General features: G+C 43.8%; 2 protein-coding genes and 1 long non-coding RNA gene across 9 annotated transcripts in view; all 3 read left to right on the top strand.

Annotated features, from left to right (window-relative positions):
• Positions 1-2209: 2209 nt before the first annotated feature.
• Positions 2210-65231, top strand: hmcn2 (hemicentin 2). 2 transcript variants are annotated; one of them, XM_014171852.2, is made up of 81 exons: positions 2210-2761; positions 6569-6639; positions 6984-7142; positions 7233-7355; positions 11552-11723; positions 11873-11979; positions 12099-12219; positions 12302-12565; positions 12665-12809; positions 13918-14039; positions 14257-14529; positions 14997-15138; positions 15473-15600; positions 16401-16514; positions 16626-16784; positions 16966-17160; positions 18296-18391; positions 18568-18695; positions 18790-18934; positions 19565-19677; positions 20285-20444; positions 20569-20728; positions 22350-22477; positions 22615-22866; positions 25785-25868; positions 27778-27969; positions 28081-28211; positions 28447-28594; positions 30043-30169; positions 30615-30772; positions 30925-31203; positions 31328-31470; positions 31583-31733; positions 31868-32101; positions 32233-32346; positions 32496-32683; positions 32872-32968; positions 33115-33276; positions 33543-33656; positions 33766-33962; positions 34112-34193; positions 34310-34441; positions 34585-34728; positions 37926-38085; positions 45500-45624; positions 45738-45921; positions 46069-46166; positions 46278-46556; positions 46703-46893; positions 46991-47072; positions 47182-47318; positions 47427-47568; positions 47692-47836; positions 47992-48119; positions 48328-48484; positions 48588-48709; positions 48804-48968; positions 49078-49185; positions 49332-49466; positions 49581-49715; positions 49873-50142; positions 50274-50464; positions 50544-50757; positions 50985-51119; positions 51234-51424; positions 52739-52820; positions 53027-53197; positions 53369-53521; positions 53703-53840; positions 60040-60161; positions 60267-60504; positions 60666-60725; positions 60969-61088; positions 61420-61554; positions 61665-61784; positions 61923-62048; positions 62175-62303; positions 62412-62705; positions 62954-63073; positions 63174-63300; positions 63600-65231. In XM_014171852.2, the coding sequence occupies exons 1-81, from the start codon at positions 2488-2490 to the stop codon at positions 63982-63984; spliced, it is 12642 nt and encodes a 4213-aa protein (XP_014027327.2). In that variant the 5' UTR covers positions 2210-2487; the 3' UTR covers positions 63985-65231. The 2 variants fall into 2 exon arrangements, with proteins under 2 accessions (XP_014027327.2, XP_014027326.2); XM_014171851.2 differs by having other exon boundaries at positions 60264-60504.
• Positions 65232-67077: 1846 nt separating this feature from the next.
• LOC106585341 (uncharacterized) lies at positions 67078-75055 on the top strand. Of its 2 annotated transcripts, none has more exons than XR_006761738.1 (4): positions 67078-68025; positions 73938-74079; positions 74556-74648; positions 74781-75055. It is a non-coding gene; the product is annotated as an uncharacterized lncRNA (long non-coding RNA). The 2 variants fall into 2 exon arrangements; XR_001323942.2 differs by having other exon boundaries at positions 67079-68013.
• Positions 75056-121102: 46047 nt separating this feature from the next.
• LOC106585538 (angiopoietin-related protein 2) overlaps positions 121103-122446 on the top strand; it is a 19814-nt gene continuing 18470 nt past the window's right edge. Inside the window, exons 1-2 of one of the 5 annotated variants that reach the window (XM_014171856.2) lie at positions 121103-121409; positions 121636-121709. The gene's annotated coding sequence lies outside the window, so the exon portion shown is untranslated. Of the gene's footprint in view, positions 121410-121526; positions 121710-122446 lie in introns of all 5 variants that reach the window. The other 4 variants (XM_014171854.2, XM_014171855.2, XM_014171853.2 and 1 more) reach the window with 4 other exon arrangements.

Here is a 122446-nt window from a genome sequence, read left to right as displayed (position 1 = left end):
GGGTACCAAAAAAGGTCTGTATCATTGAAGGTCCCCAAGAACACAGTGGCCTCCATCATTCTTAAATGGAAGAAGTTTGGAACCATCAAGATTCTTCCTAGAGCTGGCCGCCTGGCCAAACTGAGCAATCGGGGAAGAAGGGTCTTGGTCAGGGGGGTGACCAAGAACCCAATGGTCACTCTGACAGAGCTCCAGAGTTCCTCTGTAGCTCAGTTGGTAGAGCATGGTGTTTGCAACGCCAGGGTTGTGGGTTCGATTCCCACGGGGGGCCAGCAAAAAAAATAAAAATGTATGAAATTGTATGAAATGTATGCATTCACTACTGTAAGTCACTCTGGATAAGAGCATCTGCTAAATGACTAAAATGTAAATGTAAATGGGAGAACCTTCCAGAAGGACAACCATCTCTGCAGCACTCCACCAATCAGGCCTTTATGGTAGAGTGGCCAGACGGAAGCCACTCCTCAGTAAAAGGCACATGACAGCCCGCTTGGAGATTGCCAAAAGGCACCTAAAGAACTCTCAGACCATGAGAAACAAGATAATGTGGTCTGATGAAACCACGATTGAACTCTGGCCTGAATGCCAAGTTTCACGTCTGGAGGAAACCTGTCCCCATCCCTACAATGAAGCATGGTGGTGGTAGCATCATGCTGGGGGATGTTTTTCAGCGGCAGGGACTGGGTGACTAGTCAGGATCGAGGGAAATATGAATGGAGCAAAGTACAGAGAGATCCTTGATGAAAACCTGCTCCAGAGCACTCAGGATCGCAGACTGGGTCGAAGGGTCACCTTTCAACAGGACATTGACCCTAAGCACACAGCCAAGACAACGCAGGAGTGGCCTCGGGAAAAATCTCTGATTGTCCTTGAGTGGCCCAGCCAGAGCCCAGACTTGAACCCAATCAAACATCTCTGGAGAGACCTGAAAATAGCTGAGCAGTGGCAATCCCCATCCAACCTGTCAGAGCTTGAGAGGATCTGCAAAGAAGAATGGGAGAAACTCCCCAAATACAGGTGTACCCAAGAAGACTCAAGGCTGTAATCGCTGCCAAAGGTGCTTCAACAAAGTACTGAGTAAAGGGTCTGAATACTTGTAAATGTGATATTTCCGTTTTTTATTTGTAATAAATTTGCCAAAATTTCGTCATTATGGGTTATTATGTGTAGATTGATGAGGAGGGAAAAGGCATTTTAGAGTAAGGCTGTAACATAACAAAATGTGGAAAAAGTCAAGGGGTCTGAATACTTTCCGAATGCGCTGTTTGTCTGAATTATGACCTGGTTGGTTCAGAAAGATAAAATGTCTATCACTGTAGCAAACAGCGTTAATTTCTTGTTTTCTGGCGTTGCTTCAGCATCCTATAAAAGGTATTGTTTCTCTTTGAAATGCTTTTTTTTGGTAAGAAGAAATGTGGAATAGGAGACTGAAATGATAATTCCTTTAGTCACAGAAGTGTGACTCTAAATCTCTGTCGATTTCCTGTTATTTCCTGTCAGACACCAATGGTTATTTTTTGGGTCTCTGAATTGTTCCCATTCTAGACAGCCCCTTTCCTTCCTCATGTAGGTTGCCTTATCTCCTCACCAAACGTACGGATATGCTACCTCGGTCTCGCGGCTTGCATGGCGTGACAGTTACCTATTTATTTGGGCTCAAATAAATCTAATGAAAAGAAAATACAGAAAAGAGATCACTGAGAGCGAATGCTTCAGCATGTGATGCAATCGAAGTATCCGCTCTTATCAGAATGTGTAATCTGAAGAGAAAGGGACGTTTGGCTTCCTAAACCTTTCCTCTGAAAACACATCTGGTACAGCATTTCTCTGTATCTTGTCAAGCCACTGATTCCATTCATGCACCAGAGGGATAGTATACTGTTATGACAGGCTACTACCAGAGAGTAGCATGTACAAAATTAGATGCCAGCTGAATATAAACGCTGCTATTAATAAAACCCAAGCCATTTGGACAATGCTCTTGAGTCATGACCACAAGTATTCTCCACTGTAAAAGTTGTGCACAATTGCTTTGTACCAAACTAGGTTGGCCGGATCCAATGCTGTTGGATAAAGTGTACCCAGCCAGGAGAATGTGGGATATAGGGTTTGGGTTGGAAGTCATAGCCGGGTCAAGTTACACACACAAAAAAAACAGCTTGTTCCTACTCAGGACCCGTTTAACACCCATCTCCGCCCCGTTCAGAGCGCTCAGCGTTCCATTTCTCCAGGGGAGCAGCTCGTTCCAGTCCCTCCAAACGTTTGTACATGGATGTAACTCGGAGGAAATAACGTGCTACATCATCTACTCTAGATCGGTGTGCATTTCAGTTGAGGCAACATTTCCAATGATTTTTGGATTTGAGTTGTTTTTGGCAATAATTGTATTTCTATAGGCCTAGGTGATTTTTTTGATTCGTCAAAAGTTTTGTGTTTTAACTGGTTTGTTACATTTCTGAAAACAAATACAGATGCAGTGAATTGATAATGACCGGTATCATGTTGAAGTGCCTTGTCTTGGCGCTCTTTATTTGCGGGTCCAAAGTACTGGCTGACCTGCGAGTTGAGGGGGTCCAGGAGGACTTTGATTCCATGGACAGTGACAGCGCTTCAACCCTGGCCTTTGTGTTCGACGTTACCGGCTCAATGTACGACGACCTCAAACAGGTGATAGAGGGCGCTTCTCGGATCCTGGAAAAGACCCTCAACCGGAGGACCAGACCCATCAAAAACTTTGTCCTCGTCCCGTTTCATGACCCAGGTAAAAAATAAAAGATGAAAAGTTGCAGAACTCAAATTATTTCTTACAAGAGTAAGAGATTTAGCATTTAAAAAAAATTACAATAGGCCTACATTATTTACATTAAACAATTAACATGAACAATTGATTTCAGTCTCCTGCATTTCACTCACTACATGACTTATCTTAATATTTACTAGCCAAATCAACTGTAGCCTATACAGTATAGCCTTATCTGATTTATATTATGCAAATTATTATCCATTGGCTAATCTGAGGTTTTTAACTGGAAGCAAACTACAAATTACAGATGTTTATGGCTCTGTTTCAAGATAAACAAATTCGAAAAATAAGACACTAATTGGGTCTTTCCACGAAATGAGTACCTTTTCCATCCCTTTGATATTTTAATTAGAAGTTGTGCACCAATGTTGAATATCATTTTAAAAGCCCACATGGAGAATTCAATAAATCAGATTTGTATATGAATAAAGACTTGCCAATGTGCCAAAATTCCAGGAAGATTTTAACGAAATTAACCAAGTTTTCGCCATCATTGTAAAGTCCTAGTTATTTTGTTGCTTTGACAAAGTCATTTCTGGAGATTATTATTTATTTCATGTGAGTAGTGATTAATTTTACCAAAAAACAACCTGTCCCTCATTTTAAGGTCAACCCTGTTATGTGAACTGAACTCTTGTTTTAATATGTTGAAACTATTCCTTTTAAAATCTATTTTTCAAAAGAAACATTGAACATCTATCTAATAGTCAAATCATAATATAAAAGCAAGCGAGCTGGCTGGCTCTACTCTTTTTGCCTATTTTCTGGTGTTTTGTGGTGGAAAACCAAGTGAGTCGAGCATACTGTAACACTTCAACCCTGTTACCCATAGATAGACAACCTAGAAGTATTTTAACAATGGTTTTTTTGTGAAGCTTGCATTCAATTGCCCCTCCCTGTTGCACACAACAAGCTTCCATTTCCCCTGTCACAAGGGGATTTATGGCTGATTAAAGATAAAATCGTCAACTCTGTTATGGTCAACCCTGTCACTTTATTTGGCACTTGATTTAACCTCTTGAGATGGTAAAGCAGGTGTTGTATTAAGTTGAACATGTGCTCTTATGACAGAATGTTAAAATGAGGTGAAATCAACAACAACAAAAAATCTCAAAGTTACACATCTCAAAAGGCACGACTTGGTGGAACAACCCAGCTACATTTGAGTTAGGCTACAGTTAGTGTGCTTAACATGACTCACACAGAGGAACAGGATAACTGGGCTAAAGGGGATGGCAACAGGTAAGCTTCTTCCCCAAGCGTCCCTCTTCCACTCTCCCTCTATGGGATAGCTGGAGTTTGAAAATAGAGAGTGCCCTATTGGGGGAGGGTGTTTGAGCCCTGATGAGAAGCATATGCTGCCTGCTTGTGTGTAATTACCCCAATCACCCCCCATCCACCCCTCCGGAAAGCCTACCAGCCCCAGTAACCAAGCCTGGGTCTAAGAGCTGGAAGTTGGGAGGGGGATGTTGTGCTCGGCTAGCTACACTAACGCTACACATTCTGTCTTTGGGGACCTTGTAAACCTCCTGAGATTGCAAAGAAACTGGGTGATTGACAAAGAGGCGTGACAGTATCCATGTTTTATGGGATTTTATGAGTGAAATGGGGACAAAGATTTAAAAAGTCTGCCAAGAAAAAGACAGTGGGAGAGCGAGAGAGAGCGATCAAGAGATAATCACCAGGCAGACTGACAGTCTGACATGTCCACAAATTATCAATGTCTATTGTAATAGTTATATTTAGTAAGCAAGGCTTGCAATTTGATGGCAAAGCTTGAAGCACACACGCCACACGTACACACACAAACACACACACAAAAACACACACACGTTTGCCCCACCCCAACCTACCGGGCCCATCCCTCACACTAGAGTGAAATACTGTTCTATATGCTAACCTATTCTCTATCACAAACAATATATTCTCTGTTTGTCGGTTAATGTTTACTGCTACATCGATCATCCCTTGAAGGAGTCCAAATAAGTGTCAGATCTTAGCAGGCTGTTATTTGTCATGCTGGGATACACTGCAGTATGAGAGGGGACCAGGTCACCCTCTGTTAAAGGTCCAATGCAGGCGTTTTTATCCCAATATCAAATCATTACTGTGGTTGTTTTCAATTAAAATGGTAAAAAAAGTATTATTTCAACCTCAAGTTTTTGACTTTCATTTAGCCCTTATTTTTCCAGGTAAGTTGACTGAGAACACATGCTCATTTACAGCAACCACCTGGGGAATAGTTACAGGGGAGAGGAATGGGCCAATTGAAAGCTTGGGATGATTAGGTGGCCATGATGGTTTGAGGGCCAGATAGGAAATTTCAAAACCAACAGGTGAAATGCTTACTTACAAGCCCTTAACCAACAATGCAGTTTTAAGAAAAATAAGTGTTAAGTAAAAATAGTAAAAAATGTAAAATAAAAGTAACAAATAATTAAAGAGCAGCAATAAAATAACAATAGCGAGGCTATATACAGGGGGTACCGGTACAGAGTCAATGTGTGGGGACACTGGTTAGTTGAGGTAATTGAGGGAATATGTACATGTAGGTAGAGTTAAAGTGACTATGCATAGATAATAAACAGAGAGTAGCAGCAGTGTAAAAGAGAGGGGGGGGGGAATGCAAATAGTCTGGGTAGCCATTTGATTAGCTGTTCAGGAGTCTTCTGGCTTGGGGGTAGAAGCTGTTAAGAAGTATTTTGGACCTAGACTTGGCACTCCGGTACTGCTTGCCATGCGGTAGCAGAGAGAACAGTCTATGACTAGCGTGGCTGGAGTCTTTGACAATGTTTAGGGCCTTCCTCTGACACCGCCTGGTGTAGAGGTCCTGGATGGCAGGAAGCTTGGCCCTGGTGATGTATAGGGCCATACGTACTACCCTCTGTAGTGCCTTGCGGTCAGAGGCCGAGCAGTTGCCATACCAGGCAGTGATGCAACCAATCAGGATGCTCTCGATGGTGCAGCTGTAGAACTTTTTTAGGATCTGAGGACCCATGCCAAATCTTTTCAATCTCCTTAGGGGGAATAGGCTTTGTCATGCCCTCTTCACGACTGGCTTGGTGTGTTTGGACCATGATAGTTTGTTGTTGATGTGGACACCAAGAAACTTGAAGCTCTCAACCTTCTCACTACAGCCCTGTGAGAATGGGGGCGTGCTCAGTCCTCCTTTTGCTGTAGTCCACAATCATTTAGCCAGGACACCGGGGTTAACACCCTACACAGGGAAATGTCTCCAATCACTTCCCTGGGACATTGGAATCTTTTAAACATTTTGACAAGAGAAAACAGTGCCTCCTACTGGCCCTCCAGCACTACTTTTAGCAGCATCTGGTCTCCCATCCAGGACCAACCCTGCTTAGCTTCAGTGGCAAGCCAGTAATGGGATGCAGGGTGGTTTGCTGTTTGACTGCACTGGTGCTTTAACTTCAGCACTAAACACTAATAATTACTCAGTCATCATGGGCTTTTTGACCCAGAGATGGCACAATACCCCCACAGACATGCTATATTGTTATATTATCTAGGATGTATGTGATACTTAATTGTCCACCACCAATGAATTATGGTATTACAAGCATTATTTTTGAGGGAGCAGCATGGACTACCATTTAACCATGGACTATCATCCAGAACCCTATAATTATCCAGTGCAACTGACCTATATTTTTATCTTTCATTTTCGTCTTTTATTGATTGTCCTTTGATTATCCGGCCATTCGTCATGTATAATGTTAATAGCGTCCACATGATGTGTTTTCCTAGACATTGGCCCTGTGTCCATCACCACTGACCCAAAGAAGTTCCAGCAGGATCTGCAGGAGCTGTTTGTCCAGGTGTGTACCAGAACCAAAACCTGTTACAACGTTAGAGCTATACCACCTCTGCCAGAACATCTGCCAGACTCCATAGGATAGGCTGTACATGCTTGAAATCAATCTGTAGACCAGGAAAGAGGTAGGCTATGCAGGATCTGTACAATAGAAGTGCAGACTACTTAGAATATAAAGCCCATAGTCTCTATAGTCAATACAGTATAGTATCATTTTCTAACCTCAATAAGATTATGGTTAGGCTACACAGCATAGCACAGGTCTATGCATAGTGATGGATTGCTTGTTCCTATTGAGGCCCTCAGTGATACCGTTGGATCAATGGTCTGTGTGTTGTCTTCTCTCAGGGAGGTGGAGACTGTCCAGAGATGAGTATAGGAGCCATTAAGAAGGCCCTGGAGGTGTCTCTACCAAGCTCCTTTATCTACGTGTTCACTGACGCCAGGGCCAAGGACTACCACCTCAAACGGGACGTGCTGCAACTGGTGCAGCTCCGACAGTCACAGGTAATGATTGATTGCAATGTATGATTACAATAATCTCAGTATAAGTTCAGTAATAATAACCTTCCACTGCTGTCCTCTGTGTGCACCCAGGTTGTGTTTGTGTTGACTGGGGACTGTGGAGACCGCTCTCAGCCTGGGTACAGAGCCTATGAGGAGATCGCTGCCACCAGCTCTGGACAGATCTTTCACCTGAACAAGCAGCAAGTCAATGAGGTGAGAGTCATCAAATGAATTTATATTATTTTCAAGCATACTGACGAGGGTGTGCTGAGTCAATGGTCAACCATAGTGTGGTTTTTCTGTAAGAAGCAAAGGTTTATTGTCTCTTTAGGACATGGGCTAAAAAAATGCAGGTGGGTTCAAGTGAACAAATGGTTTATGGAGAATATTTGATATGTAAAATCAGTTGAAAGACTAGCGATATGAATCCCATATCACCCGAACATGTAATCATTGTATATTTCATAGACACACATCAAATATTTTCGAAGCTAATATTAAACTCACCAGGAACTACATAGTAGGGGTGAGTGATTCCTTTATCTTATCATGTAACTGAACCCCAAATCTTGGAAGCCAAATTCAACGTGGCTCAATAACTCCTAATCGAACATAAAAGAAGCCGGTTTCCTTTGGAAGAAACACTGGTATCCTGAATATCATCACATGAGATGGCTGGGCTGAGGAGAGGGCAGCTCTACACTAGAGCCAAGTATGACTGTTCACTGGGGGAGGTGGCCCACTGAACCCCTGAACCCAGTTCTCAATGTGTGTTTTTATGGGTGTCTGCTTTTTTTCAACTCATGCCGATCTTTATGTATGCAAGTATGTATGGTGCATGTGTGTGGGATTTGGTTCTATGAACACTTCATAGCCTCCACAGTTCATTGAGGAGTGTCTAAATGTCATGTCCACATTGCAGGACAGTGCTGTGCTACGTTATGATGGTTAATGGTGAGGAGCTGAGGCACCACATTCCCCCCCCCCAACAGAAACCAGTCCTCTCAACCTGGGCCCGAGTGTGGATAGTGGCTGGAGGGCCTTTATGTTTTAATGTGACCCATTATACCTTTAAAATGTCATGCTATTCTCTCTGCTCATTTAGTATGGAGCCACATGGAGAACTACTACCGTATTTCAGTTGCATTTACAACCAGTGGGATTGTAACTCCTAGGTGGCATGTTATTACTAAATTAATGTAAATCCTTTAATCCTTAGAAACCGCATGAATACCTCACATCTAACTAACATCTTCCCCCTTAATATGAGTTTAATATACTGTTGCCAAATCAAATATACACAGTGTTTTGTGGTCTCGGGGGAGAGGTGGAGAGAAAACAGACTGCTTATTTTACTGTCTAATCCCAGGATATGATCTGTCATGGCTTCCCTTTCCAACACAGCTGCCCACTGGAGTTGGCTCCAAGTCCACACACAACAGCTCATTGTGAAACCTTGTGTGTGACACTCCTTCAACTATTAAGACTTAACTTGTTGTTATCACTGGAGCAATCTGCCAAACAATCCCGAGCTCGGGTAGAAAAAAAACACTAATGCGTTGATTCTGGTCCTAATGATCACAGAGGCTATCCTCAGTTCTCAGTGTGTGAAGGATGTAAGAGGACTGAGAACCTGGCCAAGACAAATCGTTCTGGGCTCTGGGAGGTTTCATCCATGCACGAATCCATGCATATTGTGGATGTCTGTTCTGTTGCCTCAGCTTAGACTCAATAAGGGTGATAAAGAGACAGGACAGGCCATGAGCTCATGAGTTATTGCCCTCCCATCTATAATCTACTGTAGACTGTTTATGATCACCTTGGCAGTATCCTGGCCAATGCATGTTCGTGTCTCTGTGTTTCAAATCCACACCTGTGGAGACTGCTGAGGGGAGGACGGCTCATAATAATGGCTGGAACGGAGCGAATGGAATGGCATCAAACACATGGGAACCATGTGTTTGATGTATTTCATACCGTTCCACCTATTCCACTCCCGCCATTATCACGAGCCTATCCTCCCCAATTAAGGTGCCACCAACCTACTGTGATCCACATGCACTCCACACTGAAATAGCTGGACTTCCTTCCATAAAAGAACCACTGGTAACATTGGCCTATTGATTTCAGGTGGGCCCAGTAGTGAGTTAAAGCGACAGGAGTGTTTGTGAAAATATAAATGAAATCCAGTTAACCTGTATCCTCTGTCGTGTTCCTGAGGTTAGTGAACAAAGCCATTCTCTGTGGTCTAGACCAGAGACAGGAAGACAGATGTGGTAGACTCTTGTCTGTTGTCTGGGGGAAAGGCAAGGCAGGTGTTTTGACATTCCCGTCCAATAGGAGAACGGGGATCCATCTGGAACTGATCTGGCCTAATAGCCTGGTTCCTGGCACCCCGTCTCTTCTCTCACCACGATGGTGGTGGCGTCTTAACCTCAGAGCAGGAGATTGGTGACCCCTGTCTGCAAGGAGGGCTGTAGTCTGTAGGTTCCCCAACCACGATGAGAGAAACCATCAGTCAGGCGGTCTACTGGAGGGGTTCAAAGGGGCATGAGGAAGAGGAATCCCTGTAGACAACCACCAAGCTGGAGGAAGAAAAGAACAGTGCATGCTTCTTCCTGACACACCGGCATGTGCCGGTTCAGCTGAGACACAGCGGATGAGGTTTCAAAGACCCGTAGATTCTCTGGATTTCCCATGGCTCAGGCAGGGAGCAGCTGTAGCAGCACCATCAGAACACAGCATGTTCCTTGAGACACACCTTGGTCAGACCAGACAGTCTCCATGTCCCTTTGTCTAAGGCTGTGGGGAGATGAATGTCTCGGAGTCTCCATGTCCCTTTGTCTAAGGCTGTGGGGAGATGAATGTCTCGGAGTCTCCATGTCCCTTTGTCTAAGGCTGTGGGGAGATGAATGTCTCGGAGTCTCCATGTCCCTTTGTCTAAGGCTGTGGGGAGATGAATGTCTCGGAGTCTCCATGTCCCTTTGTCTAAGGCTGTGGGGAGATGAATGTCTACTCTGTGTCCTCCCTGGGTGCTGGAGATGAAATAGACACCGGTTTGTGGAAGATGTAGCTCACGCTACAGCAGTTTCCTGCTCCACTGGGGACGGCTGCACATGTGGCAGACCTTACAGCTGTTTCCAGTTGTAAACTCTGAGAGGAACCAGCTGCTGAGAGTAGCCAGTGGGCCAGTACACAGAGAGGGGAGGCCTGCTAATTCAATTATCAAAGGCTTTGCTCACTCCAATCTCCATTATTCCTAAATATATGAAGATGTGTTGAATAAGCCCCTTTTCTCAGAGGGGCCACTGAAGCATTGTTTTCAGTTTGTTTTATTATAGACACAATGCAACCATAATGTCTGCCCTCACGATTATGGGGTCAAAACAAATACAAGACCACAGTTGCTTGTTAAGCCCTTGAAAGATGGAAAAAAGGATGGTCCAGTCAGTGAAATGAATGAGGCACAGTTACACAACAGGTTATGCTCTTCTTTTCCTGTAAAGGAGAAAGGACACAGGTTGTTTTTCTTCTGATTCATAACCACCAGCGTGATTTCACCTACAGGGTTGAAAACTCAAAGATAAAAATTCTACCTGTCAAATATTCTACAGTAATAGTCATGGGGGAAAGTATACTCAGTGATGTTTACTACTGGAATTGAATGTAATCAAGCCACCCAGGGTTATTTCAGTGTCAGCAGAAGCCAGGCATTGGGTCATCTTTTCTCTGAGAACAAGATAATGAGCCTCATTTCAGTGAAGCCGCCACAATCCCATCAACTCCAGACCAGACCAGTCCTCTCAGGCCACATCTGCTATTTAAAGCCCACCCAATTTGTCAGATAACACAGAGTAAAAAAGTTGATCCATTGATAGTCTTCATTTACCCTGCACAGTTGGACTTGTTTATAATCTGGAATAGATCTCTCCTAGACTCTTGTAAAGCCAGGACAGGAGAACCAATCCCATGATTCATTAAAGGTGGCTTGCAGAAGGACAGTGTGCTGCCTTCCACTGTGAGAGAAACTCCTCTGGGGAATTCATGCTTAAGAGTGCAGAAAACTGTATGTTATCTTTTTGACAGTTGAGCTGTTTCACTTTCCTTTTGTTTATGGAAGATCCCTTTGAGACATACTTTGGAGATGGAAGAATGGTCCAAAGACAAAGACCAGCTTGCAGTGTTGAAGCAGACAGTTTCAGAATCAGAGATGGGTCATGAGGTCACATGCACATCCTTCCTGTCTTTTCGCTCTGATTTGGTTTCCAGTAGAGGTCTTTGACAGCATGTCTATATAGTCTAGTCTAGTGTGACAGGTTCCAGACCACCCCTGTCTAGTTTGTCCTCTAGCTGTGTGGGGTGTGAGGTGTGCTGCTGTCTTGCTGAGATGATGTCTTCTTTCCTGCCAGGTCTTGAAGTGGGTGGAAGAGACAGTACAGGGCCTGAAGGTCCACCTGCTCTCCTCCAATCATGACAGTGCTCAGGAGAACCAGTGGGAGGTGCCCTTTGACCCCAGCCTGAAGGAGTTCACGGTGTCACTTAGTGGGCCAGCCCCTCAGATCGAGCTCAGGGATCCCCTTGGTACATTATGCTTTCATTATGTATTCTCACTGAAAATATATCAAATAATGTTGTCACTACTTGAGAATAATACCATATATCCATTTAGCAGAACATCAAATGCTATTTCACATTTTGAAATTACATTGTTATGTGTTTCAATTGCTTAGGTCGCATTGTTGGAGTGGAGCAGGGCCTCACAGAGCTACTGAATATCCCAAACTCAGCCCGTGTTGTCAACCTGAAGTTCCCCCGACCTGGAGCCTGGACTCTGAAGGTACTGTACCGTAGATGCTCCTGACATGGTTGTGATCATCCTGCATTGAGAATGAGATAACTGATTTAGTCACCTCTGATGCACAAAACAACAACTGAATGTCCCCTTTCTAAGTCCAGGTGGGCTGCGGTGGCCGCCACACTCTGAGAGTTACAGGGGTCAGCAATCTGGACTTCCGGGCTGGGTTCTCCAGTATACCAGTGTCTGAGTTCAACCATACCAGGGAGAGACCCATCAAAGGTAATGTGTACATGTCATTTTACATCTTTGTATGTATATGTGATTGCATTGAATAACATTTGGCTTTCCTCCCCTTTCATAGGAGTTCCAGCCCATGTGTTGCTGAAGTGTACAGGACTAAAGCCCCCAGGTCAGCTGAGTCTCATGGAGTTAGTGTCAGGTTCAGGACGCTCCCTACGCACCCTCCCTGTGCCTCTGCCCTCTGACAGGGGCAGCCGAGGACTCTGGAGTGTCCCAGAATTTCGCACTCCTTCCCAAAGTTTCTTCCTCAAGGTGACAGGGAAGGATGAGGAAGGTTACCGCTTCCAGAGGTTGTCCAGTGTCTCCTACACAAACATCATCCCAGGTAAGAGACCCCTCTCCTCAGTCTCCACCCTACTGTCTCAAAGACAGCCCTAGTCCGGTGTGTGACCTCTTCCCTTCTCTCCTTTTTGTCTTGAAACAGATCCTCCAGTGGTGAGCATGCCACTTGTGGTGAACAGCTTTTATATGCAGCCCGCTATGATTGGCTGTTCGGTAGAGAGCGATGTTCCCTATAGGCTGAGGTTCACTCGGAGTGGAGTGTCTCTTGGAGAGGATAAGTTGTTCCAGTGAGTATCTGTCTCTTCTGTTCATTGAACACACTAAGACACTAGACTTGGCAGCATCATTAAATAGTACCCGCAAAACACCAGTCTCAACATCAACAGTGAAGAGGCGACTCCGGAATGCTTGCCTTCTAGGCAGAGTTGCAAAGAAAAAGCCTTATCTCAGACTGGCCAATAAAAAGAAAAGATTAAGATGGGCAAAATAACACAGACACTGGACAGAGGAACTCTGCCTAGAAGGCCAGCATCCCAGAGTCGCCTCTTCACTGTTGACGTTGAGACTGGTGTTTTGCGGGTACTATTTAATGAAGCTGCCAGTTGAGGACTTGTGAGGCGTCTGTTTCTCAAACTAGACACTCTAATGTATTTGTCCTCTTGCTCAGTTGTGCACCCCAGCCTCCCACTCCTCTTTCTATTCTGGTTAGAGCCAGTTTGAGCTGTTCTGTGAAGGGAGTAGTACACAGCGTTGTACGAGATCTTCAGTTTCATTGGAAATTTCTCAGATGGAATAGCCTTCATTTCTCAAAACGAGAATAGACTGACGAGTTTCAGAAGAAAGGTCTTTGTTTCTGGCCATTATGAGCCTGTAATCAAACCCACAAATACTGATGCTCCAGATACTCAACTAGTCTAAAGAAGGCCAGTTTTATTGCTTCTTTAATCAGAACAACAGTTTCCAGCTGTGCTAACATAATTTCAAAAGGGGTTTCTAATGATAAATTAGTGTTTTAAAATTATTAACTTGGATTAGCTAACATAATGTGCCATTGGAACACAGGAGTGATGGTTGCTGGTAATGGGCCTCTGTACACCTATGTAGATATTCCATAAAAATAAGCCGTTTCCATCTACGATAGTCATTTACAACATTAACAATGTCTACGCTGCATTTCTGATCAATTTGATGTTATTTTAATGGACAAAAAAAATAGCTTTTCTTTCAAAAACAAGGACACAACTTTTGAACGGTAGTGTACATTAAATAATGCAGACCTCTGGCGAGAGGAATTCACTGTGTCTCTGTGCCAGAGAGGCTAATTTGTCAGTGCTGTAAGACAGTATCCTGTTCTCATCATCACTCACCTGATAGCTAACTGTTCAAATGTCTCAGGTTCTCTGGCAAAGCATCATGGGAAATTCCGCATGCCTCAGGTGAGGATGAGGGTCCGTACGAGTGCATCGCTCAGAGCAGCGCGGGACTGGGACGAGCCCTCACACAGCTGACTGTGAGAGGTATGTCAGAAGAACACACACACACACCACTTCAAATATATGAATAGCATTCCAAAATACATATCTTATTTATATATTACTGATATGAAGTCCACTGATATAAAACATGTAATTCCAAATGTTTATATTGACAGTAAACTATGTCTGCACTGTTTAGTCCCTGCTGATAGTGTGTTGTTTGTCTCACTGTGTTGACTGTGTGTTTCCCATGAGACAGAGCCTCCTCCGGTGCTGAAGGCCCCAGTGAACGTGAGCTCTACTGTGGGGGCCGTGGCTGTGCTGGCCTGCCAGGTGGAGGGCTCCATGCGCCACAACCTTACCTGGCAGCGGGCAGGCCTCACTATCCTGGCCCGCTCCGGGAGGCTAAGGGTCTTGCCCAACTCCTTCCTGGAGATCAGTGGGTTGCAGCCCCAGGACGCCGGCCAGTACCAGTGTGTGGCCACCAACGCCCATGGAGACAGCCGAGTCACAGTGTGGCTGCTCGTCCCAGGTACTGTAGCTCACCGCACCCCAACCGTACCGTACCGGTTATCTGCTTAAACACTAAACACACCAGGGCCTCCTCCATACCTCCTCCAGGCCTCTGGCATCTGCTTTCCATTACTGCCTTAGTAGAAGGACTTATCCACTTCTCCAGAAATGCTCCCAGTCAGAACATGTTTCAAATCAGCCCAATTGATGCAAGTTGAAAATTGCAGGTTCTATCATGGGCATGGCCTCAGACGCTTGAAAATGCGTTTGAAAACGACCAAACAAATTTGAAACATGTCTCTGACTGTGATCCGCTGTGATCATGACGTCAGACCATCCCTGTTAATCCTGATCTGCCCCCAGACTGCAGAGGATCACCACAGTTTAGCCATGATCACCGTTGCCTGTAATAAATGACTTATCATAAAGCCATGGCTGGGACTTGAGTCATCAGCCCTTTACTATGGATCCTCTCTGTCTCTGTAGAGCCCCCTTCTGTGGTAGTCAGCCCCCAGAGCCAAGCCTTCTCCAGGGGGTCTGAGGTCCACTTCATCTGCACAGCGTCCGGCTCCCCCCCTCCACAGCTCTTCTGGAGTCATGGAAACATCTTCCTCACTAATCAGCCAAGGTAAAGGAACTCTCAGCCCACTCAACACCTACACGACAGCAGCTGCAGAGACTTGTTTGATTCTATTTTAAATGCCTACTATGAATATACAAATGTCACATCTTGTTTGCTTCATTTTATAGTTACATCTAACCACAAAACTATATTATTCCAGATTTTTTGTACATTTACATATGGCTGCCAATAAATACATTTTCAGAAGAGAAATGCCTAAAGCAATCCAAACAGTTCCTTGGACAGCTAGTGATGAATTTCACTGAGACATCTGCCTTTGTAATCATCTAAATCAACAAACATTAATTCCCATGATTAATGTCTGTCTTACATGATACAGGATGGCTATATCCAAACATGGTGACCTAACAATCAGAGATGCCCTCCCCGAGGATGCTGGGAACTACACATGCCTTGCAACCAATGAGGCTGGAACTTCTAAACAGACGGTATCTCTCAATTATGCAGGTAGGTAGAGGTGTCTATACAGCCCCAGTCCTACCATAGGTTAAGTGAGACAGCTCTATAAAGGCTATGACAGGTTCTCTCTAGACTAGTTCAACTCAAGATTATCTTCCACTGTTTCCCCAGGCATACATTTTTAGAGTAGGGTCACGATTGTATGGTTTATGTGTTAGAAAACTTTGTTGAGTGCTGTTTGAATGAATTTCTCTCTGATCCATGGTGTTTGGGCTATGTTGTCTGGCTGTGAGTAGAGCTCAGATTGACAGTGGCATATTTCCTCCTGTCTTGCTCAGTGGGTTGAAACTCCCTGTGTGGGCAGGGTTGACAGTCATCAGGATGTATTTTTAGCCTTGCTGTCAGTGAATGCTTGACAGAGGGCACAGCACTGATGGACCATGGCAGCTTCTCCCTGGAGTGTGCTTGTATTATACTTACTTTTGTCTGGGAGTGTCATTTTGAACAACAGTGGTCTGTCAAGACACCATCATGCCGGCTCTGGCTGGATGCATCGTCTTATCCTTTCAGCTGTCTCTCTCTCTTGACTACTGTAGCATCTGTCTCTGTCACGTCTCCACTGACGTACAAGGCGTGTGAAATGTCAGACAGCAATATTTCTATTTTTACCTCCTGCCTGGGATATATCCACAGCATAGATCCTCAGTCAATTTACAAAATGTATTTCACATTACTTTGCTATTCTGATCATGTATAGCATTGTGAACATGTCTGCCGATTTGGTAGATAATAAACATGTTTTAGTCATGTTTATTATTGAAGCTCTATCTTGGTTCCCCTCCCTACAGAGGAACCCAGTATCTGGGTGGTGAAACAGGTTGTGGTGGTAGCAGTTGGAGGTGATGCCACTCTGGCATGCCAAGCAACAGGTGTCCCCCCTCCTCTGGTCAAATGGTCCAAAGGTAAATACTGATCACTGAGTGATTTGTTGTGATGTGATACCTGTTAGGTTGATATTTGCATTCATTAATAAGTCACTGTGTCTGTGTGTCATTTTCTTTTTTTTTTCTCAGGTGATCTGCAGGTAGGCTCAGTTCCTTTTGCTGAGCAGGACGTGCATCTTGGGACGCTGCAGATCCGAGGGGTGCAGGAGAAAGATGCCGGGGAGTACAGCTGTGTGGCCAGAAACCCGGCTGGAACCTCCTCTGCTACCGTTATTCTGGAGGTTGGAGGTGAATAAATGCTACTTTCAGATAACCAGTAATAATGGCAAGGCATTTCACCCTTTATATAAACCAATTAGGTGTAATACAGACTGTTTATCTATTTTAAGTAGATTAGTTATATGTCCTTTTTATACACTATTTGTGTATAGAGAACTTCACGCTGATCTCCCCACTCTTTCTCCCACAGCGGCCCCTCTGTTTTCAGAAATTCCCGTTGACATGATGGCAGATGTGGGGGAGAATGTCACCCTGCCCTGTGTTGCCCATGGTTTCCCGTTGCCCAAGGTTACCTGGCATCGAGATGATGGGAGACCGATTCTCACTAACGTAGACAGCAGCGGTAGCCAGGTGCAACTAGAAAAAGGGCATCTCCTGATCCAGAGTGAGTCTTTCCCACTATTGTTCTTTACAATATTTTACTATCCCGCTATTGCATTCCATACCAAAGCAGCAGGCACCAAGAGACCAGAACCTCCATTGGGGCCTAGTGTGTGACTGGCATGGCTGACATTCTTTGGGTTCATAAATATTGAAGAGGTGGAGCCCCTCAGATCAGATTCAGTAAACGTTTTCTTAAGAGAGTGAGCGTAACAGGATACAGCTGGCACTGCTGAATAAATAGAGCGTCTCCCCTTTCTCCTGCAGTGAAGCAAACTGAGGCACTTTGAGAGCCTTAGAGATCTGACAGAGATTTCCATGTTAAATCAGGGTTGAGTCAAGTTTAACTATATAATGTGGATATAATATCTTTTGGACCATGACTTTGGCCTTGGCCAGTGAGGGAGGGAGGGAGGGAGGGAGGGAGGGAGAGAGAGAGAGAGAGAGAGAGAGAGAGAGAGAGAGAGAGAGAGAGAGAGAGAGGGAGGGAGGGAGAGAGAGAGGGATAAATCCACAGCATAGATCCTCAATATTTATAGGCTGGATTATTTTTTATTGGCGAGGGAGAAACAGCAGTATTTGCATGGGGAAGTGGACTTCCATCACTCGCCCCGTCTGTGTCTGCATACTGACCTGATTTGCTTAAACGGCAGCAGATGCTTCTGTCTTTACCTGCCGTTGTTTATAGTAAGAGAGTCCAGTGTCCTATTGATTAATGTGTCAGATTCTGCATCACTTTCACTGTTTACTCTTCACATGGGTTGACATCAGCCATGTAGACACTGGCAATTTAACCATGTTTCCATCTGTCATCATGTGTTCTAAGTAGAATATACTGTGTAAGACATGTTGTATAGGCAGCTGTACTACTTTGCACCTAATTGTATTCATCAGTTTTCAATTAACCCTAATGACATTATAATTAAACCAAGATAATGCCAGTAGACAGTTGAAACAAAGTTGATGAAAATGATGTCTTGTTAGTATGCACTTGTCAACTCTAAATACAGTACTTCCACATGTTACCTTTCTCATACTGAGGTTTGCATAGAGATATATTTCCATCCTATAGAGTGCAATCTGTATATATCTTTGGTCATGATAACAGTATTCTCCCCCCGCTATACATTGGTCCACAGGTGTCTGGTTGGATGATGAAGGTGTGTATGTCTGTGAGGCCAAGAACCAGTTTGGAACCATCAGGACTGAGGCCAGAGTCAGTGTCAGTGGACTGGGTATGAACTAGTGTTTGTGTTCAGTCTTACCTTTCTCTGCTGATAGATAACACTAGTATCCATTGCTTCCTCTCCCCATAATAGTTTCAGTTTGATCCTACATTATTTTTTCTACTGCTGCTTTGTATCTCTGTCTGTCTGCTCATGTGACGATATCCCCCCGTTTTGTCCAACAGAGCCCCCTTTTTTGGCACATGGTGCACCAGTCATCACCACTGGGATTGGTCAGTCTCTGAGCATTCCCTGCATGCTATTGGATGGAATACCCCTGCCAGAGAGACACTGGACCCACAATGGAAATGAAGTGAGGATGACCTGTCCCAAATAATCTTACAATCTTACTACCTCTTGCAATGTGTGTTTATCATTGTCTAATGTAATCCATTGCTATTCCCTAGCTGCGGCTGAGTGGCAGGACATTCCTGAGGAGTGATGGCAGCCTGTACATAGAGAGGGCACTCCCAGAGGATGCTGGGACGTATGTTTGCACTGCGGTCAACATAGCGGGGTCGGTCAACATATCTGTCAGCCTGGAGGTCCACGGTGAGAGGAGAAACGATTTACAGTATGGTCAATACAGGGCTATAGCAGATCCTCTAGTGTCATGCAGGTTGACGTTTATTGAGGGGAACTGAGGAACTAGATGAGCTAGCTGCAAAGTCAAAGTTGGCTGCATCGTAAAAATGCATGAAAACAATAAGTCGATTTTTGGTCTTAATTTAAGGTTAGGGTTAGGCATTAGGGTTAGCAGTGTGGTTAAGGTTAGGGTTAGGGTTAGGTTTAAAATCAGAATTCATGACTTTGTGGCTGTGCCAGCTAGTGACCACTCTGCAGATCTGCCTCCAGTACATGAGTCATCCCAATAAATGCCAACCTGTTATAGTCATGGGGTCATTTAATGATCTTAAGAACATGCTGACTATTAGTATGGGAAAACAACCTCTGAGTAACTTGAGCACCCTGCAGTGTTATAGTTAAGACTGCATACATTGATGAACAGTCATTTTGTCCATAGACAATAATGACAGACACACACACTTATTAGGGTTCATCAACAAGTTGTGAGGAAGAAATGCCTTGAAGGCTGATGCTGTGAGCTAAATCCAGTGAGAATTCTGCCTCCATGGTTGTCCATGCTCAGTCGACAGCTGTACTTGTGACCTACTTTCCCAGTGCCCCCAGAGATCAGCGCTGGTCCAAACCACTACATAGCCAATGAGGGTGTGGCCATCACCCTGTCATGTGAGTCCAGTGGAGTTCCCAAGCCAACTATTGTCTGGTCCAAGGTAGGATGTTATGCTTTCTGCTCGGAAGCTATTTTTTCTCTAATGATGGTTTTGGCTCCATCTCTCGAAACACATATGACAAATGGCCCGTGACAAATCGTGTAATTTAGCACAAGGGAATCTAGAGGGGATTATAATCACAGCCCATCTGTCTTAAAATGAATGGCAACTAACATCATGTTAATAACCTTTAAACTAACGTAACACTTGTTTATATATTATATGGCTGCCTGTGTTAAGGAACGTTTTTTCATAGCCTTGTTCCATACATTCTCAGATTAGTGCACTAGAGTGAACTAAATGTATATTATTGTCAGACGAAAGTAAGTCTGCAAAAGCCATATTGTGTTCAAAAGGGAAGTGTGTGTGTGTATGTGTGTGAGTGAGATAGCGAGAGAGAGAGAGAGAGAGAGAGAGAGAGAGAGAGAGAGAGAGAGAGAGAGAGGATCTATTTAGTTTAGTTTGGGAAGGGAAGGGGGCTCAGCTCTGTAATTATAGCAGTCATCAGAAGTGAAGTTGGGTTTTGAACCTTTGGCCTAGATATGTGTCCCAGTGCAGTTGAGTGTGTATCTGGGCCCAGGCCTCATTCTGCCTGCTCTGCCCCCAGGGAAGGGAGCCCCAGCCCAGGGACATGTCCTCTGCCCAGTCAGATAATGATGGTTACCTCCACATCCTCAACCCCACTGCAGAGGATGCAGGCATATACATCTGCACAGCCACCAGTGCAGTGGGCTACGCCAGCCGTGAGATCCAGCTTAGTGTCAACAGTAAGCACTGCAAATGTACTTACTGCAAAGGCTGTCCAGTGCCTGCAATGTCAATGGCCTCTCTTCCAAGTGTTTCTTTGATAGAGGTACTGTGTAAAATATATAATGTTTACTTTTCCCCCAGCCAAGCCTAAGATCGTAGGTGTGAGCAGTCAGGAGAACACAGTTAAGATGGCTGCCGAGGTGGGCTCTGAGGTCATCCTCCCCTGTGAGGTCCAGGGCAGTCCCTCTCCCCTGGTCACATGGAGCAGGAACGGCCAGCCCATCCCTCCAGTCACTGCCTGGTAAGAGAAAGTCCCATCTCCCAGTACTGGTCACATAAGAGTGTAGCAGTGAAAATGGTAAATAGGCAATAAAGGGCAAGTTTCTCACCATACCAAGGCGATTACCTTACCCCTGACTTAACTAACCAACTCCTTTTACAAGGGATGTTGATTGAAGCCGGCTGCTATCCAAAGCAGCCATTAACGGTTGAAGAATAACAACTTCTCTGAGGAATAACATCTGGTTCCACACATGACTCTCTCATGCCTGGGTCTGTGGTCGCTCGGTACAGACTTCACTGTCTGGTGGTGTCTGTCTGTAGGGCACAGATTAGAGACTTACTGGCCACGACCTGTCCCTGGAGGAACTGAGCAACAGTGTTGAAGGCTATGGTTGTGGTAGAATGAGGATGATTCATGTGGGGCCAGGAAGGAGAGAGGGAGGAGAGGAGGAGGGGTGTGCTGACAGGAAGAAGGGAGGAACACTGACGGAAGAAGAGACAGAAGTAAAGCCTGTTTGACGTTTGGCTCCCCTGTGGATCTCTTGCCATAAAAGAGCATGTTGACTCTCTACCAGCCCTGGCTGTCTGATGAGAATAACACACGTCCACCAACAACCCTCTTAGCCCTCAGCCACAGGAGCGGACAGATGCATTCTCTCCATCCGGGAGTCTATTTACCCCCCATCCCCTGGCCCAGCCAGTGTGAGCAGCGGGAGCTGATTGTTGGAATAACTCAGTCAGTGGGTGTTCTGAGTGTCTGCTGCCGTAGCCCTGTTCTCTTCCACCTCCTCCACCACAAGCCCCAGCGCTGTATACAGAGAGAGCTAGCACAGCTGGAGAGGAGAGGAGCACTAGCCCACACTGTTTCAGTTCGGGAGGCTAGGGAGCTGCACTCAGACCCCTCTAGCTCAATTTGTCCCAGTCAGCCTGTGTACACAGATGAGTGTACACCACAATGGGGAGTGATGTGGGGAGATGGATAGGACTGTGTGTTGGGTCCATGTCTCCAGTGTGTGCTCGGCTCCCTGCTCTCTGCTAAGGTGACTTAGACACTGACTGCTGAGCCAGTCATTCTGTTTGAATGATGTATGCTACTGGTTGGGTTTGAAGCAGTAGGGGAGCAGAGTGGTACGGCAACATGTGCAGTGTTGAAGAGGAGTCTGTGGTTCCAGATCATTTTCACTTAAGCAAACTACATTTGAGTTGCTTAGCAGACACACTTATCCCAGATACATCTCAGAGCACGGTTTACATTTGTGCATATAATCAATTTCTGCAGCCGGGTAGGTACTAAAGCAAATAGTTATGACATTCTGCTGGGGATTTCAGTTCAGTTGAGAAGTTTAGTTACTATTGTGCAATATTAATGGTATTACAACAGCCAGAACTACACAGACGTGCACGGTCACATGTACACACACACACACACACACACACACACACACACACACACACACACACACACACACACACACACACACACACACACACACACACACACACACACACACACACACACACACACACACACACACACACACACACATCTATTCACAGAAACACCTACAGGGTTGCACATATTCAGTGTGACTCCTGACAGTGTTATCCCAGCCTGACCTCTGACCTCTTTCCATGTCCAGGTTCACCGTGCTGCCTTCTGGCTCTCTGAAGATCACTGATGTCCGACTGGTTGACAGTAAACTTTACACTTGCTCAGCAAAGAACCCAGCAGGCAACTTGTCTATCAACTACAATTTACACATACAAGGTATCTCCTTATGGATTGTCACTTTGTAAAGCCTGTTTCACTTCACTGTTCAAGATGCTGTCGTGCATCTAAGACTCAATATGCTAAACAGGCAGATAGATATAATGAGAAACAAACCTTGTTTGTTTGTTTCCCAGCTAAGCCCAAGATCCAGGCAGCTCCGTCCCTGCTGAAGGCTCTGATAGGCCAGACAGTGGTTCTGCCATGTGTGGTTCAGGGGGAGCCCAGCCCTGAGATCAGCTGGTTCCACGACGGACGTCCTATCTGGGCCAAGGACACTGCAGCCCTCAGGATCCACAGGGCCAGCCTCACTGACCAGGGCATCTACAGCTGTGTGGCCAAGAACAGTGCTGGACAGGACACCATGGAGGTCAAACTGGAGGTGCTAGGTGGGTCTCTAACTTGAGGGATCTGATTGATCAATGTGATGCAGCTTTTCTCTTTCCAAATACTGTACACCCATGTATCCTTTAGTCAGCTGATAACACCCCTTACCATCAGCACTGAAAACTAACTGAGCCAAACCATTACATGTTAAAAGAAGTTCACACAGCAAGAACTGTGATATTATAGGTAGAGCAGATACCTCAAGGTTTACATGAGAGTGGTGCTGAGCGATTAACCAACATTTAAACAACTAATTGACTGACTCCGGTTCAACTATTTGAATTCCATTTGTTCGTTTTTTTTTCTTTCTGTGAGCTCAATGCACACATTGCAGTTTCTCTAGAGATAAATCAAATAAAGCCCGAACTGTGCGATGTAGTAGGGAGTTTCCAACAGGCCAATATTCTAGATAATTTAGCGCAGAAAATGTGGTAATTAACTACAATCGAATCAAATGTTATTGGTCACCTAAACATATTTAGCAGATGTTATTGCGAGTGTAGCGAAATGCTTGTGTTCCTAACTCCAACAGTGCAGTAGTATCTAACAATTCACAACAATACACAAATCTAAAAGTAAAATAATGGAATTAAGAAATATATAAATATTAGGACGAGCAATGTCGGAGTGGCATGGACTAAAATACAGCAGAATAGAATACAGTATATACATATGAGATGAGTAAAGCAGTATGTAAACATGAAACATTATGTAAACACGATGTAAACATTATTAAAGTGACCATAATCCATTGTGCACCTACTTGTCACCTCTGTTTCTTTTACGCCTGCTTCATAACAGAGACAGTAGAATGCACGATCGAGAGAGATAGAGAGCAGTTGCTTCGCAAGGTATTTCTACCTGGAAATACATTATCTAAGTGATTGATAATTGGTATGACTTATTTACTTTGAAGAACTACTAAAATAGTGATTTTGTCAGACAGCATAGGCAGCAGCTCTATAGAGAGATGATTACTTTGAATTAAATAATAAAGTCATCAAATGTAATATACACAATTGAAATAAAGTAAAGTCATGTAATGTGAACAAATGATGGTTAATAGGCCTAAGTGGTAAGCAGTCACTATCATCATGGGACTTTTATTCATTGTTTTGTTCTGTGTTGTTACAGCATTCAACCCACGTAATGCATACTGCTTTATGTAAAAATAAATACAAATGTAAATGTGAAACCGTGATATTTTTTTCAATAATGGGACCAAAACCGAATCCACCTCAAAAAGCACTAATTGCTCAGCACTACATGAGAGAAAAATCTGTTCCCAGTTCAAAGACAGAATAGACAAGGACAGTAGTCTTTAGAGGTGCTTTCTTTGGAAGCAGCACCATAGTCAGAGTGCAAGCAGCCATATAAACCCCATTATATTTGACCAGTGTATGGATCAGTCTGTTAATGTTAGGGGGTTGATTGAGGTGCTCTTTGACCTTAGAGGTCAGCTTTAGCGTAGGGAAGGATCAGAGGAAGCCAGAGTTGGAGGTTAACGAGTGAGTATGGGGTATAGGAGACATGACTCACATTGTCACAGGCCAAAAGCATATCTTCACCCTACCCCTAGGATTAACCCTCACACTGTCTTACCCTAATGCTGCTCTACCGGAACCTTCAAACAAAACTTAAGACCGTCTTATAAAAATCTCAACCTAACTTTTACACTTATGATTAGAGTAGCCCTTGTGGATTTATATAACTCATGATGCTAAATAAACCCTTTACATTATACATACAAATGTATGTTGACACCCCTTCAAATTAGTGGATTTGTCTATTTCAGCCACACCCGTTGCTGACAGGTGTATAAAATCTAGCACACAGCCATGCAATCTCCATAGACAAGCATTGGCAGTAGAAGGACCTTACTGAAGAACTCAGTGACTTTCCTTTCCAATAAGTCAGTTTGTCACATTTCTGCCCTGCCAGAGCTGCCCAGGTCAACTGTAAGTGCTGTTATTGTGAAGTTGAAATGGCTAGGAGCAACAATGGCTCATCTGCGAAGTGGTAGGCCTCAGAACGGGACAGCTGAGTGCTGAAGCGCGATCTCCAAACTGCCTCTGGAAGCAACGTCAGCACAATAACTGTTCTTCTGGGTTTTCATGGACGAGCAGCCGCACACAAGCCTAAGATCACCATGTGCAATGCCAAGCGTTGGCTGGAGTGGTGTAAAGCTCGCCGCTATTGGATTCTGGAGCAGTGGAAATGTGTTTTCTGGAGTGATGAATCATACTTCAGCATCTGGCAGTCCTACAACGAATCTGTGTTTGGAGGATACCAGGAGAACGCTACCTGTCCAAATGCATAGTGACAACTGTAAAATCTGGTGGAGGAGGAATAATGGTCTGGGGCTGTTTCTCATGGTTCGGGCTAAGCCCCTTAGTTCCAGTGAAGGGAAATCTTAACGCTTCAGTATACAATGACATTCTAGACAATTCTGTGCTTCCAACTTTGTGGCAACAGTTTGGGGAAGCCCCTTTCCTGTTCCAGCATGACAATGCGCCTGTGCACAAAGCGAGGTCAGTCCAAACAGAAATGGTTTGTTGAGATTGGTGTTGAAGAACTTGACTGGCCTGCACAGAGCCCTGACCTCAACCCCATCGAACACCTTTTGGATGAATTGGAACGCTGACTGTGAGCCAGTGCTAATCGCCCAACATCAGTGCCCGACCTCACTAATGCTCTTGTGGCTGAATGGAAGTCCCTGCAGCAATGTTCCAACATCTAGTGGAAAGCCTCCCCAGAAGAGTGGAGGCTGTTATAGCAGCAAAGGGGGGACCAACGCCAAATGAATGCCCATGATTTTGGAATGAGATGTTTGACGAGCAGGTGTCCACATACTTTTGGTCATACAGTGTATCTTATTCCCTGTGTTGTCATAATGCTCTGTCCTTTATCGGTTCCACAGAGGCCCCGTCCTTCGCAGAGGCTGGAGATGCCATCATGGAGAAAGTGTCTAACAGCAAGGTCACCATTCCCTGCCCTGCTGAAGGTAGGATAAGATTTATGATGTACAGTATGTCCGTTTTATGGGAAACAGATACTCACTAGAGGGAAACATACAGTGCAAGTCTGGTGTCAGACAAAACACACCATTTACACCGCCTGACCAAAGTGAACAGATCCAGTGAATCTTTTTCCAGGTATGTTTGGATGAAACCGTTTTGGCTCCATATGAAATGTAGGACAAAGGTGTGGACTTATCTAACTACCTTCAAAGCATTGCTCTGCTATCTCCAGAGGCTTTCATTAGTCTGTGGAAACAATTGTGTGTTTCAATACCCCTGCTATCCTAATGGTGTGCTTTGATTAATTTGTATACTGTTTCTTTCTCTATTTTAGCATCTTGGCAAGGGGGAGGTAGCACTCAGCATGGCTGAGAAGGGGTGTGTGTGTGTGTGCATTATTTCTTATGAGTGGGCCCATTGACCTTCTTGTTGACAGGGCACTTAAATAGGTGTTGTTTGTATGGAGCCGTGCCATGGTAACGGGGCATGTTTGAGAAGGTGAGGAGTAGGCTAATGCGGACACACCAACAGCTGGAACATCATTCTGCCTGTTCCCTCAGCGGGCCACATCTGCTTTCCTCTTCGCTCTGCGAGGGGGCCTGCTGGGAGAGGAATCCTAATTACAGGCTGCTGCTGCCAGATAATGGACAGAGATGTCTGGGGTGCTCCTCCGCTGAGGAGGCTGGCTCCACTGGCCCTCCCTGTAGAGCCCACACTGTTACTGGTACTGTTACAGGGCCCTCACAGCGACGCTCACAGGCAGCCACAGCTCCAGGCAGGCAGCACTAGATGTCTGGCTAAGGAAACTAGGAGACAATAGCTTTTTCATCCCCCATTGTATCATAGAAATGTGTCTGTCTGTGTGAATGTTGGATGGCAAGATGAAAGGAGATTCTGCCATCAGGAAATGATTATGTTTTACCAACAGGAACATTTAATGCCCCATAATAATGGAAGTACTTGTTTAAAAAACACATGAAAGAGATAATGGAAGGAAGCGTAGTGAACTCAAGCAGATGAATACAAGAAACAGGTTTTAATTATTTTAATCTAAACAGAACATCTGTATTTCCTCCCAGCAATGAGATTATACATTTGAGTCAGTGCTGTAAAGTGTAAACATGTGCTCCGCGTGGGACCGGGTGATAACATTACCTTTGGTTCCTCTCTGTGGTTCCTCTCTGTCCCCTCTATTTTTGGACGGGGGATGAAATATGTGTTTAGTTTCCCGTACAGCCTTCTCTCTCTCTGGTGTTTGGATATGTTCTGTAAATAGAGATGGGACAGGGATTTACTTCCTTCTTTGCTCTTAATGTAAAAAGCTGGACTGGATGTCTGCACAGCTATGTATGTCCTGTCCTATTTATGTAAGAGAGACCTCAGACTGGGTTATATCGGGTACAGGTGCGCCCTCTTAACCCCATTCCGTCCCGTGCTCCACCTCTAACTCCATCTCAGACTCCTGCCACTGCTCCCGGCCCTTTTCCCCATTGTAAAGCTCCAAACACATCTGTTTCAGGTGCCTATACATCACATCAAGGCTTAGAACTTCTGGCCCAACCACTATTCTTACTGTCCAGGGTCCTCAAGATATGATTCTGGTAGTAAATCACGACACTAACACTTTAAATCAGGCATCTACCAACATATTGTGTTTGACGTTCATGTGCTACTTTCTAACCTTGAAGTATCCCAGCCCACCGATAGGGCTCTGTCTCTATCTGTCCTGCTGTCCAACAGATAAATGTAGGGCCTGCTTTTTCCAGTCTGGGACACTTTCCCATTCAGCCCTTCCTGTAGGTGGGGGCGCAGACAGAAGTAACTTTTGTTTCTGTCAGCTATGATCAATAAAGAATCCTCTCACCCCCCTCTCTGCTGTCTTTACACCGGCAGGTTCACCCCCTCCCAAGGTACGCTGGTTCAAGAACGGTCTGGAGATACACCCTGACCAATCAGAGCTCTCTGTGGCACAGGACGGCTCTCTTGTGATTGGTTCAGCATCTGCCAGTCACAGTGGGGACTTCACATGTGTAGCCAGCAATGATGCAGGCTCTGTTGAGCGGAAGACCCGGCTGAAAGTGCATGGTAAGATCTTATCAATTCCATCTTTATTCAAAACTGATGTGAGTTCAGATAACAATAAAATGTCTTAACAAAGGGACTTCTAGATGATGTCTGTCTCCCGTACTCCTCCAGTTCCCCCTGAGATCCAGGATGATGGACAGCATCTGAACCTGACAGTCACCCTGAAGCAGCCACTCACTCTGAGCTGCGATGTCATTGGTATCCCCTCCCCCACAATCACCTGGACTAAAGACGGGCAGAATGTGAGTCACCTACCAGGCATTCAAATACGCTTCTTAAAAACACATTTTAAAAAAAATGTTTAAACGAATAGGTATAGGTTGTATAGGTGACCATACTTCTACTGATACCTCTCGATGGCAACCATGTTATTTGTATCTAGCAACACAGTGACACCAAGTGGTCATTTAGTTTATCACAGTCCAATATTGCTCATACAGTAACAAGCACTTACAATGTATGTCTGGCTGTGTATAGGTGGTGGACTCCCCTGGAGTGTATCTACAGAATGGGAAGAGACTTCTGAGAATCTACCGGGTCCAGACAGAGCACGGTGGCCAGTTCAGCTGCATAGCTAGTAACACAGCTGGGCAGGCCCAAAGGGACTACAACATTGTTGTACAAGGTGAGCCTTCATAGTGCTTAAAATCAAGTCGGTGTCCTACCTCTCCCATTGATTTTACATTTAAAGTTTAAGCAAAGTCAGTTGTGTAAAAAATACTTTAAAGTACTACTTAAGTCATTTTTTTGGGGATATCTGTACTCGACTTTACTATGTATATTTTTGACAACTTTTACTTCACTCATTCCTAAAGAAAATAATGTACTTTTTACTCCATATATTTTCCCTGACATCCAAAAGTACTCGTTACATTTTGAATGATTAGCAGGACAGGAAAATTGTAAAATGTCAAATTCACACACTTATCAAGAGAACATCCCTGGCCATCCCTGCTGCCTCTGACCTGGCGGCAGTGGCGGTTCCAGCTTGTATGGCTCCCAGGCGAACCTTCCTTCAGCCCCCCCCACCAACAAAAAAAGCACCATCCTGCACTAACTGTAATTTTTATTCAGACATTTGGAACAACACAAATAAATAATCATAACATTTAAAACTATATAATAATTAAAATATATACAAAAATAATCCAAAATATCAAAAATAAGTAACAAAGACAAATAGAAAAAAAATTGTGCTGATTTGGCATTCGAGCATCAATACATTACCCATCCCCCTACACTGTCAACCAAGAGTCAAGACTAAACCAATTCACCTTGGTGGTGTGCAGACTGGTTTTATATTATTCTCAACGATTTCGCTCAAACCAGAAAAAAATGCAACAATATGTCTGTGAAACTATATATTCACAGTATTATGAATGAATTGTGGTTTATTTGGTAGCATTTCGTAGTGTGACTGATTTTACTAATTGCATTAGTACTATACAAAGTTAGAGGTGCGCTATTTGATAGATTCCCCCACTCCCCCTACCTCCCCTACCTTCCTCCCCATCTTGTACTTCTGAGTGGGAGACCTTCCCAGGCAGGAGCCTGCCTAGCTCACAAACTAGAATCAGGGCGCCCACTCCGACAAGGTTAATTGACCCATAGTCCCACACGGTGACGGTGACATGATATCATTGATGTGACGTGCAAATGAGCGATAGCAAACCGATCGTGCAAATGTCACCATGCCCCCCCCCTGCAAGATGCCGCCCGGGGCGGCTGCCCATGTCGCATTTATCTAAAACCGCCATTGCCTGGAGGACTCACTACACATGCTTCATTTGGAAATGATGTCTGAGGGTTGGAGTGTGCCTCTGGCTATCCGTAAATTTAAAATACAAGAAAATGGTGCTGTCTGGTTTGCTTAATATAAGGAATTTGAATTGATTTATACTTTTACTTTTTATTCTTAAGTATATTTGAGCAATTCCAGGTCTAAGTTTGAATTGCATCCTACCGTGACCTAGCTTCTCTCTCTCTCTGTGTGTGTGTGTGTGTGTGTGTGTGTGTGTGTGTGTGTGTGTGTGTGTGTGTGTGTGTGTGTGTGTGTGTGTGTGTGTGAGTTAGCCCCACCAGTGATCTCGGGGATGTCCAGGGTACAGGACCTGTCAGTGGTGTCAGGACAGGAGGTGGAGTTCCAGTGTCGGGTCAGTGGGCGCCCAGCCCCCAAAGTTGAATGGAGCCGGGATGGAGAGTGAGTCCTCTTTGACATTGACACTTGTGCATATAGCTACTACCCATCACATTAAATTGTTTATTCACACTCATATACAGATGTAGGATCTTAATTTGATTACTATTTTGTTGCTGAGAATTCTCCTGCACGGCAGGAAATGCAAACTTGTTGTGTATTTTAGTTTTAAAAAGGATTCTTAAGTTTGTAATTTCACATTTGAAATTTCAGACTTGATTTGTCCAAATGAAAAATGTATCAGACCCAACAAAAATGTCCATTAATTATAATCCACATAATAATTCACATTTCCTGTTGCTGCAGGATTATTTTCCTACTGTAGCAAAGTCACTCAAATGAATATCCTATATCTGTACATACATCATGTGTCAGATATCACTATTTGTGTGTGGATTAGCCTAGTCTATCAGGCTTTGGAGTATTGATCCCGCTCCCTTCTCTCCAGGGTGCTGTCCAAGGACGGGGACCCCCATGTGAAGTTCCATGAGCAGGGCCAGGTGATGAAGGTGAAGGCAGTCAGACTGAGGGACCAGGGCTTGTACCAGTGTCTGGCCAGTAACAGCGCTGGGACACAGATGCGCCAGTTCAGACTCACTGTGCAAGGTACTGTTCCCTCTCTCATGTTTCCTTCTCAATGACCTCATACTAACAGCACAAACTTCTTTCTGCAGATTCACCTTCTATACTACAGTATACCTTGAGAAAGTCATCTTTCTCTCTTCTCACGCTCCTCCTCTCTCCTCCTGTTTTTCCAGCTCCCCCCACCATCATGGGCCCCAATGAGACCTCAGAGGTGTCTGTGGTGTTGGGTTTCCCCACGGTTCTGCCCTGTGATGTAGAAGGTTCTCCCATGCCCAGTATCACCTGGCTGAAGGACAACCAGCCCATCGTGTCCAGTGCCCAGCTCACCTACACCCGGGGTGGGCAGGCGCTGCGGCTGGGGACAGCACACGGAGACAGTGCCGGTCTCTACACCTGCCGAGCCTCAAACCCTGCAGGCACCACTCTTAAACACTACTCACTCAGTGTGCTGGGTAAGGGAACCAGACGAGGAGAGGGTTGATTCTGGTGTATGTAAGGAACAGTAGTCTAACATCATTACAATTCAATGTACGTAAATACAGGAGAAGTATTTGACTGCCTGTTTGATTTGATCAGTTCCACCGCAGATTGAAGGGGACTCTACATCTCTGAGATTCGGTAGCCGAGATGAGAAAGTCCGGATCAACGGCTCATTAACCCTGTCCTGTCTGGCTAAAGGCTTCCCTGAACCCAAGACCCAGTGGTTCAAAGATGGACAGGTTGGTTTGTGTTTCTGTCCAGCTACTGTATTTCACATAAGTTCATTTAGCGCCATAGATGTCTATTTCTGCTTATTTGAAGCATTTTTTAATTTATTTTTGCTGTTTTTAGTTGTTGACTAGGAATTCCCACACTGGTATCCGTGAGAGTGGTCGCCTTCTTCACATAGACAATGCCATGCTCTCCCATGAGGGACAATACACCTGCATGGTCACCAACACTGCAGGAGAGGACAAGAGAGACTTCCACGTCACTATTCAGGGTGAGTGTCCACGTATGGAATTTAAACTGTCTGCCGTTGGCAAAATTAGTTCATTCACACTATGCAACCTAATCTCACTGCACTCTTGTGAAACTAACTGAACATTCGTTCTCTCTCTCTCCCTCTCTCTCCAGTTCCTCCCATCTTCCATCGGGGGAGTAACGGTGCAGCAGCCTGGGGTCTGGGAGGAGAGGAGGAGGAGGAGGAGGGAGGGGTTAGAGATGATGAGATGACAGAAAGAAGGGAGGTGGTCCTGGGGCATCCCATCAGCCTGTCCTGTGAGAGTAACGCCATCCCTCCGCCCCGTCTCAGCTGGTACAGAGAGGGACGCAAGCTAAGCACCGCTGACGGAGTGGTACTGCTGCCAGGTGAGAGGGGGACCATGGCCTCTAGGTCTAGTTCTATGATATCAAACCGGTACAACGACCAGTATGGCTCTACTGCAGCATCAGCTCCACTGTGATCCAATAAGATGCTCTGTTATGTTGTTGTCCTCTAGGGGGGCAGGTACTCCAGATTCCACGGGTCCAGCAGGAGGATGCTGGGAAATATACATGTCAGGCGGTGAACGAGGCAGGGGAGGACCGCATGCACTTTGACCTGGAGGTTCTGGGTAGGCACGCTTTGTTACTACTCCCTGTCATTCAGTCAACTTATTATTCAATCATGGTCCTCGTACAGTCAATAGCCTTAATGCCTAAACATGCAAAACGTAGGCGCCATTTCCTAATGTTTTTCTCTTTTGGCGTCCTGTTTTCCCAGTCCCCCCAGTGATAACGGGCCAGTTGGATGAGTTCATGGAGGAGATAGGAGCAGTGGTGAACAGTACCGTGGTTCTCCACTGTGACGTGACGGGTCACCCAGAACCTGCCATCTCCTGGCTGAGGGACGGCACACCGCTGCCCTCCGGACAACACCACAACATCAGTGAGGACGGGAGACAACTACAGGTCAGAATCCCATATACCAAAGCACTGCACTGCTTATTACAGTATAAGGACTTCCCTTGGAATAGAATGGCCCCCGTCCTGCACTGGTGTCACTGATGTGATTTAGTTCAATATACAGCTCTCTCTTATTTCATCTGTCTCAGGGGGAAGGTCTATAATGTCGTGTTATTAATTATTCTGTCTTTCAGATCCTCAGTGTGCAGGTGTCAGACATGGCCGGCTACCTTTGTGTGGCTGAGAACAAGGTTGGAGCAGTGGAAAAACTCTTCAGTCTGACTGTGCAAGGTGAGATGCAGCCCACAAATATAATCATCTCTTCAAATGCCACATCAAACAGATTTCTTCAATTCACACAGGAAGGACAGAGATATCCTGTGACTGTGTTTATGTGTTAGCTGAGTGTGAGCTGATGTATTCCTGTTCCTCTCCAGTTCCCCCAAGGATGGTAGCTGGCAGGGAGGAGGAGGTGAGTGTGATAAAGGGTCACATGGTGTCCATGCTGTGTGACGTCCAGGCGTACCCTCCTCCAGAGATCACATGGACCAGAGATGGACAGGTCCTCCAGTTCAGCACGGGCATCCATATCCTGCCAGGTCAGAGCTGGCTCCTCAACACACTGCCCAGAGCCTATAACACACTCCATAACTCATTGTGTACTCAATCGGCCAACCATACACAATAAACGCATAGCATTTCAAAATGCATTTTATCTGTGATTTGCCTACTGTACACTGTCTTGCTGCTGTTCTCTGCTGACTTCCTCTGATACCTGCCATCTAGTTTACTGTACTGTCATTCTGATTAATTCTCTGAACATAAACTATGCCTTCTGAACTATGTATTGTTGTCTGTACTGTAGGAGGTCAGATGCTGCAGCTGCCCCGGGCCAGACTAGAGGATGCAGGACAGTACGTGTGCACTGCCACCAACTCAGCAGGCCAGGACCAGAAGAGCATCCTGCTCAGTGTCTATGGTGAGAAACATCATAGTACTGTGCTGCCCTCATCAGTGTCACACTTCACTTGCTACAATATCTGAATTAGCACTTAAATATTGTCTATTTTATTTCTATGGGTTTACAGTCCTGCCCACGCTGAAGCCCCGCCTTGACTCTGAGTCAGAGGTCCTGACCCCTCAGGTGGGGTCATCTGTCACTCTGCGCTGTGAAGCTCGGGGCATTCCGGCGCCTGAGGTCACATGGTACAGGAACGGGCTGCAGCTGGCAGCTAGGACTGGACTGAAAGTGGAGCAGCATCAGCTGGAGATCATGGGAGTGCAGGTAAACACACTGTCATCACCTTCAGTTGGTGCTATCCTAACTGCTTTAGAGGAGTTAGCACTGATAAGTGAGGGCTTGAGATTAACCCTGTTTTAAGCATTTTAAGCATGTTGTTCTGTTTCATGCTGACTATGGTTCATGGTCCATAGGTGGCTGATGGTGGAATGTACATCTGCAAGGTGTCCAATGTGGCTGGACAAGTGGACAGGACCTTCCGCTTGACTGTTCATGGTGACTTGCCCTTGCCATGCCCTCCATTTGATCTGTTTCTTACATATGGTAATACTGGCATATCAGATGTCACAGTATAATGAATCTCATCGTTTCTATTCTGTTCTCCTCCTTAGTACCCCCTGTCCTGGATGGACCTCTTCATGAGTCCCTCACCCAAAACCTGGGCTCCCATGTCACCTTGCTGTGTGAGGCTACAGGGGTCCCAGTACCCAGTATAACCTGGCTGAAGGATGGCACACCTATTGGTAAGAAGCTGAAGTTTTATAAATTAACTGTGACAAATTCAGTTTTGACAAGATCACATTTTAACACTTGTATTAATGCATTTGAATGAATGATACCTCCAGCTGCTGGTTTAGCCTGACCTGTGTGGTTATTTCTTTCCCAGAGAGCAGTCTGCAGTGGCAGTGGTCGGTACGAGGCAACAGGCTGGAGCTGGGTCCTCTGACCCTCTCTCACGCTGGAACCTACACCTGTGTGGCCAAGAACAGGGAGGGACAGACTCAGAAGGACTTTGCTCTCACAGTACAAGGTAGGCTACAGACTCTCCCACAACAGTGGCAGTCGGTTACGTTTAAGATGAGGGAGGATGATTTTTTGTATTTTTATAAGCATGGCTTTATTTCTATTACAGCATATTGGATGACAGTCATTCATATTACATTCACCCAGTTCAATGTAACATCAATAGATTTAGGCTACTACATGATACTCAAAGTTTCCCTATAGCCATCATGAGGTTGCTACAACATAGCCTATGAATGAAAGTTTACAACGGTGCACACAGGTCGAAAGAAAGATTTGAGGAAACAGTGACAGATTGACAGACAGTCCAATATCGCCTTGCACACTCTTGCCTGCATCTAGCTGATCTAGGGTGTAATCATTAGTCCAACAGTTGCAAACTAGAGTTCCTGTTGTACAAATTCAGGTATGTTTATCCATGTTTCGTTTGCTTCTGTTTGAATACACCCCTGATCACACGCAAACAGTTCATTTTCATAGCCAGATACAAAACAACTCGTTGTATTCCTTCTCGCATCTACGCGCTCTCCTCCTCTCACCTTTTCCCTTCGCTTGTGGACATCAATGCACAACACATAAGCTGTCTGTGACCAGGCGATTAAACCTTTTCAAGCCAAACCTTCATATCATAACCGCTACACAGCCTACATTGTTGTCAACATATTAGCAAAAGTAACATCATAGTCAGCATAGCTAATAGAACTAACGCGTTAGTAAACTTACTATAATCATGTAGTACAGTCAGTAAGCAATTAACAGTTACGCCGGTGGGCCCCAGTGGCAATAAATTAGTAAAACCAAAGCTTACCTTGACTTGGAAAAGTTCCAGTGTTGGATAGACATAGCCAGCTAGCCTGTTAGGGCTAGGGGGCAGTATTGACACGGCTGGATAAAAAAACATACCCGATTTAATCTGGTTACCACTCCTACCCAGTAACTAGAATATGCATATACTTATTACATATGGATAGAAAACACCCTAAATTTTCTAAAACTGTTTGAATGGTGTCTGTGAGTATAACAGAACTCATTTGGCAGGCAAAACCCTGAGACATTTTCTGACAGGAAGTGGATACCTGATGTGTTGTATTACCTTTAAACCTATCCCATTGAAAAACACAGGGGCTGAGGAATATTTTGGCACTTCCTATTGCTTCCACTAGATGTCACCAGCCTTTAAGTGTTTTGAGTCTTCTGGAGGGAGATCTGACCGAACAAGAGCCATGGAACGATGATGGCCCATTAGACACCTGCGAGCGAGTTCATGTTGGGTACCCTCGTTCCAATACGTTATAAAAGAGTATGCATTCGTCCACCTTGAATATTATTCATGTTCTGGTTAAAAAAGGCCCTAATGATTTATGCTATACAACGTTTGACATGTTTGAACGAACGTAAATATATTTTTTCCCCTCGTTCATGACGAGAACCCAGGCTGGCTTAGATTTTTACATTTTTTTTTTTACATTTTAGTCATTTAGCAGACGCTCTTATCCAGAGCGACTTACAGTAGTGAATGCATACATTTCATACAATTTCATACATTTTTTTTTGCTGGCCCCCCGTGGGAATCAAACCCACAACCCTGGCGTTGCAAACACCATGCTCTACCAACTGAGCTACAGGGAAGGCTTAGATCATGTGCTAACAAGACGGAGATTTTTGGACATAAATGAGGAGCTTTTTTGAACAAAACTACATTCGTTATGGACCTGTGATACCTGGAAGTGACATCTGATGAAGAGAATCAAAGGTAATGGATTATTTACATAGTATTTTCGATTTTAGATCTCCCCAACATGACGTCTAGTCTGTATCGCAACGCGTATTTTTCTGGGCGCAGTGCTCAGATTATTGCAAAGTGTGATTTCCCAGTAAGGTTATTTTTAAATCTGGCAAGTTGATTGGGTTCAAGAGATGTAAATCTATAATTCTTTAAATGACAATATAATATTTTACCAATGTTTTCTAATTTTAATTATTTAATTTGTGGTGTTGACTTGACTGCCGGTTATTGGAGGAACGATTTCCTCAACATCAATGCCATAGTAAAACGCTGTTTTTGGATATAAATATGAACTTGATAGAACTAAAAATGCATGCATTGTCTAACATAATGTCCTAGGAGTGTCATCTGATGGAGATTGTAAAAGGTTAGTGCATAATTTTAGCTGGTTTTATGGTTTTGGTGACCCTGTCTTTGAATTGACAAAACATTACACACAACTCTTGTAAATGTACTGTCCTAACATACTCTAAATTTATGCTTTCGCCGTAAAACCTTTTTGAAATCGTAAAACGTGGTTAGATTAAGGAGATGTTTATCTTTCAAAGGGTGTAAAATAGTTGTATGTTTGAAAAATTTGAATTTTGACATTTATTTGGATTCAAATTTGCCGCTCTTGAAATGCACCTGCTGTTGATGGAGTGCACCACGGGTGGGACGCTAGCGTCCCACCTAGCCCATAGAGGCTAGCTAACATAGCATGCCACTCTATTTGAGTCGGGTGTTTGAGTAGGTTAAACTAGCTAGCTGCACTAGCTACCTAAGTAAATTAAAGTGAAAGTTACATTTTTGGGGGAAAATATAGCTAGCTCTCTCTCTCTCTCTCTCTCTCGCTCCTCCATTTAAAAAAAAACGTAATTTGTTCAAAACTGTTCAACTATTGTCTTTCTCTCTTTGAGTCAACTACTCACCACATTTTATGCACTGCAGTGCTAGCTAGCTGTAGCTTATGCTTTCAGTACTATATTCATTCTCTGATCCTTGATTGGGTGGACAACATGTCAGTTCATGCTGCAAGAGCTCTGATAGGTTGGAGGATGTCCTCAGGAAGTTGTCATAATTACTGTGTAAGTCTATGGAAGCGGGTGAGAACCATGATCCTCTTAGGTTTTGTTTTGAAGTCAATGTACCCAGAGGAGGACGGAAGCTAGCTGTCCTCTGGATACACCATGGTGCTACCCTACAGAGTGCTGTTAAAGCTATATTGCAAGACATTCTGGTTTAATAACTTATTTGGTGACATGAGAATATATTTAGTGTAGTTTAATCTAAAAAGGATAACTTTTTAAATGTTTTACCGCCATTGTCCCTACACATTGTAAATTAGATTACACCCAAGAGAATCACATTTTGTGAAGAGAATCAAAGACCTTTTGCATGTCAGTGTTGTGAGTCATAGTGCTGGTCTTTTGTTTCAGTGTCGCCCACAATCCTGGACTCTGGCCATCCATCTGACCTGAGTGCCCCAGTGGGTGATGAGCTGACTCTGGAGTGCAAAGTGACAGGGACACCCACACCCCACCTCAGCTGGCTGAAGAATGGAGTGACTCTGGAGGGCTCAGACACCCAAGAGATAGAGTGAGTCCCTCTCACTTACAATTTCCAGCCTAAGTACAGTTGAAGTTGGAAGTTTACATACACCTTAGCAAAATACATTTAAACTCAGTTTTTCAAAGTTCCAGACATTTAATCCTAGTAAAGATTCTCTGTCTTAGGTCAGTTAGGATGACCACTTTATTTTAAGAATGTGAAATGTCAGAATAATAGTAGAGAGAATGATTTATTTCAGCTTTTATTTCTTTCAATACATTCCCAGTGGGTCAGAAGTTTACATACACTCAATTAGTATTTGATAGCATTGCCTTTAAATTGTTTAACTTGGGTCAAAGGTTTCGGGTAGCCTTCCACAAGCTTCCCACAATAATTTGGGTAAATTTTGGCCATTCCTCCTGACAGAGCTGGTGTAATTGAGTCAGGTTTGTAGGCCTCCTTGCTCGCACATGCTTTTTCAGTACTGCCCACAAATTTTCTATGGGATTGAGGTCAGGGCTTTGTGATGGCCACTCCAATACCTTTGTTTTCCTTAAGCCATTTTGCCACAACTTTGGAAGTATGCTTGGGGTCATTGTTCATTTGGAAGACCCATTTGCGACCAAGCTTTAACTTCCTGACTGATGTCTTGAGATGTTGCTTCAAATTATCCACATATTTTGACTTCCTCTTGATGTCATCTATTTTGTGAAGTGCTCTAGTCCCTCATGCAGCAAAGCACCCTCACAACATGATGCTGCCACCCCCGTGCTTCACGGTTGGGATGGTGTTCTTCAGCTTGCAAGCCTCCCCCTTTTTCCTCCAAACATAACGATGGTCATTATGGCCAAAATGTTTGATTTTTGTTTCATCAGACCAGAGGACATTTCACCAAAAAATACGATCTTTGTCCCCAGGTGCAGTTGCAAACCGTAGTCTGGCTTTTCTATGGTGGTTTTGGAGCAGTGACTTCTTCCTTGCTGAGCGGCCTTTCAGGTTATGTCGATATAGGACTCGTGTTACTGTGGATATAGATACTTTTGTACCTGTTTCCTCCGGCATCTTCCCAAGGTCCTTTGCTGTTGTTCTGGGATTGATTTGCACTTTTCACACCAAAGGACGTTCATCTCTAGGAGACAGAATGCGTCTCCTTCCTGAGCGGTATGACGGCTGCGTGGTCCCATGGTGTTTATACGTGCATACTATTTTTTGTACAGATGAACGTGGTACCTTCAGCCGTTTGGAAATTGCTCCCAAGGATGAACCAGACTTGTGGAGGTCTACAATTTTTTTCTGAGGTCTTGGCTGATTTCTTTTGATGTTCCCATAATGTCAAGCAAAGAGGCACTGAGTTTGAAGGTAGGCCTTGAAATACATCCACAGGTACACCTCCAATTGACTCACTATTATGTCAATTAGCCTATCAGAAGCTTCTAAATCCATGACATCATTTTCTGGAATTTTCCAAACTGTTTAAAGGCACAGTCAACTTAGTGTATGTAAACTTCTGACCCACTGGAATTGTGATAGAGTGAATTAGAAGTGAAATAATCTGTCTGTAAACAATTGTTGGAAAAATGACTTGTGTCATGCACATAGTAGATTTCCTAACCGACTTGCCGAAACTATAGTTTGTTTACCAGAAATTTGTGGAGTTGTTGAAAAACGAGTTTTAATGACTGTAAACTTCCGACTTCAACTGTATGTGTATCAGTGTTATTCTCTTAACAGGGTTCGACATACAGGGCTGCCTGCTGGCCCGGGGAGGTTTTGGAAACGCTCAGTCGAGCATCCCCATCAGTGGCCCGCTTGGGCCAGTGAAGGAAATATTGTAATAAGGCTATTTTTAAACTAGGCTATATAACTGATTAAAGACAAAACAAACAGATTAAATCCCTTAGCTGTCTGTTCCTTATGTCAATTATTTATCACCAGTGGTGATTCTATCATGTAAATCTTGGTGGGGCAAGCTCCAACAAAGTATTTTAGATGCATGCCTGCAAGCCACTACACAACACAACACTAAACAATACATTAATTGCACTATAACAGTGACAAATGGTGCCCACAAACTGTTAGGGCCTACATAAAGCTGTCCCAACAGCAGTCCCAACACCTACACTTGGCTATCAGCGGTGCCTTGTCTGGCAGCGAATCAGTTCATTCAGTATAATTTACTGCCTTTAAAAAAAACATACAGTACCAGTCCAAAGTTTGCGCACACCTACTCATTCAACGGTTTTCTTTATTTTTACTATTTTCCACATTGTAGAATAATAGTAAAGTCATCAAAACTATGAAATAACACATGGAATCATGTAGTAACCAAAAAAGTATTAAACAAATCAAAATATATTTTAGATTCTTCAAAGTAGCCACCCTTTGCCTTGATGACAGCCTTGCACACTCTTGGCATTCTCTCAACCAGCTTCACCTGGAATACTTTTCAAACAGTCTTGAAGGAGTTACCACATATGCTAAGCACTTGTTGGCCGCTTTTCCTTCACTCTGCGGTCCAACGCATCCCAAACCATCTCAATTGGGTTGAGGTTGGGTGATTGTGGAGGCCAGGTCATCTGATGCAGCACTCCCATCACTCTACTTCTTGGTCAAATAGCCCTTACACAGCCTAGAGGTGTGATGGGTCATTGTCCTGTTGAAAAACAAATGATAGTCCCGCTAAGCGCAAACCAGATGGGATTATCGCTGCAGAATGCTGTGGTAGCCATGCTGGTTAAGTGTGCCCTGAATTCTAAATAAGTCACACAGAGTCACCAGCAAAGCACCCCCACACCATCACACCTTCTCCTCCATGTTTCACTGTGGGAACCACACATGCGGAGATCATCCGTCTCACAGTGGTTTACATTTACATTTTACATTTACATCATTTAGCAGACGCTCTTATCCAGAGCGACTTACAGTAGTGAATGCATACATTTCATACAATTTCGTATTTTTTTTCTGTGCTGGCCCCCCGTGGGAATCGAACCCACAACCCTGGGGTTGCAAACACCATGCTCTACCAACTGAGCTACAGGGAAGGCTTGGTTGGAACAATAAATCTCATTCCACTGGTGTAATGTCCATTGCTGTGGTTTCTTGGCCCAAGCAAGTCTCTTCTTCTTAATGGTGTTCTTTAGTAGTGGTTTCTTTGCAGCAATTCGACCATGAAGGCCTGATTCACACAGTCTCCTCTGAACTGTTGATGTTGAGATGTGTCTGTTACTTGAACTCTGTGAAGCATTTATTTGGGCTGCAGTTTCTGAGGCTGGTAACTCTAAGGAATTTATCCTCTGCAGCAGAGGTAACTCTTCCTTTCCTGTGGTGGTCCTAATGAGAGCCAGTTTCATCATAGCACTTGATGTTTTTTGCGACTGTACTTGAAGAAAAGTTCAAAGTTCTTGAAATTGTTTGGATTGACTGACCTGCGTGACTTAAAGTAATGATGGACTGTCGTTTCTCTTTGCTTATTTGAGCAGTTCTTGCCATAATTTTTGGTCTTTTACCAAATAGAGCTATCTTCTGTATACCAACCCTACCTTGTCACAACAGCAACTGATTGGCTTTACCTTGTCAACTCGGGGATTCGATCTAGCAACCTTTTGGTTACTGGCCCAACGCTCAAACCACTAGGCTACCTGCTGCCCCGTGAAGCTGGCTGAGAGAATGCCAAGTGTGTGCAAAGTTGTCATCAAGGCAAAGGGTGGCTACTTTGAAGAATCTCAAATATAAAATATATTTGGATTTGTTTAACACTTTTTAGGTTACTACATGATTCCATATGTGTTATTTCATAGTTTTTGATGTATAAACCCTGGAATGAGTAGGTGTGTCCAGACTTTTGACTGGTACTGTAGAAGATATGGCTGACTTGCTTAAACAAATGTGGTTTCTACTGACAATTGAGATGTACAAACGATGGCATAAGAGGACGACGAGCGGATAAAAGGCAATCCGTAATTTTCGATTAAGATATTAATGACCGAGCTAGGATGGACTTAGTTAAATTTAACTATTTGTTCAGCACTTTTGAAATGTACAGTGACATAATTCAGAAAATGGGCCTTTCTTACAGTATTCTCCCTGTACACTAAGTCAGAACCATAGGATAAATAAAGGGGGCATATAAGCAGACAATGAAAGCTCTTACAATATTCGATGATGCCCTTTCTCTAAAACAGTTTATAGGCTACATGTGCACCACCAAGTCAGAACAGTAGGCTATGTTATGAGGGGGAAAGGGACCAAATTATTAGGGTGAGGCACATGGGCTACTAACAGCTTACGACACAACATACACTTAGTATTACTTTCTTAGCTACAGTATACATATCTCCCTGGCATATTACATCCTTTACGCAGCAGCATAAAATACATTTTTGGATTCACCTTGTTGTGCTGTGCTTCCTTGAGCAGGAAGGTGGCGCGGCGGTCCTTCGTTGGCAAATTTTGTCATCAAAGTCTGGCATTCTCTGAATTTATGGTGCTTTCAAGACAACTTGGAACTCGGCAAAAAACAAGGTTGAATCATGATGTCAGTGATCTTCAAGTCAGAGCTCTAGAAAAAGGCCAGAGTTCCTGACTTGGAATTCCGAGTTGGATGACCGTACAAAACATATTTTCCCAGTCGGAGCTTGTTTTTTTCCCTGAGTTCCTAGTTGTCTTGAACTCACTGAAGTCTGAGATTTCCCAGTTCTGAGTTTCCAGTAGTTTTGAATGCGGCAGAAGTCATGCTGGATTGACAGCATGGCCAAAGTTGAATGTTTATCCTTTTAAGCTTGGAAAAGAGACCCTTAAACCCAGACTTGGACCACACACCCTCTCCACTGAATAGCAGGCTAGTGATTGCTTTGCAACGCTTGCAGTTAGCCACTGATTCCTTCCAAACCACTCATTATTTCCAACATGTCGTGTAATGTTTATGTCCAATGGCCAATGAGCACCGATACGTTTTATCTGTAATTTCTCTTCATATGATAAGGATTGAAAAGGATTTGCCAGTAGATTGTAGACTTGGTTCATGATGACTGCCAGCTTGCTAGCTAAGAAAGTATGATGAAAGTATGATGTTGACATGATCAGTCCAATCAAAGCTACGGTAGATATAATGTGATTTGACGTTATTTTATCTGTGGCCTTGAGCCTTCTTGGGTGGGCATTTCTAATGTAACTCTATGTCAGCACCCAAGGGGCTTGAATATTCGAGCTCTCCCAGTAGATTTTGCGGTGACGTAGTATCCGCATGAGTGACAGAACACTACGCCAATCACAGCGCAACTAGAGAACATTACCAACCTCCACGCTCTGTATTTTCCGCTGGCTGCCCCACCTCCACAGAAAGCACTGAGCTAGGCTGAAACACCTGCATCTTGGAGCTGCCTTACACAAGGAAGCATAAAAGAGACCATGTTTGTATGCAGCTTTATTAACTGAATTATTATTATTATTTTTTACATTGTTTGAAAACTGTTATGTGACACATATTAATTCAAACTCATATGCAAAACAGGCACACAAAAAAAGAAAGCTAAACAGGTGGGGCTCAAAACAGTTGGGGTTAGGTCGGGTCGCATCTGCTTATCACATTCGTGGTGCACACATAGCATTGTTAATCTGTCGGGCAGAGAGCAAATACCTTGGAAAACAGCTTGTTGTTGCATGGAGCAGCTCACCGAAGACCAACAGCTGTAGGGGTAGGTAAGATGTTATGATATCTACCAGTAAATGATAAGGCAAGAATAGGTATGCAAACCAGGTATTTAAAAAGTTCCAAGTCTTGGTTGAATATTTGCGATGTGCAATTCAGTCATAATGGACTAGCCTACCTTGAAATTCAGATATTTCCTCTAGGCTATTTGGTCCTTGAAAAGTCAAGGAAGTTATGGTAGCCGATTTAGAGGTTCTACTGCTCCAATATAATTATTCTGTGATTTCATTTCTGATCAGTTTTCATGAGAGATGTAGCCACGTTCGTTTGTTTCCCGCTGTTTAAATTAAAGGGTGTTGTGAAGATATTATGAGCAAGACAACATTGAATGTTGGCTTGAACTTTGTTTTCCATACAAAGCGTTTCATTTCAAATTGAAACCGATTTTTGGTCGCCTGCTAGTTTTTAAAAGTTCTTCAGGATTGGTGGGTCCCCTGCGGGACGGTTGAGCTAACGTAGGCTAATGCGATTAGCATGAGGTTGTAAGTAACAAGAACATTTCCCAGGACATAGACATATCTGATATTGGCAGAAAGCTTCAATTCTTGTTCATCTAACTGCACTGTACAATTTACAGTAGCTATTACAGTGAAAGATTACCATGCTATTGTTTGAGGAGAGTGCACAGTTTTGAACATGAAAAATTATTAATAAACAAATTAGGCACATTTGGGCAGTCTTGATACAACATTTTGGACAGAAATACAATGGTTCATTGGATCAGTCTGAAATGTTGCACATACACTGCTGCCATCTAGTGGCCAAAATTGTACAAATGGTTAAAAAATAATAATAATAATAATTTGTATTATCTTTTACCAGATCTAATATGTTCTATTCTCCTACATTCCTTTCACATTTTCACAAACGTCAAAGTGTTTCCTTTCAAATGGTACCAAGAATATGCACATCCTTGCTTCAGGGCCTGAGCTACAGGCAGTTAGATTTGGGTATGTCATTTTGGACAAAAATTGAAAAAAAGGACAGATCCTTAAGAGTTAAACATGATACAGTAACCCCTCAATAACTCTTCAGCATCTCAAATGGCGAGACTGACCAGTGACCACATGGACAGACTTAATTAGTGAGTTTGTGTCAGGAGCAAGATGTCTATTTAGTCAGGCAATGCCCACATTATTCTGACATATTTTAGAATGTAAAAATGCATTATGCTTAGTGGTAATGCATACTTTTTTTCTATAGGCTATTACAACAGTGAAATATAAAATGTTGGTTCTTGAAAATTACAATTAAGTGATCAAAAAACTAATTGAAAGACCTTGAATTTGACTTGCCAATGACTGTATGAACCTTGTATTGGCTACTTGCTTAGCTCGCAAATGAAAGAGAAAAATCACCTGCTATTGAAATTATGCTACATCATTTGCTTTCCTGTCAGATGTTGATATGGCTGTAGGTATCCTAGTGGTTCGCGCATTGGGCCAGTAAACGAAAGGTTGCAGATCGTATACCCAAGGCGACAAAGTGAAAAATCTGTCGATGTGACCTTGAGCAGGGTTAATCATTCTAATTTGTTTCAGGGGCTCTGTACTACTATGGCTAACCCTGTAAAGCAACACATTTCACTGCACCTATGTGGTTTATGTGACAATAAAATGGTTTATATTTTTTTTCTTTCTTGGAGAGGCCAGTAGCCTTCAGTTGGCGCTGGACCTGTGTGACACTGGCAAATTTACCTGAATGTCCATCCCTGCTTCGTAATCACTGATGTGTGTGTGTCCTGTGTAACAGCATATCCCCTGATGGGAGCACTCTAACCCTGCTAAGGCTGAGGCCTGAGGACTCTGGGACTTACACCTGTCTGGCTGTCAGCCCTGCTGGCCAGGAGAGCAAGATCTTCACCCTCCTTGTACTAGGTCAGTTGTCTTTTGTCTACCTGTTAAAGAAAATATTTCCTAACTAAGTTAGTACTGAGCTTCCTAGAAACAATCTGGATTGTTGGTAATAATGATTGTGTAATTCCGCACAGTGCCCCCCTCTATCTTGGGCGAGACCAGTGCCCCTAGAGAGGTGCAGACCACCCAGGACAGTGTGGTGACCCTGGAGTGCCAGGCAGCGGGTAACCCTCCACCTCAGATCAGCTGGCTCAGGAATGGACGCCCCCTGCTCCTCTCTCCACGTATCCGCCTCCTCTCTGCAGACACTGTACTCAGGTAAGATTCTTTACATGGCAAATGTCTAGTTTGGTTGCTTTCTCACAAAACTGCCTTAATGAAGGAATAAACAGGATATTGTTTTAGTAAGTATGCCTGAGTTTCAGGTGAGGTGAAAGTGAATGTGTATGCCCTCTGTGTGTGCAGGATCTCTCCAGTGCAGCTGTCAGACTCTGGGGTCTATACGTGTGTGGCACGCAGTCGTGCTGGCCTCGCTGAGCTTAACTTTGATGTACAGGTCCAAGGTACTAACTTATACTCCCCACCTCCTTTTGATGAATACACCACTGAGCTGTAAGTGCTATACCTGTAAACGGATGTCTGTCTGCCTGCATGTCTGTCTGTCTCTGTCTCAGTTCCTCCGGGTGTGGACCGTGTGGAGCCTGTAAAGCCGGTCACAGTGGTGCGGGGGTCCCTGGTGACGCTGACCTGTGAGGCGCAGGGTGTCCCCCCTCCCTCCTTGAAATGGCTAAAGGACGGACAGCCTCTGTCCCTGCATCGCAACCTGCTGCTTGACGGCCAGGAGACGCGGCTGCAGCTGCCTGACGTGGGGCTCTCTGACAGAGGCCTCTACAGCTGTGTGGCGAGCAACCAGGCTGGCAGCAGCACCAAGAGCTTCAACCTTACTGTGTTGGGTGAGCAGTCAGAACAAACATTCTCCATTCACCCAAACAGCACCTACGCACAGATGAAAAGTTGAAGCTCCACTGAAGCAATAGGAATGGGATGTCATGTTAATATTTGTTGTTTAACAATGGTGTCATTTTCTATTCTTGTACAGAGCCTCCAAAGATCTCCATCAGCTCTCCAGAGGAGTTGATGGTGGCCGTGAACACTGCTCTGGAGCTGGAGTGTACTGCAGAGGGCGTCCCTTCTCCTACCCTCAGCTGGCTCAAGGATGGGCGCCCTCTACAGGGAGATAGTGAGATAGTAGAGGAGGACGGGCACTTCCTCAGGATTACCAAAGTGCAAGTAAGTCACAAACGTAATGACACAGCATTTAGTTGACATTCAGACCTCACTGCTATATAATGGTAAACACCAGATCATCAGATATCTCTGTTGTTAGGTGGAGGATGCAGGTCTATACACCTGTCTGGCTAGCAGCCCAGCAGGCGAGGATGGAAGTAACCACTGGGTCCGTGTTCAAGGTGATATATGTGTTTCCTAGCTGTATATTGTCAATCCTGCCAATAGATAGCAAAGTACTTATAAATCAAATCCTGATCCTAATCATCAACGCTTGTTTCCCTGCTCCAGTTCCCCCAACTCTTCTTGGTTCTGATGATGTCAGAACGTTGTCAGTCCCAGCCAAAGGACACCTGACTCTGGAGTGCCAGGCTGACAGTGACCCTCCACCTGACATAGAGTGGTACAAGGACGACGTGAAATTACAGGTCAGACTGGACGTCATGCAAACAGAGGGTGGCAGGAATCACATAATATAGTACATAACGTTATTGACTCTCTCTTTTTCTGTCTCCCTCTTTCTCCCCTGGTCCCAGCTGGGGGGTCGTATCCAGAGGCTGGCTGGGGGTCAGTACCTGGAGATCCAGGACGTCAGGCCTCAGGACAGTGGCCAGTACAGCTGTGTGGTCACCAACATGGCTGGAAGCACCAACCTCTTCTTCACTGTGGAGATCCTCAGTGAGTTGATAACATGATGAGTTAAGAAGAAGATTGAGATCATGCGTTCAGTGATATGGAATAGATCTGCAGAATAAACCTCAATCAATTATAATGTGTATTTTCATGTCTCTTTCCCCCCAGTGCCACCAGTCATCAGAGAGAGCAGCTCTGTGGTCACTGCACATATCAGTCAGGATGCAGTCTTGCCCTGTGAAGTAGAGGGGGAGGCCTCACCTACAATCCTGTGGAGGAAAGATGGCATCCCTATTGGTCCTGACAACAACAAGTAAGGGCTTCCTGCTTTTTGTTCCACTGACTTAGCTGATAGAGGTTATTGGGATACTGTCTTTACACATAAAGCAGAATGTGTCATCTTCTGTATGACTATAGATGTGTAGATTGTCAGGGGAGCTGACTGATTGTGTGTGTTCTGTGTCCCAGGTACACCACGCTGTCTAAAGGCTCTCTGCGTGTAAAGGCTGTTCAGCTGAGTGATGCTGGACGCTACTACTGCACAGTGTCCAATCAGGCCGGATCAGATCACCATGGGATGGACTTACGCGTGTTTGGTAAATAAATACTCAATAAATACTCAAATAAAAACTCAAAGTAAAACAGAATCACACCATAATACAGTAGATTTACCTTTTTACATTAACATTTTGGATCAGACACTCTTATCCAGGTTTTCAGCCAAAGCATTACAGTCAGCACCTTACAGTCAGATTGGTTTGTATGCCATACATATGTATTTTGTTATGACTTGGGTCCCTGTAGTTGGTCCCTCGATCAACCCTGGTCCCTTCAACGTGACAGTGACCACAGGGGTGAGAGCCGTGCTGAGCTGTGAGGCCACAGGTATACCTGCACCTAAAGTCACCTGGAAGAGGAATGGGACTCCCATAGACCTCAAACAGCAGCCTGGCACATACAGGTACGTGAAGCAGAATGGCCTGTCCTCCTGTGAATTATAACACAATGGACATACATACAAAGGATTCATTTTGAATTATTGTGTGTGACTGTTTTGTTTCAAGGTTACTCTCCTCTGGATCTCTGCTCATTTCCTCTCCATCCAATCAGGATGAGGGATACTTTGAATGCACAGCAGCCAATGAGGTTGGAGAGGAGCGCAGTGTCATTGAGGTTATCCTACAAGGTATTGTTGCTTTTAGGTCCTAATCCAACATTGGTGGAGAGCCATTTCATCTAAGATAAAGACAGACTGAGATTTATTCTCTCTTTCCCTTTAGTCCCCCCCACCATTGAAGATAACATCACAACAGTCATTGCTATCAAAATGGCCCCTGTGGTGCTGCCATGCCATGCCCAGGGCCACCCAGAGCCCAGTGTCAGCTGGACCAAGAGTGGAGCCAAGCTGGGCTCCCGAGGGGGGAGTTATCGGGTCCTGCCCACAGGTAGGTCCAACTGCTGCTCAGAGTGTAACATGGTGCTATGACCATCAGTGATTCTGTCATGTTAGTACTTTGGTTTTCATTGTTGTGGTACTGTATTATTTGGATCCAGGGGTGCTGGAGATTACAGCTGCTACCCCCAGTCATGCAGGGAGGTACACCTGCTCTGCCCGGAACCCTGCAGGGGTGGCCCACAAACACATCACTCTCACAGTGCAAGGTGTGTCCTCGGGTGGATTGTTGTTAAGGTTATACAGTAATGGTTCATGTTTTTGCTTTGTAACGCTCTGTCTTAATTTGACCATTTAACAATGGTTAGTCTGTATGTGATAAACCACGTCAATGGATTTGCCCTCTCCCACTCAGAGCCCCCTGAGATCAGGCCCATGCCAGAGGAAGTCCAAGTAGTGTTGCATCATGGGACGGTTCTGCCCTGCGAGGTGAAAGGTTTCCCTCGACCCTCCATCACCTGGCAACGAGAGGGTGTTCCCATATTAACTGGTGAGAATGTCCTCTTTTAAACACTTGATCAGAAATCAAGCCATTATATAACACAATGGTCAGTTATACTCTGCTGCTTCTGAATAGTGATGTCTTCTTTCTATGGCTCTACAGGTCACAGACTGGCTCTCCTCTCAAATGGAGCTCTGAAGTTCTCTCGGGTCACACTGGGTGATGCGGGCACTTACCAGTGCCTGGCACAGAATGAAGCTGGCACAGCAATGGGAAGGACACGGCTCATGCTGCAAGGTAACACACTACACCTCTACAGAGCATAGACATTTTGTTCGAAAAGTATGGAGGCACTTGTTGATAATTCATTGAATGCTTGTGGGCCCCAGAGAAATGTAAATAATGCATATCTCAATAGTGAAATGTTCGACTATGTGTGATGGTGTTGCTCCAGTTCCCCCAGTACTGAGTGTTCCTCGTGTGGAGTACACGGCCGTGCTGGGCCAGCCAGTGAGCCTGGAGTGTGTGGCAGATGGGCAACCCCAGCCGGAGGTGTCCTGGCACAGGGAACGCAGGCCCGTCACAGAGGGGGCACACATACAGCTCTTTGCCAACGGCACCCTGAGGATCGCGGCCTCACAACGTAGTGATGCTGGCCTGTACACCTGCTCTGCAAAAAACCTTGTTGGCAGGGCCAGCCATGACATGAGGCTTGTCATAATGAGTGAGTGGATAGGAACTGAGGGCATGAGACAGATTTAACCGTAATTTAACCTGACATTAGGATTAACAGTGTCTCATAGAATGGCGTAACTGATTTGCCAGTAATAAACAGAGTCTTTCTCTCTCTTCTAGTCCCGCCTATGATTCCTGCTGCTCAGCCAGAGCTGTCTGTCGTCCAGGGCTTCCAGGCCTTGTTGCCGTGTGCGGCTCAAGGTTCGCCAGAGCCCAGGGTGTCATGGGAGAAGGACAATAACACCGTGCCCAACCTGCCTGGCAAATTTACTGTTCTGCGATCAGGAGAGCTGATCATTGAGAGGGCAGAGGTCAGAGACATTTCTACTTTACAGTGTATAATCAAGGTGATTTAGGTGAAGATTCTGATCAACCTTTTGGCCCTTGTAGCCAAGTGATGGTGGTGTGTTCACCTGTGTGGCCACCAACACAGCAGGCACAGTGAGACAGGACACCCGCCTGTCTGTCAACATGAGGCCCGCCTTCAAGGAGTTACCTGGTGACGTGACCCTGAACAAAGGCCAAAGTCTCAGCTTGTCTTGCCATGGCCAGGGCACCCCTACCCCTGTCATCTCCTGGACCGCTAACAACAGCCCCTATCCAGGTACTCCACTGGCTCCGTATTCTGTTATGATTGATATTATGTAGTCATAGGTATATAGTAATAATGATCTTGATTGCTGCAATAGTCTCTCTCTCTAAATCTATATCTATCTATATCGATCTCTCTCTCTATCTCTCTCTATCTCTCTCTCTATCTCTATCTCTCTCTATCTCTCTCTATCTCTCTCTCTATCTCTCTCTATCTCTCTCTCTAACTCTCTATCTCAGGTTCCAGTGTGGATGAGGCAGGCAGAAGCTCCTTGGTCATAGAGAATGTGACCATGAGTGATGCAGGAACCTATGTGTGCCTAGCAGAGAACAGTGTGGGCACCATTAGAGCACTCTCATTTGTCCGCATTAGAGGTGAGCACTTTGAAGACATGACCAGAGTTTAGACTGTTTATATTTGTATTAGTATTGTTCTATTTCTTGATAGGGGTACACACTGTATGTAAGGGATGTGTCATGTCTCCTTAGAACCTCCAGTTTTGAAGGGAGAGGCCCACATCTCTCAGACTGTGGCCCAGGGTGGCACAGCCATGCTGGACTGTCCTGTCCAGGGAAACCCCAGTCCTGTCCTCCGCTGGCTCCGTGACGGCAGACCCCTTCTCCGCTCCCTTCGCCTGCAACCCCTCCATAATGGCTCCCTGGCCATCTACAGCATCACGGTAACACATCACGTGTCCCATCTGTCTCCCTCAGAAATATTTTTATCCAGTGTTCGTTGAATTGGAGAGTTCATATCTTGAGTTAAAAAATGTCTGTACAAACAAAAAGAGAGTAGGCTTACACAAGAAATGATGGACAATTCTGAAGTCAGCTTAAGAGTGAGAGGATGGACCACTGACTGCAGTCAATCTGCATTCCATCTGCAATCCTGGGTCATGGAACATTGTGTGACCTACAGTAACTGCAGTGTCCGAGTCTGGCCGTAATCAGATTGGCGTGAGTTCAGTCAGAGGCTAACAGTATTAGCTAGAGAGGGAAGGAGGGAGCTCAGATATGGATGTTCCCAGGCTCTCTCCCTGTTCTGCCGGCTGTAACGTTGTTAACTTCGTTACCTCTATAGTTGATGCTGTAATAGTACACCCTGCAGCTGACACTTTCTCAAAGACAAAAAGTTCTTCTCACAGAGAGCTCTGCGATACTCTGTTGTCATACTGAGTTATTGCAAACGAGCTAATGGAAAAACCTTCAACTTTCCTTTTTAGAAAATGTCAGCTTTTAAATGCGTCAATGAGGGATGTAAGTTCCATAAAAAAAATCGGAAATGTGCATCAGCCTTTTTCAACAGAAAAAAAATGAAAACAGTCTGTGGAACACAATGTTTATTGTAGAGTTGACTGACGCACTCAAAGAAACTCAAACGGGACTTCTTTGGACGGCAAGACTTTATTCAGCAGCATTCAACAGTACACCATACTTCAGCATATGGAAACGTATTTCTGACCAGTCAGTAAGCTAACACACCCTTTTAGAAACTTTGAAACAGGGCAGGACCTAAAAGACTCATCCCTTGGTCGTCATACCAGATTGTTACTTCACTGAAGGATATAATGCTGACAGGTTATGATGATCAGTTTGGAAATCAAGATCACCTATTTTCTTTTATCTTAGACATACACAAAGTTGATACATCGGATTAAACAAAGATGTTTTAAGACATCATCAGCTTGATTTATAAATGTCTTAGTTAATAATTGGCCAATTAATGCAGGTTATTGTTAGTATATGAATATGACAAGTACAGCTTCTAGTAGAAGCCTACACACTTTTCACAATCTTCACACACACACTACACACTCACATTTAGCTGAACCACTGGGGTAATTTCACTACATTCTATGATGTTATTTGGAAGAGTGAAAGGATGAGGGTCCTCGCCAGCATAGCAATCCTCATATTTGAGAGGAACAATAATAATGTGCTTGTGTTAAATGTGTTTATGCCATAACATGTCTATCTGTCGCCATCGGTGTCAGAGAGGAGATGCAGGGGAGTACCAGTGTGTGGCTGAGAGTGAGGCTGGAGTCGCAGAGAGAACCGTCTCTCTCAAAGTACAGAGTAAGTTATGTGTGGACCATGAACACAGTCACACCAACATCCATATACTGTTGTCAAAATATGAAATAGGAGTATTCTTAAAATTACACACAAGGGCACACAAGAAAATTAAACCTTCTGTCGCGCTCAACTCTGGTCAAGAAAAGCAATGGATTGTTTATTTCATTCTCTAAATGTATTCTCTCTCTCTCTCTCTCTCGCCACAGTTAAGGGAGGTTACTCTAATTGGGAGGAGTGGGGCCCATGCAGCACCACCTGTGGAGTAGGGGTTCAGGAGCGAATCAGGTTATGCAACAATCCAGAGCCAGTCAATGGGGGGCGATCATGTGATGGTCCCAGTATGGACTCCAGAAGATGTCAGACTGGACTCTGTCCAGGTACGGCTGATTGAACTGATCTCCTGTCACTCCAAACAGATGCGGCTGAATTTAACAATGGAATTATATTATGTAAATAAAAAGTTTAGTACTATATTCCCCTCTCTCTCTCTTCCTCTCTCTCTCTCTCTCTCTCCCCCCTCCATCTTTCTCTATGTTTGGTGACTGAAGGGGAGGCCCCTCGTAAGGCCAGGGGCAGCCTGATAGGGATGGTGAATGATAGGGAGTTTGGGGTGTCGTTCCTGGAGGTTAACATCACAGAGAACCTAGAGGAGGGAACCAGCACCCTGCAGGCCCACCTGGACAACATCCCCCCTAGTGTGGGTGAGTGTGGGAGAGGATTCTGTTAGAAATACCAATCAAGTCAGTAACTTAATCAAGTTGTGAAGACGTTGTGGATATATCCCTCAGTCACTGTCATTGAGCATGTCTGTACCCTGACCAATCATACTCTTCTTAGAGGTATTTCCATATAAGCTGTGGTCTTACTACTGATGTTTTGCAGGTCCATTGCTGCGGGCGCTCGTGTCTGTGTTTGCTCCCATCTACTGGACCACAGTGCTGCAGACTGGAGCAGCCAGGAACGGCTACTCACTGACCCAGGGCCTGTTCAGACAGGAGTCCCAACTGGAGTTTGACACAGGTCAGTTAAGAACAGATACAGTTACATCCTGCAAAATAACCTGCATTGTTTTACTCTACTTCAAATGTAGTCCTACAACAGTGTTTGTCTCTACTGAACTGAATTTTCCCTTTAAATCTGTACAGGTGTAGGATCTTACATTTACATTTTAGTCATTTAGCAGACACTCTTATCCAGAGCAACTTATAGTAGTGAATGCATACATTTCATTAATTTTTTTTTTTTTTTTTTTTTTTTGTACTGGCCCCCTGTGGGAATTGAACCCACGATCCTGGCATTGCACACACCATGCTCTACCAACTGAGCCACAGGCTGGGTTTCTGTACAGCACTTTGAGATATCAGCTGATGTACGAAGGGCTATATAAATACATTTGATTTGATTAGAGTACAGTACAATACAGTACAACACAGTAGAGTACAGTACAACACAGTAGAGTACAAAAAAGTAGATATGTTCAATATAGTATACTGTACCCTACTCTAGTGTGCTCTACTGTACTGTGCTCTCCAAACTTGAGAAACATCGTCTATGATTGGTTCAGATTTGGTCAGGCAAGGGCGGGCTGACCAAATGTTTCATCAAATTACATTTTTTTAATATTTTTTTGATACTTCAAGGTGTCTTAAAATACCAAATCAAATAGCAAAATGATCCCTGGTATGACCATCTTAAAACAATTCCATATAGCTTAGTAGAACCCCCCCCCCAGCTTAGACAGGGCTTAGAAACTTGTCAGACTTAATTTGCCCTAACAAAAAAATATATCAACCCCTACACAAATGTCCATTTTAATTATCATCATCACAATAATTCAGATTTCCTCTTGCTGCAGGATTATTTTCCTGACATTATAAAGTGGTCAAATTAAGATCCTACATCTGTACGTTGTAAGAGAACCAGCAGAGGGCATATTTCTCCATGACTGCAGTTAATTACATTTACATCATTTCATCATTACATCTTATCCAGAGTGACTTACAGTAGTGAATGCATTTCATTTCATGCATTTAAAAAAAAAAAATTGTACTGGCCCCCTGTGGGAATCAAACCCACAACCCTGGCATTGCACACACCATGCTGGCGTTGCAAACACCATGCTCTACCAACTGAGCCACAGGGAAGATAACTCTGGCACGCCACTGGCCATCTTCAGTAGCCGAGGACACATTGTCAAGAAGATGCTCTACACTTACAGAGACAGAGAAAATTACCAAGACTCAAACTCTCCTTTTAGCTGATCATCGGGTTCCAGGGCGGTCTCTATGACCCGCTAACCAATCTGGTGCACCTGGGGAGGAGGGACTATGTATGTTGTGGTGGCTGGGAGGTGGACCACTCCCAACCATAACCTGTGGATGGAGCTCAGCATCAACCCCAAGCCTTTCAACCTCTACTCCTTCAACAACAGCTGTTGAAGAGTTACAGGATGTCACCAAGTTACTACAGATATTAGCAGTTGGTTGCAACTGTTTGGGTTTCAGCTCCACAATGTTGTCCCTGGTTATCCCAAGCCAGAGGTGGAGAGCATGGAGCAAACCTACGCAATGATGAGGACTCAAACCAAGACACAAGACTGGGACCCTAGTAAGGTTCTGTTGGGTATCCAGTGTGAGTTGCAGAAACACCTGAAGAACTTAATCTCTCTGGACCGGCTGCCTATGAGTAAGGTGAGTGGTCAGCTGGGGGCGTGGCATGGCTGGAGGCCCCGCTTCTCTGCCATCTCCTCCATCTTTAGTAAGGGCGTCAAGTTTGCCATCAGAGATGATGTCGTCATCTCCAAAATCATTGGGGTTGCTAGCGAGGACAGCCTGCGTGTGGCTGCAGTTCTAAACCACGCAGTCTACCTGTCAGGCCTGCACTTCATGGTGGGCATTCTGGATACTCACTACTTCATCAAGCCTGACCTTTTGGAGGGGGACCTGGGAGTAGTCGGCCACACCGGAGTGGGTCGCGTCCTGGACAACGGCGTCAACATGACCTTGTCCCAGATGACGACTGTGGTGGGAGCTTCGCTGACATCCAGATGCAGAACAGGACATACTTCAACATCCTCTACGGTGTCACGGAGGAGGAGAAGGAACATGTGCTGGAGGAGGCCCTGCACAGGACCGTGGAGCAGGCCTGGGTCATACAGCACAGGAGGCTGGAGGAAGGAGAGAAGGGCTCCAGGCTCTGGACACAAAGGGAAAGGGGATGGTTTCCATGTGTTTGATGCCATTCCATTTACTCCGTTACAGCAGCTTCCACTGAACAATGTTGTGAATTGCTCTCATTTCAGTTTATACAGTACATATCTGTGATCTGTGAAACTGTAGTGACAGCTACTGTCTTTTTTTGTGACTACAAGACTCACTGGCATCTGGGATTTTGCTTCTTCCTGCTTATTTGACATTCTGGTGGTACAATGGAATAGAATGTGTGAGTTTAGACAAATGAAATTGTATATAGCAAGTGCTTTATTAATCTCGTTAATCCGATCAATAGAATTGATCGCTGGAGTTACACAGAGCAACAGGAAAAAGTATTCAAGCTGAACCTGTACAGTATAATTTACTTTTTAACAAATTGCTTATTGTAAAATATGTACTGTATTATCTGGGTGGAGCTCCTTCCATATCATGAAAAGTATTATTTGTATTATTTATTTACTGGACTAGAATATGGAGCTTGCAGGGCAGACTATAGTGGCCTACACAAAGTGCTAAATCATAGTGTAAATACAGCAAATAGCTCATCATATTGTAATTCACAGGTATTACATTCATTGTACCTTAATTATCCCGATGCCATTACAAGGCTGTCCTTACCAGTCCCTGTTCAGTTAGACAGACGTGTCCTAGTAATAGAAATATCCGAGCTAGCAAGTCAATTCGCAGACAGTACAGAAGATAAGTCTCACTGAGTAATCCAAAAGTATTGAATTAGTTGTAAGAATCAATGGTTTGCGTGGTACAAAAAAGGTGATAAGCTGGTAAAAAATGTCCAAATCAAATGTAATTGGCACGTACAGTGAGGGAAAAAAGTATTTGATCCCCTGCTGATTTTGTACGTTTGCCCATTGTCAAAGAAATAATCAGTCTATAATTTTAATGGTAGGTTTATTTGAACAGTGAGAGACAGAATAACAACAACAAAAAATCCAGAAAAACGCATGTCAAAAATGTTATAAATTGATTTGCATTTTAATGGTTTGCATTTTAATTTGCATTGACTTGCATTTTAATGTCCTCAAATACTTTTTTCCCTGACTGTACACATGGTTAGCAGATGTTATTACGAGTGTAGCAAAATGTTTGTGCTTCTAGTTCCGACAGTGCAGCAATATCTAACAAGTCATATCTAACAATTCCACAACAAATACCTAATACACACAGATCTAAGTAAAGGAATGGAATAAGATTATATAAATATATGGATTGGCAATGACAGAGCGGCATAGGCTAAGATGCAATAAATAATATACAATACAGTATATACATGAGATGAGTAATGCAAGATATGTAAACATTATTAAAGTGACTAGTGTTCCATGTATTAAAGTGGCCAATGATTTCAAGTCTGTATGTAGGCAGCAGCCTCTCTGTGCTAGTGATGGCTGTTTAACGGTCTGATGGCCTTGAGATAGAAGCTGTTTTTCAGCCTCAGTTCCAGCTTTGATGCACCTGTTCTGACCTCGCCTTCTGGATGGTAGCAGGGTGAACAGGCAGTGGCTTGAGTAGTTGTTGTCCTTGATCTTTTTGGCCTTCCTGTGACATCGGGTGCTGTAGGTGTCATGGAGGGCAGGTAGTTAGCCCCCCCGTGATCCGTTGTGCAGACCGCACCACCCTCTGGAGAGCCCTGCGGTTGTGGGCGGTGCAGTTGCCGTACCAGGTGGTGATACAGCCTGACAGGATGCTCTCAATTGTGCATCTGTAAAAGTCTGAAGGTTTTAGGTTCCAAGCCAAATTTTCTTCAGCCTCCTGAGATTGAAGAGGCGCTGTTGCGCCTTCTTCACCACACTGTCTGTATGGGTGGACCATTTTGTAGGACACTTAAAGTTTATCAAGTGGGTAGAAGTATAGACTAATAATCAGGAGCGGGAAGTCAGAGCAAGGTGAAAAGCAGACAGGATGACAAATTCACAGTGGGTGTCTTATAAGAGCCTGAGTGTATACTAGTTACAGGTCAAATGTAGTAGATGTGGAGGATGATTTTTCAAAGAGAAATGCACACAGAGAGAGTAGCTGTTTCCCACAGATAAAATTGACTGGAAACAACAGCAATGTTTCAATATTTGTATGTATTTGGTCTGTGCTTAATTTACTACAACAAAGTCACATTGTGTTACAGCATTAGTCATTCCCATGCCTCTGTCTAGTATTCCACAGAAATTATCTGAGGAAATTCGATGTGCATAAGAGTACACCGTTTTCACAACAGCTAAAATATTTTCCATGTAGCCCCAGTTAAACAAGCCTTAGTAAAGCAATGGTTTACGCCGTCCTTCGAAACCTCTAAGAATCCTCCTTATTTCCTAAGACAGACATTCATGGTAATGAATTTGAAGTATTTAGTATTTAATTTATTTTTGATCAGAGTATGACATGTTTGGATCCGAAGAAATTTACAAGGTAAAATGTTGTCTCGTCATTCACCCTCACGCGTTTCTCATACGCACAATTTGGTTGTATTGTTGTTAAGTATTTTTGTAATTTGGATGTGTATGGTTTGTGTGCTGACATTTTGTTTTCTATGCTTTTCATACGTAAATGAAACATTTAGCACTGTGGAAAAGGCCGAACCAAAAGCATGAAGTGCTGTTGGACGGAGCCAAACACCATATATTCAGTGTCACTTTAATACTGTCCAGTTCATCAAATATAATTATTTTCTTATGTTGTTTTTTACTTTCATTCTCATTGGGTTGTATTGCAAAAAGGAATTGTATAAAACATAGGCTATATGGTATACTAGGTAATGCTTTACTTGACACCCAGTGTCATAATGCATTATGACACGGTCATAACCATGTCATAACAGCTGACATAACTTGTCATAACCTGACATAATTGCATTATTTTATGGTTATGACACCTACATAAGTGTCAACTTTCCATTACACCATAGCCTACGTGTCAATAGTATGTTTCTGTGTATGTATGTATATATATGTGTGTGTGTATATATATATATATATATATTTTTTTTTTTACCTGTTAAATTATCATTGTAATTGTGTACACATTGATGTCAGACATGCAGCTTACCCCAATGCTCTGTTGCTGATGACTGGGATGAATGCAGGAACAGATTTCAGGAGCAGGACAATACATCCTCTTTTTGACTGATGAATGATATAAGGGCATGCACGTGATAGGCCTATCTGGCTTATATGATTATGATGGTCATAATGCTTCATGACAGTGTCAAAGTGTACTTTCTTAGTCCAAGTAAAGTGACACAGGATGTTCATAATGCTTCATGACAGTGTCATAAAGTGTATTTTCTGCAAGTTATTTAAAATATGATAAAAACAACATGACTGCAAAGCATTCATTACATCAAAACAAAGGATTTAAGAGAAATTTTCAAACGAAAGTTAACTTAGTGTCAGGGAAAATTCTAATTTAAATAAATGTGGGTTTTGACACTAATGTAGGTGTCATAATCAGCCATAAAATGAATGCGATATATATGACAACAGATGTAAATATATGGGGTCATGACAGTTATGGCCATGTTATGTCAGCTGTTATGACACATGACATAATTATGATCGTGTGATAACGTGTTATGACACTGGGTGTCAAGTAAAGTGTTACCGAATACGGTGTAACATATTTTGGGTAAATGAATTGATAGTACTCCCTATAATTGATAATGCTCTGTCCATTGGTGGTCATATTGATGATATTCTCTTAGTTGGGTAAATGAGTCTGAGAGCGAAGAGGGTGTGATCGCTAATATACATTTCTGTTTTACGGGATACTGTGTACTCTGATGGTATCAAAACGCTTGACTGCATTTTCTACTCTGGACTTTGACTAAGAGGCATATATTTTCTATGAGTGCACCAGGAAGTGGGTGTAAATAATGAGAAGTTAATATTTCGGGTGTGGAAAGTTCATGTTCAAAACAACTTTTAGATTTTTTATGAATCCCTGCTGTATCTGAACGTTCTGTTTGTGTGTGTGTGTGTGTGTGTGTGTGTAACCAGGAGAGAGCCTTCGGGTAACACATGTAGCCAGAGGTCTGGACTCAGAGGGGGTTCTCCTAATGGACATCGTTATCAATGGCTTTGTCCCTCCAACATTATCAACCTCCCATCTCAATCTGCAGGTGTGTAATGACTAACACTCTCATCCTAAAGCCAGCTCAAGTCCCTGACCGTGACTAACCATGACACTATCTATAATATGATGATTGCTTTGTGTCCTGGAGGAGTTTGATGAGTCATACGTGCAGACGGGACCAGGGAAGCTGTACTCGTGGTCGTCCCAGGCCCATCAGAGAGCAGGCGGTCCCATGGTGCTGCGCTGTAACCACTCCATCATCTACGAGGGCCGAGAGGAGCGCCAGGGGCCCCTGTTGCAGCTGCTTAAGGTGTCCCAGATGAGTGGCATCTACAGTATATTCACTCTCAGTCTGGACTTCCAGATCACAGCCTCACTACTCCTACCAGGTCAGTGCAAACACAAGACAGACTAACACTTGACAGACTAACTCTTGACTTTAAACTGATGTACTGTAGCAAACATGTTGCATTTTTGTCATTGTAGTTGTTTAAATGTAAGTTGCGATTGAATCGGTTCATGGACTTAAGGTGGTGCTCTGTATTTTTAGATGGTGATGGAGAAACATGCCCAAAAGGTTTTGTCCTGGATACAGCCTCTTATTGTGCTGGTATGTTTTTGTATACTTTTGCCTTCTGTGATTTAAGATAAAAAATAAGATAAAAAACAACAACAATGTATACCGTAGAAAATTGTTGACATGAAAATAATCCAAATACCCTTTTTGGATTGACCAATCATATTTTGTATTGCAGTGTAATTATAATGTATTACAACAATACAATTACAAAGTATTGCAATACAATGAACTCATGCAGAAAATCGTAATAAACTGTAACTGTTGAATCGTTAGATGAGGATGAATGTGCTGCAGAATCGCCCTGCTCTCATTCCTGCAACAATGTGATGGGTGGCTTTTCCTGTGCCTGTCCCTCCGGCTTCACCATCTCTCCAAAGACCAACACATGCCAAGGTCAGCCACAGGAAACACTCTCACTGAATGCTGCACACTTGATCACACCATTTTATGTCTCATATTTAGATACGTCATTACATTAGGTGATCTGTCTGTATATGGCTCTGGTATCATGATGATTTGTAAGCTGTATTTAGAAGGCAATCTATTGTGACAGAAAAACACAAATATTTACATGAATTTAAATAGTCAGATAGCTAGTGCACACAATATCTTTTTCTGGGTTCTGAGATTATCTGAACTGATGGTATCACTGTGAATGTATAAACACTGTTATTGTAGACAGTGTTCTTATGTTTCACTTCACATTTGTGGTACCTTTCTGCAGATATTGATGAATGTGCACAGGGTTCCCACGTGTGCCACTACAACCAGCAGTGTGTGAACACGGTTGGCACGTACCGCTGCCAGGCTAAATGTGGCCCAGGGTTCAAGCCCAGCGCCATGGGAACCAGCTGTGAAGGCAAGTCTATTCACAACAAATGAAAAGCTTATTTTGGATTTTCTTTCAGCCGCTCATCAACTGTATAAGGCATATTAGTAACAGAGTTAGAGCTGTGGTGTGTGTTTCAGATGTGGATGAGTGCCAGGAGTCGTCTCTCTCCCCGTGTCAGCAGCAGTGTCTGAACACCCTGGGCTCCTTCCGCTGTGTCTGCAACCCTGGCTACCAGCTCTCTGGGCACCGCTGTCTAGGTCAGTGGCCCCTGCGGCTCACTGATGATATTTTCAACAGAATCAAATATTTCACACCAGGAAGCAGTAAACTGTAAGTTATGGAAGCAGTTAGTTAACTTATGGAATCTCAAACCCTTTATGCTTGTTTGTAAACAGACATCAACGAGTGCAGCAGGAATGTGTGCCCAGCTCACCAGCAGTGCCGCAACACAGAGGGAGGCTACAAGTGTTTCGACAGCTGCCCAGCTGGCATGAGAATGGGAGAGAATGGGGCCTGTGTGGGTATGATACCATTCATAATTAATGCATCTGTTACTCTGACTGTTGTTGCATGAAGGTACAGCTTTGTGCCATGAGAATGATGACCCTCACATTAAGCCCTGTGTTTACCAACGTTTTGTGTCACAGATGTGGATGAGTGCCAGGATGGGAGCCACATGTGCCGCTACAGCCAGATCTGTCAGAACACCATTGGGGGATACGGCTGTGTCTGCCCCAGAGGTTATCAGTCCCAGGGGGTGGGCCGTCCATGCCTGGGTAAGACGCTTCATTTTGGCATAGTCATGTTTTACTACACAAAACAATATGCTACTGTTCAATAAAATGTTGTTCGAAGTAGTGTCTGAGTCTTGTTTTGTCTTTCAGACGTTGATGAGTGCCTACAGACGCCGAGTCCCTGTGCCCACCAGTGCCGTAACGTGCCAGGCAGCTTCCGGTGCCTCTGCCCACCAGGCACTGTGTTGCTGGGGGATGGGCGCTCCTGTGCTGGCCTAGAGAGAGGACAGGCCTTCTCCAACGGTACCCGCATCAGGGAAAGACTGCGCCCACAGCTGGTGTCATCACTCGGTAGGCCCATCCTCTCACGGCATCATGGGGTATCCCGCATCACCAGACAGAGCTGCCCCATAGGCTACACCAACCGAGATGGCACATGTGTCGGTGAGTGTTGCTCCCCCTAAAGTAGAAGTCCCTTTGGAAGTATTCTCAATATAAAGATGTTGTTATTAAATAAGCCAAACCACCAAGGGCACTTTGGTTCTGTCATCTAAGTGGCATCTGTGTTTGTGGACAAGATGGGGAAGAAGTTTCTAATTTTCCTTGAATGTCTGTAAGCAAAGGCCGCAAGCAAGGGACTTTAATCTGGTACCACTGGTGCTTACCTCATCATGTCATTGATCTCTGTACAGATGTGGATGAGTGCTTGCTGAGGAAGCCTTGCCAACATGAGTGCCGAAACACAATAGGCAGTTTCCAGTGCCTCTGTCCTTCAGGCTACCAGCTCTTACCCAACGGCAGGAGCTGTAAAGGTATGGAGAAAACGTACAATACACATAACCACCCATCACAACTGGGTTTGCATTGCCAAGAACATACACAGGTACTGAGTTTCCTTTCTGATGCTTGCAGACATTGATGAGTGTGCAGTACAAGGCATCCAGTGTGGACACAACCAGATGTGCTTCAACACTCGTGGAGGACATCAGTGTCTGGACACGCCCTGCCCTGCATCCTATCAGAAAGGAGGGAGCCCGGGGTAAGGGGCCTCAATCAACACCACTGTGTGTTGCAATGTGTGGCTAGTTAGACAGATTGTTTCCTGGGTATTTTTGTAATATTGTAGTTACCGTACTTACTTATCACACAACCATAGTCATTTTTTGTGTAGTTAGCTATGTATATAATAAGTCACCGACCATTGATGCCACAAAACCATGAATTGGTTGTTGTGTACAGTAGTTATGTATTGTATGTGTCACTGAACTTTAGAGCCAGCTGACAACAGTATCAGTACCTCTGGAAGTGTAACAGTTGACTCTTCTTTCTCCATGGCAGGACGTGCTACAGACCCTGCTCTTGGGACTGTGCCTCTGGAGGTTCCCCTCTGCTACTGCAATACAAGCTGCTGACCCTGCCCCTAGGCATCCTAGCCAATCACAACGTGGTGCGCTTGTCGGCCTTCTCTGAGGCGGGGGTGTTGCAGGAGAGAACATCCTTCACCATCCTGGAGCAGGGCAGTGAGGGGGATCCGGGGGCAGGGGGCAACATATTTGGCATCAGGGATGAGGCAGGCAGGGGCATCATCTTCACCCTACGGCCCCTGCAGAGGCCAGGCCTGGTGCGTCTGAGGGTGCAGGCCACCACCCTCTCCACACAGGGCCGCATCACATACCAGAGCATCTTCATCATCTACATCTCCATCTCTAGATACCCCTACTGAGCCCCCCCTCAGCTGGAGGGTAGAACTGACTGTGTTTTCCCCTAAGAGGCCCCTGTCCCCTTCCTCAATCTCTGTAGAATCAGGCCCCGGCCTGGGAGACCGAGCATGCCAAGCCAAGAAAGCACTAATCATGAGACAAGGCAAACAGTATTATCACTAAGGATTTCACTGATATTTGGACCCTTATCTGTGGTACAATGTAAACTGTATTGAAATGGATCTTAAACTGTGAGGACATGGTTTAGTCAAAATCTGTTTTGTTGGATTTATCACAATGAACACGCCAAAGATGGTCCTATAGCATTAGAATGGCGTGCAGCTATTTATATTGTGAAAATGCTACAGGTTTGTCAATATTATTTTATCTCGTGTTTTCCTATTCTTTTAAGTCATTGTTGTCACATGAATCAGCTATAAGGTGCTATTCTGAATGTACTGTACTTGAGTGTGTTTAAGTTAATGGCCTTAGCTTCATCGAAGCAGTGAGCCATATGGCATTTGTGTTACAAAAACAAACGGATGAGAAAGCATTTCCTCCCCCGGCCTGGACTAAACCATCTTAAGCAGGAAGTAGAAGACCATTTGAGTTTGATTGCGCTCATTGGACTCTGTGCTGAATGGAGTTGGCCTCCACTAGCAGGGCCACAACATGGACATCAGAGAAAATGTCCCTTTCTGCTTAATCACGTTTAGTCTGTAGGCTGTAGTATTCTGATTTAGCCATTCATCTTTCTAAATGTGTTTCAAAATTCCATGGTTAAAAACCATAGAGGGAGGGAAGCAACAAAGACACCGTGCTGACTATTTATTGTTAAACCAAAAACATACTCAGTGAGTAGTATGCACACACACACAGCCCAAAATGTGAAGAACCACATTCAGTGGGTGTTTGTGAAACAGGGAAAGAGGAAGCAGACGAATATTAATAGAAAAGATGCACAATATACTTGTGTGAATTAATCATGCTGAACAAACTCAGCAAAATCATGGCTGCAATAGTGCAGTGTACATTTCTTTAGAATTTTGACTGCACCCTTCCTTCTATTAGCTGTATGATGAATTAACCAACATTTCAGTGTCACTGTATACACATGTAATGCCATCAAATTCATCAAAACATTTCTGTTTTGGAAAATATGTATTACTGTCCGCTTTGGTCATTGGTAGTAATGCACGTTAAATGTGTTTTAACTGTAAGTCAACCAATGAGAAATTGAAATTAAACTTTGCCATTTATGACACAATTATACTTGGACTGTTTCAGTTACCTGCAGCACTACCTCCAAGGCTGATCTTTGCTGTTCTGCTACCCGTAACGATACCAAAAAATGCCGCCCCCTCCATGTATATTCCAGAGGTTGAAGTTAGGTTCAAATGTAGATTCTGAATGAAAGGTGAAAAGGTATTTTCCATATGTTTAAAATATATATTTTCCAGGACGTTGTAAAGGAATCTTTTTCAGATGTTGAAAAATACGTGTTTTCCATACATCGAAATAAGGTTAATTTTCGGTTCTGAATGAAAGTTGAAAATTCATATTTTCCAGACATTGAAAATATGTATTTTCCAGATATTGAAATCAGGCTCATTTTTGGTTCTGAATGAAAGTTGGAAATAAGTAATTTGTAAACAGCTATGTTATGACCGGACAAAATCTGAACCAAACATAGACATCTATGATTGGTTCAGATTTGGTCCAAACCGGACCAAATACCAATGTCAGTGGATGTGGAAATCAAGGCCGACCGTTATGCCCCCCAAAACTACGTCCAAACGGCATCGCAGTTGGTGCTTACTGAGGGCTACAGTGCTGCCTGAAAAAATGTAATGCCCATCTGTGGTAAACCTACCGTTTGTAAACACCAAACAAAGATGTCCAAAAGATGGCAGGCTTCACCCCAGTAGGCACGAGTTGACATGTCGGCCCGCAATGGAATGTTGAATGCTGATCCATGTTGTAGGCCCACCGTTTGTAAAACAGGCCGTTGCATTGGCTTTATTAGTCCTGATTCCTGTGACTAATCAACTTGGCCATTTAAACTCTGAATATCAGCAGGGGTGGGGAGTAAGGGATAACATGTAATGAAAGGTGAAAAGGTATTTTCCATATGTTTAATCCGTAATCCGTTACATGTAAGGGGTCACAAAAAACGGTAACTGTAATCCAATATGTCATCAGCGAAAACATTGTAATCAAATTACTGATACTTTTGAAAAACTAGATGATTACTTTGAGGATTACTTTTAAATTCAGAGAGGATGTTCGCAAAAAAAATCTTTGACACTTCTCTGTTTTCTCAATGACATTCAAATCAAAATTGAAAAAATGTACACTTTTAAATTTGTTCCACCTGAGCGAGTCTGAGCCCAAGTCAGAGACCACTATGATGACACACCAAATGTGTTTGATGGATCGCGGGAAAAGAGCAGGAATAGGCTTTTGTCACACTCCATGAGAACCCAAAATATAAGCTTCTTTTTCTCCAATGTTTGTAAACATTGTAAATGTAAATAAACACTGTATAGCCTCATAACATGGTTAAAACAAAAAATGTAAACAATAGGCCTATAGCAAATGCAGCATACGACATACATTTTTCACATGTAAATAGCACTTTTCAGTAGTGCTCAAAGCATGCCATTCAATGAGCGCAGCATTTATTTTTAACTCAAATCAATGAGCCCAATCAGTCCTACATGACAACAAAATCATAAACAACAGAGTATGGCTGGCTAATAAGTCCTTTGCTTTGGGGTTATGCTCAGGTAAAACAGTTTGGCTAATCTATACTTCCATATTTCCAAGTCGTATTCTTGAAGATTAAGGGGTATAACATTTATTGGAATGGCTGGAATTCTGATACTTTGGTTTTCATGTAAAGATATAATTTAATCGTACTATTATATGTAGTAGAAAGCAATGGGTTAGAAGAAGCCTACATAACCAACCCATAAAGTAAAATTGAACATCCATATATGACCAGCTATGTAAACTTTAACATTGATTTATCCTGCAATAGATGTCATTCAATTGGTAACACATTTTTTCTTCTTCTACTGCCTCTTAAGGGGAAAGTAATCTAAAAGTAACGAAATGTAATCAGATTGCGTTACTGAGTTTGGGTAATCCAAAGATTACATTTACAGGTAACTAGTAACTGTAACGGATTACATTTAGAAAGTACTACTCAACTACTCAACCCTGAATATAAGTATTTGTTCTTAACTGACGTGCCTAGTTAAATAAATGTTAAATAAATCAAATAAAAATATCAGCTACCCAACTTTATCAAGAGTTATCGTGAGCCTGTTTGCAGTGTGTTTACACAGGGGGAATTGCAGAAGTATTTTATTTTTTGCAATGATCAGCTTGTCAGAAATTCACGGATACAAACTTGAAACCACTGACCATGACAATGGGATGAAATTCCTGGACAACAGTTGTGATTGTCCAATTCCATATTGTCCATTTTACTTTGACCTGTCCTGTTTTTAGGATATGTTGTTTGTTAACATGACAGCCATTTTTTTATTTGATTGAGGGACATCTAGGTTAGGCTATTTGATCGGAGAAACCTGCATGATGTAAAAAATGTCCATCTCATTACATTGTCGTACATTTTATATCCAGCCTGTAGGTTTCAGAAAAGGCCACATGCTCTTTCTACCATGTCCTATATCTGCTACACGGACGAGGTGCGAATTAAAAGCGAGGGTCGACCTCTGCCTGAGATCAGTTTAATGAAGAAGGATGAAAAGGTGAGGGCGTTCAATACCTACTGGTATCAAAAGTATAGCTGGTTAACAGGGAGCCTTTCATCAGGGCGCCTGTATTGCTGGCCTTGCCTGCTTTTTGGAAAGTCTGCGCCTTGGTCGGAAGGTGGGTACAGTGACCTGAAGAACAGCGATCGTTCAGCTAAACGGCAAACCAAAAGGAAGGGGAGCATGTAAATGCCCACATCAGATTCAAGCTTCTAGGAAAAAGCTGCATCGATAGAGGACACGACGAGAGGGAAGGGCAATTACAAGGTAATTGCAGAGGTAATTGCACGTTACGATGCTTTACTTGCTTAACATATCGAACTTTCGACTGTCTTTTCTAGGATGTCGAAAACAATTCTGAATGATTTGATAGCTTCTGTCGCATCATCTATTCAAATTTAGAGTAAAGAGAGAAGTTGACGCAGTGTATTTTTTTGGCGTGTGCTAGAGTAGGCTTTGCACTTTCCTCCAGTATTTATTTAGCAAAGATGATAACACATAGTCACTCCGAACAGATACAAGCAAAAACTCATGACATTAATTTTGCAGCAGCCTAGGCTACACCTGAACATTAGAAATCTGACATGCTGTGTGGGATGAAAATGATACTATTTTTCAGTCTGGTCAACTGTATGCTACTAATAAGAGCAGCTTACAGTGTTGCCAACTCCTCAGTAAGAAAAGTAGGTATTGGCTGTCCTAAAAGTTGCTAAATGACGTAATCACCTAATTTGCATATTTTGCCATGTGCATGTAATTGTGATGGACGCTGTAGGAGAGAGGAATAACGTCGTACACCCTAAATATGTTTAGAACTACAAATGAACTTTCTTCTGTCGATTCTTTGGGTTTTTTTATGTCACAATTCCAACCCTCCTCCGTTATCCGGGCTTGGGACCGGCAAAAGTGACCCAAAAGAGACACTCTGGCGGAGTTACTTAGTTTATTACATTTTTTTTGTTTAGTTTTCTTAATTTGGTTTGGTTTTTTAACCCTATGGTCCACTTAGGAGCCTACAACAAGTCACAGTAACACATGAAAATTTTTAACCATACATTTTTTTTGTATACAATCTATATTAACAATCTAAATGGACCAAAAAAGATACAATAGAAAAAACTATCAATGGCAATGTGAGAAAATTATGGTGACTAGTCTGGCCCTAATTCAGGTTAATTGTTTTTTTTCCAGACCCCCCTCCACACACACACAGGCTGTGCTGGTTCACAGAAAGAGTGGGTCATCGTCATTTTGGTCAAGGCTCTCTATGGCAGGTTCAGCAACTGAGGGAGCTGACTTAAATGAGTAAGCAGCTGATGTGCCAAAAAGCTGCAAAACATTATCAGGCAGCTGGTGCTCATAGCAAGCCTCACCAGACAGCTTCAGTCCATATCGAATGTACAGGATGGAGTTAAGGGTCTGCAAGGACATCCGATTTCCAAGTTTGATTTTTATCACACTCATCTGCCTGAATACTCTCTCAACTTCAGCATTCGAGTGTGTGGCAAGGACAACACAGACACAGCAGCCATGGCAAGTTCTTGAAACGGGTTGATATCAGCTGCATCCCTGAACTTCCAAATCTCACTCCAGAAGCCCAGTGTGTTTTTTGTCTAGTTCCATTTACTAAGATGGATGGCACGCCATTGCTGGACAATCTTGTCTATCTCTGCAGGGGAGTAGCCAAGGAGCTTGGCTATTTTTTCTATTTCTCCAGGGCTCTTATTGTGCTTTAGAAGTTCCTCCACATTGAAAACTGACATGTACTGCAATGCTTCGATGTTGTCCGGCAGTCTCACCCTCAACTCATTAGTGAAGGAGATGGTGAAGGCTACACACCGCTTTCGGACATTGTTTTCATCCTCAGGCGCAAGGTGGAGCTCAGCTGCCTTTGACTCAAAAAGGTAACCAAGGTACGGTTTGGGACTGATGTATCCATCTATTGGCCCTTTGAGTACATCAACATTTGCCAGTGGATTCAGCACCCTGCTGCTCACAGACTTGATCAGGCTAACCAAGCTGTCAAGTAGCTTAAGAGGATCTACTTGCTCTCCCTCAAAAGCCTTGATGGCAAACTGTATCTCACCCAGCACTGACTTCAAAAAAGTCAGAAACAATATGTATTGAGGATCACTGTACATGGAGTATAAAACCTCAGCCATGTAGCAGTGTTCACTGGACTTGGTGACTGCGAAATGCAGCCTAAGCTCCTCCCACTGGTCCAAAATGCGTGAAACCGCGGGTTCAATGGAGAGCCAACGTGTGGCACACACCTTGATTATCTGTAAAGATTTCTTCCCACAGTTGATGGTCTCATATATGGCCTTGTAGGACTCCCTGTGCTTTGGAGACACTGAAAACCAGTTATAAGTGTCTCGTACCAAGTACTCCACACTACGGGGGATGGTGTCATTGGAAGCATGACTTACAGCAAGCTGCAGAGAGTGGCACACACTGATTAAGAACCAGATATTTGAGGCCATACTCCTCCTTCAGCACTTTATGGACCCCATTTTTAATCCCCGTCATAAGAGGCATTGTCAGTCCCTATCCCCAGGAGTTTCTCTTTTTTAAGACAACACTTCTCAAGGAAAGCCACAACAGCACGGGCTATAGATTTGGCATCTCCTCCCTCCAACTCAACAAGCCCCAGAAATGTTGATACAATTGTCTGCTTGGTGTCACTAAAGTACCTTATCACAACCCCCAAGTACTTAGAAACACTTTACATCCGTGGACTCATCGAGGAGGCTGAAACGCTGGTCACCCACATCTGCGACCAACTTTTTCAGAAAGTATGGTGCTAGAACAAATCATTTCTGTGCACTTTGTCCTGTGCATTTTGAAGTGGGTAGCAACAGTGGAGTCTGAGAAAGCAGCTCTACATGCTTCTCCAATGTGATCACATGCCAGCATGGAACAGTGTTCAGTGATAGCTAATGCCTTGTGGCCTCAGCCTTTTTTGCAGAGTCAATTTTTTTAACCATAAATAGCAGCCTGTTTTGGGTGGAACTGTTATAAGACTTTGCCTTTTGAGTATGTTTTTGAGTTGTCATGTGTTTTTTTACATCACTAAGTTTGGCGTAGAAATCAGCCTTACAATACAGGCAGTATGCCCGTGTATCATCTCCAATAAACGGCTTCAACCAGCCTTTGAATTCAGGGTTTGATTCCCACTCCTTTCTGTATTTTTGAGTGTACAGTTTAGACTGAGACATGATGAGCTAGCCAGCTAGATGTTTAGCTTATGTCACAGAGAGGCACACACACAGTGAACAAGGTGCGTAAGCGACTGAGGCTGTGTGAGTCAAATGCAGTAATTTATTTTTGTGCAGTGAGTTATTTTAGACAAAGAACATTTTCCATTTACATCCTGCCCGGAATGTAAGCCAGGGCGGGATCAGCCAGCGGCGGCTTCCCGCATGCGCGATTCATTTACAGTCTGGACACGGAGGGATGAACATCTCCTGCCCTGACTGCAGCTGGGAGGGACTGCTGCGCGAGGACTGGGCCGTCTGTGAGTGCTTTTGGACTGGGTGGGACCGGGGTGGGGCTCACGGCAGCACCTGCTGCTCGTTGAGAAGAGTAAGAACGATAAGTGCTTTCACATCAGAGTTTCCAAAAGTCTCCAATAACACCAGAAAAAGTCGCTAGATTGTTTTGAAAATGTGTCGCTAGAGGGGTCTGAATGCTCACTAAATATAGTGACAAAGTCGCTAAATTGGCAACACTGCATCTGTATACTGCATCTGTATACAGTCTATGTGCCCTGTCCATCTGGTCAGGGTAAATTAATTGGTAACGTTATGTATTTATAGTCAATTTGTGTGTCAGGAGAAAATGTGAAAGTTATCAAATGTTGTTTAGATTCAAATTTGGGCTGCCTAGGCTGCCTATACTTTTTTAATCCAACATTATGAACTGGAATGAATCAGTCAACATAATAGTGATGACAGACGTGAGTACATTTTTTTACAAGGCCTACAGCTGCATAGGCCTGCATGATGCAAACATTCATGAAGCAAGCTCAGACCTGTGAGTTCTATTGTCTATCAGTTGTTGTCTATGTGTCTGGGTAGAGGAAATCCCCCTCCTAATTTAGTCTAAATATAATTTATATGAACAAACATAAGGTAGCTGCAGTAAGACAGGGTTTTCATCCCCCCCCCAAGGCCAGGAGTTTTTTTCCGGAGTTTTTTAAAACCATGTGACCCGATTTAGGAAAAACTGATCATAGCCCATATAAAACCTTTTTACAATTGATTAATCACTGTCATACCTTATAGGGTCCAGTGTTTTCTTAGTTAGGTTAACATATAAGGAAAAACTCCAGGGGGTAAAAATTGCCCCACCACTCTGGGACATATGATGCCACCAGTCTGCTTGCAGTTATCGTCAGGTATGTGGATGATCAGGGCTTTATTCAGGAATGTTTCTTGGAATAACTTGATGTGTCAAGTGAGTGAGATGCCAGTCTGTGTTTGACTTTATGAATTTTGAGATGTCTGAGTTTAAATTCATAGAGAAACTTGTTGTCCAAACCTATGATGGCGCTGCTGTAATGGAATGTACAGTTGAAGTCGGAAGTTTTCACCTTAGCGAAATACATTTAAACTCAGTTTTTCACAATTCCTGTCATTTAATCCTAGTAACAATTCCCTGTCTTAGGTCAGTTAGGATCACCACTTTATTTTAAGAATGTGAAGTGTCTGAATAATAGTAGAGAGAATGATTTATTTCAGCTTTTATTTCTTTCAAAACATTCCCAGTGGGTCAGAAGTTTACATGCACTCAATTAGTATTTGGTAGCATTGCCTTTCAATTGTTTAATTTGGGTCAAACATTTCGGGTAGCCTTCCACAAGCTTCCCACAATAAATTGGGTGAGCTGGTGTAACTGAGTCAGGTTTGTAGGCCTCCTTGCTCGCACATGCTTTTTCAGTTCTGCCCACAGATTTTCTATAGGATTGAGGTCAGGGCTTTGTGATGGCCACTCCAATACCTTGACTTTGTTGTCCTTAAGCCATTTTGCCACAACTTTGGAAGCATGCTTGGGGTCATTGTCCATTTGGAAGACCCATTTGCGACCAAGCTTTAACTTCCTGACTGATGTCTTGAGATGTTTCTTCAATATATCCACATAATTTTCCTCCCTCATGATGCCACCTATTTTGTGAAGTGCACCAGTCCCTCCTGCAGCAAAGCACCCCACAACATGATGCTGCCACCTCCGTGCTTCACTGTTGGGATGGTATTCTTCAGCTTGCAAGCCTCCCCCTTTTCCCTCCAAACATAAAGATTGTCATTATGGCCAAACAATTCTATTTTTGTTTCATCAGACCAGAGGACATTTCTCCAAAAAGTTCAATCTTTGTCCCCATGTGCAGTTGCAAACCGTAGTCTGGCTTTTTTTATGGTGGTTTTGGAGCAGTGGCTTCTTCCTTGCTGAGCGGCCTTTCAGGTTATGTCGATATAGGACTCGTGTTACTGTGGATATAGATACTTTTGTACCTGTTTCTCCAGCATCTTCACAGGGTCCTTTGCTGTTGTTCTGGGATTGATTTGCACTTTTCGCACCAAAGGACGTTAATTTCTAGGAGACAGAATGCGTCTCCTTCCTGAGCAGTATGACGGCTGTGTGGTCCCATGGTGTTTATACTTGCGTACTATTGTTTGTACAGATGAACGTGGTACCTTCAGGCGTTTTGAAATTGCTCCCAAGGATGAACCAGACTTGTGGAGGTCTACAATTCTTTTTCTGAGGTCTTGGCTGATTTCTTTTGATTTTTCCCATGATGTCACACAAAGAGGCACTGAGTTTGAAGGTAGGCCTTGAAATACATCCACAGGTACACCTCCAATTGACTCAAATGATGTCAATTAGCCTATCAAAAGCTTCTAAAGCCATGACATAATTTTCTGGATTTTTTCAAGCTGTTTAAATGCACAGTCAACTTAGTGTATGTAAACTTCTGACCCACTGTAATTGTGATACAGTGAAATAATCTGTCTGTAAACAATTGCTGGAAAAATTACTTGTGTCATGCACAAAGTAGACGTCCTAACCGACTTGCCAAAACTATAGATTGTTAACAAGACATTTTTGGAGTGGTTGAAAAATGAGTTTTAATGACTCCAACTTAAGTGTATGTAAACTTCCGACTTCAACTGTATCTGCTATTTGTCTTTCAGGCTAAGTCCCCTCCTGTTCCCTGATTTTAAGAGGTGATGACCACTCCAGTACCGTTCTCAACTCTCTCCTGACATGAACTGAAGCCATGTCTCATGTGCCCGCTCATCCACTGGCACATTAAATGTTTCCTCTCCATGCACTGTGAGTACCCCTATCAATTTTCTCTCATTACTGTATGTTGTCACGCCCTGACCTGAGAGAGCCTTTTCATGTCTCTATTTAGGTTTGGTCAGGGTGTGATTTCGGTGGGCATTCTATGTCCTTCTTTCTATGTTTTTGTATTTCTTTGTTTTGGCCTGGTATGGCTCTCAATCAGGGACAGCTGTACATCGTTGTTGCTGATTGGGATCCATACTTAGGCAGCCTGTTTTCCTTTGGGGTTTTGTGGGTAGTTATTTTCTGTTTCGTGAGTATTTTTTTTAAGTGTTCACCAGAAATAAATACATGATGAGCACTATCCACGCTGCGCCTTGGTCTACTCTTTCAGACGGCCGTTACATATGTAGAGTCAATCACATTATTACACATCAATGATTTTACTCCTTGCTTGAACTAACTCATTCTAAGTTCTTTTGTCTGACTATGTAGTGTGTTGTGGTGTTTTTTTGTCTTCCCAGTCCAATCGAGTCCTGCACTGGTCAAGCCTCTGAACACATCAACTCATGCCTCATACCCTCATCCAATCACTGCTGTGATCCCTTCCCAACACTGTAAGTAGCCCTCTCATTCCCATAATATTGTACTATAAATGTATTTTATTAAATGTTTTAGGTTAAAATAATTTGTCTTTGACGATTTTTGAAACACACTTTGTCGTGGCTGTGCATTCCGCTCCTATACAGTGGATCTCCCATCCTCCTCCATTTTTCAAGTCATCAGCCTCCACTGATGTAAATGGACTCTGGCACAGCACATCTGTGGTCGCAAAGGGGAAGCCAAAATGGTCGCTGTGCATCTCCACCTGTGCCATTAAGGCATTAAAGAAGACATGTTCACCATAGAAAAAAACTATGAAGTGGCTGGAGATAATGTCCTCTGATTATAATAATGATGCAGATTGTTCTTTGCACTCTTTGGTCTTTGTAGGCAGACACCATTAAATGATTTGTGTTTTTAATCTGAGTTATTGTTTTCTCACTTATGAGCATTTGGCAATGTGTTTTTTGCAGTGTATGCAAATGTATTTGATGTGATATATATATGGACCATGTCCAATATAAACATACCACAGCAAAAAAATAGAAAAATACCAAACTTACATTTCAGCGTCTTGTCCTTCAAAACGCATGATTCAAGACCAGACCTATTGGGGGGAGACATAATTTATTGTTTAGAGCTCAAGTTCCTTCTTTCAAATACAGTTGCCTAACTCAAGCAAGACTTGACTTTTCCCATTAAACCAATAGAGTTCAGTAAGAGTCAGTACGCAACCTTTTCCTCTGTCATTTCTTTTTGGTCATCTGCGGACTCAGATGTGAATATTGTAACACTGCGACATCCACATGAAAAACTGTCCTACTTTCCTTATTAGGCTTTGTTTTTAGATTGGATTTTGACAGAATTTATTGACTAGTGCAGCAATCCTACGAGCACTTTATTTCCAAATAAAATAAAGAACATGGAAACACTGGTAATTCCAATAACTGATTTTGAATGTAATAATAATGTAGTTGAGATATTGGTCGGTCACAGCCTGGGATCGAACCTGGGTCTGTAGTGACGCCTCAAGCACTGCAATGCAGTGCCCAAGACCGCTGCGCCACTCGGGAGGCCCTGCTATAATTTTTCTAGATTTGAACACGATATCCCAGAAACCTCTGCTTTCATTGGTAGTCTCTGCTGGGATGACGTAGAATAAAGATCTGCGCTAAAACTTTGTGGCTGTGTTATCTAGTGGGAACCCAGAACAACAGAGTCTGGAGATTTGAGACTGTGGATGCCGATAACGATAACAGCTACAGACAAGATTGAAAACTCGATTCCATTTTTTGCAACAATGTCTTCAAAACAGACACTGAAAATGTTATACACCTGCAATAATTCTGGTTTTTATATTTTAATGAAAAGATATTCACATTGTTGTCAGCCAGAAAGGTAGCTAACGTTAGCAATGTCAAGGTAGCTAGCTAGCTACGTGGTTGATAATAGCTACCATGAATTTTGCTGCCTGGTACAATGTTAGATATCTTGCTAGCTGTCGTCAGATTGCTAACTTAGTACATTTCTGTTTTACTAAAGTTTGATAGCTAATGTAAAAGAATGCATTTTAACTTTCGTATTTCTGCATTCATGGAAAATAACCTTGGCTTTGGCATGCTTTCAGTCCTTTGCCATTCTGACACCTATACTAGTTAGCTAGCTAGCTAATAACATTAATGGGATGGCCCCTTGATTCTCAAGAACTATGGCTTACAGGTTTAATTGCAAGAGCTGTCCTTTGAAGAAAGGGGAGAGGTGCTGGCTGGCCGCTTCCCGTTGACCTGGAGTGATTTTTGACATGGAGTACTAGAGGGCTATTCCAGTGTCTCCCAGGCCGTGGACAGCCTCACTGGTGCACCTGCCTGAATTGGAGGGAGACTCCTGCACCTTACAACACACAACTGCTGCCATTTCACCACTGCAATATTACATTTATTGGTAACACTTTACTTGACACCCAAAGTCATAACACGTTATGACATGGTCATCATAACTTGTCATTACCTGTCATAATATGGTCATAACGCTGTCATGAACAATATATTTACACCTGTTGTGACAGATATTGCTTTATTTTATGGCACCTACATAAAAGTGTAAAAACCCATATTTATTCAAACTAGTTTTTTCCCTGCCAAGAAGTTTCCTTTCGTTTGAAAGTTTGTTTCTTAAGTACTTTGTTGTAATTCATTTTTTACAGTCATGTTTTTTTCCCATATTTTAAATAACTTGCATAAAATATACTTTATGACACTGTCAGAATGACACTGTGTCACTTTACTTAGCCTAAAAAAACTCACTTTATGACACTGTCAAGAAGCATTATGACTGTCATAATCATTAAGCCAGATAGGCATATCACGTATTATGTCTGTGTAACAGTATAGCTTCCGTTCCCTCTCCTCGCCCTACCTGGGCTTGAACCAGGGTCTCAGAGCGAGTGACATCGACAACAGCCACCCTCGAAGCATCGCTATCCATCGCTCCACAAAAGCCCCGGCCCTTGCAGAGCAAGGGGAACAACTACTTCAAGGTCTCAGAGCGAGTGACATCACCGATTGAAACACTATTAGCGCGCACCACCGCTATAGCCATTTCACATCGGTAATCAGTCAAAAAGAGAGTGTCTTGTCCTGCTTCTGAAATCTTCTCCTGCATTCATCCCAGTCATCAGCATGATGCGGAGCATTGGGGTAGGTGCATCTGACATCAATTTGTGTGCAATTACAATGTTAATTAAATATGGTCGATTTCAGAAAATGGTATATAACATAGACATATGTTTGACAAGTAGACTATGGTGTATTATTCTTGTGTTATTACTTTTACTTTTTATTTTTATTATTATTTTCTAACTGCATCGTTGGGAAGGGCTCTGAAGCAAGTCTACACCCGTTGTATTCGGCACAAATTTGATTTGATAAATATAATGTTGGAGGTTTTACATCATACAAATCTTTTTCACAACTTTTAGAACAACTAACACTTACATCTTGTTGCCCTATGCCCACGTGCTGCCAGTAGGGTTCCAGCCTCATAAGCCCTATTCGGACGGGATAAGTGTTACTGGGGGAGCTCAGGTAATGTAAATATGTGCACGAGCACAAATCACTACATCTGTAATGTTAGTCCCATCCGAATCTTCCATGTCAGTCATTTTTTACTTGGCAGAAAGTTTATTATCCCAGCCCTAAAAACCTGTTTTACGACAAATTCCCAGGTCCTCTGACAATACTTATCCTGTGTGAATCATCATCATCCCTGTGTTTTGAGGGATATTACAGAGTTTAACAGGTGCTGCACCCAGTTTGGGAAAGAACATGGGTACACATTGATACTTAAAACAAAGTTATATGTGTAAATGACATCACTCTGCTTGCTTAACGAGTGCCACTTCTGATTCGGCCCATACCTGGCGCAAACTCGGGATCTCTGCCTCAAAAGCTAGATATTGAGGTGATGCAAGCGGGACACTAAGGCTGAGGAGTAAGTTTCACACATTCATTACATATGCAAGTAGCCTACAGATTAATTATCTGTTTTGTCACATAGCCTATCAACTTTCCTAGTGCCATACTACCCACAACTGAATCTTTCCCCCTTGGTATCATGACACAACTCGGTATTGATACTTGGCCTTGTATCTTATCATTAGTAACATTTCGGTATCGTGACAACACTAGTTGATTCAACCGGTTTTTGCACAGTGGGCAGTCTTGTTAAATAGGCAAGTGAGGCTATTCTATGGGAACCGTGTTGATACTTGGAGAAAGAGTGCCCTCTTGTGTTTTAGAAGACAATGTACAGTAAATCAAACCTTTTCAAACATTGCTATTCATCCAATGCAATAAATTACGGTGTGATTAAACAATATCTCAGCCACTGTGTCAAACTGATTGGTCCAACATCTCCAAGTACTGTATCTTCTGTGATAAGCACACATTAGGGCCTTCCACATTTTGCTTCGAGACAGACATTTATAAAACCTATAGAACATGTGTAGTTAGTTACCAAGTAGAACATGTGTACCTAGTACCAAGTCAATATGCAGTCTGAACCATTGGAAATGGGTGGAGGAGGATCATTAGGACAATAGCAATCACTCAAATCAAATAAAAGTTGCATCAAAAGGTAAATCAACATTATTGTCTGGGAAAAGCAGCATGACCACCTCATTTGGGTTGAATAAAATAAATGTGAGCCTCTTATAAAGTTTTTACGTTTACAAATGTCTACTAACACATGCAATCACGGCAGTCTTGGGGTCTTTTTCCACAGTGCTATAAAAAGGAGAGTATTTGTGGAAGTAAAGCAGCGTTGGTTTGTTCCTGCTGAGGATGGCTTCTAACCTCATCTCCCTTACTGCTTTTAACAGTCAGGATATCAGGACACATGGCCACACTATGGGCTCCACTCTAATGAGCACAACATTTTACCCAATTACTGTGTGGAAGCTATGGAACTCTGACCGCAACCATCGGCATTACAACTTTAAGCCTTCCAGCAAAAGAGAGGTTTGGGAGCAAAGTGAGGCTACTAGGTCTAGTCTACTGTATCCCAAATACTGGTAGGAAATAATATGCAAGTATTAAAAATACATTGCATTTCGGAAAGTATTCAGACTCCTTGACTTCTTCCACATTTTGTTACATTACAGCCTTATTCTAAAATTGCTTAAATAGTTGTTTTCCATCAATCTACACACAATACCCCATAAAGACAAAGCAAAAACAATACCCCCCCCAATTATGCCACTGTTAAAACTCATGGCACAAAAAGTCAAACAACCATTGTAGAGACTCGACACACATCTTATCACAGATCAGAAATGAAATAACAAAATCGTACATTCTGTCATTGGAATCCTCAAAAATAGCAGCATGAGTAATGTCATCTGCTTCAGACCATCATAATAACTCATCAGTCTTTTGCCTTCATGGTATGGGCAGTTTAAGTAATACTCTCAACCATCATGACATGGTGTGGTAGAGGACTTCAGCCGAGGGTAGGCACTTTAGCTACAGAAGGAGCAATCCTTTTAAATAGACAACAATACTGTTACTGTACACATTGAGAATACTTACTGTATGTGACGCTGCACTTCTCAAAACTTTGAGATGACCACTATACAGCATACTTTCTGGTGGTGTTGCATCTGATTGACAAACCTGGGTAATGCAATGTTGTTTGCCTGCCATGAGTCTTGACAGAAATGTCAATGGCGTGCCTGTGTAAATCTTGAGTAATTTCCAATGTTCTTCAGTATTCAATTAATCAGTCCAAGTGCATTCCTGCTCCAAGACTCCTGTCCTACTGCTTAAAGTAAACATGCTCTCAGACTATATAAGAGGGTGAATAAATACAAAGCTGTTGGAAACATGTTTTTAGAAACATTAACAAGATTTGTTAGTAAGTGTTTAGTCAATGTTATGCTCAACCGAGAAGCCAAATGTATGAAGCCAAATATTTCTAAATGACAATAATTTCCCACAGCCCAGTTACTAAGACAATAGTGAATGTGTTGATTAACATATTCTTATTCTTAGTCATTCCATTTCCACTGGCCCACCAATTAGGCATAAAGGATGAGATGGTAATGTTTACTGGTCACTATGGCAGCTACGAAAAACAATCCTCCTAACTGGCTCGTTGAGAGAACCTTAAACGCCATCACACCATTCAATGTGCAGCCATTAAATCCAGTGATGCCTGCACAAATTGCAAATGTGGTAGCCTAGTGGTTAAGAGCATTGGACCAATAACTGAAAGGTTACTGGTTCATATGCCTCAGCCAACTAGGTGAAAAATCTGTAGATGTGCCCTTGAGCAAGGCACTTAACCCTAATCACTTCTGTAAGTCGCTCTGGATAAGAGCGTCTGCTAAATGACTAAAATAACAAATATTAATTGTGTAATACATTTAATTGAAACTACTATGTAACAGAGCAATAATCATGGCCTCCAAACCCTCAAGCTGCATACTGGACCCTATTCCAACTAAACTACTGAAAGAGCTGCTTCCTGTGCTTGGCCCTCCTATGTTGAACATAATAAACGGCTCTCTATCCACCGGATGTGTACCAAGCTCACTAAAAGTGGCAGTAATAAAGCCTCTCTTGAAAAAGCCGAATCTTGATCCAGAAATTATAAAAAACTATCGGCCTATATCGAATCTTACATTCCTCTCAAAAAAAAATGAAAAAGCTGTTGCACAGCAACTCACTGCCTTCCTGAAGACAAACAATGTATACGAAACGCTTCAGTCTGGTTTTAGACCCCATCATAGCACTGAGACTGCACTTGTGAAGGTGGTAAATGACCTTTTAATGACGTCAGACCGAGGCTCTGCATTTGTCCTCGTGCTCCTAGATCTTAGTGCCGCTTTTGATACCATCGATCACCACATTCTTTTGGAGAGATTGGAAACCCAAATTGGTCTACATGGACAAGTTCTGGCCTGGTTTAGATCCTATCTGTCGGAAAGATATCAGTTTGTCTCTGTGAATGGTTTGTCCTCTGACAAATCAATTGTACATTTCGGTGTTCCTCAAGGTTCCGTTTTAGGACCACTATTGTTTTCACTATATATTTTACCTCTTGGGGATGTCATTCGAAAACATAATGTTAAATTTCACTGCTATGCGGACGACACACAGCTGTACATTTCAATGAAACATGGTGAAGCCCCAAAATTGCCCTCGCTAGAAGCCTGTGTTTCAGACATAAAGAAGTGGATGGCTGCAAACTTTCTACTTTTAAACTCGGACAAAACAGAGATGCTTGTTCTAGGTCCCAAGAAACAAAGAGATCTTCTGTTGAATCTGACAATTAATCTGGATGGTTGTACAGTTGTCTCAAATAAAACTGTGAAGGACCTCGGCGTTACTCTGGACCCTGATCTCTCTTTTGAAGAACATATCAAGACTGTTTCAAGGACAGCTTTTTTCCATCTACGTAACATTGCAAAAATCAGAAACTTTCTGTCCAAAAATGACGCAGAAAAATTAATCCATGCTTTTGTTACTTCTAGGCTGGACTACTGCAATGCTCTACTTTCCGGCTACCCGGATAAAGCACTAAATAAACTTCAGTTAGTGCTAAATACGGCTGCTAGAATCCTGACTAGAACCAAAACATTTGATCATATTACTCCAGTGCTAGCCTCCCTACACTGGCTTCCTGTTAAGGCAAGGGCTGATTTCAAGGTTTTACTGCTAATCTACAAAGCATTACATGGGCTTGCTCCTACCTATCTTTCCGATTTGGTCCTGCCGTACATACCTACACGTACGCTACGGTCACAAGACGCAGGCCTCCTAATTGTCCCTAGAATTTCTAAGCAAACGGCTGGAGGTAGGGCTTTCTCCTATAGAGCTCCATTTTTATGGAATGGTCTGCCTACCAATGTGAGAGACGCAGACTCAGTCTCAACCTTTAAGTCTTTACTGAAGACTTATCTCTTCAGTAGGTCCTATGATTAAGTATAGTCTGGCCCAGGAGTGTGAAAGTGAACGGAAAGGCTGGAGCAACGAACCGCCCTTGCTGTCTCTGCCTTGCCGGTTCTCCTCTTTCCACTGGGATTCTCTGCCTCTAACCCTTTTACAGGGGCTGAGTCACTGGCTTACTGGTGTTCTTCCATGCCGTCCATGGGAGGGGTGCGTCACTTGAGTGGGTTGAGTCACTGACGTGGTCTTCCTGTCTGGGTTGGCGCCCCCCCTTGGGTTGTGCCATGGCGGAGATCGCTGTGGGCTATACTCGGCCTTGTCTTGGACGGTAAGTTGGTGGTTGGAGACATCCCTCTAGTGGTGTGGGGGCTGTGCTTTGGCAAAGTGGGTGGGGTTATATCCTGCCTGTTTGGCCCTGTCCGGGGGTATCATCGGATGGGGCCACAGTGTCTTCTGATCCCTCCTGTCTCAGCCTCCAGTATTTATGCTGCAGTAGTTTATGTGTCGGGGGGCTAGGGTCAGTCTGTTACATCTGTAGTATTTCTCTTGTCTTATCCGGTGTCCTGTGTGAATTTAAATATGCTCTCTCTAATTCTCTCTTTCTGTCTTTCTCTCGGAGGACCTGAGCCCTAGGACCATGCCTCAGGACTACCTGGTATGATGACTCCTTGCTGTCCCCAGTCCACCTGGCCGTGCTGCTGCTCCAGTTTCAACTGTTCTGCCTGCGGCTATGGAACCCTGACCTGTTCACCGGACGTGCTTGTTGCACCCTCGACAACTACTATGATTATTATTATTTGACCATGCTGGTCATTTATGAACATTTTAACATCTTGACCATGTTCTGTTATAATATCCACCCTGCACAGCCAGAAGAGGACTGGCCACCCCTCATAGCCTGGTTCCTCTCTAGGTTTCTTCCTAGGTTTTTGGCCTTTCTAGGGAGTTTTTCCTAGGGAGTTTTTCCTAGCCACCGTGCTTCTTTCACATGCTTTGCTTGCTGTTTGGGGTTTTAGGCTGGGTTTCTGTACAGCACTTTGAGATATCAGCTGATGTACGAAGGGCTATATAAAAATAAATTTGATTTGAAATTTGATATAGTCTTCTCCTTCATTACTGTTCATAATAATATAACAAACAAACTTTGGGTAAAAAGTTGAGCTGCAACAGACAATATTTCATTGGAAGTCTCAATCATGCCCCCTCAATCAAGTCTCAATCATGCCCCCTCAATCAAGTCTCAAACATGCCCCCTGTGTGATACTGGTAAATCATTGCCGTTTCCTTGACGGCGCGAGACAATGTTCCCTTCCAACATATGGGAGTATGTACATTATAAATTAGTTTCAGGTCAGGATCTATTTTCATTGGCCTGTATTAAAGCTTCTTATGTTTGCTTATAGAATATGTAGCCGATGACATCATATTCCACTGTTGAGAGGTGGCCCACAACTTGGCTTAAAAACCACCCACCATGTTCCCATTAACTCCGAACCCACTCATACCCACCCATATCCAATTTGCCCCCATCCCATTCCATCCCCATCTGTTTAAGAGAGCATCCCTCACACTCTTTACCTGTCTGCAGGGACAAGACTTCTGGGATGCTGAGCAACAACTGCTGGTCAGTGAAGACCCGTCATTTTTTGGGGGCCTGTTTTGCATGTTATTTTGGCAGTAATATATCACCTATCAGTTTGCAAACAATGTAAAAAAAATATATATACACTGCTCAAAAAAATAAAGGGAACACTAAAATAACACATCCTAGATCTGAATGAATGAAATAATCTTATTAAATACTTTTTTCTTTACATAGTTGAATGTGCTGACAACAAAATCACACAAAAATAATAAATGGAAATCCAATTTATCAACCCATGGAGGTCTGGATTTGGAGTCACACTCAAAATTAAAGTGGAAAACCACACTACAGGCTGATCCAACTTTGATGTAATGTCCTTAAAACAAGTCAAAATGAGGCTCAGTAGTGTGTGTGGCCTCCACGTGCCTGTATGACTCCCTACAACGCCTGGGCATGCTTCTGATGAGGTGGCGGATGGTCTCCTGAGGGATCTCCTCCCAGACCTGGACTAAAGCATCCGCCAACTCCTGGACAGTCTGTGGTGCAACGTGGCATTGGTGGATGGAGCGAGACATGATGTCCCAGATGTGCTCAATTGGATTCAGGTCTGGGGAACGGGCGGGCCAGTCCATAGCATCAATGCCTTCCTCTTGCTGACACACTCCAGCCACATGAGGTCTAGCATTGTCTTGCATTAGAAGGAACCCATGGCCAACCGCACCAGCATATGGTCTCACAAGGGGTCTGAGGATCTCATCTCGGTACCTAATGGCAGTCAGGCTACCTCTGGCGAGCACATGGAGGGCTGTGCGGCCCCCCAAAGAAATGCCACCCCACACCATGATCGACCCACCGCCAAACCGGTCATGCTGGAGGATGTTGCAGGCAGCAGAACGTTCTCCACGGCGTCTCCAGACTCTGTCACGTCTGTCACATGTGCTCAGTGTGAACTTGCTTCATCTGTGAAGAGCACAGGGCGCCAGTGGCGAATTTACCAATGTTGGTGTTCTCTGGCAAATGCCAAACGTCCTGCACGGTGTTGGGCTGTAAGCACAACCCCCACCTGTGGACATCAGGCCCCCATACCACCCTCATGGAGTCTGTTTCTGACCATTTGAGCAGACACATGCACATTTGTGGCCTGCTGGAGGTCATTTTGCAGGGCTCTGGCAGTGCTCCTCCTGCTCCTCCTTGCACAAAGGCGGAGGTAGCGTCCTGCTGCTGGGTTGTTGCCCTCCTACGGCCTCCTCCACATCTCCTGATGTACTGGCCTGTCTCCTGGTAGCGCCTCCATGCTCTGGACACTACGCTGACAGACACAGCAAACCTTCTTGCCACAGCTCGCATTGAAGTGCCATCCTGGATGAGCTGCACTACCTGAGCCACTTGTGTGGGTTGTAGACTCCGTCTCATGCTACCACTAGAGTGAAAGCACCGCCAGCATTCAAAAGTGACCAAAACATCAGCCAGGAAGCATAAGAACTGAGAAGTGGTCTGTGGTCACCACCTGCCGAACCACTCCTTTATTGGGGGTGTCTTGCTAATTGCCTATAATTTCCACCTGTTGTCTATTCCATTTGCACAACAGCATGTGACATTTATTGTCAATCAGTGTTGCTTCCTAAGTGGACAGTTTGATTTCACAGAAGTGTGATTGACTTGGAGTTACATTGTGTTGTTTAAGTGTTCCCTTTATTTGTTTGAGCAGTATATATATATAATTGAGTTATAAAGCCGCATACAAACTTGGTCTCTTTTTTTCCCCTTGAGTAAGGCAGCTCCAAAATGCTGGTGTTCCAGCCTAGCTCAGTGCTTTCTGTGGTGGGGCAGCCAGCAGAAAATATGGAGCGTAGTGCTTGGTAATGTTCTCTAGTTGTGTCGTGATTGGCTCAGTGTTCTGTCAATCTACGGGTAGAGCTCGAAAATTCAAGCCCCTTGGGTGCTGCCATAGAGTTACATTACAAGTGCCCATCCAAGAAGGCTCAAGGTCATTGGCCACAGATAAAATTACATCAAATCACATATGTACAGTAGCTTTGATTGCACTGATAGTAGTTATCATCATGAATCAAGTTGACCAACTACTGGCAAATCCTTTTCAACCCTTGTCATAGGAAGATAAATAATGAAGAGAAATTATAGATTAAACATATCGGTGCTCATTAGCCATTGGACATAAACATTACACAACAAGTTGGAAATTGCAAATTCAACAATGAGTGGTTTGAAAGGAATCAATGGCTAACTGTAAACATTGCAAAGCAATGCTATTCAGTGGAGTGGATGCGTGGTCCAAGTCTGGGTTTAAAGGTCTCTTTTCCAAGCTTAAAAGGATAAACATTCAACATTGGCCATGCTGTCAATCCAGCATGACTTATGCTGTGCTCAAAACAACTGGGAACTTGGAACTGGGAAATCTCAGACTTCAGTGAGTTCAAGACAACTTGGAACTCTGAAAAAAACGAGCTCTGACTGGGAAAATGGTCATCCAACTCGGAATTGCAAGTCGGGAACTCTGGCCTCTTTCTAGAGCTCCGACCTGAAGATCACTGACGTCATCATGATTTGCCTTTGTTTTTTTCTGAGTTCTCAGTTGTCTTGAAAAAACATAAATCCAGAGAATGCCAGACATTGATGACAAAGTTTGATGACAAAATTTGCTCACGCAAGACTGCCGCTCCACCTTCCTGTTCAAGTGAGCACAGCACAACAAGGTGAGTCCAAAAATGTATTTTATGCTGCTGCATAAATTATGTAATATGCCAGGGAGATATGTATACTGTAGCTAAGAAAGTAATACTAACACCGTACCCAAACCGGCCGCGTGCCATTGTGCGCAAATTGATTTTGGTTGAAATATCAAACAATCCCTGAACCAATTATATTAATTTGGGGACAGGTCGAAAAGCATTAAACATTTATGGCAATTTAGCTAGCTAGCTTGCAGTTGCTAGCTAATTTGTCCTATTTAGCTATCTTGCTGTTGCTAGCTAATTCGTCCTGGGATATAAACGTTGAGTTATTTTACCTGAAATGCACAAGGTCCTCTACTCCGACAATTAATCCACACATAAAACGGTCAACCGAATCATTTCTAGTCATCTCTCCTCCTTCCAGGCATTTTCTTCTTTGGACTTTATATGGCGATTGGCATCTAACTTTCATAGTTACCACAACGACCAACTGAACTCAGTTCATCTTTCAATCACCCACGTGGGTATAACCAATGAGGAGATGACACGTGGGTATCTGCTTCTACAAACCAATGAGGAGATGGGAGAGGGAGAGGCAGGACTTGAACTGACTTCTATTTTAACTCTTGGCAACGTGGATGGTTGTTGGTGCGCGCGAGCAGTGTGGGTGCAATAATTGAATAACATGTATGTTTAAATTTATTTTGCAACGCTCGTGGCGTGGTCAGCATGTAAGTGTGTGTTGTGTAGTAAGCTGTTAGTTGTGACACTCATCGTAATGAGTAGACCAAGGTGCAGCGTGGTAAGTGCTCATGTTAAATTTATTTATATAAACTCAGAACACTAAATCAAAATAACAAAACAAAGGAAAATGAACGTCACGTTCTGCAGGCTATACTGAGCTGTCTAAGTATGATTCTGCCTAAGTATGATTCCTAATCAGAGACAACGATAAACAGTTGCCTCTGATTAGGAACCATACTCGGCTCAACACAAAGAAATTGAAAACATAGAAAGGCATAGAATGCCCACCCCACATCACACCCTGACCTAACCCCAAAAATATAAAATAAACGTCAATCTAAGGTCAGGGCGTGACAGTATATCCCCCCCCCCCCCAAAGGTGCGACTCCCGGCCGCAAACCTGAACCTATAGGGGAATGTCCGGGTGGGCATCTACTCTTGGCGGCGGCTCTGGTTCGGGGCGTAGCTCCCACTCCGCCCGCTGATCCCTCCGCTTTTGTGTCTCCGGAGGAACCAGACCGTGGATCATCGCCGGAGGCTCAGAACTGTAAACCCCGCTGAAGGTTCTGGACTGCCGACCGCCGCTGGAGACTCTGGACTGCAGACCGCCGCTGAAGACTCTGGGCTGCAGACCGCCGCTGAAGACTCTGGGCTGCAGACCGTCTCAGGAGGTTCCGGACTGTAGGCCGTCTCAGGAGGTTCCGGACTGAGGACCGTCGCTACATGCTCCATGCCATGGATCATCACTGCAGGCTCCGCGCCATGGATCACCACTGGAGGCTTTGTGCCATGGATCATCACTGGAGGCTCCGGGCCATGGATTATCACTGGATTATCACAATAGGTCTCACCGGACTAGGGAACGTCACTGGAGGCTCCGGACTGGGGAACGTCGCTGAGAGTTCTGGACTAGGGAACGTCGCTGGAGGCCGGGTGCGCATAGCAGGCACAGGGTATACTGGGCCTTGGAGGCGCACTGGAGGTCTGGAGCTTAGGACTGGCACAACCCTTCCTGGCTGGGTACTTCCTTTAGTCCGGCAAGGGCGGGTCGCTGGCACAGGATGAACTGGGCTGTGCAGGCGCACTGGCGACACAGTGCATAGAACTGGCGCAGGATATACTGGGCTGTGGAGGCGCACTGGAGGTCTGGAGCTTATGACTGGCACAACCCGTCCTGGCTGGATACCCCCCGTAGCCTGGCAAGCGCGGAGCGTTGGAACAGGTTGCACAGGTTTGTGCTGGCGAACTGGGGGTACCGTGCGTAGAGCTGGCGCAGGATAACCTGGGCCGAAGAGACGCACCGGAGACCAGGAATGCTGAGCCGGCACAATCCTTCCTGGCTGAATGTCAACTCTAGCACGGCAACTGCGGGAAGCTTGCACCGAGCGCACCGAGCTGTAGCTGCGCACTAGCGACACAGTGCGCATCCCCGCATAACACGGTGCTTGCTCGGTCACTCACTCCCCATAGTAAGCACGGGAAGTTGGCTCAGGTCTCCAACCTGACTCTGCCAATCTCCCCGTGTGCCCCCTTCCTAAAAAAAATAGGGGGGCTGCCTCTCGCACTTGCCTCGTGGTTGGTATAGTGCCTCGTAATAACGCCGCTCTGCTCTTGCTGCCTCAATCTCCTCCCTCGGGCGGCGATACTCCCCAGCCTGACTCCAGGGTCCTTTCCCATCCAGAATCTCCTCCCATGTCCAGTTGTCCTGATCACGCTGCTTGGTCCTTTTGTGGTGGGATCTTCTGTGACGCTCGTCGTAATGAGTAGACCAAGGTGCAGCGTGATAAGTGCTCATGTTCAATTTATTTATATAAACTCAGAACACTAAATCAAAATAACAAAACAAAGGAAACCGACCGTCACGTTCTGCAGGCTATACTGAGCTGTACAAAAACAAGATCCCACAACTAAAGGTGGAAAAAAGGGCTGCCTAAGTATGATTCCTAATCAGAGACAACGATAAACAGCTGCCTCTGATTAGGAACCATACTCGGCTCAACACAAAGAAATAGAAAACATAGAAAGGCATAGAATGCCCACCCCACATCACACCCTGACCTAACCCAAATAATTTGGTCTATTTCCTTTCATAATGTAGCCTACTGTTCTGACTTGGTGGTGCACATATAGCCTATAACATGTTTTAGAGAAATGGCATAATCAAATATTGTAAGAGCTTTCATTATCTGCTTATGCCGCTTTATTTATCCTACAGTTCTGACTTGGTGTACCACGAGAATACTGTGAGAACGGCCCATGTTCTGAATTCTGTCACAGTACATTTTAAAATTGCTGAACAAATAGTTATATTGACTACGTCCGTCCTAGCTCGCTCATTAATGTCTTAATCGAAAAAAAAACTGATGACCTCGTATCCGCTCGTTGTCCCCTTATGCCAGAGTTTGTACATCTCAATTGTCAGTATAAACCACATTTGTTTAAGCAAGTCAGCCATATAAGCTATGTTTTTTTAAAAGGCAGTAAATGAGGCTGAATGAACTGTTTCGCAGCCAGACAGGACTTCGCTGAAAGCCAGATGTAGCAGTGGTAAGGTGTTAGGACTGCTGTTGGGACAGCTTCATGTAGCCCCTAACAGTTTGTGGGCACTGTTTGTCACTGTTATGGTGTAATTAATGTATTGTTTAGTGTGGGTTGTGTAGTGGCTTTGCTGGCATGCATCTGAAAATGAAATTGGTGAGTTTGTCCCACTGCTGGTACAGACAGATGATGAAGTATTGGAAATGAATGATTCAACTTTTTGGCACAATACAACTATCTACTGGCATCTATTTACTAAGCATCATCACCGAACAAAACTCAATTTGCAATGATTTAGAGGTGTGGGTGACCAGAAGAGGTGATGTCAAAAGCCCCGTTTTACCCGGTGCTAACATGGGTCCTATGTCCTGATCTTGTCCACATTCTGATTGACACAATCTGTCACGCCCTGATCTGTTTCACCTGTCTTTGTGCTTATCTCCACCCCCCTCCAGGTGTCGCCGATCTTCCCCATTATCCCCTGTGTACTTATACCTGTGTTTTCTGTTTGTCTTTTGTCAGTTCGTCTTGTTTGTCAAGCTTACCAGTATTTGTCCTGTCAGCTCCTGTCTTTTCCCAGCCTCTCTTATTCTCACCCTCCTGGTTTTTGACCCTTGCCTGTCCTGACCCTGAACCCGCCCGCCTGACCACTCTGCCTGCCCCTGCCTGCCGTCCTGTACATTTGCCCCTATCTGGATTTCCAACCTCTGCCTGACCCTGAGCCTGCATGCCATCCTGTACCTTTGCCCCTGTTGCTGTAATAAAATGTGTTACTTCAACACAGTCTGCATCTGGGTCTTACTGTAACGGTTGTCATACGTAGTAGACCAAGGCGCAGCGGGTTGAGTGCTCATCTTAACTTTTATTGAACACTGAACAAAACAAAACAAGAAAACGAACGAACGCACAGTATTGCAGGCTACACACACAGCTATGCAAAAACAACTTCCCACAAACGACAGGTGAAAAAGGGCTACCTAAGTATGACTCCCAATACCAGGCCAACACAAAGAAATATACAACATAGAAAAACCATAGAAATACAAAACATAGAACAAAACCCCAAAACCCCGACAACACAAAACAAACACCCCTGCCACGCCCTGACCAAACTACAATGACAAATAACCCCTTATACTGGTCAGGACGTGACAGTACCCCCCCCAAAGGTGCAGACCCCGGATGCACCTGAAACAAAACCCAACAAAACAAGGCTATGGATACCTACATTGGGGACTCCCTAGCTGCTAGATTTATTCGTTCCTCTTCCTCTCTCGCCGGCGCAGGCTTCTTTTCGTGGAGAAAAAGGACAAGACCCTGCGCCCGTGCATTGACTACTGGGGATTCAACGACATTACGGTTAAGAACCGTTACCCACTACCACTCATCTCCTCGGCCTTCGAGCCACTCCAGGGGACCACTGTGTTTTCCAAACTGGATCTAAGGAATGCCTACCACCTGGTGTGGATACGAGAGTGGGACGAGTGGAAGACTGCCTTCAATATGGCCAGTGGCCAGTACGAGTATCTGGTCATGCCCTTTGGCCTCACCAACTTCCCTGCTGTGTCCCAGGCGCTGGTGAATGATGTTCTCCGCGACATGTTGAACCGGTTCGTCTTCGTCTACATGGATGATATCCTCGTTTTCTCCCGCTCCCCTCAAAAACATGTGCTCCATGTCCGGCAGGTCCTTCAACGCCTTCTGGAGAATCAGCTGTTTGTGAAGGCGGAGAAGTGCGAGTTCCATCGCTCCAGCATCCCCTTTCTGGGTTACATCAACTCTGCTGGGAGTATCCAGATGGATCCTGAGAAGATGAAAGCAGTGATGGATTGGCCTCAGCCTACGTCCAGGGTGCAGCTGCAACGTTTCCTGGGGTTCACCAATTTCTATGTCCGCTTTATCCGGGGTTACAGCACCCTGGCTTTCCCCCCTGTCAGCACTCACCTCACCCAAGGTTCCACTCACGTGGTCCCCAGTGGCTGACCGGGCGTTCCGAGACCTCAAACATCGCTTCACCACAGCTCCCATCCTGGTTCATCCGGACCCATCTCGTCAGTTCGTGGTGGAGGCCAACGCTTCGGACGTCAGAGTAGAGGCTGTCCTATCCCAGTGTTCTTCCCTTGACCTCAAGCTACATCCATGCGCCTTCTTCTCCCATCGCCTCAATGCCACGGAAAGGAACTACGATGTAGGGAATCGGGAGCTTCTCGTGGTGAAGATGGAGTTGGAGGAATAGAGGCTCTGGCAGGAGGGGGCGGAACATCCATTCATCGTGTGGACTGACCACCAGAACCTGAAGTATCTCCGCACCGCCAAGCATCTCAACTCCAGGCAAGCCAGATGGGCCCTGCTGTTCACACGGTTCAACTTCTCCCTCTCGTACCGGCCGGGATCCAAGAATGGGAGGGGCCTGATAACCGGATGTTCATTCCCGACACCGTCCGCTCCGCGGTCCTGGAGTGGGCCCACTCCTCCAGGTTGGCCTACAACCCGGGCACCCGTCAGACCCTGGCCTTTGTGCGACAGCTCTTTTGGTGGCCTACCATGGTCCCGGACATGTCCGCATTCGCGCCGCTTGCACAGTTTGTGCACAGAACAAGACTTCTTGGCAAGCTCCGGCTGGTCTCCTCCAACCTCTGCCTGTCCCCCACATCTCCCTGGACTTTGTCACGGGTCTTTCCCCATCTGATGGCAACACTGCCATCCTGACCGTGGTGGATTGGTTCTCTAAAGCCACCCACTTCATTCCTCTCCCCAAACTACCCTCTGCCAAATAGACGGCCCAGCTCATGGTGCAGCATGTCTTCTGGATCCATGGACTGCCCGTGGACATGGTCTCCGACCAGGGTCCTCAGTTCTCATCCCAGTTCTGGAAGGCGTTCTGCACCCTCATTGGGTTGTCGGCCATCCTGTCCTCCGGGTTCCCCCCCAGTCCAACGGCCAGTCAGAGCGAGCTAACCAGGACCTCGAGACCACCCTGTGCTGCCTGGTCTCCGCTAACCCCACCACCTGGACTCCACAACAGCATTCCCTGCTCTGCCACGGGCCTATCTCCCTTCGAGTGTTCCCTGGGGTATCAACCCATGCTCTTCCCTGAGCAGGAAGAGTAGGTTGGCATACCTTCTGCCCAGATGTTTGTCCACTGCTGTCATCGTTACTGGAGGAGAGCCCGGTCGGCCCTCCTCAAGACCACCTCCAGGTTTCGCCGACAAGCGGATCGCCATAGGACCCCGGGTTCCCCGGTATCATCTTGGGCAGAAGGTATGGGTCTCCACCCCTCCGGGTGGAGTCTCGCAAACTGTCCCCCTGGTTTATCGTCCCTTTCCCCATCTCCAAGGTCATTAGCCCCTCTGCTGTTCGTCTTCTCTTGCCCTGTACCCTTCATATACACCCCACCTTTCACGTGTCCCGTATCAAGCCTGTGTCTCACAGTCCCTTGTCTCCCATTTCCATTTCCAGGCTCACACCTCCTCCCCGTGTCGTCGATGGCCATCCGGCGTACACGGTGAGCCGCCTCCTAAGTGTTTGACCACGGGGCAGGGGTTTCCAGTACCTTATTGACTGGGAAGGTTTTGGCCCGGGTACTGTCACGCCCTGATCTGTTTCACCTGTGTTTGTGCTTGTCTCCACCCCCTCCAGGTGTCGCCCATCTTCCCCAATATCCCCTGTGTACTTACAGTGAGTGAAAAAAGTTTTTGATCCCCTGCTGATCTTGTACGTTTGCCCACTGACAAAGAAATGATCAGTCTATAATTTTAATGGTAGGTTTATTTGAACAGTGAGAGACAGAATAACGACAAAAATATCAAGAAAAACACATGTCAAAAATGTTATAAATTGATTCGCATTTTAATGAGGGAAATAAGTATTTGACCCCTCTGCAAAACATAACTTAGTACTTAGTACCTTAACTCGTGCCTTAGTCATTTCATTCAGGGTAAGTGGAGTTAGCTGTGAGTTAGCCTGCCCCGGAGCAGGTTAGTTCTGAAGGACTCTTTGCCATAGAACCTGCTTCGTAGGATACCCCTCTGATGTCCTGGTCCCACCCTTTATGCTAATTATTTCACTGCTTTTCTTTCCAAATTATATTTATCTATTTTAAGACACATATTTAAGCCACCTGTCAATGATTTTAGAGGGTGGTATAATGATTTAAATAATTTCACTGTCCAGATCCTTCTACACTTGTAAGACATCCAGACACAATGCGTGCCTGACTGACTACCTCCAGAGGTGGTCAGGAAGATCTGATCACAATCAGATCACAAGGCTTCTTGTAAGCTGCAGGTATAAACAAGCCTATTGAGTAGGGCCTGAGTCAACATTTTCAGAAATGTCCATCTAAAAATGTGTGAGGTTGGATCACACTCAGGGATCTGTTCTCTTTCTTTTGTACAAAAGACCTGGATGAAAGTGTCCTCTTCAGATTCAGACTAGTCTAAGAACAGGAGTATTAGCTGGATGTTGCCTTCTAACCACATGAGCCCCATCCAACCCCCCCTCACTACAAATCCCCAAAATGTTCATACATGGTAGAAGTAGGTGAAAATACCACAAGGAGTTAGACCATATTTATCCAGTTTTATTTCATTTAATCCATGCTCCGCTACTGTTTTGGGTCTGATTCTAGTTCATGTCTGGCAAAATAGCACAGACATTTGATAAAGATAGTAACCATGCCAGGCCAGATGTTGTTGCTCATCAATTTCCCATCCAGGACCTTGCTTTCACAAAATTCAGAAAAATAAATCAAGTGATGGATAAATTATCTGCCCTCTTAAAAATAAACAAAGCACCTGAGAGTTTTACACAAAGATCTAACTCAACATACATAACCACTCAAAAGAGGTGTGCAATTCCTGTTTTCTTCTCAGCGAAAAATATGAAAAAGTAGAAAAACAATTACACCAATATGAAAGAAACAGAACAAAGAAGATAGAATTAGTCATTTTTTCCAGTGATTGTCAAAACCTTTCAGGAATCTACAAACCCAGCAGCATTAACATTGTTTCATCAATTCTTTGTGTAATGTGTGGCAAAAATATTGCATAAGAGGCATACTTACATCCTCAACACACTGCCACACAGCCTGCATGTAATGATAATCCGTGGAACCTTACCATCCCCTTAGGGTTATTCTGCAGCCTTCTGCCCCGTTAGCATGAGTTAAGTTTCCATTCTCCAGTCCCACAGTTGTCCAGTAATCAGTAGGCTGAGATTTACAGCACTGTTGGGCAGGTAATTGTCAATCCTGCACCGGTGATTATGCTCAGGCAAGCCCCGTGCTGTTCACTGCTGGAACAGTGTCTGCTTTCTCACGCCAAGGCGAAGTCTACCAGCAACGAGAACACCTTGGTCTATGTTAAAATATCACTGGAGACATGACACAGGTCACATAATGTGAAAATAGGACCATGTTGTGGTGTCTAGTTGATCACTCTGGGCCTCCGTATGATAACCCTCAGAGTGCCAGTTGTGAGAGACAGTTAACCAGTGGGCATTTTTATACAAAAAAGGTGGCAGGTGGATTCCACCACAACATATGCATAATATGTCGCAGAAATATGATGATCAAGGTAGAAACCCCACTGAATTTGGTTGTTTCATGCTCAGAAACAGCAGGAGTGCCCAGCCACTCTTCCTTCCCATTGCTGCTGAACCAGATGCCATGCTGGCAACGCCTGTAACCAGACACTTGTAAATTAACTTTTTCACCAAAAGTTCATGTTTTGGACAGCTGTTCCTCTATGCTCTGCCAGACTACTGGACCCAAATAGCCAAGGACTAAATGACATTGTACACATCTAGATAGGTTATATTTAAGCAATAAGGCCCAAGGATGTGTGGTATATGGCCAATATACCACAGCTAAGGGCTGTTCTTATGCACGATGTAACGCGGATACAGCCATTAGCAATGGTAGTAATTTGTGTAATACACGTGGTATCAACTTTTTCTCAGAGCATTTCGTATTATTCTGTACGTAAATCCGTCACATTCCATTTAGTATGATACAGTATGTTACGCTTCGTATGGTATGTATTAATTTGTAGATGTCCATCACCCATTTCGTATGATATGTTACGAATTACAATATATATTATATGTTACCAATTTGTAAAACGTATGATATGTTATGAATAGGTGACTAACGTTAGCTAGCTGGCTAATGTTAGCTAGGCTAGGGGTTAGGTTTAAGATTAGGGTTAAGTTTAGGAGTTAGGTTAAGTTTAGGGTTAGGGGAAATGTTAGCTAAAAGGATTAAGGTTAGGGTTAGCTAAAAGGGTTAAGGTTAGGGGAAGGGTTAGCTAACATGCTAAGTAGTTGCAAAGTAGTTAAAAAGTAGTAAGTAGTTGAAATGTTGCTAATTAGCTAAAATTCTAAAGTTGTCCGTGATGAGATTCAAACTCGCAACCTTTGGGTTAGGGTTAGAGGTCTTGACCCTCACATTCATCATAGGGATAATGCAGTGGGTAGCCTGGTGACCTTGAATGACCTACTGCTCACTTCTGACAGCCTAACTGCACCATGTGTAGAGAGTTAACAACAGCAAGCAAGTGTTTTAACACCTACAACGTACACAATCTGTTTCGCTGCTGTTTCACACGTTTTAAATAAGGAAATGGACACTTGACCAGATTTTCCTCGATGCAGATCTCTAGCTTGATTTAAGTGGATACACACATGTAGCTAAAGTTTGTGAAAACCATCTTTGATCAATATCATCATTGAGATTGTAAAAATATAGTATATACTTATAGTGGTGTGGTCAGGCTCAATAAAATATACTTGGTCTCAAAATAGAAAGAGTTGGGTTTTATTGCTTAAGTATTGTTTCAATGTAGAATGGCACATGAAAAAGGAATCCAATAAATTGAAGTCTTTACCACAACTAAAAGTAGGCCAATGTCTTATATGTACCAACAACTTAGAGAAAAGTAAGAGCCAGCATAACACAGTAAAGGACTGCTTGTATTGGCAGAGCAGTCATTCAGTAATAATTAGCAATCCTCTGTCATTTTCTCCCGTATTTGGCTCCATTTGAGAGATTTGAGACTTTAAGAGTGTCTAGGATGTATGGGATAAGAACTGAGCTTCTTGGAAATGAGAGTGCTGGTGGCTGGGCTCCAGAGGGGCACTAACTCCAGCAACATGACCCCAGGGAGAGGGCTGGTGTGGGGGCCTGACAACCATCCATCACTGCCAGTGCCCTGGAACAGACTGAGGAGCAAGCCTGGAGTGTGCTCTCACTGGCATGGCCTGCCTGAAACCATTGACCATTGCAGCCATGGACATTTACAGACTTCAAGGTTCATGCAGCTTGAAATGTAATGCACACTTATATTTACCGTAGCCGCTCCCGTTTTTACTTTTACAACACAAATTGGTCCTGCAAAAACCTCTCCTGACTGTTGCATGAAATACTGCTGTGGATGGTTGTAAAATGTAGCAAACAAACGTTCTGCAACGTCACTGTAGCCATTTTGGACTTACAGTATACTGTAGACAGGCTATAGTCTAACGACAATATGGAATGTATAATACGTTGTTATGACCTGTGGTGGACTACAGTGTTAAATAAAGGTGTTTAGAGAAATTTGATCATATGGCACTGGGATGTTTGCACTGTGCAGTAGTACTCTATCTTGCAGGGTGTGTGGAGCACAGGCATTTTAAGAAGACAGAGCCATAACCATGTATCTAAATATACCAAGGTCAGTCAGATACAGATTCACAAGAATAACTCTTGGGAATGAGAGAGAGGACTTGTGGTGTACATTCTCAATGGATCATTCCTGATCCTTGAAACCATTCAAGGGATCATTGCAAGGTTGAGTCAAGAATAGACGGATAATTTCACAAACAGCCAGTTGAGCTCTTCAGGGTAAATGGCACTTTGTTGAAACCCTCAATAGTCGGTAATTAGAGCTCCCTCCCCCACAGCAGAGATCAGACAGGTGTTAATCACTTTAAAGGGTCTTGATCTTTTGCTCACTGAGTGGAATGGAATAATTGCAGTTTTGAAAGTCATTGGCTCATAAATCCACAGCAGTCTTGTAAATGAACAATAGATTAACTGTTCACCTGCAATGACTACATCTTGTTAGCATGAAAAGTAGTGTCCTGTCATTGCAGACACGTTCCAATAATATTTACACAAAAGTATTTTAGGACTTTATTCTAGGCAGGAGTTACAAGAACTGCTTGTCACATAAGATGCCAGTCCCAAGAATATTTATATTTCTAAACGTGTGTGGGAGAGAGTGAGAAGGGGACAAATCCAGTAAAGATAGAGTGAGTAACTTATTGGCTATAGGCAATGTGAAAACCTGTCATGTGTACGCTGGGAGTCGGGAAGCAAGTACAGGGTGTGCAAATGGAATAATAAATAGAACATAGTACAAAACAGGAAACATGAACCGCGTCCAGACATGAAACAGATAGAGAGTCAATACTACCTGTGGAATGGAACTAAGGAGGTGACATAAATAGGGGAGGTAATCAGGAAGGTGATGGAGTCCAGGTGAATGTCATGAGGCACAGGTGCGCGTAACGATGGTGGCAGGTGTGAGTAATGATGAGACAACTGGCGACGTCGAGCGCCGGAGAGGGGGAGCGGGAGTAAACGTGACAAAACCTTTCATTTACCTGACTGTTTCTTTCAAGGTCAGCCTCTACCTCGACAAAGGAAACCATAGTAATATGTTCAAAACTCCAAACAAACAGGTCAAATACTTTTCCCTGACTTTTAACACCACTCACAGGAGCATTCCACTGTCATGACCTCATATGAGGCAACAGGACAAGAGGGTAGTAAACGCCACAGTGACTGCCTCCGTGGAGATGGCTTTTCCATCCGTGTTCTCGTCTCCACCCTCAAGGACTGTTTATGAGGGTGTGAGAGAGAGTCTGTGCGATGCAACCGCTGGCGCTCCACCGTCCTTTACTCTGCACTGCAGACTCTGGCTTAAGTGGTTCAAAGTTACAGTACATGTACTGTGAGGACCACTTCCCACTGGGTTCTCTTATAAAACAGTAGCAAAGCCCTGATTGAACATGAATGATTATGTAATAAGTGATGGATAACAGGCACACAAGCAGACATATAAATAAACGATTGATGCCACTGAATGAAAGTGAGAGTACATTCCCAGGGTGTTTCTGTCTGCAGAGTTCTTCCCCTTTGGAGAGAGGGGCTTTAAGGACACTGCCAAGAGAAAGCCAGTGGAAAGAGCTGACACATCCGTGGAAGCTAAACATTGGCTGCCACCGCATGGAAGGTATGAGTAACAAATATTAGGTAACTGTGCTTTTCCTTCTACTTTCAAGTGGTGAAGATAGTAATATGAGACATACAGTGCATTCGGAAAGTATTCAGACCCCTTGACTCTTTCCACATTTTGATTTACGTTACAGCCTTATTCTAAAATGTATTAAATGTTTTTTTTTCTTCTCATCAAACTACACACAATATCCCATAATGAAAAAGCAAAAACAGGTCTTTAGAAATTTTGGGAAATGTATTAACAATAAATAACTGATACCACATTTACATAAGTATTCAGACCCATTACTCAGTACTTTGTTGAAGCACCTTTGGCTGTGATTACAGCCTCGAATCTTCTTGGGTATGACGCTACAAGCTTGGAGCACCTGTATTTGGGAAGTGTCTCCCATTCCTCTCTGCAGATCCTCTCAAGCGCTGTCAGGTTGGATGGGGAGCGTTGCTGCACAGCTATTTTCAGGTCTCTCCAGAGATGTTCGATCGAGTTCAAGTCCGGGCTCTGGCTAGGCTACTCAAGGACATTCAGAGACTTGTCCCGAAGCCACTCCTGCGTTGTCTTGTCTGTGTGCTTAGGGTCGTTGTTTTGCTGGAAGGTGAACCTTTGCCCCAGTCTGAGGTCCTGAGCAATCTGGAGCAGGTTTTCATCAAGGATCTCTATGTACTTTGCTTTGTTCATCTTTGCCTTGATCCTGACTAGTCTCCCAGTCCCTGCCGCTGAAAAACATCCACACAGCATGAGGCTGCCACCCCCATGCTTCATCGTAGGGATGGTGCCAGGTTTCCTCCAGATGTGACGCTTGGTATTCAGGCCAAAGAGTTCAATCTTATCATCAGACCAGAAAATGTTGTTTCTCATGGTCTGAGAGTGTTTAGGTGCCTTTTGGAAAACTCCAAGTGGGCTGTCATGCGCCTTTTACTGAAGAGTGGCTTCCATTTGGCCACTCTACCATAAAGGCCTGATTGGTGGAGTGCTCCAGAGATGGTTGTCCTTCTGGAAGGTTCTCCCATCTCCACAGAGGAACTCTAGAGCTCTGTCAGAGTGACCATTGGGTTCTTGATCACCTCCCTTACCAAGGCCCTTATCCCCCGATTTCTCAGTTTGGCTGGACGGCCAGCTCTAGGAAGAGTCTTGTTTCTAAACTTCTTCTATTTAAGTATTTTTATTTTATTTATTTATTTCATCTTTATTTAACCAGTATGACGGAGGCCACTGTGTTCTTGGGGACCTTCAATGCTCCAGAATTGTTTTGCTACCCTTCCCCAGCTCTGTACTTCGACACAATCCTGTTTCGGAGCTCTACGGACAATTCATTTGACCTCACGGCTTGGTTTTTGCTCTGACATGCACTGTCGACTGTGGGACCTTATATAGACAGGTGTGTGCCTTTCCAAATCATCCCCAATCAATTGAATTTACCACAGCTGGACTCGAATCAAGTTGTAGAAACATCTCAAGGATGATCAATGGAGACAGGATGCACCTGAGCTCAATTTCGAGTCTCATAGGGTCTGAATACTTATGTAAATAAAGTATTTCTGTTTTTTATTTTTAATACATTCGCAAAAAAAAATGTTTTTGCTTTGTCATTATGGGGAATTGTGTGTAGATTGTTGAGAAAATAAAATATATTTAAACCATTTTAGAATAAGGCTGTAACGTAACATAATGTGGAAAAGTCAAAGGGTCTGAATACTTTCCATAGGCACTGTAAGTACAGCACACACTATTCTCATGAAGGAAATATTTTGGGGATGACAAATTCTGGAACGATGATGAGCATGCATTGGCAATCATGAGTTAAGTTACTGTATGGGCACAAAATAATATTCACCAGGACACCAGGACATTAAATACATGTTTACATTCCTTAAGCGCTACTTATAATATGGTTGAATTAGAAGCCTACATGTAGCGATTCAATTACATCCCAGTGCTATGTTTTGATTAGGTGTGTGACTAGAGAAGCATACTGCCCATGTGCAGAACAATAATGCTTTTCAGTAGGAGCTTTGGTAATTACAGCTTTAAACATCTCCAGGGGTTCAGTAACATCCTGCCTGGAAAAGCAGCCACTCTGTTGGTTGGCTTCAGAGTAGCAGCCTATATTATGAAGTCTACCTATTTGTGAATTAAATCAACAGGCCCCCTATTGTTCCAAACGGAATCAAGCTGCCAGGTTGGCTGAGTAAAACCAATGAAATGTTTCATTAGACATTGGTACTGGATGAATGCAACTTTTGAGCTCTCAGCTATATTTTTATGTCTTAATGTCAAGTCTACAGAAATGACATGTTATCTGTCAGAAGAAGTTAGAAAGGAAATAATAATTTCTCATTTTGCCACTAGGAGGAAATTAAACACTTCACTATCAGCCTAGTTACATTTTGCAAATTTGTAACATATCATACGTTTAGCAAATTCGCAACATATAACACATTGTGAAAATTCGTAATGTATTGTACTTTTTACAAATTCATAACATATAATATGAATTATAATTCATAACATATAATACGAAATGGGTGATGGTCATCCACAAATTAATACATACCGTACGAAACCTATCATATCACACTAAATAGAGTGTCTTGGATTTACGTACAGAATAATACGAAATGCTCTAAGACCAGGTTGCTCTTATTTGTTTTTTACTTTTATCTCCTTTTCTCCACAATTGGTATTTACAGTCTTGTCCCATCGCTGCAACTCCCATACGGACTCGGGAGAGGCGAAGGTCGAGAGACCGCTGCGCCACTCGGGAGGCCCCAGTTTGCTCTTAAAGGTGTACAGTACACATCAACTCCAGGGAGTCAGTTAGAGATTGACAGCATTTCCTGTTGAGCATCTCATTGGCAGTTTCACACAATGTTGTTGTGTTTGATAAGGGTTGAATGATGGGTGTGCTGTCGGTGATATAATCAGTTTATATCCTCACCGGAAGATGACTTGAATCATCATTACCATTTAGTTGCATTTATAACTCTCAATGAAGAACTTTGAATGATTAAAAGAAAGTGCTTCACTCTTCAGTACTGCCAAGCTAAACACAGCAGTCTTTGATCTTAAGAGCAAGAGGAGCTGGAGGAGAAGGAGGAATGGTGGGCCTGTGTCCTGTAGCTGTGGATAAGAGGGAGGAATGGTGGGCCTGTGTCCTGTACCTGTGGATGAGAATTAGGAATGGTGGGCCTGTGTCCTGTAGCTGTGGATAAGAGGGAGGAATGGTGGGCCTGTGTCCTGTAGCTGTGGATAAGAGGGAGGAATGGTGGGCCTGTGTCTTGTAGCTGTGGATGAGAATTAGGAATGGTGGGCCTGTGTCTTGTAGCTGTGGATGAGAATTAGGAATGGTGGGCCTGTGTCCTGTAGCTGTGGAGGAGAATGAGAAATGGTGGGCCTGTGTCCTGTAGCTGTGGATAAGAGGGAGGAATGGTGGGCCTGTGTCCTGTAGCTGTGGAGGAGAAGGAGGAATGGTGGGCCTGTGTCCTGTAGCTGTGGATAAGAAGGAGGAATGGTGGGCCTGTGTACTGTAGCTGTGGAGGAGAAGGAGGAATGGTGGGCCTGTGTCTTGTAGCTGTGGATGAGAATGAGGAATGGTGGGCCTGTGTCCTGTAGCTGTGGAGAAGAAGGAGGAATGGTGGGCCTGTGTCCTGTAGCTGTGGAGGAGAAGGAGGAATGGTGGGCCTGTGTCCTGTAGCTGTGGAGAAGAAGGAGGAATGGTGGGCCTGTGTCCTGTAGCTGTGGAGGAGAAGGAGGAATGGTGGGCCTGTGTCCTGTAGCTGTGGAGAAGAAGGAGGAATGGTGGGCCTGTGTCCTGTAGCTGTGGAGAAGCTCCTCAATGAGCACAAAGAGCCTGCAGAGATGGGGCCAAACTATGAGCTCAAGCAGAGCCTGTTGGACCAGGGAGCCGAGGGGATAGGGGTGTGTGTGTGTTAGGGCTGTGGGGATATTTTCCATCCTATTCTGTCCCTCTGATGTGGTCCACTGAGCGCCTCCATGCAGTTGAGTGAGTGGTTGGTCATGTCCAGAACCACAGCCATAACCATTCAGACTCACCGTACTCCTGCTCTTAGGTAACTGTCTCTTCTCTTTACTTGAATTCAAGCCAACTACAGTACTGTGGCCTGAGATAGACTTCTTAAATGGAGCTTTAAATGGTTTTGAATTCTTATTCAAGTATATGATATGCACAATGGATACAATTATTCCGCATTATTCAATGCACTTTATCCAATACATTTTCCACAAGTATGCTATGATGATACAGTATGTGATATCATCTTAACAATATTTAAATCTAATTACCATCCCTTCAGATTACAGGAAATTCAGCCTGAAGTAGAAATGGCTTTTTCAAATTGCCTTGTGAAACGTGTATGGAAATAATGTTGTAGTCTGTGGTTGTTGAATCCAGGCACACCAATTGTACAGTAGTCCATCATCTCATATGCAGTGGAAAATAGCAAATTCCCACTTTGTGGTTCCTCTGGTTTCACCCTCCAAACTGAGTCTGGTCCTGGAGTCTTTTTTGGGGATAGAAGTCCATATTTTAATCTGGAAAGTATTGCAGGGGTTTGCAGAACATGGGAAACAATAACATCAGGAGGATTCCTCTTCTATCCAGAGTGCTCTGTGAGCAGGAATAGATATGCATTGACCCTTTTTTTCACTAACTCTCTTGCACTGACTCTATGCACATACACTGGACTATACCCACACACTCACACATATTTACACTGACACCCCAACACACACACATGCATACTGACGCCAGACACCACATACACTGCTGCTACTGTCTATTATCTATCCTGCTGCCTACGCACGCACACACACACACACACACACACACACACACACACACACACACACACACACACGCACACGCTGCTACTTTCTATTGTCTACTCCTACCTATATGTACGGTACATAGCTACCTCAACTACCTCGTACCCCTGCACATCGTCTCGGTACTGGTACTCTCTGTATATAGCCATGATATTTTCTACTCCCTATATACAGCATAGCCATGTTATTTTACTTGTTATTTTTATTCGTTATTCATTGTACATGTATTCCTTGTGTCACTATTTCGATTTGTTATCTTATCTTAAACTTAGAATTTTTGGAAACGTACCAGTAAGTAAGCATTTCACTGTTCGTCTACACCTGTTGTCTACGAAGCATGTGACAAATAAATTAGATTTGATACGCTGCAGTCTGCAGTTTCAACCCACCACAGCAATCCACAGCAGTCCCACACAAAAAAATGTCCATCATGCACACTGTACTGGGCTCCTGAGTGGCGCAGCGGTCTAAGGCACTGCAGCTCAGTGCAAGAGGCGTCACTACAGACCTTGGTTTGACTCCAGTCTGCATCACAATTGGCCGTGATTGGGAGTCCCATAGGGCGGTGCACAATTGGCCCAGTGTCGTCCGGATTAGGGTTTGGCTGGGGTAGGTCATCATTGAAAAATAAGATTTGTTCTTAACTGACTTGCCTAGTTAACCTCTTAAGGACTCGCCTGATCTGATAAAAGATCTGATAAAAGATAATACAAAGAAAAAAACAACCGTTCTTTTGTATTTTTTTGTACCATCATCTTTGAAATGCAAGAGAAAGGCTATAAGGTACTATTCCATTAATAAACAAATTAGGCACATTTGGGCAGTCTTGATACAACATTTTGAACAGAAATGCAATGGTTCATTGGTTCAGTCTAAAATTTTGCACATACACGGCTGCCATCTAGTGGCCATAATCTATACATTATGGCCTTTCTCTTGCATTTCAAAGATTTAGTGTTTGGCTATATTCCCATGGAGGAGTATATTGAGGACTCTAAGGCGGCTGGAAGCATCCTTCCTTCTGCATCCCCTGTCGGCGCAGGGGTTTTCTTTGTGGAAAAGGATAAGACCCTGAGTCCGTGCATTGACTACCGGGGTCTTAATCACATAACGATCAAGAATCGTTACCCTCTACCACTCCTCTCCTCGGCTTTCGAACCTCTCCAGGGGGCTACCATCTTTTCCAAGCTGGACCTTCAGAATGCCTACCACCTGGTTCGGATACGTGAAGGAGAACAAGAACACATCCTCCATGTTCGACAAGTCCTTCAGCGCCTCCTGGAGAACCAGCTATTTGTGAAATCGGAGAAGTGTGAGTTCCACCGTTCTACAATCTCCTTTCTGGGATATGTCATTGCTGAAGGAAATGTCCAGATGGACCCTGAAAAGGTGAAAGCAGTAGTGGATTGGCCCCAACCTACGTCCACGGTGCAGCTACAATGTTTCCTGGGGCTTGCCAATTTCTACCGCCGTTTTATTTCTGGCTACAGCACTCTGACATCCCCCCTCTCTGCACTCACCTCTCCCAAGGTACTGTTCACATGGTCCCCAGCTGTTGACAGAGAATGTGTGGACCTGAAGCACTGGTTCACTACAGCCCCCATCCTCGTCCATCCGGACCCGTCCCGTCAGTTTGTGGTTGAGGTCGATGCTTCTGATGTTGGAGTGGGGGCTATCCTGTCCCTGCAGTGGACCAAAAGCTCCATCCCTGTGCCTTCCTTTCCCATTGTCTCAATTCTGCAGAAAGAAACTACGACGCAGGTAACTGAGAACTCCTGGCAGTCAAGATGGCACTAGAGGAGTGGAGGCACTGGCTGGAAGGAACAGAACATCCATTTTTGGTTTGGACCGATCATAAGAATTTGGAATATCTCCACTCCGCGCCTTAACTCCAGGCTGGCCCGGTGTTCTCTGTTATTCACCAGATTCAACTTCACCATTTCCTACTGCCCAGGATCCAAGAATGTGAAACCTGACACCCTCTCTTGCCTATACAGTTCCGCTGCCACACCCTCTGACCCCGAGACCATCCTCCCTACCTCATGCCTTGCTGGTTCAGCGGGCCGGGGTATTGAGACCCTGGACCGCAGGCACAACGTTCCCAGGCCGCCCCTGGAGGGGGCCCAGCTAACCGGTTGTTCATCCCTAATTCAGTCCGGTCCCGGGTCCTGAAATGGGCTAATTCCTCCAGGCTTACCTGCCATCCGGGTTCCCGTCGAACACTGGCCTTCCTCCGACAACGTTTCTGGTGGCCCACAATGGTTCCTGATGCCTCTGCCTTCTTAACATCATGCACTGTTTGTGCTCAGAATAAGACTCCATGGCAAACTCCGTCTGGCCTCCTTCAGCCACTACCTGTCCCTCATCGTCCCTGGTCCCATATTTCCCTGGACTTGGAGTGTCTCTGGGCTCCCTCCGTCTGATGGCAACACCGTCATTCTGAAGGTAGTGGATTGGTTTTCTAAGGCTGCCCATTTCATTCCTCTCCCCAAACTACCTGTCAAAGAGACGGCCAAGCTCATGGTGCAGCACGTCTTCCGGATCCATGGACTCCCGGTGGACATGGTCTCCGGGTCCTCAGTTCTCGTCACGGTTCTGGAAGGCGTTCTGCAGGTTAGGCTGTCTTCCGGATTCCACCGCCAATCCAACGGCCAGTCGGAGCGAGCAAATCAAGACTTGGAAACAACCTTAAGATACCTCATCTCGACCAACCCCACTACCTGGAGCCGACAACTGGTCTGGGTAGAGTATGCCCAGAACACTCTTCCCTGTTCGGCCACGGGACTCTCCCCTTTCGAGTGCTCCATGGGGTATCAGCCTACGCTCTTCCCAGAACGAGCAGGAAGTCAACATACCCTCGACCCAGATGTTCATCCACCCCTGTTGGTGTACCTGGAGAAGAGCTCGGGCAGCTCTTCTCAAGACCAACTCCAGGTATCGTCAACAAGCGGACCGCTGCCGGACTCCGGCTCCTCACTATCGCATTGGGCAGAGGGTATGGCTATCCACATGGGACCTGCCCCTTTGGGTGGAGTCCCGCAAACTTTCCCCCCGTTTCATTGGTCCTTTCACCACCTCTAGAATCCTTAGTTCCAAAGCTGTTCGTCTTCTGTTACTCCGTGCCCTCCGTATTCATCCTACGTTCCATGTGTCTAGGATTAAGCCCGTGTCTCACAGCCCTTTGTCTTCTGTTTCCAGGCCCACCCCTTCGCCCCGTGTCATCGATGGCCATCCGGCGTACACGGTGAGACGCCTCCTGAGTGTTCGACCACGGGGCAGGCGTTACCAGTACCTGGTTGACTGCGGGGGTTATGGCCCGAAGGAGAGGTTCTGGGTCCCCGCTAGAGACATCCTGGACCCAGCCCTTATCGCCGACTTCCACCGCTGGCACCCTGGTCAACCAAGTATGCAGCCAGGTAGGACACCAGGTGGCGTCCCAGGGGGGGGGGGTACTGTCACACCCTGATCTGTTTCACTTGTCCTTGTGTTTGTCTCCACCCCCCTCCAGGTGTCGCCCATCTTCCCCATTATCCCCTGTGTATTTATACCTGTGTTTTCTGTCTGTGCCAGTTCATCTTGTTTGCCAAGTCAACCAGCGTTTTCTCCTAGTTCCTGGTTTTTCCCAGTCTCTGTTTTTCTCATCCTGGTACTGACCCTTGCCTGTCCTGACTGAGCCCGCCTGCCTGACCATTCTGCCTGTCCCTGACCTCGGGTCTGCCTGGTGCCCTGTGCCGTTATGGACTCTGACCTGGTTATGAACTCTTGCCTGTCCCCGACATGCCTTTGCCTACCCCTTGGACTATAATAAATATCAGAGCTCAAACCATCTGCCACCCATGTCTGCATTTAGGTCTTGCCTTGTGTCGTGATATCTATAAAATAAACCTACTTTAATTCTCAGCTCTTAACTAGCTCAACCATATGTTTTTTAAATGCAAAATGTTTGTCAATCCAAAAGCCCAGTTATTTATAGGCGGTGAAGGGTTGCTGGACAGGTGTGAGTGGGAATCTCTCTGTGGATAACCCACAGACAGTCGGGACTCCCTCATGTTTAGTATGGCATTATAAACTGAGTGGTTCGAGCCCTGAATGCTGATTGGCTGACAGCCGGGGTATATCAGACCGTATGCCACGGGTATGACAAAACATTTATTTTTACTGCTCTAATTATGTTGGTAACCAGTTTATAATAGCAATAAGGTACGCCAGGGTTTGTGATATTTGCCAATATACCACGGCTAAGGGCTGTATCCAGGCATTCCTCGTTACGCCGTGCGTAAGTACAGCCCTTAGCTGTGGTATATAGGCCATATACTACACCCCCTCGTGCCTTATTGCTTACATATAATGAGGAAGCTGAGGCTACAGGGTCAAGAATTACTTATTTTTCCAAAGTCTTTCTAAGCAGAGTGATTTCCTTCTGCTTTCCTCATGTAGGTAGCCAAGGCCTTCCAGAAAATGATTAACTATTGTTTTCAGAGAGGAAATCATCACGACTGATTTGTAAGCTCGTGTCAAACACAATCACAGTGGGGACACATAAAGAAAAAAGCCCAGCCAACACAGCCTTCTCTTTCTGGTGAATGTCAAGTGTGGAGAAATTTCCTATAAAAAGTAAGACTACAGAACAACCAAATGTCTGTCACAGTCAATCAATCCCATTGTACCAGTGCATCTTTACACATCCTACTACCACATGATCCTCTACCGCTGTTTTGTAGGTCTTGGTGATTAAATGCTCTCGACCATCAGTATCTCATTAGAAGTTGTCCATGCTGTAACTCTCTCTGGTCTGGGGATGAACCCCATGAAGCAGCTGGGGAGCAAGTTGGCCTGAGTATTTTACCCAACTTCTAGTCTGCTTATTTGAGTTCTAATGATCCAAGACAAACTGGCTGAGCTTTCAAAGAGCTCAGTGTGGTCTACCTGTGTGGGAATGCAGTAGTAGTGCCCCTACTGTAACTCTTCCCACAATGGGCCAGAATGATGCCAGTGAACCACCAGGAGGGGAGGGCTACATAGATTCTACCTAAACATGGTTATATAGAGCAATATAACACTGTCCAGCTGAGAGGATTGGACCTGGTCAGGTCAAAGGTCACCAGTGTTTCCGGTTGTCAAGGTCTCTCAATGGGAGATGTTGAAATCAGTCATCAGCGCCTCTGCTCTTTGATGCATCTCTGCACAAGGCGACTGGGCTTCTGTGACCATAGAAAGGTGTGTGTTCCTTGGCAGGGACACACAAATACAGATGCTATTCTCAAACACTGGGGAGGAAAACACCACACTTTAGGGATTTTGGCCACATAAACTGGACAGAGTGTACTCCCAGGTGTTTAGGGTCACTGTCTGTGGCTTGGAAATATCCTCATTAAGCAGGAATTGATCTGAATAAAATGATGGATGGCTAGCAGACTAATGTGGAATGGAGGACAGTGAGTGAAGACACATCAGACATACATCATTAAAGAAAGTCTCCTGGCTTCAAGTTCTGTCAGATATTTGCCGGCTAAGCATAACTACAGTCGTTTCAACTTCTTCCACTTTCATTCCAATCAAGAAGAAAAAGGAATCCCCTCACTAAGTGCTGTATGAGTACTGACTTTTAGATTACTGTACATGCATTAACCAATTTTGTATATCATTGATCGTGACAGAAGGTAGAATATAGCTTAAATAGGAGACATTGCTAACAGGACAGTGCATAAATAAAGTAATAGCCCAGCTAGCACAGTGGATCTGGGCTGATTCCCGCTGAGAGTCAGACTTGGTCTACGTCATGTGGCCCGAGTCTGGGCCGCCTTCGGCACTATTACTTATGGCTAGGATGCGGGGATTGAGCTCGGGCCGATTCCGGTGTGAGTTATCTGGCCTAAATATATTACTTGTGGCTCGGGCTGATTTGGGCTACTCTCTGGCAGACAATTGCACAGGCTTTTTTATATAATTAACATTTCATTATTTATTTATCCAGATTTTCTCATTGTTTCTGTGATAAAAAAATACAATTAACATTTAAATTAAATTATTTAAGAGTCCTGTTTAAGTAGTATTTTAGTATTTTGATACTTTGTGCAAGGCAATTGATAAGCATTAAAAACCTTCTGGATAGAGCCTCCCGAGTGGCGCAGCGGTCTAAGACACTGAATCGCAGTGCAAACTGCTTTGTTACAGATGCTGGTTATAGACCCATGCCGGTTGCGACCGGGAAACCTATGAGGTGACGCACAATTGGCCCAGCGTCGTCTGTGTTTGGCCGGCCGGAATGTCCTTGTCCCATCGCGCTGTAGTGACTCCTGTGGCGGGCCAGGCGTGTGCACGCTGACACGGTCACCAGGTGTATGGTGTTTCCTTCAACACAAAATGTTTTTTTTTTTTTGTGGATGGGTATAATTTCTATGTATAAAATGTATAATAGTAATATTTAAAATGACTAAATCGGGTAATTTTGTATTCATTCATTTAAATTTGCATTGGGCTGACTCCTCATTGCTAGCTGGGAGAGCTGCTTAGGTATGTGGTCTCAGTCCTTAGAGTATGGTAGATCCACCAGAATCTCCTAATAATCACCCAGCTTAGTTTGCTCCAGAATCTCTGGGCTCTATCAGGTAACAGAAAATGACCTCAGATTGCTTTCAGATTTAGCGTTGCTGCTGGGGCTTATTAGAACTACATCAACCTTTTTGACCGCAACATGCAAAATAAAACACTTCGGCGACATTGATATTACTGATATTCTGCCTAACACTGCTTCCTGTAACTAACTCTTCAGCTGGATCTCTTTCTCTATTATTAAGCTGTGAAGCCTACTGGAGATTTAAAGTTTTGGCTCAGAATGGTAGCAAACTTCAGTAGGGATTGGAGCTCTGCTCACCAAGGTACATAAACACAGTGGAAATTGGGTATGGATGGGTCAGGACAGGAGTCCCCTCCCACATACCGCTGTTCCCACTGTTCACTAGGCTGTCCCCAGGACATCAGTCATTAAAGGCAGCAGACTTGAACCTAAATACACACCAGCAGAGGACATCTTGTTCTCCACAGTCAAGCAGCACGGAAATGGGATTCATGTTAACACCACTACAAGCAACACTTGGCATGAAGACCAGCTTGTTCAAAACTGTTTTCAAAATGATGTTGTTCTCCTCATAAAGGTTGCATAACATTACCGACTACGGGAATTTGAGTTGTAAAACATAATTATTCAAGAGGCTGTAAAACGAAGCTGTCACATAGGCGTGTTGTATTAAGATTTTAGGGATAACTGAGAAGCAGGGTCCTGTTTTGGCTTACTAAGTGTAACTAATAAACTGGAGGTAGTATTATTCTTCACTCCTCTACAAACTAAGACAGAACAGTCCACTGGAATGATCTAAGTAAAGGCATTTACCATTTATCGTGTTTATTAACTGTATATACATGTAATTTTATCATTACAAAAAAGTACAAATATTCTACATCCACTTAAATCAAGCTGGTATTTCAACAACTAAAGAGAAGTTGTTGTTTTTTTTGGGGGGGGGGTCAAATATTGTCAAATATGTCAAATACTCTGATACTATTCAATGAAGTAATTGACAGCATCATTTTGTGGTGTGAGATGAAGACCTGACAGCTAAGCTGGAAGCTGTAGTGTTTATCATGACCACTCCTGTTGAAAGAAACTCTCCAGCATTACCAGGCCTTCCTCATGAGGTCACATGCCATCAGGTATGCGATAGGGAAATCCCTTCACTATAATATTTATTTGGTCCAGCTGCCATTGCATTTTCATCTCCTCCTTTAGTTTATCCATCATTATCGGTTTAGGTGAGGCAGTCAAGAGATATGGCACGTCCTTCTATTTGTTGTTATTATGTTCTGAAACATGGAGCACCTGCTAACATCTATACCTAACTCTGTTTTCTTGGATTCCTTCCCAGTAATGTACAGAAGTCAGTCATAAAATACATGTCTCAAAACCATAAGGTATGGCTTTAGAAGCCTTTGAGGCCTACAGATGTAGGATCTTAATTTGAGACAGTTTGCTACAGCAGGAAAATAATCCTGCAGCAACATGAAATGTTATTCCTGTAGGGGTTGATACGTTTTTCTTAAGGGAAAATCAAATCTGAAAGTGGACATTACAAACTTCAGAAACCTTTTTAAACCTCAAATATACTACAAGTTTTACATGTGCTCCTGCAACAGGGTGATCAAATTAAGATCCTGCATCTGTACCAATGTAACCTTGAACTTTAAGTGGCATGGCTTTTAGATTTGGAACACATAGTATGTTGTCAAATGTAATAAATGTAGAGGACAGATGTACTGAGTTAGATGAGCTTGCTCCTCTGTAATCCTGGAGGATTGCAGAAGGGTGACTATTCTCCCCATCTCTAGTCAAGATTTCTGTCAAACTGAATGGCTGTTCAAATCTGCTGTAATTGAATAACAGCACAGGGTTAGGATATAGTTCAGGGACACCAGGTTGCTAGATCCCTGAAATGTGACATTTGCAGCATCAATACTTGTGGTGATGAATCAATAAATCATACAAGCTGGGATTTATGGGCAGGTAATGTGAAGACTAGGCCACACAGGCCTACATTCCTATAGCCACTCACACTTTCAACTTCAGACTCATAAAGTTTAAATGAAATCCCATTCATCTGAATTCTCACACGTTCCACATTTAGTGGTTTCATTCTGAGGCTTTTAACAGTCAGTGTGATTCTGACAGAATCCTGAGCCAGACACATTTTTTCCACTCTGATCATAAAACAAAATTTCTACCCCATAGGATCAGACCAGGTTCCAGCTTAACAATCACATCCGGCACAGCATTTAGTCCTTCCCTACTGACATGCAATGGCTGGAACCATACTATGGAAAGATAGGCAGGCCAGTTTTCCCCTGCATCACTGAGAAAGTCCAAAGTGGGATTACTCATATGATTAATGTGAAATGACCTGATAACAAAAAACACATAAAACAACAACAGCATGTGTACATCTAAATGTATCATGAAAGAATAGCCTTATGCCGTGTGATGGTGTACAAACAGTGAGATCATTGACCTCCCCGCCCCCTTCTTTAAAAAGCAAATCCTGTGACTCACTTAGAGATGTGACCTGCGTCCGAGTCAGTCTTAACCAAAAACACTCCATCTTCCCAGCAACTCCAGCTGTCTTTACAGCTCCACAACAGCAGACCTCCTCAGGCACATCGCCAGATGCACAGCCAATAGAACCATCCATTTCATTTAAAAAAAAACATCACAAAGTTGAAAAGTACATGAGATGATGGAAAATGATTCAAGTGTTACACAGAAAAGGCCCAGTCTTGGTGAGAAACTAGGGGGAGGATACAAGAGACTGTAGTTACAGAGTGCCTGTTCTGCATCTCAGAACAGGTGAAACAGAGATCAATAATTCTACCAGACTCTGTAATTCTCTTCATGATGCATGATAGTTGAAACTGAGTGATGATGAGTTGTTCATCTGACTGTTTACTTTAGCTCTGGGGGTTGTGCGTGAGGAGTGGAACAGTCTGTACAGTAAGTGTACTGTACTGTAAATTGTAAGTAAACAAGTCATCCAGAAATAAATATAATTTCCAGACAGAAATTCACCCACCCAATACTTCATCCAGAGGGAATAAGCATGCTCTGATGCTAAGATTCCACACAAAAAGAAACCTATATTTCTCTCCTGGTCTGAGAGCTGTCAGTCAACGTGGGCTACCAAACAGTGAATAACAGTTGAGAGCAGCCCAGGGGTGACTAGGTCGCTAGGGGTTACCATGGAACCATCCATCATGGCCAGGGAGACAGGGGCACACTCTAGCCTTGTGGTGCAGCAGAACCATGTTTATCCTGCAGGGGCTGAGCAGTATGCATACTACACTATGTGTGTGTGGTGATCTGACACAGTAGGGCATACATCAGGCGCACACTGTTCAGCTAAATCACAGAGACGTCTGCCTCATCTCTATTCCATCTCTTTAATTTGTGTAAGATTATGTTTTCTCTCTTTCCTAAATATATCGTACCTATTGCTCTATGACTACACTAGGTGACTCTGACTGTATATCTATGCTACAGTACTGCATTTCATGACTCTGCAGTTGGAATAAGGTCACTGCTGCTTTCAGCCTTTGTTTCATTGACAGTACATACAGCCACATCGACAGTAACTGGGAGCTTATACTCATGAACACTGGAAAGCCAGTTAATCCATCTGTATTAGCCACGATGAACTGATCACAGTGATACGAATAAAAACAATGTTGTGTGTCACAGTGTCTCTTTAAATGGAAGCTTGGATTTCTGCTGTTTTCTTATTTTTGTTCACTCTTGTTTATCTTCCCATGGCCTATTGCTTACTGCTTGATGCTACAGTACATCCCTCAACTAAGAGAGGGATAAAGACAGATAGGAACTTCATGTTGTTGGACTTCAGCCCTGGGCATCAGACAGAATTCAGAACTTCATGTCACAGTTACCAGGATGCAGTGCTGATTAAAACAACATACAGTACATTTTCTCAAATTCACTCTCTGTATTGATCAAAGAAAAGGCTGCAACTTGATTCTTGCCATAGTAAAAATCCATACCAAAATCCTAAGGGATTGTTTTGGGCAGTTCTGTTACTTATACAGACATGATTTAGGATGAAGCCTTACTTATGATAAAGGGCCTGAGTCATTTAGAGTAACAGCAAGACAACACAAAGTTGATATAGGCATAGGCTATGTCGCCTAAAACCAAGAGGCAACACATCAAATCATCTGCTTATCCATTACCATTGCATGTATTCAGACTTAGATTCCTTCACTTTCCACCACAAACTCTCTTAAGTTTAATGTGGACCATAATAACTTTGCACAGTGTGTTCTGTATGAGATGCTCTTCCATCCCTAAATAGATACTGCTACATTTTAGCAAGGGAATCTTTGATAGGCTGTGACAAGTCACTGAGTCTGATAATGTAAGCTGTATGTGAATGATCTGCAGTGCAGACCTCTTTTCTTTGTATAGGCATCTCATTACCATGATTTTCTGTGGATAGGGAAGACGGCTCATTGCATTGTCCCCTCTTAACGACCATCCTTTCACCGTTTATCCTAAACCCCCTTTAACCTATCTCATAATATGTGCATTTGCTTTCATACTATATGTGACAAAACACATTTGAGAAAAAAAAGAACCATGCATGCTTAGCACATAATTAGACAACTTGGAGAAAAAAGGTTTAGTGTATACCTAGTTTACATCATCACTGCATGCATAACAACCATTATGGCATTCAATCAATCAGTCAAATGTTGTCACAAAGTGCTTATTCAAAAAAGTGCTGATACAGAAACCCAGTCTAAAACCCCAACGAGCAAGCAAGATGTAGAAGCACGGTGGCTAGGAAAAACTCCATAGAAAGCCAGAAACCTAGGCAGAAGCCTAGAGAGGAACCAGGCTCTGAGGGGTGACCAGTCCTCTTCTGGCTGTGCCGGGTGGAGATTATACGACTACATGGCCATTAAGACCAGACCGTTCTTAAAGATGAGAGGGAAAGAGAGGGTTGAAACAGCAGGTCCGGGACAAGGTAGCACATCCGGTGAACAGGTCAGGGTTCCATTGCCGCAGGCAGAACAGCAGAAACTGGATCAGCAGCACAACAAGGTGGACTGAGGACGAGGACAGCCAGAAGTCATCAGGCCAGGTAGTCCTGATGCCTGGTCCTAGGGCTCAGGTCCTCTGGGAGGGGAGAGATAGAGATTAGAGAATTAGAGGGAGCATAACTAAGATCACACGAACCCCAAATACGACTGGAGAATTATACCAGACTGACCCTAACACCCCAGCACATAGACAATTGCAGCATACGGTGCATTCAGAAAGTATTCAAAACCCTTGACTTTTTCCTCACTTTGTTATGTTACAGCCTTATTCTAAAATTGATTAAATTGTTTTTCCCCTCATCAATCTACACACAATAGCCCATGACAGAGCAAAAACAGGTCTTCAGAAATTTTTGCAAATGTATTAAAAAAACTAAAAACTTAAATATTACATTTACATAGGTATTCAGACCCTTTATTCATTACTTTGTTGAAGCACCTTTGGCAGTGATTACAGCCTCGAGTCTTCTTGGGTATGATGCTACAAGCTTTGCACACCTGTATTTGGGGAGTTTCTCCCATTCTTATCTGCAGATCCTCTCAAGCTCTGTCAGGTTAGATGGGGAGTGTCAATGCACAGCTATTTTCAGGTCTTCAATCGGGTTCATATCTGGGTTCTGGCTGGGCCACTCAAGGACATTCAGAGACTTGTCCCGAAGCCACTCTTGTGTTGTCTTGGCTGTGCTTAGGGTCGTTGTCCTGTTGGAAGGTGAACCTTCGCCCCAGTCTGAGGTCCTGAGTGCTCATCAAGGATGTCTCTGTACATTTCTTCGTTCATATTTTCCTCGATCCTGACTCGTGTCCCAGTCCCTGCATCTGAAAATCATCCCCACAGCATGATGCTGCCACCCCCATGCTTCACCGTAAGGATGGTACCAGGTTTCCTCCAAACGTGGCTCTTTGCATTCAGGCCAAAGAGTTCAGCCTTGGTTTCATCAGACCAGAGAATCTTGTTTCTCATGGTCTGAGAGTCCTTTAGGTGTCTTTTGGGGGTGGGACGACGACACTGTAGCCCCATCCAAAATGACCTCCGGATAGGACCAACCAGGCAGGATATAAACCCACCCACTTTTACCAAAGCATAGCCCCCACTCCACCAAAGGGATATCAACGTAGTACCCTGAGAAAAGGCAGAGTATAGCCCATTCACATTTGGCGGACAGAGAAGGGTCATTCATGGAGGTGACATTCATGGAAGTGATCAATAACGATGAACACACAGTCAGTGCAGTAAAAACACCTGCTCTGGCTCAGTGAAGGATGGCTCTTGGAGCTATAAAGACGATTCATTGGGTAGATGGATCTCATGCAGTCTTCAAGTGAGTGAGTAGAAACCCTCTCAAAGTAGTCGCTGGTTGCAAGCTCCACCCAATACCTAACTGCTACTTTATCTTAATGGCTTCAAGATATTGTTGTTCAATGGGTTTATTTTCAATACCTTTGAATCCACAATATGCATTTACTTTTATAAAGTCAACAATTTTCCAGGAATTGCTCAGCTCAGTAAAGCTAATGCCAAGAAGAACACATTTTCACCTATTCCCAATGACTGTATTTATTTTCTTAATATTTAACCTTTATTTAACTAGGCAAGTCAGTTAAGAACAAATTCTTATTTAAAAAGATGGCCTACTCCGGCCAAACCCAGACGACACTGGGCCAATTGTGCGCCGACCTATGGGACTCCCAATCACAACCAGTTGTGATACAGCCTGGATTCGAACCAGGGTGTCTGTAGTGATGCCTCTAGCACTGAGATGCAGTGCCTTAGACTGCTGCACCACTCAAGAGCCCATTTCTGTATAGAAATGAGAACTCAAGGTTTCATTTGCAAATGATACAAACGTGTTTCTGATTCGAAATGCATAAATGCAAACTGTCTTTCATTCATAAACGCTCATTGATAAAGGCCTACTGCATTTTAACAGTTAAGTAGCAAATCAGTAGAATCTCAATAAAGGCAGGCTGCTAAATTAATAACTTCAGTGTTATAAGAGTTGGTGTCATGATGTGAAAGCAAAATGCCTACTCTAAATAGAAAAATGTGGTCAGCTATGGCAATAAACATTATGTTTTAGCTATTTTAATCTATATTTCAGGTTGCAGTTAAGTTAAAGCCTGGCATTTCAGTGTTGTAAGTATCACATTCCCTCTGACTCATAACAATGTTTTATGTGTTTAAAGAATGGAGGGTTATAAACGTAAATCTTATATTTGACTATTTGGTCGACAAGAGGTTAGGGCTGGCCTGATGGACGGGAGGCTAAATAGCCTATACTAGGTCTCATGTGTATACCTATAGCAGTGAGAGGCAACATCTGAATCACATTAGAATGGATGTAGCTCAAGGGAAAAGCCAGACATCCTGTACATTGTAAAAACCCACAGTTTCACTTAATGATTTTATTTTACACCAAGCTACAATAAAAGGAGAGAAATAACATGCTTACATAACAGTGTAGCATTTATAATGTGGTAACATGTTGTAGCCTGCTGTTTCAGCCTACCAATATTTCTCTTCAGTCAGCTTTGATCAAGTATCACAAACCAACAGTCTGAGCAAGAATGATGGGAACTGCTAATATTTTGTTATTATTACATACTCACTATTGGAAAAAAAGTAACTATATTTATATTTAACCGTCTAGTACCCTTACAAAATGTAATTTGTTGCTGCAAATTTCCTGTACTTTTGTGGCAAATTTGCTGCAAACTAAATAGTGTGCCACAAAATGTTGCCAGAAATATGCAAATGTTTGCCACTAGTGATTAATTTATTGCCGCTAATGGAGGCATAATCACTCATCAAGGCAAACAATTATCTCTAAATTCTATTTGAATTTGTGGCAAAACCTTTGGCAATGTATTGCCAGTGGCTATCAGTTTACTAGAAGTTGTTTCTGGTGAACACATGTTCATAACCAAGTGGGAAGGTGGTATTTACCAAATAAAACTGGGAAAAATCCACTTGAATGCTGCAACTGGTAATTAGTAGTGGGAAGCTCGTTTATCATCCTTGTGTTCTGACTTCTCCCACATGCTGACTTCAATAACAGCATTTCCAGCAATTAAATACGAAGACAAAACATTATTTATAAAAAAGCAATCTATAAATATGGTTTTTGAACACCATAATTTGTTTGCGAGCATTATAGTTGTACTTTTAGTTTATTATTTGTCATCAGACAATCAGTGTTTCTCAACGAGTTCTAAGCACATTAATGCATCCAACAGTCTTTACTACTTCACAAGTGGAAATTACCACCTTCCCACTTGGTCATAAACACAGCCTGTGTCCCAGCTTATGCTAGCTACATCATTTGTTAATATAGCATTTATACAAGGCAGATTGTTTCCTTGCTGAAAAAATATATAGAATGGCAGTATCAGTGAGAAGCATAGCAACATCAAGGCAACTTTGTAACAGCTGCTGAGTCACATTTTTAAGATGCCAAAATATAAAATGTTTTCAGTAATTGTTAATGTAATTCAGTAATTGTCTGTCTTAATATTGTTTCTGATTGTTTTAGTGCATGTATTCAACAAGCTTTGGCCGAAGTACTTCTAGAGGGCTGCCATCTCCAAAGTTCACTCAAAAAGTAAATAGTTCTGAACTGGGTATGATTCTGTGTTTCTTGTGGATTTAATTATTTCATTTTGTTCATACTCTTTTAAAATTCCATTGGTTGAAAGCTCATTGCTCAGTTATCACTTGGCTAATGTACATTCTGACGTTGTCTCTTTAAACATCCTAAGGTTAACATCCCCATAGCGTTCACATTTTCTCATGTAAATGTTGTGGCTACATAAAAAGATTACATTTAAAAAAAAAAATGAAATAAACAGTTTAAAGAGAAAATATTCAGTCTGATTCTTTCTTTATTCACATGCTGATGATTTCAAGGTTAATATTGTAGCACTCTACATAATGTTGTTTTCATTGTGAGATAGATAAGAAAGTTATATTGGATACATTTTTTAAGACACTTAATATATGTTGTTTAGTATTTTTAGTACATTTAGTATGTTTAGTTTAGTTTCCTCTGTGAGTAGCAAATTCATTTAAAGTTATATGTGATTTTTTTTTTTTTTAAATAAGACATTTCAACACTGTTTGCTAGGTCAGCTTATTAGCTAGCTCTCAGTCTAATTGACCACCAAACATTGCTAATGCTAGCTAGCTAGCTACTTAATATAACTTGTTTTCTCAAAATGTATGCTAGCTAGATAAGTTAGCAATGTAATGAATACAACTCCCATCTGCTGTTGACATCAGAATAGATTTTGAGAGCACTAATTTGCTTCAAATGTTGTTATAGGTTTGACTGTATGCTGACAGTGAATTCAGAGCCATTCAGAGCCATTCAGAGCCATTCAGCTACACTTACAAATATAACTTGACAAGATTGCCGTGAAGCAATTGTAATGACAGTCCACCACAACAAACCCAAGAGTTTCCTTTGTTTAATTTGATTGTGTATTCAAATTTGAGATCATTGTGATGGGATTTCGCAAGTAGTTGAAAGGGGAATTGGGCTTCCCGGGAAAATGTTGCAACAGTAACCAAGTGGGGCGGGGTTTAGTGAAGGGTGAATTGTTTGCCACAAAACCAATTTGCATGTGAAAACATGAGCAGGCCGCAAATTTGCAGCAAATTTGCCAAAAGTTTGCCACAACTGTTTGCCAGAAGCCTGTTTTTTCGGTACGGGTAAGGTTAATTTAAATGCCTACATATAATTATCATCTTAAATTGCTAATCATCCTGGTTCGGACAGTATTCTAAATAAACACGTCATGTAAATAAACAATTAAAGTGGAATCAGGAAACCTAGTAACAAGACTATTACCTTGAGAAATAAACAATTCAGTCCTTATGCAAAATGAGAGAACAACAAAACCTATACAGCCAGTTGAAGACTGTCACAGCCAATTCTCTGCATGACTGCTTTTCTCAGCTTTGGCAAGCTTGTCTACACACTGACACATCATGAACACGCCTTGGCTCTGTCCATATTGAGCAACATGTTCCCAATCACTCTAACAAATTCCAGGCATCTTCTTCAAACAACAAGAACAAAACAAACACACAAACTCAATAATGCAAAGAACCCCAACAATAACAAAAACAACATTGGGTAGAGAAGGATGAGGAGATAAATTAAATAAATTAACAGTTTAAATCATCCTCATCACCCCCTCCAGCCCAATCTGGTGCCCTCTGTAGAGCAGCCTGTTTCACAACCGAGAGAGCCTGCCCATTAGCTCTGGTCTAGGGACAACTTCCTCTCATCCAATCCACAGCTTAACTACTATTAGCTCAAATCAAAACTGCCATTGGACTAATGCTTGGGTATATTTTCTCCATATCTCTATAAGCTGCTTCCTTCCTCCTACAGCGGCTCACATACATGCCCAATTAGGCTCTGATTACTGTGACATCACCACTCCTTGCTGTTACAACCAACAGCCAATGCCAGAAATAGTGGTGGTGGACCAAGAGGGGTATGGGAAACTGGAGGGAAGTGTGTATGTGTGTGGGAATGAGAGAGGGGAGGTGTGTGTAGCCAGAGCTTGTATCTCATGCTTGTGGGTGTCTTTGTGCCAAGGGGAGGAGAAAGGAGAAAAGGAGAAAAGGGGAGGGCCTGTGCTAAATTTGTCAGCTTACTGAAACGTTGTGTCAGAGCATTTTTCATCATGTAAATGCACTGAGAGAGAGAGAGAGCGCAAAAGAGAGAGAAGGAGAGTGAGAGACAGGGGAGGGAGAGCGAAAGGAGAGAAAGAAAAGGGGAGTTAAGGGGGGCAGCAGAAAAAGATTGTCTCAGAGTTGTCAGCAGAAGTGATGGATTCAGCACAGAGAAAGTGATAGTCTTCTCCTACCGGGCTACAGAGAGCACACTGACCAGACGATGCTGCTCTCTCACTGCCTCTGAGGAAACTACTCATTACATCTAACACATTTGGATGTATTCTCTTTTAATTGGTAAGTGTCTAAAATCTTATGAGGTTCATTTTTTATCCTTGCTCAGTGCCTACAGTACAAAGGACTTATTCCCAGCAAGTGCAGCTCCTGGTTGTAATAACATGATTCAAACCACAGTCAACTATTGAGTGACAGGGTTTACTCAGGTGCCAAAGAGCAAGTGATCCAGAGAGAGAGGGACAGCCCCAAGCAGCTTTTACACAGACTGGTGATGACTTTCTTCAAGGGGACACGTCAATCAGTGTTGCCGGGAGGGCAAGGGAACTGAAGGGATAACAAGCTACAGTCTACAATTATCTGGTTAGTATTCAGTGGCCTTTGACTTTCCTTGTATCTTTCACTGTCTTTATTGAATGTGTACATGCAAACATCTAGCATGGCTTGCTCATAGTTCTTTAAGTGTTGCTAGTCTTATCTGTTGATAATCTAGTACATTTGTAGAAATTGATCGCTAAGCTGCACAGGGACAGGAAGGCTTTGGCCACTTTGTGTTGAGTTAGCCAGAGAATCCTGCTGATCAGTTTGAAGCTTAGCCCTTCAGTGATATCTCTATGGAGATACAAGGAGAAGTTTGTTGCCCGGGGCAATTCCCCTGTCTGATTCCTTTAAGTTGTTTAACAAGGCAGCTGGCTCTGATATAGACACAGCAGAGAGGGATTGACACAAAGCAGAGATAATGAAGTAGTGGGCTTTCCAGAGCAAGGGCTTATTAACCACTGGTAAACAATCAGCTTGTCATCATTCCAAAGACATACTCGAACAACAAAGATAGGCTGCCAGTGAAAAGTGTCAATAGTAGGAGCCTGGTCTTTTTTACCAGGAGCATCTCTGGGGCATTCATGATTGTAAGCAGTGCCATAAAAAGCTATGCCCTCATTTTGTGATGTGGTTCACACCAGTAGAAGTTGCTTATTTGAGGTCTGATTATTCGGAAAAATAACAGGAATTCACATCACAAAATGCCAAATTACAGATACATTTTTGTCTAAATGAGTTTGCTGTCATTTGTACATGAATGGATAAAGCTTATGAATACA

Source organism: Salmo salar, chromosome ssa24, assembly GCF_905237065.1.
Source record: "Salmo salar chromosome ssa24, Ssal_v3.1, whole genome shotgun sequence".
Taxonomy (NCBI): domain Eukaryota; kingdom Metazoa; phylum Chordata; class Actinopteri; order Salmoniformes; family Salmonidae; genus Salmo; species Salmo salar.
This window is presented reverse-complemented; position numbering and strand designations above follow the sequence as displayed.

Excerpts from the sequence above, each read along its gene's own strand:
- hmcn2 (XM_014171851.2), top strand. The coding sequence starts at position 2,488 with ATGACCGGTATCATGTTGAAGTGCCTTGTCTTGGCGCTCTTTATTTGC. Across the intron at positions 51,425-52,738 it reads TGGCCATCTACAGCATCACG|AGAGGAGATGCAGGGGAGTA; the intron begins GTAACACATCAC and ends CATCGGTGTCAG. Across the intron at positions 60,726-60,968 it reads TACAGCCTCTTATTGTGCTG|ATGAGGATGAATGTGCTGCA; the intron begins GTATGTTTTTGT and ends TTGAATCGTTAG.